The sequence below is a fragment of the Thermobia domestica genome, chromosome 1 (assembly GCF_964235325.1).
Source record: "Thermobia domestica chromosome 1, izTheDome1.hap1.1, whole genome shotgun sequence".
In the NCBI taxonomy this organism is placed as follows: domain Eukaryota; kingdom Metazoa; phylum Arthropoda; class Insecta; order Zygentoma; family Lepismatidae; genus Thermobia; species Thermobia domestica.
Genome location: NC_137454.1, coordinates 320,394,463 through 320,538,641, shown reverse-complemented (window position 1 = coordinate 320,538,641; position 144,179 = coordinate 320,394,463). Strand labels below are relative to the sequence as shown.

The 144,179-nt window shown below is 36.1% G+C and overlaps 1 protein-coding gene across 1 annotated transcript; it reads left to right on the top strand.

Moving 5' to 3' along the window:
* Window positions 1-34,415: 34,415 nt before the first annotated feature.
* Window positions 34,416-84,262, top strand: LOC145662785 (proteasomal ATPase-associated factor 1-like). Its single transcript, XM_081728664.1, has 7 exons — window positions 34,416-34,782; window positions 43,571-43,611; window positions 50,629-50,822; window positions 59,694-59,789; window positions 63,135-63,340; window positions 78,737-78,876; window positions 81,977-84,262. Exons 1-7 carry the CDS (start codon window positions 34,685-34,687, stop codon window positions 82,435-82,437), a joined length of 1,236 nt encoding a protein of 411 aa, XP_081584790.1. The 5' UTR covers window positions 34,416-34,684; the 3' UTR covers window positions 82,438-84,262.
* The last annotated feature ends 59,917 nt before the right edge of the window (window positions 84,263-144,179 follow it).

The window sequence follows — 144,179 nt, the reverse complement described above, 5'->3', positions numbered from 1 at the left end:
TCAAGTTGACGTTAATATATCACTTGAATATAAAAGAGAGAGAGAGCACATTCAATTACTTTCAACCTATAGTTATATTTTAATAATATGTACATAAAAAGCAAACACTTATTTTCAATCTATAGTCAAATAATGATATGTAAATAGATAGCAATTTGTTTAATTTATGAAAAAAAATCAATAAAATATATTCACTCATATTGAGTTGTAAACTATTCTTTTAAAATATCCACACATAATAAGTCTCTCTCTGTTCATTAATATTGGTTAAATACAGCTCAAATATGTATAATTTCTTTCTTTTTTAAAAAAAAACACAATAAGCGTAAGAAATACACACCTTTCAAGCCTCAGTTGTTCGTTCACAAAACCAGAAAAAGAAGAAAAAATGTTGACTCTGCGTCACTGTAAGGCTAAACAATAATATGTCTGGGTGTTCTATTTGTGCTGCTACCACCACTCAAGGTTCGGCAAAGCTTCAATGTCTGGAATACAATAGGCTTGAATCAATTTCTTTATACTTTATTTAATAGTATTAAAACTATATAGTTAATTAATTAAGATGCGCTAAAGCTTGCCCTTGATCTTACACGTACGCTGCCGTGAAAGGAAATGATACCCCCACACGCCAAATGCATGTTATATCATGTCCTATTATGTATTGCACAACCACTACTACTAGTGACATCTAGCGGCAAAAGTCATAATTAAAGATTAGTTGTGCGTTGAAAGTTGAGCACTGCTGACGCGTGTGCGCCTGATTTCCGTATATTTCTTAGGTGAGTATAGTATATATATGTTTTCATTGTGTAATAAACCATAGCACATATTCACTTCATTCAAATACATATGCTTATATATTCTGTTGGTCTTAATATTCTATAAAAGTATTGAAAATCAAACCCGTATAAGTAAAACTATTGGGTTAAATAAGGAATATAAACCCAAGTCTTTCAGTAACAGAAGGAGTATTTACTTAAGTGGTGCGGTACCACATCATTTCTGGGATATGAACCCCAGTCTTTCAGTGAGGGACCCCTCTACTAGTATTGCTGCATTACGTTTACATTCAAATCCTAGTGCCAAAAAGACGGGGTAAAACCATCTCTCACTGCGAAATCCATGTATAAAACAAGTAACGTTCAGTAATTGAAAAGTTATGAGGGGGAATTCAGTCCGGGTATAGTGCCCCCTCTTCCCCACGCAAAAAGAGCGCGTTCACTATTTGGAAAAGTTATGAGGGGGAATTCAGTCCGGGTATAGTCCCTCTTCCCCACGCAAAAAGAGTGCATTCAGTAATTGAAAAGTTATGAGGGTGAATTCACTCCGGGTATAGTCCCTCTTCCTCCACGCAACAGAGCGCGTTCACACTGCATTGGATTCTCTTTCTGCAGCCCCTAACAAGATATTTCGTATTTCATTTCATTTACAAAGCCAATATTTATTTTTCTCACTCATTACCTTGCTTAATATAGAGTTAGTGTGTACAAAAAGTATGTGACTACCATATGATTAAGATTCTGAATACTGCAACACATGTTAAAAATACGCAAGTTCATATTTCTTACTTTTTTTTCAAATATATTCCCAACACTTATTCAGAAATAAAGAACATCTAGCTTAAATTTCTCTCACTCAATTACATTCTTTCATTTGTCATGTCTTGGAAAAGAGAAACATTTGAGTATTCACTACGTTTCGTGATGAACAAGCTATTCTAACACGAATTCAAAGGTAGAAGTCCGCCGCTATGATCCAAAATGAATCAATGAACGTAGTTCTTTTCTTTCGAGTCTAACTGTGGGAAAGAAAAGTCTACACATTTACGTAAAAATTGCAATATCCACATGTATCTTGGAAAATTGCATCCACTACAACTAAGAACTCTTTATATAAGTACATTTTTCAGTATGAAAGCACTTTTTCGCGGTTCTGAACACTTTTTGTTCAGTTCTGAACACTTTGTGAATACATCTGTGCACTTAATACTGACTGATTTTCTAAATATTAGGGATACAAGCAGAACAAATGTCTATCTTTTCTGTTGAACTTAATTATTTTACACTAAACAATATATTTTGAACATTATCTGTAGTAAATATTGAATATGTATGTGTTCTAAAAGTGTTCTTTATGTGTAAATTGCTTATTTTCCGAAAAGACAATCCAATATGAATACAGATTCATGACAAATCATTCAGACACAATGTATTTATATAAAATCTACCATCAAAAATATTGGACAGTACGCAATTCTGTTTAATCACAATTTCAGTTAGAAAGATTCAAAGAAATTGCACACTTGATTTTTGCCGTAAAGTCCGTCAGTGGCGGGTCTTAAGGCAGATTACCAAACATTTCTAAAATACTAACTATTATGTATTAAACTATAAAGTATCTCATTGACGGCTCTTAAGGGACGTCACCACGCATTTCTAAAACTATAAAGTATCTCATTGGCGATTCTTAAGGGATGTCACCACGCATTTCTAAAACGCCAAAAAATTCTGCAGTAAACTATAAGTCCATCCGTCATTGGCGATTCTTAAGGGATGTCACCATGCATTTTTCTCTAAAAAGAATAACACTGCCAAGATATTTCTCGTGTCCCCACATATTCTTAACTATAATAATAATAATAATGCTAGTTCCATTCTTCACTCTTTCCTGTGGTCAACTTGTCCAAAAACGCAACCAAAACGGAATCAAAACTCAAACATAGTATTCAAACAATTTTAAAAAAAAGCAAATATTTCATTCCTTCGTGGTGACCGTTCAGGAAGCTAGCTTTTCCCGATTGGGTGTTATGCCCCCCATGTATGGTTCCCCCTGTTTTGGCAAACACGTAAGGGGATATAAGTCAGACGCGGTTCCCCTGTTTGGGGCACTATGCCCCATGTATGGTTCCCCCGGTTTTGGCAAACACGGAAGGCGATATAAGTCAGACGCGGTTCCCTCAGGTTCGGGGCACTATGCCCCATGTATGGTTCCCTCTGTTTTGGCAAACACGGAAGGCGATATAAGTCAGACGCGGTTCCCCTGTTTGGGCTCGATATGCTCCCCACAAGTTAAAACATATTGGCAAACTCTTAGTTCGTTTCTATACTGTGTTAATTATTTTCATAAGAAAAAACAATATGTTTTAATTTTCTAGGGGGAGTCCCACCATTCGATACTTATGCAAATATATCTAATCAATTATAATGATATAAAACTTACTTGAATATGATATCTTCTTCTTTGAACAGGACACAGAAAAATCCAGAAAAAACACTAAAGAAGCAACGCAAAAGACTTCGCAAGCAAGATTGTCGATACAGAAAATGTGTACTGCATTTATATAATATATTTTTTATTTATTCATTAACATAAGGGGAATGGAATAGGAGGAGAAAAAAATAAAGTAAATGAATTTGCCTTGTAATACAGCATTGCATTACTCTGCAAAGAAGCAGAAAATAATTGGGGTATTTCCTTTGTCAGTCTCTTGCCGAATCGCAAGAAATATTTCTTTCTTTATTTTTCTATAGAGGTAATACCAGGGAATTTTCACACAATGCCTAAAGTTTGAAAAACATCGCCAGCATGTCTGAATTCGTACCTCAAAGACGCCAAATTGTCGTATTTTTCACGGCAATAGTTGTTTACCAAGCAATAAAATTCGTTAGCTGGGTTCAGGCGACAATGTTCTTAGATTTTAAAATTCCGGCTTTATTCAGTAAACTATATAGCTATCATTTTCAACATCTGTTTCAATAACTTGTATTTTGCCGAAAAGAACAGCACAATTATTTTATGTGGCAATACACAGAAACCGTTCTACAGGTTTTTTGTGTGTGTTGTTTTTACAGTACTCAATATGAAGGACAACCGTTTATTCATCAGGTTATTGGCATTGAGTCCAAGGCCAGTCTGGCACTATCACCCTGTTTGTTTGTCCGAACAGGGTAGTGGGCGGGGGAAAGGTTGTTGTTTCCAGAACCAACCACCAAAGTGGTTTAAAACCTGTTCACACAAGATGCGGCCAAAGAGAGGCGGTGAAGGGTGGGGACAAGAAATGTATGTCAGTTGTCGCGGTAGGGGAGAGGGTATAAGCATGTTCAAACAAGATGGAGCCAAAAAGAGGCGGGGGAAGGGTGGGTTCTCCCGCTCTGTCAAACTAGAGGGAATGATTGGCAGGTATCTATCTCCCATGGTTAAACATAGGAGGCGGAGCAAACTGGTTTTTCCTGGCCAATCATATCGCAAGGTTGTTTGCATAGGGTGTGAGAAACTGAACTTCATTCTTTCACCCTCAGTATTGCAATGGCAATTGGAGAAAACACAGGACCTTGCGTATCTGCGAATTTTGTACTGAGCAACGCTGAAAAATAGCAAAGTTAAGTCTGCCATTTAAGAACCACGCAAGCTAAACGAAAGAAGTGCAGTTCGCAACAAAAAAATAAATGAAAATAAATAAATATTTCTTCCTTTGCTTCCTTTTTTTCCCCCATCTTAATACTTTACCCCGTAAAACAAAGCACCATTAAAAATCATTGCTAAACATTGGAGCTTAAAGGGTGTAATCATATTCATTATTCATAATTTTCTAGTTCAAATAAGAGTGTTCAATTAGTTACGAGCTTTACAAGTCAGATCATAATTAAATTAATGGGGAAAAACCTTGTGGGAGCTAGGGACCGCGTTTTAAGCCATATACTGAAGTTCTAATTATCTAAATCATAGTTTTAATTCTCATTTGATTATAATTTTAAAATTTCGATTCAAGAAACGTATAGGTTCATGTTTAAAGCTAGGAACAGCGTTCAAAGCCGTATCCTCAATCAAAAATCGTGTTGGATCATGTTTGAAGCTAGGGATTGCGTTCAATGACGTATACCATTGCTCTAATTATCTAAATCGTAGTTTTAATTCTAATTTGATTATAATTTCGATTCAATAAACGTATTAAATCATGTTTAAAGCTAGAAACCATGTTCAAAGCCGTATCCTCAATCAAAAATCGTGTTGGATCATGTTTGAAGCTATGGATTGCGTTCAAAGCCGTATACCATTGCTCCAATTATCTAAATCGTAGTTTTAATTCTAATTTAATTATAATTTCGATTCAAGAATCGTATAGGAGCGTGTTTCAACAAGAAAGAAGGTCATTCCACTTTTCCAAACAACCTCTATTGCACAACTAATAAAACCACTTCCCCCAGAAACCTCCCCCAAGCCCGGGGCCGGCCTCTCCAAGGCCGACACGGCCATATTGACAAGAAAGTGGTTAGGTAATAAAGCAATTAAGAGGGCAATAAAAGCTATTGTCTACCACTTGTAGCGACAGGTCTACTGAGCACAGTGAGATGTTAATAAGGAATGTGATAACACCAACCGATATTTTGTTGTCGGAATTGGGAAAGCCTTTGGTTGAAGAATTCCAAAGAGTATGCAATATATCCGAATGGTGATCCTGATGGTGGAATATACCTAGATATTAGAGCAGAAAGAACTGGAGATTTTCAGTTGCACTTGAATAAGAATGCTTCCATGTGGATGCTTCCTTTCTTCATCCATATGCTAAAAGCGCTCATTTATATCTCCAAAAGATGGAACTACCGTCTTGAATGAGTGAAGAAGCTTATGAACATTTTGCACGTGAGGGATACTTCACAATTCAACGAACTTCAAAATACTGGTCTGGTACGTGGTCATACATGGTAATTGAGCACTCACTCATGAGACTCATGAAATCAATGGGTTGGTTTACTCATGGAAGAGGAATTATAGAACACACTCTACTGCCATGAACTTCGTCCCTCACTTGGAAGAGATCGCCAAATCTTTGGAATCTTTCAAGGCGTGGCCTCAAGTACAAGTTACGAACACAATGAGAAGACTCCTGGCAGGCAAATTAGCGATTCACGTGATGTAGAGAAAATGTATGCATGGTTCATGGAGCACTATCCATTCCAACAGGTCAGTGATGATATCGTAAGGCTTTCTACCCGGATTAATTCAGACTCAACAGTAAATTACAAAAATGCATACGAGGATGGAGAGAACCCCATACATGCAATAGAAAGGAGTAATCTTCTCTGTGAAAATTTAAAGTGAAGACTCTTGCCTCAGTCAAAGTGGGAGATACAAGCATCGTCATCAACACTCAGAAACTATTACATCGCATTATGTACGTCGTGAAAGACCAACAAAAGTTGAAGGAATATTTTTCTTATGAACTAGCACCCAAGCCTCCATCTCTTTTTCATTTCTGCGAAAAGGAGTTCAATCTTCTTTACTGCAAGCTTTGACTCTGAGCCTCGACCAGCTACATATCACCGGGTTGTTGACTGCTACGTTTCATATCTGTTAACCCAATTTAGCAGTAATTGCATCGTTGTGTTCGACGGTTACCCAGGCAGACCTACAATTAAATGCTGGAAGCAGCAAAGGCGAGAGCTCGGCGATCCTCACCGGCAATACAACCTCATATAAATGCAGTAACTACATCATCACAGAAAGATTTCCTAGCAAATAACAAGAACAAAGCATCATTAATCGAACTTCTAGCTAGTTGCTGCAAGTCATACAACATAGATGTTCGCATTGCTTAGGCAGATGCTGATACACTCATTGTATCAATTATTATAGAGATGGCAAGCAAAATATCATCGGTAGTGGTTGTCAGTCGTGATACAGATTTAATTGTCCTATTAACATCTTTGTCAAGCGAAAGTGATATGATCTGGTTTCTTTGCTCAGCATCCAGTCAATAGAAACCGAAGCTATTCTCTATTCAGAAATCACTGTTGGGAGAAACATGTAAGGCATTTCTTTTCCTTTACACACCTAAGGGATGTGACACAACTTCGGCGTTATATAAATAGGGTAAACGAAAGGCATTACACCTCATACAGAAAAATAGCAAACTAACGGAGAATATATTAGTATTTAATATCCCTTTGGTAATACGAGAGCAGATATCCGAAGTAGGAGGTATATTTTTATTATATTTGTATGGTGGTGAACAACAACAAACATTGGACGATCTACGGTACTACAGGTACAATAACGATATCCAAACAACCTTTCAACATGACGTTTGACCTTTGATCACAACCTCCTACCAGTGACGCAAGTAGAAGTATCTGCATTCATAGTCCATTTTTGACCTTGAAAGTACTTACACTCTAATTACATACACTCAGTACTCTTAGTACTTGAACTCTAATTACTTTAAGTACTGTCGTTGAAGTAATTACTATAACTACTCTCGTTGAAGTAATAAATGTTTTAATTGAAGTACAAAGGTTTAATCGTAATTGAACTTGAATTATTACGACTTTTTTAACGGTACTTTAGGAACAATTACTGATATATAATTACGCCTGGTTATGATAATACTGTACCGGACTGTAGTCTCGTTACTTCAGTGTTGCTTTTGCGTATGTAACATTGAAAATATTTAGTTGTTTTGTACTAACAGTTTCATTACTGTCATTTCTTATATGTATGTAAACTTGAATATATACACTCTCATTACATGTATGTAACCTAGCGTTCCGCGTATGTAATATCATTGTCGGATTGTCATTAAAGTCGGCGAGTACCCATTATGTATGCTGTTGAAATGGTAACATTGTACGCTCAACTGTTTGCAAAAGGGGAGAGAATAAATTATGAGTAAGCACTTGTAATAGAAACAGTATGCAAGATACACGGAAATATTTAATAAAAGAATCATTGTAGAAAGATTCTATTCTTTTATGTCTTGTGATAAATTAAAACCTTTGAAATGTTGGAAAGAAAATTTTAGAAAGCATAAATTAAATCCTTTAGTTTTGACTAATTAAAAATGAAAAATGATTAAACATTTTAGACTGTTTTTGAAAAGCATTTGAGAACGGCTACTATAAATGATTGGAATCAGAATCTTTCAGAACGAAATAAATAGAAACTAACTATGAATAAAACATGAAACGCGGCAGGAGTGTTCTTTAAGAAAAGAGACCACGCCTGTTTTAACATAAGCGAATCCTCTATACAAGCAGGGAAGGTCGGAGCAGCAGACAGGATGTATAACTATGGTCACGGAGAGTGAGACTAATAAAAAAAATGATTCTAAAATTCGGTAGAATCTTCTGGATTTAGGTTCATTGAGCTGAGCGAAGCGAAGCTCTTATACTCGGGTTAGCCGTTTGGTTGTCCGCGAACTCCTCCTAGACCGTTTGGCCGATCTCAACCAAACTTAGCACGCTGATAGAGTATGTCGTGCTGAGTGACAACATAGGTCGAAATCAAAAATCCGATGTACCATCGAGGAATAATCACCGAAAAACGCTTCCTCCTAGACCGTTTGGCCGATCTCAACCAAACTTAGCACGCTGATAGAGTATGTCGTGCTGAGTGACAACATAGGTCGAAATCAAAAATCCGATGTGCCATCGAGGAATAATCACCGAAAAACGCTTGCATAGACTTAACATGGGAAAAAGTTTTCACGCGATTTTTTGTCAACAATTAAAAATGGCATTTATTATTGCATAATGGCCAGGAATGATTACGTAGTTTAAGCTCGCTCAGCTCATTTCATTGCAATCGGGTACATCCATTGCATTCCTAGTTGGTATATATACTTTGATGCAAATCCAGTGGGTTACATTTGAAGAAATAAAAGTGCGCGAAGCGATTGAGTTGGTGGATAATATTCTATAGAAGTTAACAGAAAAGAAGGCTTTATCTGTAAGTACTGGCTTTGTGTTTCTTTTTTGTTGCATATTTGTTGACGTTTCTTTCCGTATGAGAGTTATATTTTCGTACTATATTTTAACACGAATGAAATTTGACATTGCACATGAAATATAAACGGGAAAGAAAGTTACCGGAATACAAATCTGTCTTGTTTTATATCAAAAGTCCGCGGGCTAAACCTTCTGCTTGGTGTAGTTTTACTTATACGTAACTATAATTTATATACATTGGATAATGTGTGTGACGCTACCAGGAATCGAATCCGGATTTCCCGCGCCGAAATCCAATACAATAAACATGTAGTGGGGAATTTGAGATTATTTGGTTGTCTCCGCCAGGACAGGATATAGTAGTTATTGGTTTTTGAGATTAAAAGAAGACTTGACAGACACACAAGAAAATAAATTTCATAATAAGTAGGCAGTTATTGTCTTGTTTATAGGATCCTAACGCTTCCTTAGAATATAAGAACTTAGTCTTACATGAAAAGCCCGTTAAATGATGTGTGAAACTGATTATTTATGTAATGTACTATAAATTGTTTTTTGTTTCTGTGTGTGGTATTAACAATTACAGTACGGGAAAATAACTGGATACCCCTACACCTGCTTTGAATTCTGTTTGATAAATTATCTTTAGTGTTACTCAACTAAAAATAAGTTTGATTTTAAGCGACGAATAATATATTGATAATCGTTAGCATATATCAGTGGTTTACAACCTTTTTCATTTTGAGGCGCACCTAGAAAAATGTTAAGTTTTCGAAATGCAGGTACTGGATAAGTCTTTGTGATGTGTGTTTTAATTGTGATACTTTTGCAATCATGTTATGAGGAAATGTAGCATTTTTTATCATTCCTTGAAGGTACAAATAATCGTATTTGATTTGGAGTTTAGCGTCTCTTTTCAGCACTACAGCTATGTGAGACATGGACGTACAGTTTAACGTGGAATCCGAACTACATGAGATCCCGCCCGGAAACGAAGGCCTGGGAAGGCCCAAAGGCGCGTACGCTAACCACTTAGCCACAAAGAAGATCTATTCGTGTTTGAAACCGTTACGTGAACTAAAATACAGTATATACTTAATATTGCTAAGCATTGTGTTTTATTTTATATATTGACTTCGTGATCTACTTTGTCATAAAGTAATAGTAGGATTCTTGTGTTGTAAATGGGAGGTACTGTTTGAAAATGTTACCTTGACTGCTCAAAGTTGAGTCTCAGTTTTATTATATGAATGCCAGACAAGCGCATTTTGTAGGTATAGAGCATATGTTATTTTACTTTAACGCATTAGGTTTATACTCCATGACTATGAAAGATGTGAAACTAGTTTAAAAGTTAAATAATTAGTATGGTTTATATGAAAGAAGCACTGGGAATCGAACTTGGGCTCACGTGTGCGAAAAGCGCCCATGCTAGCCACTAAATCAGCAGAATAGATTAAATAGTATGGGCGGCGAGAATTAGAATCAATAACGTAATCTTAGGTGACATACAGACTGGAACGTTTTTATACTAACATTAATAGGAAGATTACTTTATTCCGCTAGTATTATATATATTTAAGTTTAGGGTAAAGTAGACGGATAAAGTCCTCTTATAAGTAATTTATAAAGTAAAGAAACAATAGTGGCGAATGAAAGCAGGTATAATGTTTGTTCGGATAAAAGGAAGACATTTCGTATGAGACATGATCACACTATTTTATTGAGGCATTAGGTCATAGATTTATGAAAAAAGAATTCTAGATGGGATTACGTAAAAGTAATTCTAATAGCATACGGTACAGTTAACGAAGAATTCTCTTCATTGAAATTCTGTGTATGAAATTAGTACACAGTACTAATACTGCACACTGCAGCGTGCTAAAATGAACGGAGAATAATAAATTGTCTAAAATTAATTTAGTTTATTGCTTGGATTATGGGCACTTTTTAAATATTGAAAATATATTTTGCTTCTCGCCATGAGTTCAATAGCGACTTCGCTTATGAGAAGTGACTAATAAGAGGAGATATATATATATATATGTAATAACAAATAGTTTGTTAGGGACAACTCGGAGTTATCTGAACTGTGTAGGTAGCGACAATTTTTGTTTACGCAATATAAGATATAGGGACACGTATTCGACAGTGCAGGTAACTGCATCTAATAGTGTGATTAGTATGTCTATTATTCTAATTAGCCATATATATTGATTATAGTATTTAAGTTTATGACAAGATTTACTAGCTTTGAAACTCTGTAGGACATACGCAAATTTTCTGTACACTAGCGCCATGTTTGCCGTCAGATACGAGGCAGCGCAGATAATGACAACTATTAACATGAGCGAACTATTAGGAATCACTGTGACTGAGTTACTGAGACGCCTAGCTGTTAAAAGAAGGATAATAGTTTTAAATCGGTAATAATATCCACTGTATAAAAGCTGTCAGTTATGCATGCAGGGCATACTGTGAAGTCTATTAATGTGATATACAGACTGAGACATGCTGTTCATTATTAGCATAATCCACCTGGTGCACCTTAGTAAATAGATAAAACGGTTTAGAATTTGTCCGACATACTTGACATACTTTGCATTATGATCAGGGTAACAGCGTTGCCAATTTACCATAAAGTTTTATCTTTTTTTGCTTTTCAAACGTAAGGTTATTTTGACGGTTTAAATTAATTGTGAAAAATAAATATAGGTTACTTAAGTATGTGAAAGGACACAAACTGATTTGAAATCACTTATAGTTGCAGTTGCAAAGGTGTTATGAGGGGAGCTAATTTAAGTAACATATAACAGTAATGGAAGAGGTGAGTTGAACCTTAAAATCAGTGAATATTAGAACACGCTTGGAGTTAGGAAACACTGTGGCATATAGAATTTAGCTTATAAAAGATTGATGTTTTATATATGTGTGTGTCTATCTATTCTCTTGGTTACATTTGCTAAAGAGCGACTGTTCAATGAAATGTTCAAGTTTTATTCTTACGTTCATGATCTGTAGGACACCTAAGAATTAAACCGTTGAGGAGCACACGTCATCACAAAAGCCATTTGGTGTATACTGGGATCGAAGCAGGGGTTCCACGTACTAGGATTGAGTGCTCTACTATTAAGCCAACACAGCCTCTTCAATTGATCGAAGAAATCGATCACCTCTTTTCCGTTATTTTTCTTTTGGAAGAGGCATAGTAATAATTCTCTTGCACAATATTGGAGGGCACAAAATTAAAATACAAATCAGTACCAAAATTGAGGTACCTCTTTTCTCTAATATAATTTTGAGCACATATATAATACATGATTATACTAAAAAGTGTAAAATATTCGAATTAATTCACTGTAATTTCTACTGATGCAGTTGCATATTTCACACTTCTAAATATCATTCTTGTATGATCGTTGTCCATTACAATTACAGATGTGGTCCGCGGTGGCTCAGTAGTAGAGCATTCACCTATGGTGCATGGGATCCCGGGTTCAAACCCTGCTCCCGGCACGATGTGGTCAACAAACACCGTGTGCGTGGGTTTTCTCGGGGTTCTCCCGTTTCCTCCCACTTTCTTTATTCCACCATTTCATTTATTTCTCATCATCACCGTCTCCTTTACCCTAGCCTGCATAACCTGGGACGTAAAACTCAAAGATTTCATTTCTTTTTCATTTCAATTACAGCTGGCTACATTTTTCTCACATAGGTAATAATAACATTGCAAACATGGAACAAAAGCAAGGATAGGAATGGCGAAAGAAGTCTTTAGGAGGAAGAAAATCTATTCTGTGCGTCTGTGAATAAAGAGATATGTTTTATGTGGTATGGAAACAAAGAATACGTGAAAGAGTACAAGGTTGAAACTATGGGTGCGGAAAAGAATGAAGAGAATTAGCTCGGTCGCGAACCATGCAGTTTCAGAGTAGAAACTGTGTGAAAGAAACTGTATTATAAGAGAATGCATGCAGGGGAAAACCATGTAATACGCTATATCGTTGCGAAGGTTGAGAACAATATGATAGGTTACGGGAAAGAAAAATCTTGACCGAAATTAGAGAGATGGAAACTTTTATAGTGTAAGATAATTGATATATTATTGATAGATGACCAGAACATTGACGCACAATGTCATCAATTATAATTGATCCATAATACATCTGCATAGAGAAAGGGGATGCATTTGTGAACGTTTGTTTATTGTTGACATCCTTTCTTCTTAACATTTTTATGTAAATTGTCATGTTATACATAGAATATATATATAAGATCTTTTTACTTTCTCATCCTTTATCCTTTCCTCTTTTTTAATCTCTACTAATTATTTGTGTCACTGCATGAATATGATATTGAAGATTATGTTAACTTATTTCTGTCCGTCTTTCCCACTTAGGTTGTTAGTCGATGCTTTAATGCGTATATTGCAAATATCCTGTCTTAGAACTTCTTTTGGAAGCTCATTTCTACGAGTCTATGCATTCTGGTCTAAAACTACCTCTACCTGTTTTCACATTGTTCTTTGATTTTTATTACTCTTTAGCTTACATATTCGTTTGTTTTCTGACTAAAAGCTTGTTGTACGACAGTTTCGTTTCTTATTAGATAATTTTATTACGGTTGTCTACACTACTTTATTTTTTTTTTTTTTGCTCTTTACCATATCGTGATCATCTGAATAAGATTTTAATTCCCTTTATACCTTTTTTGTTAAGAATATTATTTCTAGTATATCTATTCTCCCCATGCTTACATTTTCTATAATTGATCTTTATAACTTTTTAATATGCCAGGCATAAATTTGACTGCTTTGCTTTTCTTTCAACACTATTTCAATGGTAATTTTACAAAATATATGTATTGAAAATATGAATAGTGTGTTCTTGTGTGACAATTGTTAGAAATACTAAATTATATTCATATATTCTTACGATATTTATTTGAGTTATGAAAGTGTTTTACTCAAATTTGTGATTAAGTAATTACTATAAAGGTAATTATGTTTGTAGTAATCTATATAGCATACTGAAATGAGTCATAATTTGGAAAACAATGAAATAAAAAACGGCAAACTTTTTGTAAGGCTAGTGCACAATAAAGAGTCGTAGAAAATGCCTTAAATGCTATTCAAGCGTAAACAATAGTTTGATATTAACACTAAGGCTTAGAAGTCAAATTATTTTACATATATATCTTTAAAATGCATAATAGTGAAAAAATCTAATGATAATCAACTAAGAGAAAATGGAGAATCATATGGAGAAAAGAGAACATCATTATGATTTAAGGAAGAATATGTTAGATGATTAAATGGAACTTCTAAAACACTGCCTTGTAGATGCACAAACTATGTATGAAAAACTAGCGGTAATGTTTGTCCTTTTAGAATTCATTTGCTCAGCGCCCTTTACTTTAAGTAGTTGCAAGACCCTTTCTAAATCTTGAGAAAAGCTGAAAGAAATATGCTTTGATAATTAAACTGAGAAAATACGAAGTAGTGAATTGCAGCTCTATTGATAGCTTGTCTAACTTTAGCTATAAGTAAATCTATTCATCTTCGTCCATAGGTTTACTAAACAGTTAAATATCAACATAAAAATCTTAACTTACAAGACTATGGAAGATAACTTAGAAATTTATTCTTGATGATAACTAAATAAGAAAATGCGTAGACAAATATAATAAAGATAATTGTAATTTGAATAGAATATGAAATCATAAACTTTCTTTGAATCTATTACAGTGTTTCACAATAGATATTCGTTTCTTGCATTTTACAAGTTTCCTTGTTATCATGATTTGATTAAATTGATTGGTAAGTATGAGTACTTAAAAATTTTATTTTGTACACTTTACAAATGAAATTTATCAACTGAAAATTCTATCAAAAGTGCAAATTAATAGATAAATGATAAAAAGTTATATGTTTTTTCCAAGTTACTAGTTTTTCTTAGCGACTGTAGCAACACTATGTACTTAAGGGCTAACATTTTACTAAATGTCTTTAATTTAATACCTATTTTTTGCTGGTAGATTTCCTTCCGTAATAAATATTACATCATCTCAATTGAAGTAATGTTCCCAACGTAGTTGGAAACTAAATTATTTTCCTATTTTTTCGTAAATTTCAAAACAAATTAAAAATTTTCTTTCGATTTTGAACACAATACAAAATTACTTATATTTAAAATGATTGTGTTAACTTGCCGATAAGATGTGTCTAAGAACATGTAGTGTGGTTAAACTTTTTAGTTAAAGTAATTCCAAGTATCATTTTCTAAAAAAAGAAATCTATTAAATTGTCTTTCTCTTAAACTAGTTTACAGTAACTTTCTGTTATACTAACTCCTGTTATTATTTGTTCCTGGTGTTAACCTCTTCTGTCCAATAAAGGACAAACTTACCTATTTTAACTTTTCTAACTTTTTGTTGCTAACTTCCCATTTTCAATTGTCAACTTTTCTGTTTTCACTTCTAACATTTGTTTTTACTTGTTTTAACATTTTCTTTTACATTTTGTTTTAACATTTTTCTTTTTAGCTTTTTGTTTTACATCTTTTTTGTTTTCACTTTTTTTAAGTTTTCTGTTTAAACTTTCTAACATTTTATTACTAATTTTTCGCTTGAACTCTTGTTTTATTTTCCTTTTAACTTACTTTTTTGTTTTTTACATCTTTTTGTTTTCACTTTCTAACTTTTCTGTTTCAACTTTTCAACATTCATTTTTCGTTCGAACAGTTTTTCAACTTTTTTCTATTAACTGTTTAGATTTTATCTTTTATATCACAAAATACGTTAATTTCTTTGTTTACGTGAATTATGAGAATTTATCATCATTTTGTTATCAACGGTATACTTAAGTTACTTTTACTGATAAGCTTTTGATTAAAATCATTACCTTTGATAATAACTTTCTTGAAATAACGCATCTTCGCTTCGGGAATGTTCGGGCTTTCACTTCGGGAAATTCGGGCCTTCACTTGGAGAATGTTCGGGTATTCACATCGGGTATTTTCCGGTCATCTCATCGGGTATATTCGGGTTTTAACTTCGGGAATATTCGGCTATTTCGGGAGGGTATAAAAGTGACACATCTCTGCCGAATTTTCAGTATAGTCCGGCCTTCAAAGTGATATCTACTTTGTGTTTCCTCGTCGAAGTTATCATTTATCAGCATCTACAGGAACGTTTCCCGATACTTCAGTCATTCTCGGTAAATAACAGATTAACTTATTTTCTATCATAGTACTTTCACTGACACATTTTTTAAATGTATAATCTGGTTACATTTGAAAATATGTACTTATTTATACATATTAAAATATACTTCAGTGAAACTTAAAATTATATAAATACAGGAAACTGAAAGATTAGATAAATGAAGTTACTCATTTTAGCTTGAATTTTTAAGTCACTTAATCAGAAATCTAGCAAGATAAAGCAGATTCAGCAATTAAAATATTGACTTAAATTAGTGTATATGTGGCTGTTTGATTCAATGATATTTTCTTGTAGAAACAACAAATCTTTTATTTTCTAAAAATTTTGAATTTTGAAATATATAAAACAAGGTACAATTTGTTTAATATAAGAAATTTTAAAATTGTTTACAATAAATGTTATATGAAACGTTGCCCACAAGCAACCATGCAAATTTGAGGTATCTTTTATGCCGTGTTTAATCTCTCTCTCACAATTTGTATATATATATATATATATATATATATATATATATATATATATATATATATATATATATATATATATATATATATATATTTGCTGGCTATGATCTTTACAATATCAAGCAATTAGATTCTGATTACGTTCTTCTACAAAGACAATTCTTCTCAGAGTATAAACACCTCATCCAGTTCCTTGCCAGGTAGTAAAGTGCCAAGGACCGACGAGACGTTACAACGTTGGATAGAAACAAATATGCGCTGTATTAGATAGGATGTGGAGGGAACTTTGCCGGAAACACAAGAAATGCGTCTTCCTACCTCCCTAATAAATTCTAGACTTCTTGCACCCCAAGCACCACTTGTTTCAATAGCGATTGGAGTGAAAACAAACTTTTCGAGAAGGTTGTATTTTCTTTGCTTTTCAGCTTCTCTGCGATTAGCAACAGCTCCAGCGTTCATTACTGACAGAGGAAGACTTGAATGAGCGTGTGTATCAGCGCATGTGAAGTCCCACAATAAACATTTACCTCTCATCCATGGAATCAGTGTCATCCCATCCGGTCGCTTTCCATCCGAACGACAGCAACCAGAAGGTTCCCGTATTGAAGGAAATCCAGCTGTGTTGAGGGCTCGTAGTATTATATCATTTCCCGAGGAATGTTGGGGGGCGAATCTACTTGTGCTCTTCATGCATGAAAGGCCATGCAGGCCACGTTAGTTAACCTCATCCCCACAAGCTGGACAGCGATGAGGTTCACAAACTGCTAAGCCTAAACGTAAGGCTGCACCAATTCGAAAGCTTTTATTTGACAAATGAAGGCCTAAAGGTGGAGAAGGTATCGCCATCAACCATGCATCCGCTTCGGGAGACGAGGCAGCAAGAAGCCTGCCTTTATCTTCTGGAACAACAACAGATTGTAACAAATGATTATGTAATTGACATGCAATTGGTGTATACCAAGATGACTGATAACACTTTTTGTTAATCTCCGGAAGGCTTGTATCTGCTAAGTTTGCCCACTTATTAGAACCTTCTTGAACTGAACCATCTGGGTCCAAACAATAACCCTGTGGAAGGAGAGCTTCGATTATTTATTTATTTCTCTTGTAGATTTTTTATCATTACGAGTCATCACGAGTCAAGACTGAGCCAATGAATTCACTAATATCATCACTAATATCATAAGAAACAAGCGAGCGAAAGTAATTGTTTGATGTTTTAGACATACATTTCTATTTTGCATCAAATTTTATTTTATACTTGATTAAAATAACAATTTTTACAATATATATTAAATATTTTATTAACTATTACCGTTCTAATTATTGTTCAATTATTTTATAATTACCATTACGAATTTGAGAAATATTTTGATTAATATCGCATATATTACTCGCTTATCATGTGTATCTGAAACTTTTCTTAACTATATATATATATATATATTATATATATATATATATATATATAACTGATTAATTTATTTTTACAGATGGATGCTTCCGAAAATCTATACCATATTGGATTTCATAGAGGATCGAAACTACTTTGACACTGAAGAGGTCTTTTTTCATGGGAAATTGTGACACGATATCATGCCACTGGTATTAGAGTTGACAGTCTTAAATATTATAAATTGCGGCGTTCGTTATATATACACTACTATGAAGCTCAAGATGTTGTTCTGAACAGTTATAAGACGGCGAAAGATATCATTGATCTCCATGATGCTGTTTTTTAAACATGGAGAAATAAGGAAACAGGCGCGCGAAAAGGTAATGCCATTGATATCGGATGATAAAATTTCTGGTTTAACTCTATCCGACTTTGTTGAATATATGAGGGACACTGTGAATTCGCCTAGTCCTACACGAGACTCAGTATTGTTTGGTACGATTCCATCAACATCTTCATTGTATGGTACTGGTGGTAATCTGATTTTCAAAAGTACATCTAAGCACTACTTCTACTTTGGTTTACAAAGAAAGGAAGTAACTATTAGGCCTAATGCTGAACAAATCAAAGACCCAGAAACGCATATACGAAATCTATTTGATTTTGTTATTGATAATATGCTTAGTGACGTTGATAATGACACGTATGTAGGCATAACTATTGAAAGTTCTGCTTGTAATCTGAACAAACCCATATAAATGTCATGGCACCCAAAAGCGGAATTGAACCCTGATGTTCTTTTCTCTATAGTGGAGAACACGTTAAACAGTAATGAAGAGTTTCTTTTCGCAGATGAGGTTAGTTTTAAAGTACATATCGTTGACCCTCGTAAAGGAAGAGGACGAACCCTTGGTACTAAGAAATACACTGATTTAATTACTTTTCTAGAACAAAGCGTGATTCCTATGAAAAAAGATGTGTACTGTCTTCCCAAAAGGCATTATTCTTGAGAAGGCTAAAGCCGATCATAATTGTCAGCAATTATATCGTCTTAAGACAATTCCTAAACGATTGTTGAAACAAGCAGTAAAATTATGTTTCACTGTAAATATAGACATTGTGAATAAAAATGGATGTGCTTTGGATGACGTGAATAAGATTCAATATGATGTGTTACCAGAATACCAAATTATTGTCTACGACAAAAATGGTATGACACGTGAATTTAATGTCTTATATCCCGGAATCCATGCTGGAAAGCAAATTTACATTTTACATAATGATCAACATTATCAGCTGATTACGAACATCAGATCACTTAAGGGAAACGAGGATATTGCTATCACTGTTTAGAAGCTTATCATCATGTACAAGATCACAAGTGTGTATTCAAGTGCACTTACTGTGAGAAATATCACGAAATAGTTGCCTCTGTTAGTATGAAACGCGAATGTACAGATTGTCATAGATTGTTTCCTACAGAAGAATGCTATACAAATCATAAAAGTGTAATTGGGAATGGGAAGAGTGTTTGTGACAATGCAAAGTTTGTATTGAATGTTGTGTTTTATATGATATTCGGCGACGAAAATCTGCACACACATGTGATATACGATTTTGTAAAACATGTTATAAACACGTCGAGCGTGATCACGTATGTTTCGTTCAAAAAGCAACACCAACTCACGTAACTACGTTTTTGTATATTATATTTGATGTAGAGACTATATTACTCGATAGAAATGATCGAGATGTATAAGAACACATTGTTACTTTACTTTACGTTACGTTACGTTACGAACATACGTAATACATGTTCGTTCAGATTGCAAGAACAAATCCTTAGATGACGCGTGTGCAAAATGCGGAGACAAAAATGGAAACCGCGAGTTTTCCTTTAAAAAACTTGGAAGACTTTATACCTCACGTGCTCATGGATCGACCCACCTTTAAATCAACCATAGTATTATCTCATAACGGCAGTAAGTATGATATGATTTTCGCTGCTAAGACATTGATCGAATGTCAAAATCTTTCACCTTCAATAATAGCACAGAAACACAACATCATTGAAATGAAATCAAAAAACAATATTATTTTAAGGGATAGTTTCCTGTATATAGGTATCAAATTATCGGCACTACCAAAGACATTAGGGTTAAATCAAGACTCAAAGAAGGGATATTTTCCATATCACTTTAATACAGAAGAAAGAGCCAAAATGATGTAGGGAAGATTCCTGAATTACATTACTTTGACCCAGATTCACGAAGTCCGGAAGAACGACTAGAACTAATGCAATAGCACAAAGAATGTGTAGAAAGCAACATGTAGTATGACCTACAAAAGGAAATGTTCGATTACTGCCGGAATGATGTTAGAATTTTAGCAGAGGCAGTAATTAAATTTTCCGATCTAATAAAGGAAAAACTGGTGGTCTCCAGTGCTTTATCTCTGGTAGCAAAATTGTAAGTACTTCAATGTTAACTTATCGATCATTGCATTTACCTGAAAATACTATTGCAATCATTCCACCCCTTGGATTTGATCATCGTGACCGACAAAGTCTAAAAGCGTTGCAATGGTTACGATATATTGAACGTACCAGAGCTACAAAAATCGAAATTTCCGCGAATGGATTGAAAAAACGTTGTTGCAAATACAAAGTCGATGGGTACGAGAGTAAAACAAACACAGTAGCCTACTTGGATTTAATGGGTGCTTTTGGCAAGTCTTGTTTTATCTTCAAATCATCGTACAACCATGCAGGATCGATATGAATTCACGATCACAAAAATCGAGTACTTGAAAAAACAAAAATTTAATGTTATTGAACTATGGGAATGTAAATGGGACGCCAAAGTAAAATCAGACAAAACAATACAAGATTTTATTAGAGATCAGTGTGATGATCTTGTTGATCATCTTGTCCCTAAAGAAAATTTTCACGGTGGTCGTGCAGAATGCTATAAGTCACTACATGAATGTAATGATGATGAAATTATTTCTTACCTAAATGTTACTAGTCTTTACCCCTGGGTAATGACTCGCAAACCTCTCCCAATAGGTAAACCAAAAATTCACAAAGAACTATTTTTTTCAGAAGTTGAAAAAATCCATGGTCTCGTAAAATGTACTGTTCTTCCACCCTCCGATTTATATTTCCCAATCCTCCCTTACACATGGAATGGAAGATTGTTATTTGGTCTATGTCGATCATATATGCAGGAAAGTAATATTAATGAATGTACACAGTGTGAAAGTGATCGCGCCATTACAAGTACGTTTTGTACCCCTGAATTACATAGAGCAATGAAATGCGGATATAAAATTCTAAGACTAAAAGAAACTTGAGAATTTGAGCTTATGGGATCTGAAGTTGGCCATTCAAATAATTAGTTTCGCAGTTACGTAAATACATTCCTTTAAATGAAACAGGAAGCTTCAGGTTTTCCTGCTGAATGCAGTACAAAAGAAAAACAAGAAAAGTACATTGAAGAATATTTTACACATGAAGGAATACAACTAAATTGTGAGAACATAGAGTACAATTCCGGATTAAAATATATTTGGAAAAATATTTTTGAATTAACTCTATGGAAAATGGGGGTAAAGAACAGATCTTTCACAATCTGTAATCGTCGATACACCCGAAAAATTTATGACGTATCTATATGCACCACAATATGAGGTGCAGTCAGTAATTCCCATAAGAGAGAAACATTTAATTGTAACGTATAAAGACAGAGAAAATGAAAACAAACCGAACAAATTTTCCAATGTTGTGCTTGCAACATTCATAACATCATGAGCGAGGCTCAAACTTCACGACCTTCTGACCACCGTTGGACCTGACAACGTACTGTACTGTGACACAGATAGTGTTATATTTGTTCAACCACGACATGAAAAATCTAAGCTTGCGATAGAAACTTACTTAGGAGAGTTAACAAACGAGGTTCCAGAAGGGTGGGAAATATATGTCTTTCTAGGGTGTGGAGCAAAGAATTATGCATACAGAATGAAAAATATTCAAACTGGAGAGTTCAATTACGTGCATAAAATTAGAGGAATTACTTTAGGGTCTAGGGCACGTCAAGTAATTACAATTGAGCATTATTAGAATTTAGTAAAGGAAAAAATGAAAGTAAAACATTCTTGAATCCACGTAAGATTACTCGTAAGCCTGGATTTACTATAGTTACAAGACCTGAAACTAAATGCATAGAGTAGTAAACAAGAAACGACGGTTAAATCCCCACAGTAGAACATACTATAGAACATTACCCTATGGATACCAGTGTTGCCAACAACCTCTGAAGAAAATAGGCTAAATGAACTTCAGAAACAAGCCTTTTTACGCCAAAAATGGCTAGACTTTTGAACAGCGAACCTATATTAACCCACATTGTAGATTTTAAATCCCTTTTTTATATCTAGGATTATAAGTGAGTTATAGTAAAATTTGATATATTTGATTTTATTCGCTGAAGACTAACAAGCAAATACATGACTTTAAATTGTAATAAAATATATCAACAACTCATCTGGTTTGCGAAAGTCTACAACCATATTATCAGTTGAATTGAAATAAGTCATCATCGATAACGTCGCAGCTAGCAGTGGCGCTGGAAGGGAACTGGATGTTCCGTCTTCACCGTCAGTATCAACGCACTGTCCACAACTACATAGTTGCTTATAATTGCCGTCGCTGGATCACTACCTGCAATGATCTTTCTACAACCACTCATCCCACAAACTACTGGAAGCGTTTTCACTAACTCACTGGCCGTTCATCTTGCATACCTTACCCACTCTTAGATGTGGACCAACCACTTGCTGATGATACTGTAGAAGCAAACTCCTTTGACGATTGGGAGCGCGGTGGCTCAGTGGTAGTCCGTACATCTCCGGTGCTTTGGGTCCCTGATTCGATCCCAGCTCGCAGCGTGTGGACTTTGTGGTGGACAAACATCGTGCTCGTGGGTTTTCCCGTTTCCTTCCACTTTCTTCGTTCCACCATTTCACTCATCTATCATCACCGTCTCCTTTAGCCTAACCGGCATAACTGTGGGACGTAAAACTTAAAGATTTGATTTCATTTCATTTCATGCCTTTGCCGATTACCTTCAAGAAATTTTCACTCCTCTTTCACCTGATCCGTCTCTACACCGCCATCCAGCCGATAATCTCAATCTTTCAATACCAGATCTTCAACCCAATTCCAACCACCAATTGCCTGCAAACGGTCACCTTACTGCTCCTATTACGGTTGAAGATATCCACAACACAGTCGCCAGAAAACGTCAGTCGGCCCCAGGACCTGATCTTATTTCTTACCGACATGTGAAAGAGGCTCCATATATTCTTCATTTACTTGCCGCACAGGCTTCATTCCGACTTCTTGGAAATTCTCGATCACTCTCATGTTTCCAAACCAAACTAGCCTTCACATGCTGTCTCTTCGTATCGGCCCATTCAGCTCACGCTAGTGTTCAGCAAAATTCTGGAACGTATCCTTGTTACGCGTCTGCACCGTCATCTATCCGCCCATAATTTACTTCCTCTTTCGCAAGCAGGCTTTCGGCCTTCCTATAGTATTAACGATCAGCTTATGCGCCTTACAACTCATATTACACTGCAGTTCGATACATCCAAACCGTCCTGTCTTGTCTTATTCGATTAATAAAAAGATTTTCTTAAGGTGTGACATCTTGGTCTTATATATAAACTCCTCTCTTTCCGTCTTCCTTTGTGTTACATCCGTTTCATCTCCACTTTCTCTCTCTTGGGGGCGCGGTAGCTCAGTGGTAGAGCGTTCACCTCTGTTTCTTGGGGTCCCGGGTTCAAACCCTGCTCCCGCCAAGTGAACTTTGTGGTGGACAAACACCGTGCTCGTGGGTTTTCTCGGGGTACTCCCGTTTCCTCCCACTTTCTTCATTCCACCATTTCACTCATCTCTCATCATCACCGTCTCCTAACCGGCATAACTGTGGGACGTAAAACTAAAGATTTCATTTCATTTTTTCCACTTTCTCTCTTGCCGCCTTAGTTATATATCTATCAACAACCACCTCTCACACCCTATTTTCCTGCATTCTGGCGTTCCTCAAGGTCCTCCGTTATTATATCTCTTATATGTAGCCGATTTTCCTCCATTACCTAGCAATATCAGTTTATATCAATATGTCGATGACACAGCCTTTCTCGCAACCGCAAACACTATCCAAGAGATTAATCGAGCACTCCAGGTTGCTATTGACACCTTTCTCTCCTGGTGCAGACGCTGGAGACTGAAATTAAATGCTGCCAAAACACAAACATATTTCTTCCTCCGAACAGGCGCTCATGCGTCTATCGCAATCCGGCCAACTTCTTTGTCCATGTCGACCACTTCCCCTCCAGCCACAAAACACTGTTACATATTTAGGATAGTCTTCGATAGACATCTTAAATGGACAACCCATCTGAAATCCATATGCGCCAAAGCCCACAATCTTCTCAATCTTTTATGCCACATCATTGATACAACTTGAAGGGCTAACACCCGAACACTTGTAAACACTTACAAAGTTTTCCTTCGTCCCGTTCTCACCTTCGGTTTTACCGCCTGGATTGCCGCTGCTCCCTCGTTTTATACTAGACTTCAAATTCTTGAACGGCATGCCCTCCGCCTAGCTTTCCGAATCCGCTTTCCCAGCCCAACTAACAAACTCTATGACCGCACTCTATTTCCTCACATTCTTTACCATCTCGAAACTTTGCGACTCCGCTACATTTCTTCTTTGTTTCAAACTCATCATCCTATGCTTCTAGCCACAATGCATCATTTTGCTTTACATCCTCCCAATATCCTTCTCCGCCATACCCCGCTTTCACTCCCCTTTACCCTCTACCACTTCTCCATACCCCCTGATAGTCCAGCCCATCTATTCATCACAGACTACATCACCGCCACGGCATCACCTTGCAACATTCCATCTTATGCAAAGTAGTCTTATTACCTAACTGGGCTTCCGCTGTCTCCATCAGATCCGGAGTCTCCCCCGGATCAGAAGATAACACGCATCTGTTTTGCTAACTATATCCGATGTTTTGACGTCTGGTGCACCTCATTTCCATTCATTCCATCCACCTTAATTTTTGATTATTGTTAAAGGACATAATGTCCACCCTTTTCCACAGTACATGCTTATTTAATCTAATGAATTATTCTCCCCACTGTATTTATGATTGTGTATAAACTGATGTTGAATAAAGTTTTAAAAAAACCCTAATACCCATCCACACTCCTAATCCTCACGATCCCATTACTCCACTTCCCGATATAAAGGGCGGTACCCTTTGGGCGGAAGCTAGTCGACCGCGACTAGCAACAAAAAAGTTTGGGGTTACAGGAACTGGCTACCTGGAGTTCTAACCAGGTTAAAAAATAGGGTATCCGTAGCTGGCGGAGAAAACTAAGCGAGTTACTTTGTGTTTCCATCCCCATTGGTGAACTGAAATCGCGATCTTCTCATATACAGTTGGATTACTTGCCTCTTGAGGTTCAAGGAAACAAACGTCGAATTGACTATAAGCCTCCACGGAGGTAAACAGACGTACTTGATTCTAAGTTGACGATCTTGCTATTTCTTTGTTTTTCGATTTATTTGATTCTCTCCTCTTCGGAGGCGGAGCTACCGGAAATCAGTTGCGTGTAGTTTATCGCTTTATTCTCTAACCTCTTCTTATTACTCAATTTTCGACCTATACTAGCAATCATACAAGGCAGTACTTAAGTAGTTTCTCTAATGCCGGATCCTGATCAGCCGGAACGTCGAGTTGAAAGGCATAAACTACCGCAAATTGTTATGGGTTCACCAACAGACCGCCCACGGGCGCGTGCACGTTCAGCATCTCAAACATCCACCTCTAGCCTCTTACCAGCTCGAGAACCAAACAGAGATCACTCGCGCTCACCTAAAAGCTGAGATATATTGATGCTTTGCGCAGTCCTCCTAGAACTAGTACAGCAGCATCCAACTTCAATTTGCATTAGCTACTTCTGGAGATGCTATGGATGTTGTTCCTACTTTGGTTTTTGTGATTCTATTTACCAATCTTCCTGCTGAGCTCATGGACATCAAAAATTTTACCAAAAAGTAATACGATACTGTTCTAGACTCGATCTTCATTAATTTAACAAGACTTCTAACGGAATCATCCTAAAAACAAAGAATCCCGATCTTTATAAACATCTCATCTATAGTTGGACCAGCAATGCTTGGCGTTAACATGAAAATTCAACTCCTTAAAACTCCTCATATGAAAACACCACCTCCGCCTCGGCGCACTCCATTACTCTCTGTAGTTATCCTTGGAGTTGATCCTACCTATACTGAACAAGAAATACTAGAGAAACTAAAGCCGGATGGGATTCCACCTATCAGAACTCTCCGTATTAGGAATGCTAATGGCTCTTCATACATGGCCAGATTTCTAACAGATGATTCAGCACTGCTAGACGATCATCTAAATAACGATGTATACATTTACCGTTGCCATCATCGAGTGGAGCCTTCGCGCACACCTCCGCCTCTCTCACTACGGTGTGAAAATTGCCTAATTTATAATACACATCCAACGTACAAATTCACAAAGCCTTCCGTCTGCTCCTATTGCAAAGGAGATCATAAAATAAAAGAGTGTCCAAAGCTCAACGAACCTTCCAGATGCAACACTTATGACGGGGAACATCCAACTTATTCCTACAAGTGTAACGCCAAACCTAAACTACTTCCAGATAAACCCGAGACTGTTGTACCTCTACGTGTCCATGTCTCATCACGTCCAACTAGCATCTCCGCGACCATGCAAACATCCTTCTTACCACCATCTACTGTTGAAAATATTTTGAAGTTCATCACTATAGTTCTTCAAAATGTCTTACCTTACCAGCGCGAGGCTATTCTAAACCATGCAACGAAAGCCGCCTTCGATATATTCCAGCTTCACATGGCAGCTACATATTCTGGTCTGTCTACCTACTTCCATTTCCATACTGGCTCCCATCATGAATAGTACAGATCAGAGAAGGAAGACTATTGCATTGCTATTCTGCAATATTCGTTAGCTACCTACCAACCGAGTTCTCTTAGAAACATTAGCAACTCAGCACAAAACAGATAACATCCTTCTTAATGAAACATTTCTAAAACAATCTGACCGCTTCTATCTTCCACGTTATCATCTCATACGCTCTGATCTGCGACAAAACATCGCACGTGGTGGTGCAGCAACAGCCATTAAGCACTCTCTTCCACAGCGCCATATCATACCACCTTCTCCCGAACAATATCCCGAACACGTCATATTGACGCTCTACTTTCCAGGAAATACTATTCTGGAACATGTATTTTTGGAAAGCACACATTAATTCTTAAGTAAAGTCTTGGCCCAACTACGGTAAGTCCCATAACATTGGAGCTAAAATTCTTTTTTGTTTCATGTTTTCGGCAGCCTATAACTCCGAAACCAAGCATTTGTGCATCACATTGGTCTATATTTTTTGTCTTATCTTGGTGTCAGGAATCATCTCCCAAACGTTGTCGGTATTGTTTTGAAACACCCTGTATAAGGTCAGGTTTCCTACTCATTTGGTCAGTCGCGTTCACCTCTGGTGCTTGGTGTCCCGGGTTCGATCCCATCCCCCGCCAAGTGAACTTTGTGGTGGACAAACACCGTACTCGTGGGTTTTCTCGGAGTTCTCCCGTTTCCTCCCACTTTCTTCATTCCACCATTTCACTCATCTCTCATCATCACCGTCTCCTTTAGCCTAACCGGCATAACCGTGGGACGTAAAACTGAAAGATTTCATTTCATTTTTTTTCATTTGGTCAGTCAATTAATTACCTCTTTTCCCATTTACTACTCACAATTTTCCAGTTCATTCTATACATAGCTGACACAAATCAAGCCTTACAAGGGATGTATAACGAATGAGTAAAAGCATGTAAGAAGAGCTGCCTGGCGTCCCTTATTCCAAATTCCGTCTTGTGTTCAACAGGTCCTAAATATTGCACCAGTTACGACACACCCTCCCTGCCATTTCTGATTGAAGAGATAGCCTACTTTTTTCTTTGTTGCGTCATCACCTCAGTCAGAAACACTGTCCTAAAAGAAATATAAATTTAGCATTTAGCAAGAAAAATTACATTTACGATCAATTCAGAACGATAAACAAACACTAAATCTCTTGAAACAATTACGCAGACTCTCCAAAAGTTTGGCAGAAAAAAAATCCAGTAACAAAATTCAGCAAGACGCATACCATTATGTGTTTAACTGTCACTTCTTGTGCTAGGGTGAGTTGATACGGATATTTTAGCCTGGAAATTACTGAAAATTTTATCAGATAAAGGAAAAAAATATAAATCCAAAATTATTGAATGCGTGCACAGCATCTTTAGAAATATGTATCCACACATGGGAAAATATATTAGACAACTCAGTTCTCAGAAGAAATTGTGGCTAAGAAGACGGCAGACAAAACGAAATAGACAGTTTAAATGCGGTTAACATGCAGGGACTTATAGTTGAAAGTTCCAACAATGAAACGGTTCTGCGCTGCCGATTGAAGTATCAAATAAAGTAGTTAAAGATCATCCCCGGAAAATAGACGTTCTTTTCTATTGAAAGCGATATTTAAGAAATTATTTACATAGCCCCCTTTTGAATATTTTTAAATAACCTTTTTTTAACCTCTCTGGAAGCTAAACAACCCATAGGACGAAAGAATGGATGTGATTTTCGAACTCCTTCTTGTTTGTTTAGTAAAATTTATTGGCTATATAAATCTTTCGAAAACCTTCCGCTTTCAGGTGAGACATACTAGTTTTTGCAGGTTGATTTTTCAAACTGAAAAAGGAAAACTGGGACAAACTGGCGTCCCGAAAGCCTTTTTCGGGAAAGTTAATTCTTTCATTGAAAACCGGGACTGTCCCGGAAAACCGGGACGTCTGGCAACCCTAGTCCTATATATAAATCACTTATGTGCTACATGTAAATCGAATATGTGCTACGTGTAAATCACCTGTGTCCTACATGTAAATCATATGGGTACTGCGTGTAAATCACCTCTGTCCTACATATAAATCACCTGTGTGCTACGTATAAATCACTTCTGTCCTACATGTAAATCAGTTATGTGCTACGTGTAAATCACATGTGCGGTGTGCATTGCACATGTCCTGCACACGTGAAGATGTTGAATAAAACCTGTGACGCTTATGTGCATTACATGTACAGGCGTGCAATTATACAGATGATGCATATGTCGCATCCGTGTAATTGTACATGTACTATACGGATACTGTACGTGCATTGTACTTTCTGGGCTATGTTGAATAAATTTATGTCTTCATGAACATGGACAGAAGGAGATGTCTTTTGGCATTTTCGAGGGGGTCACAAACAGAAGAGAGAGAGAGAGAGAGAGAGAGAGAGCATAATTTCTTAGCAAGAATTTGTTTCTCTTGTTAGAGCAGAGAATGCGACGTCTATCCAGGCCCGTATCCACGGGGGGCTAGGGGGGCCGGCCCCTTCTAAACTTTGGCTGGCCCCCTGAAAGTTTCACGGTAGGCTTGCAAATGAACTATAATATGGTGATTAAGTATAATGTGATTGGGTCGGGCCCCCCCTAACTACTACCGCCCCCCCCTAAATTTTTGGGCTGGCTACTGGCCTGCGTCTATCCCCTGTCACCTGATCGTGCTGTAGTTCATCTGCTTATCCAAGCCATAGCCCACACCCCTTTACGGCTTCGCAGAGTCGTGTCAGAGCAAGGATGTTATAAAATAGAGCATTTGCCCATTCGTATCTTCAACACATAAACTCAATGAAGCTAAAAAAAACAACCGAAAAAAAATGAAATGAAATCTTTAAGTTTAACGTCCCACGATTATGCATATGAGGCTAAAGGAGACGGTGATAATGAGAAATGAGTGAAATGGTGGAATGAAGAAAATGGGAGGAAACGGGAGAACCCCGAGAAAACCCACGAGCACGGTGTTTGTCCACCACAAAGTCCACACGGCGCGAGCTGGGATCGAACCAGAGACCCCAAGCACCGGAGGTGAACGCTCTACCACTGAGCCACCGCGCCCCCTAAAAAACAACCGAGCATCGTCTGAGCCTTCACGTCTGATTGGCTACTCTCGTTTCCGCCATGATTGTTGGCTAGTGGCGCGGAGTGGGCAGAGTAGGTGTGGCGAAGCTGTGACGTCTGGCTTCACGATTTTGTAGTATGTGCAGATCCACTATTTTATAACATCCTTGTGTCAGAGCTTGCGTGCTGAAATGCCAAGATGTTTGTAACAGACTTTAGTATCTTTACTAGGATTGCCAGCTCTGGAAAATAAGAAAACAGGCACACACACCCTCTCAAAATTCCCTATGATATAGGTCTAAGTGAAGTATCTCTATTCGGACCCATCCATGGGAAGGAAATGTACTATCGTGAACAAAAATGTATTAGCAGTTGTGTTATGCATATCCTTAATACATTCACTAATAAGCTTAATGGATACATTGTGCTACAAATGAGAAACTGAAATCGGAATTGATCATTTATTTGTATTTACCAGTATCTGCCACTTCTTTAAAATTATCGAAATAGATTAACAAAAGTATATTAATCCTTACGTGGTAATTTTGGATTTGGGAAATGAAACTTATTCTTTAAATTCATATTTCGACTATAGGAAGTTGCTTTAAGAAGTTTCTTTTCACTTTCAATAAATGTGTAAAATTCCTTAGAAGTAAATTTCAAAATTTCCCTGAAAAATCCCTGTCATCTCTTTAAAATTATCTAAACAGATGATGGTAAAAGGTGGCAGTTTGGGATTCACAGAATGAAAGTTACTTCTTAAATCTATACTTCGAACTAGATACGAAAAAAAAAAAACAGCGGTCATAAAGGGGTTGGTAAAAAGTTGTCCGGTCACCGGCTTTAATCAACATAACAGCAATATTTCCGGGCAGGCCGGTCAAAAACAGGTCAGTTAGCAACCCTGATCTTTACGTATGATGACACAAATTAATTATGTAAATAGTAAATCCTGATGACAAAATGTACTTGTTTTCGCCAACATTTTCAACTGTCTTTTTTAATCAAGAAAAATATTGATTCATCAACTACTTGATAAATGTAGAAGATAAAAATTTTCTGAACCGTGTACTCAAATATTGAAGAAAAAGTATGACATACAGTAGCTTCATATTTAATTTTTCTGTTAATTTTAATTTAGTAATTAGTTTAAGATGAAAAATCCATTAGCAAAATGAGAATTTCTACCTCTCGAGATGGGATTTTATAATGTTTCTGCTTGGCTAAACTGACAAATAGTTCAAATGTTCAAATAGTTCAAATGTTCAATAGTTCAAATAGGGGGAAAAGGAATTATATGTAGGTGTAATATATTGGAGACCTGAAAAAAATCTAGAGTGGAACACGGAAATATATAATTGTGTAAATGAAGATTTCAATGGAATAAGAAAAGAAAATGTAGATTACATAATAGGAGGAGATTTAAATGCGCATTTGATAGAAACGGAAGGAGAAGTAAACAGAAATGGGCAACTTTTATACTCACTAGTAGAGGATTTTAATTTAGAAATAGTGAACATAAGACAAACACCAGTTAAGAAGACATACTTCAAAAGAGAGATGGCTACTACTATTGATTACTTTCTTGTTAGTGAAAAAAGCAGGAAAATGGTTAAAGAATTTGATGTTGATGAAGAGGGAATTTACAGTGTAGGAAGTGATCATAGATTAATAAAAATGGAGCTATTTGATCAAGAGGGCAAGAGAAATTACCCCAAAAAAAATAAATAAAAGAGATCAAAACAAACCTATTATTAGAAGACTGGAAAAAGAAGAAGATATAAAGAAATATAAAGAGAAATTAGAAAAAGAATACACAAATGAACTAAGCTATGAATCTTTAGTAACAAAAATTAAAAGTGCTGCAGCTGAAGTTACAAATGCGAAAGAAGAGAAGAAAGGTTATAGAGAAAGTAGAAAGTTCAATTGGACCAAAGAAACAGAAACAAAAATTAATATAAGAAAAGAAAAAAACCGAACCCATAGACTAATACTAAAGAAATTCAAGAAAGGAGAAATCGGGAAAGAAGAAGTAATTCAAGCATGGAACGAATATATAAACAGCAAGAAAGATGCACACATAGCTAAAATGAAAGAAATTAGAAATTTCAATGAAGAAATAGCAGAGGAAATTAAGTCAGGAGGGAGAGAAGCAGGGAAAAGATTCTGGAGATATGTTAGACAAAAGCAAAACGAAACAGAAAAAGAAATTATTCTTAGAAATGAAAAGGGACAAATAATGAAGGACAGGACGGAAATTGAGGCGTACTTAACAGATTGGGCGATGAAACAAAATTGTGAAGAACCAAAAAGTGAAACAAATAAATTATCAAAAATGAGTAATGAGAGTGCAGAAGAAGAAAGTCAGGACTTAACTAATGATATTGAAAATATGGAAATTGAGAAGGCTAGGAAAAAACTAAGAAGAGGAAAAGCAACAGGAACAGATGAGGTGTCAAATGAGATGTTAATAAACTTAGATAATAAATATTTGGAAAGTTTAAAGAATATTATGAATAATATACTTGAGTCAAGAACCATTCCTCCAAGTTGGAAGCAAACGAAGATTAAGTTAATATATAAAGGAAAAGGTAGAGATAAACATGACATAAAAAATTATAGACCAATAGCGATTACCAGCTGCGTATATAAGTTTTTTGCAATTATTCTAAGAGATAGATTAATGAACTGGCTAGAGAAAAACAAAATTTTAAGTGAGTTACAGAATGGATTCAGAACAGATAGAAGAACAACAGATAACATCTACATTATAACACAACTGATAGAAATATGCAGAGAAAGAAAAGAAGATTTCATAGTAGCATTTATAGATATTGAAAAGGCGTATGATACAGTCAAGAGAAAGATATTATGGGAAGTAATGGAAAACATAGGAATATCAAAGAAATTTATTATGCTTCTTAAGGAATTATATAAGAACAACAAATACAGATATGAAATGGGAAACGTAAAATCAAAATGGATAGAAAGTAATAAAGGTTTGAAACAAGGATGTCCTCTATCACCAGTTCTATTCCTGATACACATACATGAAGTGGAAGAAGCATTGATCAAAACAAACAGAGGGTTAGAATTAAGATTGAAAGGAAAAGAAAAAGTAAGAAAAATCCCTGGCACTCTATTTGCAGACGATGTGGCTCTGATGAGTAATAATATAGAAGATATTAAGGAAATGTTAGAAACAGTAGTTAGGAAAGGAGAAGAAATTGGTCTAAAAATAAATGAAGAAAAAAGCAAGTTCATGGTTTTTAGTGGAGACATAGAGGATAAAAATATACAAGCAGGAAACATAGAAATAAGCAGGACTGAAAAAATAGAATTTTTAGGAATCACACTTGAAGAAGGAGAACAATACTTAGTTGAACATGAAAAAAAAAACTGAAAAATAAAGTACAAAAATATATAACAATTATAAAAAATAAAGCAATGTGGTCATATAATAGATATGAGGTATCAAGAATACTATGGAAACAAGTAGCAGTACCGGCGCTAACATATGCAAATGAAGTAATAACTTTAACGGAAAAAACCAGGAGTATTTTACAACAAGCACAAAAACAAATAGGAAGGTTTGCCTTAGGAGCAAATAAATTAAGTGCAAATGTAACAATAACAGGAGAAATGGGATGGAGTGATTTTGAAAAAAGAGAAAGTGTGAGTAAAGTAAAATATCTTGGAAGATTAAAATTTATGGAAGAAACAAGATTAGTAAAAGTGGTGCATGAGGCCACTAAACATATGAGAAAAGGGGAGAACACGAAATGGTTTAGGAGAGTTAGGAAATTAGAAAGAAAGTATGATCAAACTACCCGCTGGCATAGAGAAGAAAATTATAAAAATTGGGAAAAAATCACAGAAAAAACATTTAAAGAGAAAGCGCAGGAAAAGTGGTATGAAGAAGTTGTCAAAAAGAGCAGTTTGAAAGGAATATACACATATAAAAAGCGTTATGAGAAAATAAATTATATTAACAATGATTTAGGAAGCATTTTACTTTTCAAAGCCAGGTCAGGGAGCCTTGAAACAGGGATAAGACTGAAAAAATTTAAAGAAGTGAACGAAAAATGTCAATTATGTTTTAAAGAAGATGAAACATTAGAACACATATTGTTAAAATGTGAAGAAACCCAAAATATCAGGGAAAAATGGAAATGGATTGATGAAATGAAAGAGGAAGGAAATTTGGTTAAATTAGCTTGGAGGCTAGGCTTTAATGTAAATGGAAGGGAACTAAGTGAGAAAGAAATGGAAAAAACCAAAGAACTTCTTGAATTTTGGTGGAAAAAGAAAATGGAAAACGTTAAATGAAAAAAAAAAACAGTACTTACCTTTTTTCTTTTTTTTCCAGGATCCAAACTTCCGAAGAGAAGGAAGGAAAATACCTTGAACTTGAACCTGAACCTGAACCTGTTTTACTTTTGCAGCACAATCTGGCTATATTTAGTCTTGTCATCTGACAACACTGAGCAGCATGAAAAATGAAAGCGCATACGCGTGTTCACCAAGTTAATACGAAATTGGATTGAATACCGATATATTTTTTCGAAGATTTAATTTGAAGCATCAGAAAATGTGCTAGTATTGGATTGTTAAACGCAAAACACTATCGGACAACGTCAAAAATCTTGAAACATTTGCATCTTGTGACTTAAATTGGTGACATTAGATTCTATGTATAAAAGTGAATCTGTAAAGTATAATACAAGAAATGCAAGTAAATAACAATAATACCACTAACACACTTATTGCAAGCCCGGTCCAGGTACCGGTGTTAACAATTCAGAATGATTGGGAAGAATCTCTTCGGTATGTAAAACCTACAAGTGTTAATGAGTATATGGTCAGTATAGTTTGGTTTAATAGGGTTGAGTTGAGTTGAGTTTGAGTTTAACGTCCCGTTCAGCAGCGAGGCTATATGAGACGTGGACCTACTGATTAACGTGGAATCCGAACCACATGAGCTCCCGCCGGGAATCGAACCCGGGTCTTCCACGCCAAAGGCGCGTACGCTAACCGCTTAGCCACGAAGGAGCTCTAGGTTTAATAGGGATTATGGATTATATTCGTTGCAGAGTGAAAGTAGAACCCTACGTAGATATTCATTGTATATTTCCTGATTTTTTTAAAAAACAAAATCGAATTTTTGTAAACTTGAGCAATCGTATTTTGTAGGCATTATTGCATTTGTCGGTGCAGGTTAAGGCATTTATTCCGAAGTTGGGCGTCCGCTTTCGCGACGTTTTTTTCGCTGTTATCTCCTTTCCACACTTTCTACAATTTGTTTTTAGGTTCATTAATCCATGCTCTTCCCAAATTTTAAAAGATTTTGCACGTTATCAACGTATTGCTTCACAAATGTTAAAACTGTTAGTTTATTGCCCTTGTACATTCGCCATGTTGATAACATAAATGCCCTTTTCTTTCCCACAATGCTACTGATCGGTTACCTTGCGTCAAGTAGTTCCTTCCGCTCGCCGTATAGTCCCATGTTTATAACCGTTTATATATATAACAAGTAAGCACATTTTTCGAGATTCTTATATATTATCAAGCACACAAACGATTAAATTAACCATACGTTTCCTGTAAATTTTAAAACTTTTGCTGGAAACGGACGCCCAACTTTGGAACTTAACCCCAGGTTAAAATCAGATCATAATATGGGCTCTTAGTGGCGTATGCAAAAGTTAATGAAGTCAGTTCAAGCTAAATTCATGCAATTACAAGTGTTTGTATACGTATCTTCGTGCTGTCCTATGGGTACACTCAAGCAGATGGTTCTACCAAATAGAAAATTTATAGGCTATGTAATTAAAGTACGATGTGAAAAATTTTTCGTTAAGGAATGAGAGTGTGAATATAAGTAATTACAGTGCATAGCATATTGAAATACATTTTGAGTGATAGTGGAAGTATGTGTAAGTGTGCTCTTTCACTATCCTTATTCATGCGTATATTCCCCGTCGCTGACGTGCCTGTTCTCTATGAATGCAGGATAGATAGCATTCGTACTTTTTAGTGGCCACCTAGCACAAGTTGAAAATGAAATCTTTGAGTTTTACGTCCCACGATTATGCCGATTAGGCTAAAGGAGACGGTGATGATGAGTGATGAATGAAATGGTGGAATTAAGAAAGTGGGAGGAAACGGGAGAACCCCGAGAAAACCCACGCACACGGTGTTTGTCCACCACAAAGTCCACTTGGCGGGGGCTGGGATTGAACCCGGGACCCCAAGCACCAGAGGTGAACGCTCTACCACTGAGCCACCGCGGCCCCCTAGCACAAGTTGGTTCGTATTTTATGCATTGTAGCTTTTATGCCATTCATCCATACTGTATTTATACTGAACCTACCTGAAGTCAATCTGCAAGTAATAATGGATCCTTTCCTTTAGTGCATGCTATGCTAAAAGAAATACAAAGCTCTTACCCAATATGAAAATGTAAGAAATTTGTGAAAATTTGGTAGAGCCATTTACTCGAGTAATGTCTGTACGATTTTAGAACAACATAGTGACATTCATGAAATATGAATTTGTGACACTACGAGATGGACTCTACTACATTACAGAGTATTTCTTAAGGGTAGGAGGCCCCACCCAACTCCTGATTACTTATTTTGTTTAAAAGACAACCGTTGCCAGTATAATACAGCGTCCAGACATCCCAGACAACTAGTGCTAAAGAGAAACCAACCTGTTGTAGGTTTCCACTAAATATTAATTCTATCTAACCGAGTCAACGCAAGGGTGCTCACATATATTGCCGATATTTTAAACTTCACATCAGAAATGTCCACCATTTCATATCACTTTTTGGGTATTATTGTTGTCAGTACCCAACTTCATGCCTTCAGTATTTTATATGACCTGTTACTGAAGGATTACTTTGCATTCTTTAAAAGTCAATACATGCAGTTGCTTCCTCTTAATCCTTTAAAGCTGAATAAAATTGTCTTAAAAACGTAGTTTTATAAAAACAGTGTTGTTAGGTAAAATTATAACGTTCAAATTAAAAAAAGTTAATACTGTTCTTATTTGTTAACGAAATAAAACCAAATTTGCATACCTTCTACAGTATGTTTAGATGGTTCATTTCCAATTCCAACCAGGTCTCTATCGTGAACAGTTCCAAAGTTGTAGTAACCCACCTTTGGGGAAGGGGTATCACGGCAAGTCTTTACTTTGACTCAGACAGTGACTTTAATCGGTTCTTATAGGTTCAGTCACTTCCTGGAACTGTTACTGCCTCAGTCATTTCCTGGAACTCGTGGAATGATTTTTAAACTGCTCCGGGAACCGGGTCAGATGTATCGATTGCAGTCACTGTTCGAGTCAAAGTAAAGACTTGCCGGTACCACTTTTTCAGTACGTACACTCCACAGTTGCACTTTTTAACGTTGCACACAGCAACCGAGAAAGTTGTAGCACGCGTTTAACCTTGTTCCGGAGCTCGCATTACAGAGCGATAAAAAAACACGTCTGCACGCTTTCAAGTCCCCTACTACATACCTAGCAGGTGCATCACTTACATGTTTTTATTAGTTGCTCAATAGTGTCAAAGTAATATTAGGAATTTCTCCGGAAAATTTTGCAAATACATGGACCCAGTTTTCACTGGCACCTCTTGTTTAAGAAAGGCAAACTTTAAAAATGAAATGATTCTCTTACTTTTGTATCTTTTTGTCTTTTTAATTCCTTAATGTAGAGAATTGTTCCAGGAGTCAAGTATATAAACGATGTGTGAATGTTGAGTCCAGCGTGTATTAATATATGTTTCAAATTACACAATTGATTAGATTCAAAGATATAGATCTTTAAAATATGTATCCTTTAGCATGACTGGCGAAAAAAAAGGTAATTTTTTTTAACAGCTAACTTAAGTGCCCGTTCTTCGCACGGGAAATATAAGTTTATTGAATAATTTGATAGAAAGTTGAATCCCCTCTCGTCATTGCCCGGGCATTTGTTTATGCCAGTCGTCTATTAAACAGGAAAAGAATGAGTTCAATGTAAAATCGAAGTAATTTTCTAGTAGATTCCGCAGAGTTCTATTTGTTTGTAAAAAAAAATCTAGAAGGCCCTACAGAGTTCTATTCATTCTATTCGACTAAACTTTGGTTTAGATATCATGGAGACTCACCAATTCCGAAAATGATGGATTCTTAATCTCAATAATTTGAACAATTTATTTTTCAGCCCTTCTCATCTCACATACCAATTGAGGGTGATCTCGGAATTAATGGCATCGGGAGTATCAGTATTTGTCTCAACGATCCCGAAAACTTCTATCACTAATATCATTCGTTTTTGATTGTTTTACATGGTACTGCTTTCTATTTCTACCCATACGAATGTCATCTCCACACTATATTTTTTTCCAGATTGTAAGTCGTATGAGTACCAGTTTTTGTTGAAAATGCTCCAGGCGTTCCAGAGTTATTCTGAAACATAAACATATATATTAACTACTTCAAACTCATCGCTGCCATTAGATTCGAGGTCCGAGTTAAGAGTAGTAAAGGAAAACAGTTGTTAACAATTGTAATTTTGTAATAATTAATGTAAGTTGATAGAAATACAGCCTTTTCTTGACAAAATTAAATGCAAACTGCCAAATAAAATAATCAAATAGAACTTCACGGAGAGAATGTCATAAAATCCTTTTCCAGTTGAGAACACGATAATTTACCCACTGAATATACGTAAAGTTTAGGGGAAGCAACCCAATTGGTTGCCACAGAACAAAGAAAATAATATGAATCAGCTTATGAAATAGAAGCTCTTTTTCGCCGTATCTCAAGCAGGTCGCAGCTGAATGTGTATTTGCGGCTATGTCTCTTCAGAAGCTGGCGCGTGGTTACAGGTATAAACATGAACAACTTTAGGGTCTTCATTTACCTTATTATTTTTCATTTATTTTGTTTTTCTATTTTTTTTTTCTTCGAAGTAATTCTCTAATTTTATGTTTTCTTCAATTTTATCTCTCTGTTTTCCGTAAAGTCAACTTGCACGCTTTTTAACGGGTGAGTTTCGTTTTATTTTTTGAAACTACAGTAGATTTCCAAACTACGCGAACTTAATACTGAAATTGGTCTTAATAGATCTATAATTTGCAGTTGTGATATAGAAATGAGAGATGGAACTTGTTCTTAGGATGCCGAATCCATATCTGAAACCACTCCTTGCTATCTCTTACCGTTTTTGCAGTATGGTGATTAATATTCAAACCGGAAGTGGTTGTAAATTTCTACAACTTCGGCTGCACTAGCAGAAAATTGTTGAAGATGGGAGCGTATTCTTCGAACGCTCAATTCATTGCAGAAAACTGCTTCTCGTTATCTCTTACCGTTTTCGCTCCATGGAAATCCAGTTTTAAACCGGAAGTAGTAGTAATGGTGTCTTTCATTGAGACGTTGAATTGGTCCAAAAAAAAAAAAAAATCACTTGTCGCTGTCAGTTACCGTTTTTGGCCTATGGCGAATAACGTTGAAAACCGTGAATGGTTAATTCCTGCCAATTTCAATTTAAATGGGGTGTTAGGGGCCGCGGTGGCTCAGTGGTAGAGCGTTCACCTCTGGTGCTTGGGGTCCCGGGTTCGATCGCAGCCCCCGCCAAGTGAACTTTGTGGTGGACAAACACCGTGTGCATGGGTTTTCTCGGGGTTCTCCCGTTTCCTCCCACTTTCTTCATTTCACCATTTCAGTCATTACTCATCATCACAGTCTCTTTAGCTTAACCGGCATAACTGTGGGACGTAAAACTCAAAGATTCCATTTCATTAAATGGGGTGTTAACGGATGAGATGGAACCTGTTCTTGGAACCCTGAATCGATTTCGAAAAACCAGTTCTCGATATCTCTTATTACCGTTTTCGCTTTGATGCCCGTTGACAGAAATAAACAGGTTCCATAAGACTTCTGATACTTACGCCTAGCATTATGTGAAAGTCTAGTAAGTTGCAAGCAACGTTGTATGACTTCCAGCCTAAAAGCAATGGCTGGATTGGAACAGAACTTAAGAGATAACACTTCTTCAGTCTATGATGAACTCAGTATATTTGTGTGTAACGGAATTGGGGGAGGGAAAGGCGCAAACGAAAAACCATAAGATTCTGTCTCAGGATTCACATTCTTGTAAACCGTGATGTTCAAACACACACACACACACATACACACATTCAAATTACAATTTTCTCATTTCGATTTCACATGGGACGGAATGGAGAAAAATTCTGACGAAGAAATAACTACCACAAAACGTTAGAAACATTTATGGGCAAAAGTTTCGAAATATATTTTTCAGTATACAAGGGTGTAGGGAGGAGTCTTCAAAGAAACGATCGGACTGATACAGAAATTTCGGATTCAGCATGACCGAACATTGCTTTTAATTTTGGTAATTTTCTTTCAGAAATGCTTTTAATTTTGGTAATTTTCTTTCAGAAATATAATTAATTCATCACTGGTCACTATTCAGATAATCAAAGTTAAGAATTACACCAATTAAGGAAGTAAAGCAATATTTATCTAAAACTTCTAACTGCTGATTTTTAGCATATAAAAAGGGGAAATTCTATTTTTCGCCTTGACAGGTTCTAAAAGAAATTTGAATTCTCTAAGTTTTGTTGGAGCGCGGTGACTCAGTAGTAGAGCGTTCACCTCTGTTGCATGGGGTCCTTGGTTTGATCCCAGTTCTCGCCAAGTGAGCTTTCTAGTGGACAAACACCGTGTGCATGTATTTTCTCGGGCTTCTCCCGTTTCCTCCTCCCACATTCTTCATTCCACAATTTCATTCATTTCTCATAATCAACGTCTCCTTTAGCCTAACTGGCATAACCGTGTGACTAAAACTGAAAGATTTCACTTTCGGTTTTTTTAAAGTTTTAATTTTACCACGTCTTTTAATGTTGATCAGAGTTTGAGAAGTTGATATTCTATAATTAATTTGCATTTAACGCCTTTTCCAGCACCTGTTGTATATAAGATGTAGTATGGTCCTGTAATCCGCGATAATTATCTCTTGGAGGCGAGATAGTGTGGTGGAGAATAACCTATACTGTGAGGGTTGATTTTGCATAATAGTTTTCGCACTTGCTGATCCCAGAATGAAACTTCGGGGATATATTCATAACAGTCTGAGTTTATATGTATTTATATATACAGCCGCGGATCCAGGATGACCAGAGGGGGGGCCAAACTATAGTTTTCCGCTTTATCCAGTGTAAAGAAAGTAGGATTGAAGCCCATTTTATCCAGTGTATACCTGAGCGTCAAGGGGGGTTATAGCTCTTATAGCCCTCCCCTTGGATCCGCGCCTATATATATAACTTATAGAAAGAATGGAGAAAATTTATTAAGATCAATAAAGAAGAAGAATAGAAAAGGAACTAAAAAGATTAATGTATAGGAAGAAGGAGTCATCTACAGGGTATGGTGTGAGGACTGCGATATGTCATATGTAGGAGAAACAGAGAAAGAGAATGAAAGAAAGGATAAAACAACATAAAGATGATGTGAGAAGAAAGAAAGATACCAATGCCATATACAAACATGTTAAGGAGACGAATCACGGAATTAGTTGGGATAAGACGGAAGTATTGGAGATGGAGAAAAGAATGATAATAAGGAAGTGGAAAGAAGCAGGTTGGATAAAGAAGGTAGGAAGAGATAAACTGATGAACTGGACAGGAGGCCTACCTATTAATGAATTATGGCAAGGAAGTTTGGATAGCATAGACAGGGAAAAAAAAAAAAAAAACTTATAAGAACCAAAAATAGCAGAAGGTGATTAGTTGGAAAGTGAAGAAGAAGACTTCCGGGATTGGCTGAAGGCCTCAGCAAATAGAAGAAAAAAAAAGGGGGGGGGAGTATAACAATGACTATATATATATATATATATATATATATATATATATATATATATGTCTGTATTTTCATTTATTGTTAATAGTATCTGAAGAAGGATATGTTAGATATCCGAAATCGTTACAAATTATAATTTGAAATAAAGTGGGTTTCAAGCTTTGGTCAGTGTTCCTTTTGTTAAAATAAATAAATTTATTAAACTTTTCAAAATTTGAATTTTTCGAAAAAAACTTACGTAATTTTTGAGAACTTTGGGGCCTGTAATTTCGAAACCAGTTCATATATCAACCTGCAGTATTAGGGCTTGTCATTTTCCAATTATCCCAAAAACTGTACCAAATTTCATCAAAATCTAGGAAGATAAGGTAGAATTGGTTTGCAAATGGTGTTAATTTCACATGGAGTGGCTGGTGGCTGAATATGAAATATGATCTATTCTTTAAAGCGGAGTTCGGACAATTATTCGGGTTTGTATTCGAAAGAAGATTTGTCACCGGGTTGGAACCGAAAGTTACGTGCACAGAATGCACACATCTGACTATAAGTGGGCGAAATATAACCTATAAAGCGACGGAAATTGCTTTTAATTGTTATCTGTAAGATCCAATTTCGTATACCCACAAATATAGTATCCAGTTTCTCGCATTATAAGGCAACCTGACTGTTTGAAGTGTCAAAGAGACAGGTACTTGAAGATGATTTGGGTATGATAGATGGTGTTCTTACCTTTACCCACGTTGCGTGGGTTATTTTCACTAATATTTCACTCAGCTATCTTGCTGCGGGATTAATTGGAATTCCATCTCACTTATGCAGGTAATTACGTCTTCTACATCTCTTGGTAGTAACGGTACCTAAAACCTATCATATCATTATATTGGACTTTAAATACTTTATATTATTGTTGTTCAGAAACTCTGACAACTATTACCGACCGCCACTACGAACACAAGTAAAGTATGCATATAATTTTATATTTGTTATATTCACTGTTGCCAGACATCATACTTCATTAACATATAAAGCTTACTAAACACGAGCACTAAGCTTGTTGATGAATTAAGTGAGGCATGGACGTAAATTTAATAAAATTCATCATACTTTATTGTATATTGATAATAAACTTATGGTGTGATCCACTCTTTAATCGACAGAAAGATAAGCGGGTGAAATATTAGTGATAATAAATAACCCAAGCAACAAAAAAGAGCCTCTGATGCATAGAGTCCCTGGTTCGATTCCCGCCCAAATGAGTTTGTCGTGGACAACATCGTGTCTGTGGGTTTCCTGGGGCACTTCCATCTCCTCCCACAGTCTCATTCCACAACTTCTTCCATCATCATTCACTTGCATTGATCATCCGTCTCACTTAGCGTAAGGATATAATTGTGGGACGTTAACCTGAAAAAATTCATTTCATTTTTTGCATCTAAAAAGAAATAAGAGAATGACTTAAGTGGCTTCAGTGAAGGGATTGAGATCTCGTTGTAGTGTTCGCTTCAAAATACAATAGGTGTCCTGGGCATAGCAAAGAATTATCTAAACGGCTGTCAGTGAATGGAGTAAGTCCTTATATATGTTCGGATTTGCGACAGCCAAGGTTACTTTATAGTTGCTATTTTTGAATTTCTTTTTCAAAATGTTGTTGTGGCTCTCAATTCAGCTATCGTTTTATGTAATTTTAGAGAACATATTGATTTTAAATTCATTCTTTCTTTTTGTTTCAGAAAACCAGGCGAACAAGTATGGGTTTCGTGTAAATTTAAAGGTACGTTGTAGAATGTATTTTTATTTATAAATACTGTTCTTATTTTTAAAGTTACTTTAAGTAACCACTGAAGAGTAGCGTACAGAAGTTCTTTTTTATGTTTTTAGGTTCTATCCCGTATAAATCAAAATGTAAATTTTTAAAGATATGATTATAAAGAATATAACAAGTCACTGTGCTTCAAATTGTGTTGAGCTCTTTCGGCGATCTTTGTCACCTTCGTCCATGTTACATTCAAAAACTTCATAACGGTGTGTAGATATCACTTAACAAGAATTTCAAGTAACTGAATTGTAAATTTTTTTAAAAAAGTAAAGTAATATGTTTGTAATCGTAACAGTAGCTTTCACCTTTCGAACCCAGGCCATGTGAATATGTGGTGGACAACATCTTGTCCGTGAATTTTCTCTGGGTTCTTCCGTTTCCTCCCACCTTCTCATCGACCAGTTATTTCATAAGTCTTTACTTTTATTAATCATCCGTCGTCTTTAGCCTAAAAGACATAAACGTGGAACGTGAAACTGGAAATTCCGTTTCATTCCAGAACAGTAACTTTGTGAGTGCGTTTCAGTGGTTAATGCAGTTCTACATTACATACTTCATTACAAAAGAAGATTTATGGGAATACAAGAGGTGTAGGATAACAAGGGCTTGGACATCATAATTTTCCAACTGAGCATAAGAAATGAGTGTTAAATGTCGGTTTTTAGAAGTGAAAATACTTTCATATGAGTTTTTCAAAGCTACTGACGAAGGCGACAGAAACTGCTGAAACAATTTAGTACAATTAAAATATATTTAAATGGAGTATGTTGTTGTATTTTTTGGAAATCATAATTAATTCTTTGTTGAGTTTCCTTATAATCAATTGTTCAGATAAAGGAAATTTTGATTAGTCCAAATTTGAAAATGTATGACTAAAACTTGCGAATGTAAACCAGAACTTACCTTTAATTATGCAAAAATTCTCTCCATCAGTCTTTTGTCGTCATTGACTCGTTCCTGTGCCATTATCCAAAGTAACAAAAATCTTCAATTTGCTGACTTCAAACGTCATTTACTTATATATCTGCAGAGCAGGGTACTTTCCAGTGTCTTGATCCCTCGGTTTTAAAAAGTAACGCTAGAGAACGGTTTCATTGTGAGGGCGCGTTTAAAAAATTAAGTTGAACAGTCTACTAGTGGAGTTTAAACAAGGTTTTGCTACTTGAAAGCAAATTCTTTTTTCTTCTAACTTCTAGACACATTTTTTGTCGGTTTTAAATTGTGCTCAGTAGTGACAATATTTATTTTGTACGCAGAGGCCTTGGGCCTTGGTGTTAAATTTGACCAAGGGATTCAAGGCTGAATATCATAATTAGATTTACTCGACATTGTAACTTAGAACAACAATGTAAAAATTAAAAAAAAAAAAAATAAATAAATAAATAAATAAATAAATAAAAAAATAAAAGGTATAACAAGCGACAGTTCTTATTTAAGATTCACAGTTGTTATTTAACAGTGGTTTTAAAATTCATCGAAATATGAGTATATATATTTAATATTTATATAGGCAACATCAAGTACAGTTAGAAACACATCAGAAGAAGAAACCGTAAAGAAGTAATATTTTTAAAGGATCATTTTGAAATACTAAGAAATCGTAGTACAAATAAAAAGACCGCGATGTTCAAGAGAAGAGTTTAGTTTTCTGAATAGTTACCTCAAAATGAAAGCAAGTTTTCCCTTCTTACCGTTTCGAAACGGCCGACGAATGCACTTGCACTCGAATTGCGTTATGTTGATAATATCGTTTTTTCTTAGAGCCAAATTGTAGAGCTGTCTCATGGATGGTGTTCGAAGTTTGAGTTCAATCGTAAGCTCTCCTGATACTTTCATGATAGTCAACGCCATGAAATGAGTTTTCAAAGGAAATTCCTGTTTCATACCATTCAGTCATTCCTTCATTTTATTGCATCACAATTTATTTATATTTTTCACCTTGTGTAGCCTACAAAAGACTAGTAATTACAGGGTATTAAAGCAAAGATTTCGTTTTCTTATTCAGCGATTTTGATTTAAGGTATCTTGAAAGTTGAGAGTTTATTATATTACTATTATTTACATAGTTATATGCCAATTCAGCATGTGCAATAACTGAATCTTTATTGAGGTTTTCCAGTAAGATATCTCCGTTGACAGGGAGCATTTCGATTTGCTGAAAATGATTGCTAGTATTGGGTTTAGCACCAAAAGAAACAGAAAAAGAGGGTGTTTAGTGGCAGGCCGTATACAGGGTAGAAGATAAATAAGGACAAAGTGCGAAGTTAGAACGTAGAAAATGTCTTGAAATGCCATGTTAATTTTGAAACGAGTAGAGGGAGTGAGGTCAAATGTTGGATATGAGGAATGCATGTAGAGCTTCACTGAATAGGCATAATGTGAATCATGGGGGACATCTGAAAAGCCGTCATGTTGGACTTACCGCAAGAAGAATATACGGGGAAAGGGTCATGTGACAAGACTCTTGACACACACCGTCTATTGAAATCAATAGTGACCAATACAGTTCGAGACCTCTGTAACAGGCGTTCCACGGTATGGCAGTGTATCAATACTGTCGTAAAAGTGACATGAATGAAGAAGTAGAGACCCTGTAGTACGGTCCATGAGCACGAGGGGTAGAAACAGATAGAATCGAATCCTGGAACATCAAGAAGAATGTTTGCCACGTGTAACGGAATGAGAAGTATTTCCTTACTAGATGAATGTTGGCGTAGTACCGTGTACAAAGACACCTGTATCATTCAGGGTTCTGGTATATTAATAACCACCTGCAACAAAACGGGTCGGTTGTAACACTGGTGATTTTTCTCACAGCCAGTTACATACAATTTTCAGTTAAAACACTGTTTACATTACGCCTATTCAGTGGAGCTCTACATGCATTCTTCATATCCAACATTGGACCTCAATCTCTCTACTCGTTTCAAAATTAACATAGCATTTTTAGACATTTTCCACATTCTATATTCGCACTTTGCCCTTATTTATCTCCTACCCTGTATACGGTCTGCCACTAAAAACCCTCTTTTCCTCTGATTCTTTTTGGTGTTGAGACAAACAACGTGTGCGTGGGTTTCCTCGGGGTTCTCCCGTGTCCTTCCACTTTCTTCATTCCACCTTTTCATTCATTTCTCATCATCACCATCTCCTTTAGCCTAGCCGGCATTTCCATGGGACGTAAAACTCAGATTTCATTTCATTTTCTTTTGGTGCTGAATCCAGTGCTAGCACTCATTTTCATCAATTGAATTCACTAAATCGGAATGGTTCTTTGTGAGAAGTCCCTCTCAACGGAAGCATTCCCATGCAAGATAGTCAACAGTGTAGTCTTTTTTTTTTTTAATAGTAGTTCATCTAGAAGGTATCAAATTTGGATTCCTTGTAGGGAATACCGCATCGTTTGTCCTGTTTTGTCGATCATTAATGTTAAAAATAAATTTAAATTCGTTAGAATTCTAACAATTGTTGAAATTTTTAGTTTGGAAGGGAAATTTTGTATTCTGTTCGATTGTCGTGTTGAGCATTGTATTTAAGTATCATTTAATGATTTTTTTTTCGAGCGTATTGTCTATTGTTGTCTCAGTCAATTCAATTACTGGGTATGACATATTACTAATATAACTGTTAATTTGGTCTTGCCCTAAAAGGTCATTGTCTACAATATTACATACAAATTACTAATATTGCTGCTAATTTGGCTTTACACTAACAGCTTATTATTATCTACTCCTACAATATTACAATCTTGTTGGTCGATTTCGGCAAAACTCTTTTAGGGTTTTATCATAAGTCTTTGCTTTTTGGCTTCCAATTCCCGTGCCATTACTTTTGCTTTCCTTTTCTTCCCTTTGATTCTTTCTTCTTCAGACTTCTTTTCTTGCTGAGCCAATTTCTAATGTGAGTCCGCGTTCCTAACCGACAACAGCAAATCCTTACCGATTTCAACTCTGTCCTATCCTCCTGTATCTAGTATGGAATTGTATATTAATCATTATGCAATAACTGTATGTTTATGAAGGTTTTCCACTAAAATATCTCAGGTGACTGAGAACAAAATAATGTAGACAATGTAGTTCATGCATATATAGATAAAATTGTAAACTGTTTTGATGAAAAATTAAATTGTGTTGATAGCATGTGTTTGATACAGAAAACAAATCACAGCTTAAAACATAAAGCTGAAGATTGTAATATTGTAGCAGTAGATAATGTTGACCTTATAGTGCAGTGTCAAATTTGCAACAATATTAGTAATATATATGTAATATTGTAGCAGTAGGTAATGACCTTTTAATGCAGGGTCAAATTAGCAGCGGTATTAGTTATGTCATACCCAATAATCGAATTGATTGAAATTAAACAATAGATGATAAAAGAAATCATTAAATAATGCTGAAATAGAATGCCTAACACGACAATCAGAGTAAGAAATCCCTCTTCCAAACTAAGTAATAGGTGATTTTTTATGTGTAACATTGTACAAGTAGATAATGAAAATCAAAAACAATGTTCGAATTCGAAGCGGTATTTCCTGGAAGAAAACCAGATTAGATACATTCTGGATGGGGGTACTGAAATTAAGAAAGAAAGAAAAAAAAAAGTTACCACACTCTTGACCATCTAGCACGGGAATGCTTCCAAGACAATTTGAATTTTTCTTGATGTAGAGAACGTTATTCTGTTTGTGGTATTGAGTACTACGTTCCAGAGGTCAAGTTTGTTAGGTAAATGAAACCTTAGCAGCGAGTGAACTTTTTTTTACTTTCAACTGGTGCACCACGAAAACCTATAATTTCTACAAATGGATGATACTTAAAATATTGAAAATAATAAAGTAAATATATTTTAGGGTTGTTTTCAGCTGACTAATTGCGTAATGTATACTAGTTTGGGAATTGTTTCAGAGTATTACGGTTGATTGATTAGTGGAAACTAGTTCCAAAAATGGTCAACCGTATTGCGGAAGATTGTTTCATTCCTTCAAGAGATGAAATGTTATGGGGAAACTGTTTATAACGTGTGTGTTTCGCATACAAATGCTGTGTAAATGAGTTAGACTCTTTGTTCGAGCAAGACTTTCAGATTATATTGTAATTCTTGCTTTTATACTAAAAGAAAAGTTAGGTTATAATATTTATATTTTTAGTGTGAACCTGAATGACCAATTTTGCAGTTTAATCTGATGGGAATTCAACGTTTCTTTTCAGATTGAGTTCAAGTGAACTGGGACATACAATTTAACATTGTGCCCAAGCAATATTGTTGTCACTAAGATCGTTCCCAAAATCATACTTTAAAACCATAATGTTAATAGACTAACATTAAAGAATCCAGTCATTAATAATCCGATTCCTTCAGATTTCCAGTATATATTGCGGAGCACATTTTCACATTTATCGCGTTCTAGCCCCACTGTTTTCTGGAGGCGCCGTTTATGTTTGATGGTGCTGTAGTTAATAATCAGGTGGATCTTTCTTGCACCTGCTAAGACATTCTTACTCATTTTATCAGTTTTTTGCTGCTGTATAGCCCCAAAATAAACCCTTAACAGGAACTGTAAGGGTGGAAGTTCCTGACCATGTTCCTTTCATTGTTGCAGGGAATCTTCGTGATGTGGATCGTCGTTGAAATTTCGTACGTCGCAGAGGCGTTCAGTAGTGGAAGCTCCATCATTACAGCACAACAGCATTTCAAACAACATTTTAAGAAACCGGTAGCACATCCCGAAAGGTCATACTGTGTTCTGTTCAAAACTTTCGTAAGACCGAAAACAGGAACAAAACAGGTCCCCTGCGAGATAGCAGCTATTTCTGCCAAAACCCTACTCCTTAATATGCTGAACATGATTATTAGAGCCAGGAATGTTCTCGTCAAGGTGATGTTCATCTAAGGCAGCGTTTCCCAACCGGTGTGCCGCGGCACACTGGTGTGCCGCGAGGAAATCGAAACAAATTATTAATTTTATAGGAACCAAATTGCAAGACATAGGGAAAAATGTATATTTGTATTTCTCATTACTATGAACCTCTACTATAAATGTACAATTTTAAGTTTCATACTGTGTTACTTTTCTGTACATTTTTAATGTTGAAAAACGTATTTATCATTGTCATGACCATTATTGCTTCTTTATTGTTGCAGACTATTTCGTAACTTGAAATTTTAATATATCATTCAATAAATTCAACAAAGTAAACATGCATACAAATTACCTACATTTGTGTTTTAAAAGTATATTTATTTATTTGTTCGTTATATAGTGATCTTCCCTTTTAGTTAAAGGTTAGATACAGTTTTCGAAAGAGAAAGTGGATTTTAAAAAACCCAAGTCCTATATGTCATTGCAATTGTTTTCTAATTTAAAATTAGGATGAAAAATAAGCATAATGATTTACCACGGGAAAAAATCAGTGATCGAGCTTTCTTCTTTGTAAGAAGAATATCAGTAATCACATAAAAATGATTATCAATAATATCAATGATTTTATATTATCAATAATAATAGTAATATATATATATATATATATATATATATATATATATATATATATGGGTGTGCCGCGAGAATTTAAATTACACTTGTAGTGTGCCGCAAGTTGAAAAAGATTGGGAAACGCTGATCTAAGGGATATAATCCTCAAACACTGAACATAATGCAAAACTCCCGTTCTTTGGCAATGTGTTCCACATAGTTGGTAATAAATGTTGTGTTCAACATGCTCTACAAATGTATTTTAAATGCATCTCATCAATATGACCCACCCTATATAATAAACTTAACACCGCCATTCTCGAAATTGCAGGATTCAGGTTCGGATGTTGGAGGATTTTTGAGTGTCAACCTGTAGTCTTATATTTTATTATTAAATTCTAGTGTTGAAGTAATCTTTATTATTTTCTGTGTATCAGATATTGATTATTAGTTTTAAAAAGATTAGTTGAATGAATAAGAACTGTCTTCCCTTTCAGACAGATCTTCATTTCACGGAACAGTGACAAGCAATGCCATTTCCCTGGAGGGAATTTCAGAAGTATCTGCTTCTGAAGGCTTTAGCGCTCAAGCAATATCAAGATATGCGTTGAAGCTTACATTCAATGCTTCTGGCCATTCATGTTTGTTTATTGCACCAAGAGCGACGTTCACCGGAATTCATCAAAAAGGGGTAAGTAATATTGCTTTAGGGCTGTTAATTGTAACGGAAATGAAAATGTTTTAGGTCGTGAAACCTAATAAATAGAGTTAGGAATTTTAGGTGCTGTACCTTAAGTTTTGTTTGCTATTGAAACGCTCAAATTAGCTTGTCTTACAAAGAAAACATTACATAAACACTTCTAACTGTGTTTTGGCTGCATCTTTTTGCATTTTTAATACTTAATGCAAGCACATTTTCGCACCTTTTTGCACTCTTGAGAACTTTCTTTTTGGTTCCTGTACCGTATTTTAGTCATATAATAATCAAACCAGGAAGTGAACGTGTGTCGCATCACTTTACTTTAACTGCAGTGCAGTCCCGTTAGGCAGCTGTTTATCCAGTATCTTTGATTTTGGGAGTGGATGAATCTAATGGTGTAGGGGATATCATATTTTCATTTTTTCTTAGTTCTCCTTCAGCTATAAAATAAAATTTGGAAATGTTCAACAGTTTTTGGGGTAGAGGAATTTTCTCCTCCTAGCATGTCAGAACAAAGCACCGCCTTAAGTATAAGCTATTTAATAGGAAGTAAAAGGAGATGGCAGCACGAAACTGACCAATCATGGCTGTTACCTGTCGGTATCGTTGAGTGCTTTTCTACAAATAAATATTTACTTAGTGAGTATAGATGGAATCTTTCTGAATGAAACATTGAAATGTTAAATATTATATGTTCTAACAGTTTCTGGACATGTAACTTTAATAACATTGTGTTCTGGAACTTGCTTTAGGCAGATTTTTTAATATATGAGTTAATTATGAGTTCTTACATATGATGTAATTAATTTTTGTACTGTTTATGTGAACTTTTACATCTGAAATTTGCATTTTGTGCATTTTTTTAAACCTAAATTTTACACCTAAAATTTCTAGCTCTGCTAATAAACTTATTAATTATGTGTCCTTCGGAAAGAGAACCAAAATGCATTTCGACACATAGGTTCTGTTCACGGAACCGAAAACCGTAATTCAGCGTGCTTCGGGAAGAGAACTGAAATATGCTTCGACATATCGATCCTACTCGCAAAACCGAAAAACCATAATTTGATATGTTTCGAAAAAGAGAACTGGAATATATTTTGACATTGTTACTTGGAAACATTGTTAGCTCACGATTATTAAAAGCTGCAAAGGATGTACTGTTCAACAACGAAAATGTAAATTGAACAAAATCAGCTAATTCTTATTGATTTTGTGGTGCTGATCACGAATTTGAAAGTTATTTTCGTATATTAGCTCTACTTTTCGTTTTACAGGCATGTCTAATAATAACGCTTTAAAAATAAATGTATTCGCTTCGTTTGGGGTAGAATGTTACACTGATCCGGCAACACTGGAGAAACTATATGAACGCTTTGTTTCATTGTGTTCCTTATCTCAGTAGTGTTCTGCTATTGTTAGAAAAGACAGGTTTAGTGCAGTTATCAGCGTTTTGGGTGTGACGTTTGTGTAGTGCAGGACATAAAAATACAACTACAAGTACGCAAAAATACTGGTATTTCGAATGTATATTTTTAAATAGTTGTCGGAACTATTTCAAGTGACATTTTGAGGATTTCAATAAACAAAAATGCCGCGAAATTGTGTAAACAATGCGGATAGCTTCTGCTACATGTGTGGGGAAGTGACATTTTCCTCACAAAAGCAGACTATAACACCACTAATAAGAAAAGCCTATCAATATTACTTTGGTTGTAAAATTGGAGACCAAGATAAATCTTGGGCACCCCACATTGTGTGTAACATTTGTGCCAGCAATCTAAGAAATTTGATTAATGGAAAGGGGCGCTCAATGCCTTTTGCAGTGCTCATGATTTGGAGGGAGCCAAGCGACCACATCAGAGACTGTTATTTTTGTATGGTTCCTTCCGTCAAGAAGGGAATTTCCACGAAGAAGAAGCGGGCCTTGATCTATCCTAACATTCCTTCTGCAATGCGCCCTGTTCCACATGGAGAAGGACTACCTGTTCCTGATCCACCTAAAGAATACGATCTTTTTTCTGATGATGATCAAGAAGTTGAAGCTCCTGAATCAAGTACTTCGAAGGACCCTACGTTTGTTGTAGAAGAACCTCCATGTAAACCACATAGACTTACTCAAGAGGAACTAAGTGATCTAATCAGAGACTTGGACCTCTCGAAAAGCAAAGCCGAAATTTTAGCGTCACGCTTAAAGCAATGGAATTTATTGCAGGAAAAAGTAAATATTTCAGTGTATCGGAATAGGGAGAAGATGTTCACTTCATTTTTTACTATGGAAGATACACTTGTGGCATATACAGATGTAAATGGTCTCATGAGGGCACTTAAAATTAATTACGAACCTACGGAGTAGAGGCTCTTTATAGATTCGTCCAAGGTGAGTTTAAAGGCAGTGCTTTTACATATTGGAAATGAACTTCCTTCAATTCTGTAGGTTACGCAGTTCATAGGAAGGAATCTTATGAAAACTTGAAACGTTTACTTCAAGCCATTAAATATTACGATTTTCAGTGGCTCATTTGTGGTGACTTTAAAGTAATAGCACTGTTGCTAGGTATGCAGTTAGAATATACAAAGTATTGTTGCTTTATATGTGAATGGGACAGTAGAGATCGTGGATCTCATTACCGCAGAAGTGATTGGAGTACCAGAGAAACTCTTCAGCCGGGAGTGAAAAATGTGCAGCATAAACCACTGGTAGATCGTAACCGAATTTTGCTTCCCCCTCTACATATTAAATTAGGTCTTATGAAAAGTTTTGTTAAGAGCACGAACCAAGAGGATGAGGGCTATAAGTACCTAAGAGGACAATTCCCTCGATTAAGTGATGCCAAAGTTAAAGAGGGTGTTTTCATAGGGCCACAGATTAGGCAACTATTCAAAGATCACAAGTTCGACGAAATTTTCCAAGGTGAGGAGAAAGCTGCGTGGGAAAGCTTGAAGAGTGTTTGTTCACAGTTCTTGGGAAGACACCGAGCAACAAATTACAAACAACTGGTAGCAAAGTTGTTATTGTGCTACGAAAATCTTGGTTGCAATATGTCTCTGAAACTCCACTTTCTTCATTCACATCTAGACTTCTTTCCCAAAGATTGTGGAGCAGTAAGTGACGAACATGGTGAGCGTTTCCATCAAGATATTGCAGCCATGGAAAAAGAGATATGAGGGAAAGTGGAGTTTTAACATATTGGCCGACTACTGTTGGACTATTGCAAGGGATGCTCCAGATGTAACCTACAAAAGGCAAGCCAAGCGAAGACGCTCAAAATAAAATAAACATAATCCTGTACAAGGGATCACTTGAAACTTTTGTCTACATTGCAGTGTAGTTCTTGCACAAAAAGGTATTTGTACATATTTTTCATGTTTTGATGTTAATACTGATTTTTATTACGGAATTGTTAATGTTTAACTTGACCACGGTTATTTTATTTTCTGTATCGCTGTGAAACTGGTATTTGCGCAATTTTGAAAAAGGAAGTACAAGGGTATAGAAAGCTATAGGTTAGGGTACTTCTTAACTCCCCAGCTTATCACATCACAGTGGAATAGATAAAAAAAAAAAAAAAAAGTGAAATATAGGTTTTTACAAGCATTTTGCTTAAATGTTCTATAAATATTAATACATTTGTATATATACAGCTACTGTTGTACAAGGGCGTTTTTTTTCACAACCTGAGCTAAGAAAATTCTTCTATTATCATTTCCTTTCATATTATGCTTAAATGAATGTAAAAATCGCAATTTCAAAGAATTTACATACTTTCGATCAAAATTTGTTGAACAGTGTAACCTGAGGAAACCACCTACAGCGATTTTGTTACAAAACGTACTTCTCTCTTGTCTGTAATTTCGCTTTTTTTCGATTTCAGTTTCGGTTTTAGGAGCACAACCGATTTTCTCAGAAAATTGGTTCGGTGTCGAATCCGAAGTCCTTTCTATCAGAAAATCTCTTTCAGTTCCGTTTGCGGAATAAGTTTTCTGGAAATTTCGGTTCCAATTGGGGAACTGAAATCTAGAAGAACCTATGTACATCTATCAGTGCCGTTTCTGTTAAAATCTCTGCATTGCTGCTTAACAAATTTATTAGAAACAATCGCGTGTGTAATTTGCAAATCAATCAAAGTGTTCATCGATCCTAAATCCTAATTTTTGAATAAGAGCAATTTCCTTGGATGTATTTACAGTGGATCCTTGGCTTACGAACTTAATCCGTTGTGTAACGCTGTTTGTAAATGAAATGTTCGTTAATCAAAATTATTTTTTCCATTGAAATTAATGTATGTAGAATTAATCCGTTCTAGCCACAGTTATATGTATTTTTTTTTTTTAAATACATTTTTAAGTGCTTTTCTGTGATGAAGAATATAGAATGAAAATAACATTAAATTTTTTATTTTAAAAAATAAGTAACACTAATAAGCAACAGAATATGAGGAGTGAAAAGCAGAAAAAATGCAAGAAACAACCAAAAGTAGTTCTTGAACACGGAACTCTGATGGATAAAGTTTACAGTAATCACAAAAAATACTCCTAGGTGCGTGGAATTCTCGACACAGAATTTTGTTCATATCCCAAAATATTGTTCGTAAGCTGAGGCAAAAATTGTTCACAGAATTTGTTCGTAAATCGAATTATTCGCAAAATTAGGTGTTTTGTAACCCGTGGATACACTATATTTCTATTCACAATATGCAGGTGTGGAAAATATATGTATTTAACGTCATATAATTAATGTAAAAATCGTGTTATCAGAAAACACACAGGAAGTCCTAACTGTCATCAGTTTCATCATTGGTGCCGCTGACATAAACATTAATGATAAAAGTTGGTAATAAACTATTAAATTGTTAAAGATTAGAACCTAAAGTAAACAACCCTTGAAGATATTAAAAAAAATGTTGAAAATGACCACCATTTACTGCATCACACATGTTCACGCTTCTGATCATGTTCCTGAACACGCTCTGGAGTGGTGCACGTGATATGTTTGACAGTTCATCGAATATTGATCTGCAGTTCGTGCAAGGTGTGCGGATGAGTTATTTTGGCTGTTAACTTCAGATTTTTCCATAAGAAAACGTTTTGTGAAGTGAGGTCGAGAGGCTGGGATGACTACACAAGATACAGTGACTTGGAAATAATACACCTTGACACAGTTGGCTGGTTTAAATCAAGGTGATTTAAGCCATATTTTTTCTTTTTTTTTTTTTTAAAAAAAAAAAAGAAAAACAAATAGTTTAAACTAAAAAATAAATAAACTTAAAAGCGGAAATGCCACAAATCATGTGGACTTCATGGTGACGTTTCCACATATATCAAAACATCTAGATTTTTCTCATACGAGTACTCTACAAGCTTAGGAAATACGAATATAAGTGAATTGAAATCAAAAGTATTATGTACATATATATACAAATGTATATGTATGAATGGTTCATAGCCAGGGTGATTCGTTTGTATCTTTATTCGCTTATTGATATGCAGATTAAAGTAAGTAGCTATTTTTCTGACTCAGTGGATTAATTTAAACTAAGTTGAATCTTCCGTACTCTGTGAAATTTTCTCTCTCTCTCCCTATATATATATATATATATATATATATATATATATATATATATATATATATATATATATATATAACTGACTTGCTGATTCACTCATGAACAGACCTCAGAAACGGTATAATCTTCAGATTTTGTGGATATGTTCCCCGTGCACTCTAGACTATAGTAAGACGGTATTTTGTATAAATGTTCACCTTGCACCCTAAGATGCATATAAGACGAAGTTTTGAGAATTGTTTATCCTGAGGATGGCGCGTGGGGTCCCAGATTCGATCCTCGGCCAAGTAAGTTTGTGGTGAACAACATCGTGTTCGTGAGTTTTCTCGGGGCACTGTCGTTTCTTTCTACATTCTCAATCCAACAGTTGTTCGATCATCATTCACTTACCTTAATCGTTCGTCTCCCTTAGTCTAAAGGACGTATTCGTGGGACGTTAAACTGATTTTTTTTTTTTTTTTTTTTTTTTTAACCCTGAGGGAGATGGGTGGCTTCAATAGCTTTTTACTTTCGCTAGATCTCCGAAACTATTATACGTAGATCCTTTAAGTTTTGTAAATGTTATCCTTGCACTCTAGGCTGCTATAAGACGAGGCTTTGTAAATTGTATATCCTAATTGTATATACTTGGGCGGGGAGGGAGTTCTTAAATAGTTTTTTCTCATGTTTGTGTTATTCACTTGCATTCAGTTTAAAGAGGAAGAGGGATGGAACGCAAGGAGAGGAAGAGATGAAGAATGTAATACGCGGAGATATATACTAGTAATGTTTATAAATGTAGCTCTGTACTGTGATTTCATTTGTGCAGTTGTGTATCTTTTTGCCTTCTGAAGTGGCTCTTAAAATATTCACAAACACACAAGATCAGTACAAGGTATTTCTATCAAGTGTCCTCCGTATAGATGAGGCGATAGACTAGTCGCCTTTACGTATAATTAAGTGATTCCGGGTAGAGTACAAATTTTCTTGGGTGGAAACCGAGTATTGATTCGGATCCCATTTAAAACTGCAGGTCTTGTCCTGTCTTTCATAACCCTGCTGGTGCGTAAGGACGTTAAGGCCAACCAAACATATTTCTATCAATTTGTAAAGCAAATTTATTTAAATCAAAAAACCTGGTTTAAACTAAAATGTCTTCTTTTTTGATTTAAAAAAAAAAAAAAAAAAAAAAAACGTGGTTTTTGCAACCCTGCATCCTGGTAACGTTTCATTTCGTTTCGTTCAGTTTGGTCCTCTTCTACCATATGGGTGTCGAGGTTTTCCAGAGAGCTCGCCACCTGCTTCTGTCCTGCGTCAGATCCTTCACTTTTCCCCATGGAATGTAGGCTCTCTTGGAAATCTTTTCTATAGCCATTTTCCAAGTTTGTCTTGGCTGTCCCTTTGTTCTTTTGTTGCCTAGCTCTCCTGATCTTGCTTCCGACATTTGTTTTGGAAACCTTTCCTCTTTCATCCTGATGATATCACCTAGCCATCGAAGTTGAGCTTGTTCAATATGCAGCTTTATTGGTTTAACTTTCAAACTTTGCCTGATGGTTTGATTCCTAATTCTGTCCTCCTCTGTTTTCCCTGCAACTCTTCAAAAGTAAAGAGGTTTCACTGACCTGTTGAAATCTTGAAATCACGTCCTCTCCATTTCCCAATCAGTCAGAGTAGGGAAAAAATGCCTGACTAGCTGAAGATTACGTTTATTATTAATCGTCGTGAGACATAGTCCACATACGCCGGTCTTCGAGAAAATTGTAACGCATACAGTTTCAAGGTTTATTTTACCCCTTCCTCGGTCTTTATTATTCCGCTGTCTGACTAACTTATGATATGATGAAGGGATTTTTTACTGAGGAAAATCTCATAACTCGAATGAAATGAAATGAAATCTTTAAGTTTAACGTCCCACGGTTATGCCGGTTAGGCTAAAGGAGACGGTGATAATGAGAAATGAGTGAAATGATGGAATGAAGAAAGTGGGAGGAAACGGGAGAACCCCGAGAAAACCCACGAGCGCGGTGTTTGTCCACCACAAAGTCCACACGGCGCGAGCTGGGATCGAACCAGGGACCCCAAGCACCGGAGGCGAACTCTCTACCACTGAGCCACCGCGCGCCCCATAACTCGAATAAAATATACTTTAAAGTGAAAAGCTATACCATTTCGTTTGATACTTCCAAGTTGATGTAGGTCAAAGATGCCAAAATATTCCTGTCGTAAAACTTACTATAGGAAAATGTTTTTTCACAAACATTTGATGTACAGAAAATGCTTCACTTATACTGGTAATTATTAAAGTTAAAAAAAAAAAAAAAGTTCAGTTTCACACACGGTTAAATATCTTGATTATTACGAATATGAGTAGGTGTGAAAATCGTAGCACTAAGGTTCACTCGTTTCTTTAAGATATGTTTTCTGTGCTTCTTGTATCTCACCTTTCCAAATCATACTTGGAAAGTAAGTCATCAAACATTTCTCTGTTAAATTTATTGTTTGTTATGAATTTACTTTAATTTATGTTACATTCGGAATGATTCATTTACTATTTATGAAATAAACTTACTACCTTTACTCAGAACATTCACCATGTTAAACGACAAGCTTTGGTTCATCAAGAGTCAGTTAACCTTGGTTCATCAAGAGTCAGTTAACCTTGGAGCAAGTTCAATTTCGTGTTAATAAAATAGGTAGTAATTTATTGAGAAAATTTTCAGTGATTTTTCTGTTTTCGGCTAATCTCTTCGCCATATATACGAAGACTTTTCATCTCTCTCAAAAGAACGAAAAACATCTTAGCGAATGTAAATCGAATATCATTTCTTTAAGAGCTAAAAGATTCCATAAACGTAGAAAAATAAACTTTGAAGTGGAATCTCCAAAACTACTTGCCGTAAACCTTGAGTGGCTATCAAGTAGTAATAGGTAGTGGCAAATTACTATTTCAGATACTTTCAGAAGATGAAGGAAGGATTCATGTATAACTATGCGTGGGTACATAGCCTCAAGGATAATATCCTTCGAGTTCCAAGGAAAGTAGATTTAATTGCTATAACAATTAAAGAATGTAGCTTTTCGCGCTAATGGCGATGATTCACTTATCAGCCATTTGTGGTAAGAACTTGTTAGAGTAAATATTTTTAGTGTGAAGTCAGTCGTTGAACTCATCATAGCGTGCTGTCTGAACGAAAAATCGCGAAATAGTTTGAGAAAAGATCAAAAATAAGATAGTGAGTCATTAGATTTAAAGTCAGATGAAAAAGGAAGGTAAATCCAGAATCTCAATACGCTTATTTTATTTTTATTTCTGCAGGTAATAAATCTGGATGTTACAGAAGGTGGCTTAGGGCTTTCAGTATGCACAGAGAATAAACTAGAGGTTTGGGATACCGCTAGAGGACTACGTAGGGTAAGTAGTTGTGTGCAGTAGCGTTGTATATACTTGAAAGCAATGTTGTTTTCCTTACGCGTATTTCTTTGCACAAATATAAAATTTTAGTAGGCATGAAAACGTTAAGGTTACAGTTCGTGAGCAAGTTATGCCTGTCAATAGCTGATCCTTTAGTTAGAAATCATATATAATGATACAAATATAAATTATAATTTTATTAAAGAAACACTTTAAAGTTATAAGTAGAGCATAATGAATGAAAGTCGGAGTCGTTGTAGTGGGAGAACGTGTTTCTTCTTTGTTCTGGTGTTCAGTGAGTCGTGAAAACATTTTCATTGGTGTGAAAGAGGCTCAGAGTTGATCTCTCAACAATAACTAACTAACTCACTTATTCTATGGCGTATCGAACCCGAAGGTTCAATGCCAATTTACAAAAGCTCTCCATTGACTTCTGTCCTTAGCCAATTGAATCCAGTTTCTACTTTGTATTTCTATTTCTGCGAGATCCACCTTAATATTGTCCTCCTATCTGCGCCTAGGTTTTCCTAATGGTCGTTTTACGATTGAATTTCCAGTTAAATCTCTTCAATAATTCACGAATAAGTTGTAAACTGAGAATGAAATCTTCTGTCATGTTTGACGATTTACCGAGTTAGTTAATAATTCTTTAGTGATCGCTGATGGGTAGTGGTGACAATTTTATTAATGATTGGTGGTGTTGAACAAACTCCAGATCCAAAATCATAAGATCTCTATAATCCTAATAATAATAATAATAATAATAATAATAATAATAATAAAGGAAGATATAGACAACAAATTATCAGGAGTCTGCGACGACGTGAATTTCGTTAAGAAGGTGCTGGTGAACATTTCCAAATAGGTTTGTGAGTTAAAATACGAAAACAAATTACTAAAGTGGCAGTTAGATTTAAATATGGTTATGAAAGATAAGTTGAAGAATCATTCTTGAAGAAATAATTCAATATTCAGGAGCTTTCAGGGTCAAGAGAAAAGAGTCTAGGATAATAAAGAAAAATCTTGTGAAAACTTCTCGTAAACAACAGCTGAAAATTGATCTCGTGTAAAACAGAACTCTGACAGATTATTGAAAGGAAACATTGCACCAGTAAAGCTTGCGTCGTATAAAAGAAAGAAAAAGATGAAGTATATTGGAAAGTGTATCAATCACGCGGTTGTCCTGTTATAATTCATGAAGACATTTTCTCCAGATAGGTGAGGCTCCTACCACGCTAGCGCACGTACCTTTGGCACATAGGGTCGAGGGTTCAATTTTCGGTGGAAGACACTTGAAATTTGAATGCATTATGGTGGTTCTGATTTCACCTTAAACAGTAGATCTGCTGTGGTATAGCCTCTGTGCTGAAACAGACGCTAAACTCCAGCCAACGGTCTAGATGCGAGAGCATAGAGAACTCGTGTCACACATGAAAGAAGAAAAATCCCGCAACAAACGAGGGAAACTACAGTTTGGCAGTATACATCGACAGCAAAGCGTTTATCCTCAATTAACAGGGGAAGAATGAAATCGCAGCAAGTTCTAGTATTTCAAGACCAACTACTCAAGAAAAAAATCACTAGATGTCAGCACTAAACAAGTCTGCAGTCCATGAAAAAAAAATTCTTCCATCACTCATCAAGGATAGATAATAAAAGCATAATGTGTGAGAGGCACTTCTACGCACGCTTTGAGTGGATAAAGCGGATAACACCGGCTTCCTGATTCCAAGACGAAATGCTAAGTAGATTAGCAATAAATGAGAGAATTAGTTGTTTCTGCACTTCAGAAACCACCAGAAATTAGCAATATAGAAATTATGGGAGAAAATAACTAAGCTCACCTAGTTTCAATATAGCCAAGCCATTTGTGTTAAAAATATCTCCCTAAGAATTGTTTTCAGAGTAAGGAGCAGTGTCTTGAATGTTTATTTTCACAGTTTTCTCATGGCCTTAGATCGAAGATAATTACATTTTGTGTTGTGATCTAATTGTTGTTTGTGAAACCTGTCAGCAAAGTGAACATTATGATGCAATGATCCTTGAGTCGCAGCTGTCAAATGCTATAAAAGTGTGCCAGAGATTACAAAAAGTCCGTGGAAACTAGAGAGCGAAGTTCTGTATTCAATCTTAAAAAACGACAGCGAAGTTGTTATGGTTGATTGCATTCCTGTGAAGATTAAAAACAATCCTCAAAAGATCACTTATATTTCAAACAATTTATCGATTGCTCAACTTAATAATGATTTAAAGCTTAAATGGTGCTGCATAAAAGATGGTTTAAAGCTTAGCTAGCTAATCACATACTAAAATATGGTACTTCAATGATAATAAAGTAATTATGAGTCTTTGGATCCCGGTATTAAATACAGTAATAGAAAACTCTCTATAGATAGTGTTTTATAGATACTTATTTCAAGTTCCAGTTCTTCTATAATTTACTAAATATTGCACTTTGTAAGTCAATAATTAACTTCTGTTCTATTTACAGATTTTAATGAGAGGCACGGTGGCTCAGTGGTAGAGCGCTTGTCTTTGGTGTGTGGGATCCCTTGTTCGATCCTTGGCCAATTAAGTTTGTGGTGGACAACATTGTGTCCGTGGGTTTTCTCGTGGTATTCTTGTTTCCTCTTACATTATCATTCTACTAATTCTTCCATCATCATTCACTTGCCTTAATCATCCGTCTCCCTTAGCCTAAAGAGCATGGGACGGTAAGCTGAAAGATTTCATTTCATTACATATTTTAATGATACCAAATTTTATATTCCTTACGTGCAGTTAGCAGTTATAGATTCTAAATGCTTATCAAATGCTCTTCTCGTACTCAGTGACTTTTAATCTGTGGGAAGCAGTTCTTAATGAATACAAAAATTATGCTTATTCCGAACAAACATCAGTCTAGAAGAAAAAAGTGGCTTGTCTCAATTTACAGTAATTAAACTTATATATTCACTAAGTTTGGTAGAACTCCTGAGTAATTTAGATTTATTTGTGTGTAAATAAATTCAAGTCAAATTTAGAAAGAAACTTATTATATTTGATGCTCGTATTGAACGAAATATTCTTATATTTTAAAACAGTGTCAGAGAAATGCTTTAACTACACTCTTTATCAGGTCTTAAGTCTATAAGAATCTATTTTAACCTTTTTATAAATAATACTTATTTAAGCAGCATTATTTAGTTCAAAATTAAAAATATTGCCTATTTACGTCATACTTTTCCATCATGTGTGGCATTTGAAATTTAATAATCATGTAAAATGCTGAAAGAAATGCTGTGTCTACAGTATGTGTATTATTTTTATTATTTATTTGGATTAAATATTTTATTTATTTCTCAGCGCGAGTTGAAAGGTCACCTCGGAGATGTCTATACGTGTCGCTTTTTTCCATCTGGAATCGTGGTTTTGTCAGGAGGTGCAGACATGCAGTTGAAGATTTGGTCAGCGGAAACAGGACAGTGTCCTGCTACCTTAAGAGGACATAAAGCAGCTGTTATGGACACATGCATAGTAGATAGAGGGCGAAATATAATATCTGTGTCAAAGTAAGTACGTAATTACTTAAGAGGCCCCATCACGGCGAAATTAAAATACCGCTAATTTTACAGTAATTCTGTGATATTTTCAAATAGATAAAAGATAATCAAAAAGTGGAACAAGACGACATCCCTAGACAATATTATTTTACATGAGATACCGTTATCACCACTCACTTATCTACTTTCGATTTCAAGCCATTTAGAAACCCGGCATTTATTTTCGCGTTTCTAAATGGCTGCAAACAGAAAGCTACTAGGTGACTCGTGATAACGGTACCTCATGCAAAATAATATTGTCTAGGGCGCTCTTGTTCCACATTTCGATTATCTTTTATCTATTTGAAGATATCACAGAATTACTGTAAAATTAGCGGTATTTTAATTTCCCAGTGATAAGGCCTCTTAACGAAATAAATTGACGCATAATGATGTCTAATACTGTATTTAGCACTTACTATTAATTACATCTTCATAAACAAATACCAAACAGTTTCGACTAAACTGCGAGTCGTCTTCTTTAGTGGATTACAGTAAGAATTTCTGAGCCATTGAGGAAGACAGGAATCCTAGTTATTTGTTCTAAGGAGATGTATTTAATAGTAAGTGAATACTAAATAGTATAACTACGTAATTTATTTGTGAAGATCAGATGACGTAGAAAATATTACCGCAGAAACTAGTAATATCTCACGTCTTTATGGAGACATTTTAAATAATATGAAAATGAATTCTAAGTAAATAAATAACATGAAGTAGATAATGCTTCACGTTTGTATATTTTGTGTCTATAGAAAAAAAATTCTTCAATATGTTGAATAACAACTAAGAGAACACACTTTTTAAATATTTATGATGCGTTCTCATAGTATTTTGGAACAGGTATCTAAGACTCAGCGTATTTTCTTCATATGGTGCCAAAAGTATATGCATGTATTCTTATTTATTAGGGTTGCCAGATTACTAAAATCAAAAAGGAGGATACTTTTTTACTTCACCACTAAAATGTTCTGAGGTGCCTTTGTTTTTGTTCATTTGCAGTAACCCTATTGCAGTTTTTTGAACAGAATAACAGATTTAGCATAAAGAGAAATTTGTACTAGTAACTCACATAAAGAAAGTTTAGTAATACTTTTGTCGCTTTCAGCCTATGTTGACTGCAGATTTTCCCCGGAAAGCTTTCAATTACAAGCATGAAAAGTATACTGCAAAAATACTGGCGTTCTGCAGTGATCACGATCGGAGATATGGCTCCGAAAGGGAATTTCTTAGTTTCGGGACTTGGGCTACCCAGTGATTAAGACCTGACATACTGAAAAATAATTTTAAAAATGCCATTTTTCTTTTGCTTGTTTTTCAGAAGTGAAAGGAGATGATGAAATGCGACTTATCACAGTCATAGATAATTTATTCTACTACACAAAATATGAACCTAAAGAATTTTCAGTGTTACTATCCATAGAAATTACAGTGTTGCCAAAATAACATTTCCTTCAAAATCTAAGTTAAGGCAGCGAGTAGAGGGACAAACTCAACTGCATTTGATTACGTATCATGTTTTGGTATCCTGTGAATTACTTTTTAAATAACATTATCATTTAAGAACTGTATGGTAAAAAAAAGATGTATGATGTATGTATTTTGTTTATTACAAACTAACTACAACTATTATTTAAAAAGTAGTTCACAGAATTCCAAAACAACATGATATGTAATCAAATGCAGTTGAGTTCGTTCCTCTTGTCGCTGCCTCAACTTAGATTTTGGGGGAAATGTTATTCTGGCAAAACTGCAATTTCTATGGATGGCAACACTGAAAATTCTTCAGGTTCATATTTTCTGTTGTAGAATAACATTATCTATGACTGTGGTAAGTTGCATTTCATTATCTCCTTTCACTTATGAAAAACAAGCAAAGAAAGATGGTAAATTTTGTATTATTTATATGTCAGACTCTTAAGCCAGAGGCGCCAAATGGTGCAAACGTCTCTCCGGTGGTCACATCTGCCCCCCTCCTCCATGGTAGAAATAAGATAAGGTAAACCCATGCGCAGCCTCTCCGTTCGCGTGACGTCACCTTCGACACCAAATCATTGACTCTCCGAGCAAGATACTATTGTCGCACCCTCTCAGTTGACAGGTTGCTAGTTGTATTTCTATTGAAGACTTTTTACGTTTTCTTTGTTTTTAACATTTGGTTAGTTTGTTATACGCTATTGTGTATGACATTTTGTATGTGTAAATATTGTATTTTGTACTGTGCAACTCATTTCTATTTGTTACATTGACTCTAAAAGCTTTAACAATACCTTCATGCGTTGTGTATGGCTGTAAAATGAACACAATAGAAAAGATGGTGAAGAGAATGCCAAGTTCCATTCATTTCCAAAGCAGGAGGATTTAAGCAATTGTAAGAATTTTCACAAATGAATGAATATACTGTAGCTATACAGTAACACAATATTAACGTGTGTTACAAATTTCTAACTGGAATGAATTAGTATTTAAGAAACTTTTATACTTGGGGGTAGAGCGTAGCTCATTTGAAATTTGTAACACCGTGTATTTAGATAACTCAAAGATATATTTAACTAATCATCTAAGGATAAGAAATGAAATAATCAATTACTTTTGGATATTTTCGACATCACACCACAAGCTATTAGGACTCGAAATGGTCTTAATTATAGAAATTCTACCACATTGTAATGGCACAGAAACTTAACCATTATGGTTATCTAACATCGCAAATAGATGCAGTACTCACAGGTAGTTCAGCTCAGTTCAACTCCAAACGATGTCCTTCCACTCTCCAATCTTAATTCCAACTCCCCGAGTCTAGTCTCCGTCCTCAACCAGCACAACCCCTTTCCGGGATTCCGGCGCTTCCTGGTTGTGGCGAAGAGCTTAGCTCAGGTTCTTTCTGCAATCTCTTACTTCCTTATTTCTGTATAGGAAAACTTCCTATAATTGTGGTGTGATGCCGACGTTATCTGTTTTTATTTTTTCTAAGCAGTATGACTATAACTTCCTTGTTTTATAATAAACAACATAAATTAGACAAACACATGTAAGGATTTTGGGTACTTTACAATATGTTCTTTGCCACTACCACTTTACATAGTGCTTTTGGCATTAATTTGCTTATTATGTATATTTCTATAGAAAATATCAAGTCCTGACTGACTGATTGATCAACGCTCAACAGGGCATAAAAAAAGCATGTTTGGAAATGCAAAGGGGAAGGAGAGAAAGGAGTGGAAATTATTATCTTAAAATCTCCATATCCTGAAATCTTTAAATGTTAAAGACATGAAGTTTGGTATATGAACTTCTCATTTAAAACAATTTTACACATCTTTTAGCGTTTTATGATATTTGGCCTAGACGAGAAGAAAAAGAAGTGAGAATGAGAAAGGGGTGGGAATTACAATTAAGTAGTATAATAAGATGTCCATATCTCGGAATCTCTTAAGCTTAGAGACATGAAATTCGATATTTGGACTTCTCATTTTAAGTAATTAGATATATATGTAAGCGTTTTTTGATATTTGCCCTAGAAGGGAAGAAACCAGGGCGGTTATAATTGGACAGCCATATCTCGAAATCCCTTAATGTTATTGGCATAAAAATTGGTGTTTAGGTTTTTAATTTAAAATAATTAAATTTAAAACATTTAAATATATGTTTCTACCTTTCTGAATGTTTCCTTAGAAAAAAAGAAAACGGGGTTAGGGTTGTAATTAGTAAAATAAAATGTCCATTTCCCGAAATCCGGAAAAGAGTATAAACATTTTAATTAATTATGTATTTCAGCGTGTTTTGATATTACCGTTAAAAGAAAAAAAAGACGGAAATAAAATAGTTGCGGATTGCAATTGAAGCGATTAGAAGGTAAAGGTGGTAGATAACAAATTGTACAATCCTGGAAAATTGACTTTCACAACTATGTCCGTTAACGTACACCCTTCATTGTTTCCAGATCTCTTCACTGGGATGAGGACTCACTAAATGATGTGTTATGTGGCATGACTAACATATAACACGTGCATGAACCGTCAGAATTCAATGTTTCGAAAAATGTAATACCTTCATCCTAAGCGCTTCAATTGTTATAATAAGATAACCTTATCTCAAAATCCCTTAAGATTAGAGTTCTTAGGGATATGAGAAGTGATAGGCCGTGGGAAAAGCAAATGCAGGGGTCTGGGGGCAAAGTCCCCGGGTAACCGAAGGCTAGTTATTCAATAAAAAATCTGAATGAGCTAGACTTTATTTTTCTACATGCCGGTTTCTGGGTATTTGTTCGTGAAGCTCCAAGTTCATCACGTAAATTTAATGCATATGCGCTTATTTTCTAATATTCAGCAGTGGTTTATAAGAGAGTATTTTGGAATCTAAATCTATATTTAAATTCACGTGTTTTTTGCATCATTTATGTCAACTTTATTTGCTTTATCAGGTTAATAAAAGATAATTTATTCGAATATTTTCATAGCTGTGGCTTTTGTTATGCAATAATTTCAATCTTAAGCAACTCCCTTTAATATGTTACATGTTTCATCTTTTCTAATAATCCTATTATTTCTAAAATTATTTGTTTAGATCAAGCAGGGAAAAAGAAAGAAGTATTGTTTCTTTCATTTTGAAGAAGAATCAAAGTACATCAACATGCAGAAAAAATTGCTCTTGATAAGGAAATTGTCAAGATAGTTTAAAAAACTTTTTTTCCCCTTATATCAGAGGCATGGGTTTAAGCAACGACCATCCGGATTCCCTAGGATTTAAGCACAGACTAAGAGGATATATAATGAGAAAGCATTCTGCTGCTTTATTTACTCACGGTAAAAATGTCAAAGCTATCGAAGAATCTTTTACGCAGCAGGAAACAGTAAGATCTACATTAATTGAAGATATATACTTGAAAAATTCCGTACTGTATGATGAATTATGTACAACAGTGCAACTGTTGATGTATATTTTACCAGAAAATGAAAATGAAAACGAAGATCAAATATGTTCATTAAATAAGCATGACCTTGAAGAACAGTATTGAATGTATACCTGGGCGGGTAGGTTTCAAATTTAAAATCAAATATTTGTAATGTGCCATTACAGTCTAATGAGATTATGTTCTTAATAGGAGGGTGCCCGAAATTTTTTGCACCGACTGTACTTGATGTTTAACAAAAAAATTTCTGGCTGTTCATATAATTCGTAATTTTATTTGTTATTCTATTTCAAATTAACATGGAAAACTGTAAAAAATTCATTACGGATTATAGTTTTGGGAATCAATATCTTTATTTATATTTTAAATTAGTTATAAGTCTTGTATATGGATGTGTAAATGGATTATTACAATTCTTACGGTGTCAGTGCTATCCGAAAATATAGATCCACTATTGGACGGAACTTTCCAGATCAAATAACCAATCTAAAATTCGACAGAATTTTCAGGATCACCCTTCACCTCTCTTTTAGACACCTAGGTCCTTCTAAAATCTAGTTTAATCCAGATTTTACCAAATTTTATTCGTTTCAAAGCCCCACCGCCAAAATGCTTAGTTTTGATTGGCTGATAAACCCACGCTATGATATTAGGGCGCAATTATTCCATTCCATGCCTGAAAATTTTACTGACAACAGCCAGTCTCAGATCTTCCGGCGCCGAAAGGTAAAAAGGAGCTAGAAAAGCTGCAGTAAAAGGTAAAATAATATAATAGTTGAATAACTACCAAGCAGGAAGCTAAGGAGCCACAAATTTGCTAGACTTTCATAGTAAAAACCGGACTGAAGAACTAAAATAGGAAGCATAATTTAGTAACGCCATGTTGAGCAGATATAGTCAATAGTGGACAGGTTTGTGAAGTGCATCAGTTCGCGAGTTATTCTTAGGGATCCACAAATAGTTTCGGAAAGTGGTGTTTTCCCCTTAAAATACTTTATCCGTAAAATTATTCCTTTTCTAGTTACGTAAGACCTGCCCCACTACCGTTTGTGTTCGTGTATATAGTGGATGTGATTTCTTTTTGTATTTATTCATTCGTAACATGGCGGTATTTAATTTCTTTGTAGTTAAGATAGGTAGAATAATGCACGTGTAAATTTACAGTAAGGGCTCCTATCTGACTCCCAAATTGGGAGTACGGCTTCCAGCGGGATGAGTTGAACATTTAGTTTGTTTCCGGGTTCCTGCCCCTTCAGGGCAGGGGTCCTATTGTTAGCTAATACTTCGATATGTCCCCTCAGGGCATTGATTAAACAGGTTGAGTAAAGAATGTGATTTAGTAAATATAAGGGCCAGTTGGCCCTGTTCATTTCTTTCCTTTCGTTACCTTTCATAGAGCCGATTTAACATGGTAAAATATGAATGTTTTCTGTATATATTTATTAGTATAACATGTATTAATGTAGTGTGTAGTATGAATGTGGCATGTATGTGTTCGTAATGTAGAAACATGTTCTAGTAGTAGTAATTGTGGTAGTTAAGTGATGAAAGAGTGTGTGAGATAATTAAATATGGACAGTGTAGTATTTACTATGCGATAAATTCTTTATTATTCCGTCATTAAGTGAACTCATACACAATATTTAATAGTGAACTTAATATAGTATAATAATTCCGTGTACAAGGTCACATTCAGTTGTTCAAGGGTTGATTATTTTATATCGTCGCTAGCCCTAGTGTCAAAAGTCAGTACTAACCGCCATTCTTCTGTCGAGGTGCTTAGTGATTTAGATTTCATGAAATTGACCTTTCTTTCCGAAATAAAACCTAGAAGGTATAATTCACAGCCCATATGAATGTACAGTTAGGTCAAGTGACCCAAAATTAATATATTCTGAAAATTTCAACATTCTGCCTAGTCTAGAAATCGAAATATTTAAATAAATAAACAATACGTAAATTTTTAACAGAAGTCGGGCGATATGATGCTACTTCTTCGCTTTGGAATTATATTAGATGTTCATTTTTCTTCGTGGCTGCAGAAGTTCATTGTTGCTGCAGAATTTTATAAACATTAAACATTATCGCAGATAATTCTATTTTCAGTGAATATACGTAGGATTTTTTTTCTTCGTTCTTAATAAAGCTACCAGGTATTACGTAGTATTGTGTGTGTGGTGAAAGAGTCTTGGGTTCGAGTGAGGTTGTCGTGCGGTGATCGGAATGGGAAATGTTAGCAGTGATTATAGATTTTAAAGTGTTATGATGAAATGTGTATATAGGCTGGGCGTAGATAGAGGAAACAGGGTGTTTGTAGAATATAGCGTCGTGGCAAATGAAAAGAATGATGATATGAATATGATATGAATATTAATGTGAATATGAATATAAAGTATATGAATATTGTAGTAAATGAATATAAAATATAGGACACCCATATAGTTAAATATATAGTAGCCCAGTGAATACTTCGCCGTGTGTTGATATATAGATATTGAATAGATACGTGTAACTACAAACATCTCAGGTTCTGACCCCTGCACCTTGATATCACGCGGACAGGAGGGCGATATATAGTCGGACTATGGTAATACTTTGTAGTTTTATGTGTTATAGTAGTAATCAACCATAGGAATACCGTCTGATAGAATGGGTAGCATCATATAATCGCTGACTAGACATATTGAATAATCAATTATGAAAAGACAGTAGTAGTTATACAACAGGGCTGTAGTGAATCATATCTTCTGGTCGGTTTTAAAAATAGAATGTACCACTCCGTGAGATTTTTTTTTTTCTTCACGTTACCTACTCAGGCTAGCTTACAATGTTCATGGAGGCGACGGTTCGGACAGGGGTACAGAAGCAAAACAATTAATTATTGAAATTTATTATCCCGTACCCGGGCATCGACCTCTCCCCCCTTGAATATTTTCGTTTTCTTTTCTTAGTTTTCAAACTAGATAGTGATGGAAATTATTCGATGCCTCAGAATTTAGCGCATTCTGCGAAGGGGAGCTATCGGTGAAGTTTGGCAATAGAAATCACCGATCCAAAATTCAGTTTACTTAATTTTTTTTTATTATTTTGGCAAATCATTAGTTAGGGATATCTTAGCTATTACTTTTACTCTAGTTTCATTACTGTCCTAGAACCTTCTTAGTTCTTCTGACGGGTCGAATATTTTTTTTTTTTTTGTCTTACTTAGAGATTTCAAAATTAGGGACGCAGTTACCTGGTCCCTTCCCCCTCTCCTTTTATCCTGCTGGTTTGGGCCGGATACGGGGCTCGGATTTCAATCTTACAACCAAACTCTTGTGGGATTGGGATCTGATGGACACAGAACTTGCATCCTTGGCAGCAGGGCGCCCCCTTGAGTCTACGTATTTGAGTAGACCACCCTTTTGGCATATTAAGGATATTTTGGCTATGGATTTGTTGAGAGCGAAATTCGACTTCTATCTCTGTAGCGTTAGTTATTTCTCACTTAAGTCTTTGGCGCCCCTATTCTTCGTCTTCCTTCTTCTCTATCTCTCTCTCTGTCTTCATTTCTTCAAGTTTTTTTTTTTAAATTTTCAACCTTTCCCCCCCCCCCCCCCCCCCCCGATTTTGAACTTGTTGCTTACGATTTATTTAACGTACAATTCTGATCTGAAATTACCAGCTGAGACGTTGCAAGACACGATTCATGGATAAAGTAGATAGTGATTGGGTCCTCCATCACATTTTGACCTATCGCTGAAATGAACAAAGACTTAGTATTTGACGACACTTCGATTACGTTCTTTCACCGTCGTTCCTCTTAAGTTTTTTTTTTTTTTTTTTTTGTAATCCGTTGGTCACTTTCCTTTCTGTTTTGGTTTTCGATTACTTTGTAGTTAACCTGGGCCCAGAAATTGTACTTTGGTTTATCTAGTTATATCTTTAGAAATGCTCTGTGTTACGTGCCTGCCGCACAAAGTTTTTTTTTTTTTTTTTCATGATTTAAGCACGAACTGATTATATAAAAGTGAAAATTTATAGATGCGCGGTATCAGGTAGAAAAGCGATTTTCTTTTTCATATGTAATGTCGGAAGTCATTTGTTTTTGGACAATGTTTGCAACCTTGTAAAAATTTTATTATTGGGGTGATTAATTTAAATGTGTGCGCATTTATTGAATATAAATATATATATATATATAGAGAGAGAGAAATGAATACGTCGAAATGTATATGTACTTAGTATACGAATATGATTTTATAGTAAAAGTATGATATTAAAGGTATTATATGAATATATGTAAGAGCGCTCGTGTCTGTCCCCCTAAACGTGTGTTGGTTGCTATAGTTTACTAGTAAGTTCTCCGACGAATGTAAGAATGTAGATTTTGTTAAGAATACCGCCGTGCACTCAAGTAATTTTCCTTTTCTTTTGAATAAATGTAAATGATACCTTATGTAATTATGTAATGGCATGTATTGGAAAGTAACGGCAGGTCTAAACGTAACTCACATCATAACGCATATTATCCCTGAACTACCAACCTAAAACCATTGTGGAAAGTGCACCTTGAATCCTTCTCACCTTCATATGTATCCTGTGACTTGACCAGTTTTTTTTATCCTCAATTTGAACCTTTATACTTCGTACACCTGCGGGAGATCGTTTTTAAAAATCCGAATTATATACACATATATACGAAAGTGATCCTGAAGAAAGGTCTCATGACGTGTCCCTGTGTTAAATAAATAACTTAAAACTATTCAAATAATAAGTTTGGAAATGGATCGTCTAAGAGGAGAAACATCCTCTAGTGAAAGTTATTTTCTCAAAATCCCTAGATGGGTAAAGCGTCGTAATGTGCGATTGCAGACATAAACTGTTACGAGTTACAAACCAAATATAGACGATAAATGGTTTTTGTAAACCGATAGTTAGATATATATATAGATATATAAATGACCACAAACTAAGTCAAATGGAGCGAAATGTTTTGGACACTATGAGTAGTGAGTGATCTGTGATTTGAACGCTCAAAATCATTAATATTTTATTACCCGATGTGAGGTAGAGACTCATATAAGTTCTGATACACCAAAAAGTTTTTTTTTCTCTTTTCTTTCCTCTTTGTCAATTTTTTTTTCAAGTGAAATAAGTGTCTTTTTTGCGTATGTCGCAAATCATAATTTGTTTTAGCATGCCTAAGATATGATACATGTAAATATTTTTTTTTTTTCTCTTTCTATTTGTCAAGATGATTGGATATATAAAAAAAATTATTAAAATATAACACTATGTACTCTATTAATATATAACCAAGAACTTGTGCTTTTAAGATTTTCGTTGTAATTAATTTTTTCTTCTTTCCACTATGAATGTAATAAACTATTTGTATCTTTGTAGTTAGTTGGTTTCCTTTAAACATATATACACTGTCCTGAGTGAGTGAGCGTGTGAATGCCTGATAGATTTAATTTAAGTAATTTGTGTGATATCATTTGTCATATTAACATCTGTAATATATGTGTCATGTTTTGACATATGTGTTAAGGTAAATAACCTAGGTCATGAAGGACCGTCACTAACGGTTTAAATCGGCTCGAGGAGTGAAGCAAAAATAGCAGGATGAGCCTAAATACGACATCTTCCTTTCAGGAAGTTGAGACTTCGATTGATATGACACATAAATTTATATTGAGTTTATAAGTTTGATTTTTTTTTCTTGGCTGATTCATATGTGTGGTCGATCCTAGAGGACAAAGTTCAGATGCTGGATGGTTATCAATTACCGGTTGAAATAATATTACAAAGAATTAAATTTCACTTTTCTCATTTCCAGGTCTAGGTCTGGGCAACCCCATGATCGTGGTGCCTGGAGCTAGGTCTGGGTGGTATGAGGGAACATGTGTCTATTCCGAAGCATTCCAAAATTGATTAGTCGTTAATAACATTTAGAATGATTCATCTTTCAACGATTTTCTCGACTTCTTATTATATTTCCGGAATTATCCAGTACTCTGTTTCTTATTAAAATACCCTATTTCTTTTCTTTCTTCTTTACCTACCTCCTTCTTTTACCCTTCTACTTTCTTCTCTTTCTTTCCTATTTCTGAATGAAAGAAAACGGAGTCATGACAGAGTAGTCGCTATTTGCACGGTCAATAAGTTGTTTCGATGAGTTTTCTTCGGGAGTCCGATATGGAGTAATTAACGATAACAAGAAAGTTTATTGAAATTTACTGTATTGGAAAATAATCATGACTTCAATTAGTAGATGATGTTATCCTCGTTAATCCTCGTCAATCGTCCTCGTTAAAGAGAATTAATTTTAGCGACTCCTCTCCAGTACTTTGCATATTTTTCTTCGTTTACATATATATTTTTTTTTTTTTTTTACGTTTTCTTTCATATTCACAGCTCCCTGTCGAAGAACCTGTTGCAATGCAACTGGACAAAATTAATCTCAAAAAGAGGATTGACATTTCTAACAAAGGAACGTCAGGACGCAATCAAACTAGCTAACAAATATTTTCTTGAATATCTCCAAAAAGAATGAGAATTTATCTGGAAAGAAAAGGGGCATCATTAGAAAATTAACAGGTATCATCAAAAATGAATTTGATGATAAGTGTGAACCGAAAGTTTTAACATATTTTATCCGATTAGAATATGCATAAGAATAAATCAACTAAACAAGCAACTGAAAAACTCTTCCCTCGAAAGAATATTTTACAAGAAAATAAAGAAAGTGGTGAAGTGAGAGAATTAAGAGTTCAGTAAAAAAAAAAAAAGGTAAATGCAAGTAGGTTCGGCCTACTGGGGATACCACTTAAGGAAAATAAAGACAAGACGGACAAAACTTCTAACGTTGTGGGCAAAACTTGTCTCTATATACATAGATGAAAGTTAGATTCTTTTGGATATAATAAGAGTATATTGAAATACTTAATTTACCCTACTTTTCTTTTTATGTACATTTTTTTTAAAAATAAAATATATTCCCATGAGGGAATAAAATTCCAGTAATATAATATACATCTAAATCAGGAATAGCAAATAGACACCTTGAAGTCAGGAGAAAACAGTAATTTCACACTGAGATTCCAAAGAGAATATACGGGAGCAAGCAGACGACAGTGCGACTCCTTTTCCGAGCGTGTGCCGAAGGTGACGTCATTGCGCGAGTAGGACGCAAGCGCGTTCGCTGATGGACTTACCTTGTTTTATTTCTACCATGCTCTCCTCCCAGCTACCACCAGATATATTGTATTATACTGCCCCAAGAAATTTGGCGTTGTTACTGGGACCATACCCTAAAATCATCACTACTTTCAGTTGCTTTGATCAAAACACTGCCGCGTAGAAGCTTGCTATATATTGTATCGCACATACGTGTACGCTCAACATAGTCACTACCACTTTGTCCAATTCGTACAAATTTGAACTTCTACTTTCACTATATAACATTGAGTCTATTTCTGGTATATATATATATATATATATATATATATCGGGTGTTGCAAAATAAGTGTTACAACTCTTGGGAGGTGACTCCTGCTACTGAGACAAGAAAAAAAGTTCTCTTGAACTTTCGGCTATCGGACATAGTTTCGGATCTACAAGGTGCCGAAAGCATGGGAAAATGACTTTCGGACGCCAATAATTCGGAAACTATCCAACATAAAGAGGGCGGGTAAAAAAATCACTGAAGAAGTCATACCTGCTCTATTGAATTTTGTATGTTTCACAATCCTACCATGCACGCGCAAGGGATTCCCCAAAGGAACCTAGGGAGTCCCGGATAATCTACCAAATGAAACTTGGTCTAAATGGATATGAATTGATAGGCTTTCTGCCTGGTAACAATAATTCGTTTGTATTAAGTCGATATCTGGAACAAATACAAAATGGCGGACACCTTCATTCCCATTGTGTGTGGTTGCATAATCTCCAGGTACGGATGCTGGCCAACACAGACGTTCTGAGTATTAAGTGTAGCGAATTTGTACTCAAATGCTTTACAAAGACATCTGGAGTGTCGGTAGAGCATAACAGACGAAGCAGGGTGATTCACATGTGTGGAAACACTTAACGAAAAATGCCCAGAAATGCACTCATACTCAGTAAACGTGAGTTCAAAATTTCGGAAATGTAAGGATTAGCGTCAAGAACATGAAAGCCATTGCCAATTCACCAATAATATTCCTTCAAACCGATGCAATATGATGTGCACGGTTGCATACCAATAAGGATGCAACAACTGAATCCAAGTTGAAATTGTACGATCGGACTTACTAAGAAACTGGTTCAACTTAATGAATGTCACTAGTGGGATCGCATGATCAATATTGAAATGTGGCCAATGTGTGTGTTGATATCAACATATAGCTAATGGACAAATGTCAACATGTCCCACTACTGCTGGGACACCGTCCCACGTGCGAAAACTAGGAAAATAACGTTGTACACTCTGCTATTACATCTGTTGCACCTTTTGGTAGAACGTAAATAGAACACGATTGTATCAATGTCCCTTTTTGTTTGGGACATTGTCCCACAGTCGACAAATATGAAAAGAAATCTCTTAATGCAGGGTTCAAATTCTGATAGAGCGTGAAAATAACAAACTTGTATCATATCCCACGTCTTCTGGGACATATGACGTACTCGAAATATAGGAAAATATCTCCAGAAATTCGTATCTTACACACAGTGCACATGCCAAGGCAAAGACGAAACTGAACCCTTTTGGCACATTTAACACTACAGCTGGTATACCATACATATGGAAAATAAAACGACATGAGAAATAGGAATAAACGTCTTAAAGCTCTGATTGTTTACAATTGTGCAGTAGGAGTAACAAAATGAAACACACAAGTATGTCGGGAGGCTGTACAAGGGCGCTTGCCAAACAAAGTGGGTACTCCTCAAAGAAATTAATACAGAGAAAGTGAGGATCCTTCGAACCTCACGGCTAGAGCACTCGCTTTTGCTCGCGTGGTCGCAGTTTCCAATCCTACTGGGAACCCACGGCCTCAGATTCAATACCCGAGTAGTTATTTTCCTATTTTTCGCACGTAGGACGGTGTCCCAGCAGTAGTGGGACATGTTGACATTTGTCCATTAGCTACATGTTGATATCCACACACACATTGGCCACATTTCAATATCGATCATGCGATCCCACTAGTGACATTCATTTAGTTTACCCAGTTTCTTAGTGAGTCCGATCGCACAATTTCAACTTGGCCTTAGTTGTTGCATCCTTATTGGTATGCAACCGTGCACATCATATTGCATCAGTTTGAAGGAATATTATTGGTGAATTGGCAATGGCTTTCATGTTCTTGACGCTAATCCTTACATTTCCGACGCTTTGAACTCACGTTTACTGAGTATGAGTTCATTTCTGGGCATTTTTCGTCAAGTGTTTCCACACATGTGAATCACCCTGCTTCATCTGTTATGCTCTACCGACACTCCAGATGTCTTTGTAGAGCATTTGAGTACAAATTCGCTACACTTAATACTCAGAACTTCACTGTTGGCCAGCATTCGTACCTGGAGATTATGCAACCACACACAACGGGCATGAAGGTGTCCGCCATTTTGTATTTGTTCCAGATATCGACTTAATACAAACGAATTAATGCTACCTGGTAGAAAGCCTATCAATTCATATCCATTTAGACCAAGTTTCATTTGGTAGATTATCCGGGACTCCTTAGGTTCCTTTGGGGAATCCCTTGCGCGTGCATGGTAGGATTGTGAAACATACAAAATTCAATAGAGCAGGTATGACTTCTTCAGTGAATTTTTTACCCACCCTCTTTATGTTGGATAGTTTCCGAATTATTGGCGTCCGAAAGTCATTTTCCCACGCTTTCGGCACCTTGTAGATCCGAAACTATGTCCGATAGCAGAAAGTTCAAGAGAACATTTTTTCTTGTCTCAATGGCAGGAGTCACCTCCCAAGAGTTGTAACACTTATTTTGCAACACCCGATATATGTCCACGGTTATTTAATTTTTGAAAATATTCCCTCACGTTCAGTATTGCAGTTCGATATGAAGAAATGTAAGATATTATTATTTTATAGTTTTTGAATTTCATAGAAGAAGAATATCCTTTAAAATGGAATATTATTTTCTTTGTTTTATGTACGAGCTTTCCAGATAACACCATCTCCTTAATCAAATAATGTTTTTCATAGAATTGTTCATGTCAAGATCCCTAATTTTTAACAAGAATTGTTTTGAAGCTGTAAAAGTAGGACAAAATGGTCCGGCTAAATCCGGACGTCTAGCAAACCTATGATATATTGACATAACTCATATCATATTGAGATTATTACTATTATTGTTATTATAATTATTATTACATGTTTCTAATCTCATAAGATTTAGGGCAAAATTTTATCTAATAAGGTACACATTAGAAATCTAAGATAAACATTCTGCTGTTTTCAGAGATGGTACAGCAAAATTATGGGATTGTGGACAGTCTGCTTGCTTAGATACATTGATTGAATTAAACACTACAATTAATTGCTGCACCATCGGAATTGCCAATAATGACATTGCTCTTGGATCTCCGGAGTCACCACGAAGTAAGTATTGCACGTAAAAATAAATTCTATTTTAAATAAACCTACTACTTACTTAACAAAGGGCTTTTGTACTGCGTAAATGATAGCAAATTTTGAAAGCAGCTGCTTTCTTCTTCAGGATAATAGGAAAGCACGGTGACTCAGTGATAGAACACTCACGTCAAGGATGACGTGGGAGACCCGGGTTCGATTCCCGGCGGGAGCTCATGTGGTTCGGATTCCATGTTAACCGTCTCATATAGACTCGCTGCTGAAAGGGATATTAAACTCAAAATCAACTCAACTTACGTCAAGGGATTTCTGTTTTCATTTCCGGCCACATAAGTTTGAACAGCATCGTGTCTCCGAGTTTTGTCGGGTTCTCCCGTTTCCTTCCTCATTCTCATTCCATCAGTTTTTTTTTTTTTTTTTAAATCATCACTTATTTTCATTAACTCGTCTGTCTCCTTTTGCCTAACTGCCATAACCGTGGGTCGTAAAACTAGGAATATCATTTCATTTTTTTCAGACCAACAGGAAGATTGAGGTATCTGGTAATTTCTTCATTTATTTTTCTCAATGTTCTAGCAACCTCTAAACACAGAACGACTATTTGCACATATAAACGAGTAACTCACTACAACTTTAAACTGGAACTGTTACTTATATACTGATACATGTCATCATATAGATAAATTCTTCTTTATGTGCCTCTACTCTGAAGATTACTTCCCCATCTTGAATAACTAAAACACTTCACGTAAGATAATCTGAGACACTTACACTAAAATAGAAGCACAAAACCACAATAATTATAACACCACAAACGAAATCGTATCTAATTTTGATTCTCAGATGGCCAATACAGGTAGCGCATTGCTAGTTAAAGAAATACAGCATATCAACAGGAGAAATATCTTAATTGAAACACTGAAGCAAATGGCACTTATTATACAGAGTAGTTGGGACTTAAATTCAATAGTCTATGTCGTTTTGGCAGTAGCGACCTTTACTGTCTCCCGATCGAAGCTCTCCGTTTTCATTGTTTAATCAATACTCAGGTTTTGTTTTCGGACCGAACCAATGCGTATTCATCACTAATAATTAATGGTAGACTGAATTTCATGTTCCTAGACGAAAGTTTCGTTCCTTCATCTCTTTTAATGTTACTCAATGATTGCGTGATCAAATTATTTTTCGTAAATTCTTCTTAAATTCATCTTTTATTATTTCAAATGAATGTAATTCAAGCATCGTTCCATAATGAAGATGGCCACAGTTCATTTCCGATTATACATAATTTTAACCTTCGTTCTACAAGCGTTCCAGTCGTTTACACTGGTTGGATTTAAAATAGTTGTAACAAACATGTTACGCACCAAGGACTTCACTTACAGACATAGTAATTCTTCTATTTCTTAATGTAGTCAACATAGTTAATTGTCACGTTTATTTTTCGAAACTCATTGAAAACATTGTCGTCAGCATTGCCGTTTTAATTTGAATCGACCGCTCTAACACAAGGATAATCTACATACAGTGGAATGATTCCTACATACTCTTTCTTGTGATCAGGATGTTTCATTTGGCGATGCACCATACTCCTTCGTCAAATTACTGCCTTCAAGTACGTACATGTCAAGAGCCAAACTATATTTCCTTTAAAAATAAATATATTTTGCACAATTAACTTCAACATTCTTCCAACTATCTACTTGACACAAACATATTTTTTTAATCAAAAAATTACATGTTGAACATTATATCACATTTATTATTTATTTATGTATTTAAAATAGTGCTATTTTGGTTTAAATTAGAAAGAAAAGCACATTATATTTTCTAAATCTGTAATTCTATTGGTATGAGTTTGTGTAAACATCTTAAAACCGTGAGCGCATCAGTTCCGTGAGTAGAAGTTTCTGGTGACTTATTCAACGATAACAAAGGGGCAACAATAGATTTTCATCCACCTGCTTTAGTTCATGCCCTCGATTTTAAACAAAACAATACATTATTAAAATATTCAATTTCTTTATATGTATGCAATCGTGTTGAATTCAGACAAGAAGGCGATGACTTGTAATTATCACTTACCTGTTATATTTTCCGACTTACAAATTTTCGCAGGGAAAGTTCGACCGTTACCAAGGATGGAAAAGTAAACTATACGGTTCAAAAGAATTAAGTGTCGTAAAAACTTATCTAGACATTTGCGATGAAAAGAGGATTATGAATGTCAAGAAGAGGTAACTGCTAGGTTTTCTTCTACATACCAATGGTATTTTATTATTAACATTGACAAGAAAGAGCCGAGAAGTCATTGTGCAATAGATTTAACACATTATCCATACATCACATTGAAGAACACTTCAGGTTTTATAGAACATCGTTATGAAAAAGGATCCTTAATGTGTATATATCTATTGAAAAGTGCAAATAATCGCTTTGTACTTTTGTTATTATAAAAACTTACCAATGATCTTGTTTTGTCAAATGCAATGGCAAATCCTTGAGTATTGTCTAGTAAGAAATATTCCCAGTAAAATATGCAGAAGGAATAGTTCGTATTTTTATCAAATGACGGAGAGCGCATAACGTTATCGTATTAGTTTCGTTACATATCACGAACTTACGAGGACCACAGATTCCTGTGTCGTCAGAAATATTCAAAAACTTAATGGCAGCAACGATCCAAAGTGTGACCTTTCAGTCATAGTGATTCCTACAATCTATCTTATTTTGATTTTAGCCTTTGCTAGCATGATTGTATTGATTATTAAATATGAAAACATTAGGGAAAAAAAAAAAGCTCTTACAAAAATTATCTGATGTATCAGACTGCAGAGATAGTTCCAGCAGCTGGTAAAAGGCGTTAAAAGTCATTCCTTTTCAGTACTTTACCGAATAAAACGTCAGCTTACAGTGTTCGTGAGAAGCTTTCTTAATTTCGATACAGGAAACTAAATTCGCAATACCAACAGACATTAATAATTTGAACACAAGTCTGAAAATAACCACATATTTAATTTAAGATACAAACAGTAGGCATTTGCTGATCCAAAATCCGTTTGGACATCTAATTCAAATGTTTTCATGAATTTTTCTGTTTTCATTTTAGGTGAACGTGAAATCGGAACTGAAAATAAGATTCTTCTGGTAGGATGTGAAGATTCGTCGGTACACGGTATTGCTGTATATTCAAGAAGACGGTTGTTCAGTGTGAATGTCTCATCAGCAGTAAATTGTATAGCTTTGTTGTCTGTGGACTTTTTTATTGTTGGATGCCAAAATGGCCAAATATTCTTGTTCCGGGTGTACAGTCCAATGTCACCTGTGCGTTCATGGTCTGAATCAAACAGCCCAGTGTTAAGTATCTTACCGTATCGTGAGGGATTCTTTGCTGGAAGAACGGACGGTACATGTGTTTATTATAACATTGCTAGTGACAGTAGAATTCTGCTGACAGGCTCAGATTTTGATCCTGTATATCGTGTTGTAATGGATAACCATTACGTATACACTGCCTGTCGAGATGGAAACATACGGAAATATAAAATTGAAGACATGCGAACTTCATGAACTTCGAAATTATGTATTCGATGTACGTAATTAAAAAATAAATCCTGCATGTATAGGAGATAAAACTGTATGTAAATAATTTTACCGTACGTGGAGATCATTCTAGTAAGATAATAAATATCCTACTGCACTGGCAATATTCTATTTTTTTCTTATTTATTTAAGAGTATTGGATCTCTGGGCCATCTGGATTTTATTACATTGATTTACAAGAGGGAAGTATTCTCTTTTCTGCGAAATCAACTAGAGTTCTGCTGATGTTATTTTATTGATGTTCTCTTCAAATGTATTTTAATGTTTCTTTCTTTGTGATTTTTTTTTTTTTTTCACATTTAATGTTAATGTGTATATATATCTATTCAATAAGTTGTATGACTATCTCGATATAATATATTTAACGATGCCAGAAAATTTTATTGCCACGTTATATATCCCTTTCCTCACCTTACACGCGCGAGACCGATGCTAGATGCCCTGAAACACCCTAGGAAAGTCATCTAATGGGGTGTTGTTCAGCACCACAGTCCGCCGTCACATTCGCTTGAATCGATGCACATCCTCAAAACACCCCCCTTGAGGGCAGATTTGTGCTTAGGGGAAAGCATAAAGTCTAGTGGGGCCAAATCAGCCCAGTATTAAGTATCTTACCGTATCGTGAGGGATTCTTTGCTGGAAGAACTGACGGTATATGTGTTTATTATAACATTGTTAGTGACAATAGAATTCTGCTCACAGGCTCGGATTCAAACATTGTGATGATTCGTTTAGCCAAAAACTAGCACACAAGAAAACTGGTGATTTATTTTTGGTGTGTCAATTTGTAGCCAAAAGAAGGATCACAGTCCTTGAACATACACCATATTCACCTGATTTCATCCTCTCCCCTAAGCTCAAATGTGCCCTCAAATGGGAGCGTTTTGAGGATGTGTCATTGGTTGAAGCGAATGTGATAGCGGTGTTGAACAGTATTCCAGCGAACAACTTTCTAGGATGTTCCAGAACCTCTACAACCGCTCCAGCAAGTGTGTGACGCGTAAAGGGATGTATGTACCTAGGTAGAAAACTAACGCGGTAATAATTATTTTTGGCATCGTTAGATATATTATTTCGAGCTAGTCCCTGAACTTATTAAACAAACTGTGCAAAATTTCATGTAAGCAATGTTAATATGTAATGCAAATTTATTTTGACAAAGTAAGAAACATTTAGCCAAAGGAAGAAGTCCGTAGAACAGCATCATCGAAATTCCCAATCACTGGAGGGGGAAAAGAAAGAAAGAAAAAAAAAACACTATGGGGATGAAATCGATGGGCTACTATGAATATTGCACAGATATTAAACATCCTTAAATGACTTCTTTTAGAGTATGTTAAGATTTCTCGCCATGCTTACACCTATTTTTTTTTTTTTTTAATGTTAGTAGAAACTTAGACAATGAAGAATATCTAAAAGTTAAAAAAAGAGACAGGTAGTATATAAAAAAAATACTACTGTTTTTCTAGATCTTTTCTTATAGGCCACAAATGGAGAGTGCCGTTTATGACGTCATAATTGTTCGGTGTTCGAATTTATCAAGTTTATGAGAGGTTTTGAAAATATTTAGCTCATCTAATAACACTATCCCAACTTCGAGGTCATTTTTCTCATGATCTCATGGACGGATATAACTTACAACAGTTTCATTTGATTCTACGCCCTGAAAGTAGTAAGAAAAGCGCAATTACAAGTTGATCCAAGTTTGGGCAGTTTTATGATTGGCACGAGCAGTGGTTCAAATATGCCAACTTTGAGGTAATTCTTCTCGTAATCCCGTAAACATTTTTTTTTTTAACAATAGTTTCATTGCATTCCACATTCTCAAATTGATACCAAAAAACACAGTTAGAAATTTATTCAAGCGTAGGCACTTTTACCGTTGGCATTAGTGGTATTTCTTTAAACGTAAGATTTTAAGATAAAGTAAACCCACAATTTAACCGACTAATTGGAGTGAAAGGATTGGTTGCTTGGATTAGGGTTTAGTGTCCCTTTCATCACCGAGGCTATATGAGTCGTGGACTACAGTTTAACGTAAGCTCCCGCCGGGAGTATAACCGGTTCTCTTTCGCGCCGAAGGCGTGTACAATAATCATATAAACACGAGGGAGGTATTGGAGTAGAATGGTGTCCGTAAAACCGGCGAATTGTCTTATAAACAATAAAAAATATAGGATATTACACTTGAAATATGCTGTATAAATATTAAAAAAAAAATCTCAAGCTTCAGTTGCTTCCCCATTGAATGTTGTTGCGTAATAACGAAAGATCTAAATGGCCTCAAATGTTAGTAATAACCCAACGTTTCTAGTTTCTTTCTCTAATTACTTTTGCTACATTAGTCAAATTCTGTCCGTTAAATCCGAAGTTTATTGATACAAGGTCTGTTAAATCGATGGTTTGTTGTAATAATCGTAAAAATATAGGCGTTAGTTAATTGTAAAATAATTATTCACTGTATGACTTCAGTTTTTAAGTCGAAGGAACAAGAAATGATCTGTTGGGCATAAAAGTTTCATATATTTAGAAAAACAGAGAGGGTGAGATTAAGAACAATTTATCATTCTAATACTACACACTACAACATATGGACAGTTCTTTTCTGTTTTGACTCATAAGTCCACCTGTTTGCAATTTTTGGATGGGTTTGATTTGATTCTGAGTTTAGGTCTCTCATGCGGAAAGCGCATACGCTAAACGCTTAGCCACGAGGGAGCTGGATTGCTAAAAGGAGAAAATCTCTTACAAGTCTCGTATGTTTCCTCTATAATAACTAAATAAGTATGATCTATTGTATGGGGATGTCAATGAATATTTTGGATTAGGGAGTCATAGTGTACAGTATTCAATAGATACATTTTTTAACAGAATCAAGTTGCGTTTATTAACATTTGTACAGAAAGTTTGCCGATAATGTACTTTTAAAATCATTATTCGTTCTTATTTACTTAGACAACCAGATTGATCTCATTTGTAGACAATATATTGTAATAGGTGCTGACAATATGTCATACACTCGTACTAAAAATCTTATTACTTTAAGTAAATCGCGAGATAAAATGCAAATTGCATTTGAACTTATTTTTCTACTGTATATTACATGTTTGTAAATAATGCATCGTGAACCCAATGAACTTCACGAGGTATAACAAAAAAAAAAAAAAAAAACACTGAATTTATACTTCATAAGCAAAAGCAGTTGCAGTAAATCTGTTAATTTTATATTGGAGCACCATCTCTTCTGTTTGCATGAAGTTTAGATATGTCCGAGTTCGAAGTGAGCCGTCATTCTGCGAACAAGTGTAATTGTACTGTGTTGGAAAATGGCTAGTTAGAAAATACAACAAAGGATTAACATCATGTTTCATGTGAAACTTAAGCCGCCAACTGAAACATTCCGAAGGCTGACAGAGACATACGGTAATATTTATATGTCCAGAATACAGGTCTTCCACTTGCGTAAACGTTTCTTGGAGGGGAAGGAAAATATTGAAGACAAATTGTTCAGGCAGACCGCGGTCTTCATTTGAAAACATCAACAAAGTGCGCGAGGTGATCGGTAGTGACCGAAGATCGAGTATGCATGCAGTGGTTGAACTAGTGAACTTAGAGAAACTGTTCAGCGGATTATCACAAAGGAATTAAACAGGAAGATCTTTCGGAGGAACAAAGAGCGCCGTCGAGAATTGTATGTAGAATATTACAACCCATTTATTGAAATCTGTAATCACTCTTGACGAAATAAGTACATGTTTTACCTACGACCTGGAGACCAAGCAGTCGGACTTCGCGATAAAGTGCGTAGAAAAAGATCTTAACTGTTGGACCAGGATAGTGCATCGGCCCATAAGGCTCTCTCTCACACAATTTTTTGGCGCATGGAAACATTACTGACAGAATATCTCCTATTCTTCGGATCTTGCATCATGTGATTTTTGTTTTCTTTTCCCGAAAAAGTCTAGCCTCAAGTGAACACGTTCTGCCTCAGTCGAAGAAGTTAAATCGAAAACGACAAACCTTTTACGTGAGCTCAGAGGAAATTACTTTTAGCATTACTACTAACAGTAGCAGCATCGTATGCAAAAATGTGTGAATACCGCAAGCGACTACTTAAACGATATTATCACACCAGACAGTAATGCGGGTTGTACCAGAACTAACAAGCCCTGTATTTTGTTTGTGTGTGTGTGTGTGTCACACCTCATATAACTAGAGTGTAATGACAAATGCAGCTAGTTGAAAATGACTTGTCATGATGTTATGATGCTGTTAATATCTATGTAATAAAGATGATTTTGTAGAACTGATAACACAAGATAATCAGTCGCACATTTTCTTCTGAAAATTATTTTCTCATGTTCCAATGTCTAGACACGTTCTAAAGCGTTTATATTAGCAATGCTACCTATATTTATCACTATCTTGCCTCAGAACAAGCTGTAATGCCGAAGTTTCTACCTAACAATATTTTCATTGTTATAGTGTGTAAAATATAATTAAACATTCCTTACACTGTGATTAAAAGAATCTCATCCATTAAGTCTTCAAAATCTGTTCTTGACATATCTCAACAGTTCGCGGCTTCTTTCGTCAGTCAGACGTCGAAAAACATATGTCGGTTAGTAGACGTAACAACATTATCATCTTCCTCTAACACAAAATATTAAAACTGAAGGTAGTTCACAAAAAGTTGACCAGCAGTTTTCACAAGTTATTAAATATGACCATATAAACCAAATATGCTTGAAATGTGCCTCGTATGAATTGCTTCCAGACCCAAATTCTAGACAATTGATGCTCCTGTTTGACACCTCTGACAAGTAAAGGTCCATATGGTTGTCGCCCAAATCCGATGCAAACATATTTCGTTTGATTGAGCATGAAGAGAAATGAGGATCACCAAAATTTAAGCTGCTATGGACTATATGGAGCGGTGTTAGGGAAGAGAAAACTTTGAATGTCGCCGAAATGAAAGAAAGGCAGTAATGACGGTGAAACTGAGTATCTTGCAAAGAGTGAAAGTAAACAAATCAGAAGCAACATATCAACCATAAAAAAGATAGCAAGGATTATAAAAGACCATAAACAAGATTGCCATCTGGAACAGTGTTGTCAACTCAGTAGAATTTAGATGTCACAAATGGCACAATAAAGTGTCAATTCGGGCACCAAGAAAATCCATAAATAACACAAAAGACAATATGAAAAACTGATTACACGTGCGTAAGGAGAGTGAGCGATATTCGTGCATGAGGGTAGACAAATTGAGGAAAAGCATATAGAACAATACTCACCCATTGTAGTTTAGCTGCAGTTGACATGAAGGTCGGCAATAATGCGTGGTCAACACACAAACATTTCTTACGTGAGCACAGCAGATAAAAGGAAGCTTGTCATACGCGTCCCTGCTGCATTTCTCTGTAAGTTCTGTTTCGAAACAATATTCAGAAGGTGTTCGGAATGACCCGGCATGTTCATTGGAGTAGCTAAGTTTGAAGAACACAAAGCGCATCAAATCCTCGAATCACCTTGTGGAACACTGACAAGTAAACCTTACGTTTGGGTGAATCGAGTTGCTGACTGAGACACATATGAGAAAGTAGCACTAAACGTGGTCAGTATTTCAGTGAAGTTGTAGGTGCGAAGCTCCAGGGGTTTAGGAGATACAGCTACCAGAACATCACATGGAAGTACAGAATAGTCTTCATACAGTTGGAGGTAAAAGCTCTGTAAGACCTCTTGTAACGACAAAAGATGAATAACAAATATATGGGTACATATTAGGACTAGGGGGAAGTCATATAGTAAAGGTATACCTGACGGCGGCCGTCTTGAAATCCGCCATTTTGAATTACGGTTAAGTTTTTAAAATAAGAATAGGGTCATGTGATACATGATTTAAGGCGCAAATTTAATCAGAAGAACGATGGTGGCGTTAATTTTGATTTACGCGCAATTGGTAAAAATTTACAGGGAAATTAAATATTGTTGCAGCATATGTATGTCCTTTACCCCACCTTGTAAATTTTGTGTTAATGATAATAATTAAATAAAAAGCAGGTGGATAAATATTAGGTCTATGGTAAGAGTTGCCTTGATGGCGGCCATGTTCAAATCCGCCATTTTGAATCAGACAAAAGTTTTAAACAAAACGCATGACATTGACACCTTATCAATAGCAAATAAGGACTAATACATATGCTGCGACAATATTTAATTTCCCTGTAACTTTTTACCAATTGCACGTAAATCAAAATTAATGTCACCATTGTTCTTCTGATTAAATTTGCACCTTAAATCATGTATCACATGACCCTATTCCTATTTTAAAAACTTAACATTAATTCAAAATGGCAGATTTCAAGATGGCCGCCGTCAGGTATACCCTTACTATATGACTTCCCCCTAGTCCTAATATGTACCCATATATTTGTTATTCACCTTTTGTCGTTACAAGAGGTCTTACAGAGCTTTTACCTCCAACTGTATGAAGACTATTCTGTACTTCCATGTGATGTTCTGGTAGCTGTATCTCCTAAGCCCCTGGAGCTTCGCACCTACAACTTCATTGAAATACTGACCACATTTAGTACTACTTTCTCATATGTGTCTCAGTCAGCAACTCGATTCACCCAAACGTAAGGTTTACTTGTGAGAAGGAATAAGTGACTGAAAACGAAGAGAGATCTTGCCTTGTCACACTTTAATACTTGATGTAAGACCAATGTTATCGATGATAAGCGTAGCCATGCTTTTGAATAGATAAAAGATAAATGCATCAACAAAGGTTATCCATTTCGGAGGAATGAGCTCGTAGAACTCATCACCGTCAGAAAGTGTCATGTTGTAAAGATCAACCAAAAGCAAAACACGATCCTTACCCTGTAAATTGGGCCAAAAGATTTACTCCAGGAAGATTTGAAAACCACATTTGGTCATGTTCACTAATCTACTTGCATATGCTTTCACAGAGAATTCAGCGGCCTGTCAGTGAACTCAGAAACAAGAACATACATGTATGGAAGAAGTTTGGCATCCATTCCAATCACCAACATAATCATATATAAATGCGTCGTGGCGGCGATTGAACTCATGGCACCAAAGATAATCTTGCTGCCCTAAATGGCAAGAGTTCTGTCAGAACATAACTCTTCACCAAATCTAGTCTGGTTTACATTAATGTTCTCTGGAATCAGCTCGTGTTCTGTAATGAAAGACTTGATTTCATTCGGTGATTTTTCGAACAGCTGATGATCAGCGTCGACTCTTATATTAACTTTGTGTAATCTTGCACGAAATCATTTTATTTTTTTCGTTTGAAACGTTTGACCTAAGATTTGGACGCTGTGAATGATAAGGTCTTGTGTGACTCAAGTTCTTTCTTAATATTCATCGCTCATATACATATTGTGCGATCGTGAGTAATTGTATGATGGTGTCTCAATTGCGATGAAATGCTCACATACAGCATTACTAAGCTGTTCTTTCAAATTTTTGCAAGACTATCATCTTATTTTTTGTTTCATTTTTGTGCCATAACAGTAGTAATTTTCAGAGACAGTGATATGTGAATCGCTTATCCAGGAGGAAACCGCTGAGGAGGTTTCATGCATCTGGACTAATGCTCCAGATATTTGTATGTATCAGCCAAGTAATTATCCTGGAATTTTGTGCACAGTTTCGTTGGTGGTGATAGAGCATTTGATGAACTACTACTTTGGTGGTGCTCAACTATTGCTGAACTTTGTTCTGGCTGCAGCATAGTTCTTTCGGTAATGCTAGATGATAGCCAAAATCACTTTCAATGTCATCATCATCTGTACCATTGTCGTCTATCGTTAATTGTTACACTCACCCACAACAACCTCTTTCTCACACAGCTACGTTTTAATCTGTCCTTCAAAAAGGCGTTCCTCTGTATTGGGGTTCCTGGAAGATACCGGACACATCGGCTAACAACTTTATAACTACAGCTTTTCGCCTTTTGTACACTTATGCAGCGCTATTATTCAGCCGGTTCGCTAGAACTGGTTGTTAAAATATTTCGAGTTCGCAGAACCGTTTGTTACACCCAGCCATAACAATAGATTTTACCCAGTTATACCCAGGAATAGTAAATTTTAGTTAAACTATCTTTGTTTTTAGAAATTATTACAGCTACAGGGTTAACCCATTGATGCCCAGAATTCACACCACTGGTATTTTGAAAAGGTTTTTTCGCCTATTTGATCCCAATAGCACTGGCGCAAATCCCGGGGGGACGAGGGGGACATGCCCCCCCAATCTTGGACCTGGGGGGGACTGTCCCCCCAATAATCTGATTTAAAAAGTGCTTTTTCGGATAAGTGTCATGATTTGTGTCCGACTGCCCCAAAGGTATGTAAGGTGAAATTGATTTCTCTTGGTTTTTCCATTAAAAAAAAAAAATCGTATTCTGTAGTATTTCAAACTGAACTTCGTGCTGTAGTGAGTTTAGTAGTCTCATCAATATGTATTAATTCCACTTCCACTATTTGGGCACAAATTGCAATAAATGCCAGAGGAGGATATGCCCCTCTCCTCATGCTGGAAAGTTGTCTCAGCTGTAGGTACGGGCACAAATTCCGGGGAAATGGAGAGACATGTCCTCCCCAACATTGGAACTGGAGGCTCTCCCAAGAATCCGATTTGAAAAGTGCTTTTTGCAGATAACTGTGATGAGTTGTGTCCGACTGCCACAAAAGAAAGTGAAATGAAATTTGTTTCTCTTGGCTTTTCCATTTTTAATGAAAATGAAGGCGTGCGACTGTGCGTGACGTAACATGATATGAAATATTATCTACTCCTCTCCCCTAGGCCCTAGCACACGAAGAGTATATAGACTATCCAATGTCAGTAGATCCCATCTTTTCAGTAAATGCACATTTAATCTATTTGTAGTATCGGCCTAGGCATCTACTCATGCTTCGTAAGCTAACTCTATAGCCTATGGAACCCGGAGGTTCAATGCCGCGTTCACAAAAGCTCTCCACTGACTTCTATTCTTAGCCAACTGGATCCAGTTTCTACTTTGTATTCCTATTTTTGTGAGATCCATCTTAATATTGTCTTCCCATCTGCACCTAGGTCTTCTTAATAGTCGTTTTCCGATTGCTCTTACCGCTAACACTTTGAAAGCGTTCCTACTTTCTTCCATCCTAGCTACATGTCCTGCCCACCTAAGCCTCCTAGACTTGATGACCTTGGTAAGCCGTATAATTTACGTAGTTCGTCGTTATGAAGTTTCCACCATTCCCCATTCCCGTTCCTCTTGGTCCGAATATTTCTCTCGGGATCTTGTTCTCAAATACTTTCAGTCTATGCTCTGCAATCAGTAAGCGACCATGTTTCGAAACCATACAGAACAACAGGTATGATTATCGTTTTATACATTTTAAGCTTCAAATCCCTCGACAGAATTCACGACGACAAGAGGTTTTGAACTGAATAATAACACGAATTCCCTGTTTTTAGTCGACATTTAATTTCTTCGTGAATATGATTTTCGTCTGTTAATATTGATCCTAGATATTTGAAAGTATCCACTTTATCAAAAGTATTATTTAATATTTTAACACATACATAATTTGCCGTAGATATTACGGTCCCGACGCACTTCCATGTATTTAGTTTTCTCTGCATTTACTTCTAAACCCATGTCCATGCAAGCGCGTCTAATAAGACCTGCATTTCTTTCTATTTTTCTCCTATCATCCCCTACTAAATTTACATAGTCAGCGTACGCATAACCTGGTGAACACCGTTCAGCTCTAAGCTCTGGTTGCTATCTTTGATTTTCCTTATAGCGTATTCCAGGACAAAGTTGAATAATAATGGCGACAACGCATCTTCTTGTTTCAGGCCATACTTAACGTGAAAGCTCGTGGCCAAAAATTTTCCTACCCGAACTTTGCTTTGGAATTCATTTAAACATGCCTTAATTGATCTAATTAGCTTTTTCGGTATTCCAAATTCTGTAAGAACGTTGTACAATGTTTCTATCCTAACCTAGTTATAAACCTTTTTAAAATCAATAAATAGTTGATGTACCGGAATACTGTATTCCCGCTTGTTTTCGAGTATTTGGCGAATGGTAAATATTTGGTCGATAGTTGATCGTTTTCGCCTAAATCCACACTGATAATCTCCAAAAATTTCATCTGCGTATGGGGTCAATCTTGCTAATAGAATGTTTGAAAGGATTTTATAGGGTGTTAACAGAAGAGAGACGCCTCGATAATTATTACAGTCAGTTTTGTCGCCTTTCTTGTGGATTGGAACAATGATTGATTCTTCCCACTCTTGTGACAATTTTTCCTTGTTGTAGATAAGGAGAATGAGTTTGTGTATCTTGTTCCACAATTTTTCGCCTCCAGCTAAAATTAACTCAGCCGGAATTTCGTTTACACCCGAGATTTGTGTTTTTTTAATTTCTTTATAGCGATTTTTACTTCTATTCGATTGGGATCTGGAATATATGGTTCTGCGGTGTGTATCTTCCTTTCTCCACTCACATTAGTTTTTGGCTGCGTGTTAAGCAAATCGTCAAAGAAATCTTTCCATCTATTTAAAATGCTATCTCTATCAGTGAGAACTGTTCCATCAGCTTTCTTTCATATACAAGAACAAGGTTGATAGCCTTTCTTAAATTCGTTGATCCCTTTATCCATGTTCTGTTGTAATGTCCCGAATGTTTTTATTTTTACTATTATCTTCAAGTTCCTAAATTTTAGCTTTCAAAAGATCGCGTTTCTTTGTTCTAAGTTTTGGAAGTTCCTCGCCTGATGTCTACGAAATTTTGTGTAGTTATTTCGTTCGGATTGTGTAGCCAACCAACGTAATTTTGCCTGTTTTCTCTTCTCTGCTAGTTCGAACCATGGTTTGTTCCTACGTATTTCCGCGTGTCCCAATTTTTCTTTTGAGAGAGGATGTTTCCTAAGCAAAGAAAAGAATTCAATTGCTGGAATATTTTTCTCCGTAATCTTAAGGTTACATCTGTTAAGTGAAGAATATGACATGCGTCAGATTTCTGAAACGATTCCTATAATGTTATTGAGATTATAATCATTTTGCTCAAAAACTATTGTTGCGTCATACATAATTGATATTCTTTCTTCATAGTTTTGGGGAAGTCGTCATTTATATTATTATATTACTATAAAACAATTTTAACGTGGATCTTTGTGGATGCCTAATTAGAAGCATACCAATTATAAATATGCATGTATTCAGATTTCAGAATGTTTTCACGGCAGTGATTTGTAATACTGATATGTACCTACTTCATCTACATCACCTAATATATAATAGACTCTATTAATCAGTTGATCAGACTCATCTACCGTAATATGAGTTTCATCTCCCTTATCTAGAATAAGCCTCAAATCTGCCCACCTTCCAATGTTGAAGACAACCAATGGCGTATTTAGGATTTTCTTTCGAGGGCTATGCCCAACACAAGGAAGGAAGTGGGCAATTGCCCACCTGAGTTTGAGAATTAAATATATTTTAATTTATGCATAAATTGAAGTTATAATGGCAAGAATTACAGATTGATAAATCCTATATGATACAAAAATTTAGAAGTGAATCTAACCCTTTATTCTATTCATACAAGAAAAAGAAAGCATCCTCTTGGCCGTCCTGATTTCCCGGGCTAATTATTCCCCCGTTTTGATTTTCTTTAATTCAAACATTTCCTTCTTTTAAAAATAACTAAACGATATAATTGTTCCTTTGTTATAATAACTAAAGTCCTGTCATGTTGATATCCGCGCATGTTGGTGTGGAACACTAGTTTCGCTTATCAACTCCTCTTAGTTTTGGTGTTACTGATGACGGCCGACTTGAATCACAACTAACAAGGGTCGATAAAGTATGATAGGGTAGTAGTAAAAATGAAAGAAAGTAACGTCAAGAAAAAGAAACAGAAAAGTAGAAAGGACGAAAGAAAGAACAAAAGGACGCAGTTCTTACATGGAATGAAATTTGACAAATACAGTATTGTTTCTGAACAAAAAGCATAAGAAAATGGAAAGTCAATGACATTCCTAGAAATGGTAAGAAGGATTATTGTTGTACGTGGAATGCGTAAAACTAACAAATTATTTCGAGGGGAGAATGAGCCCGATAGCCTCCTAAATACGTCACTGAAGACAATTCTGCTCCCCTGATCCTTCACAGCATTGTTTTTCAACTTCATAAATATTTTGAACACACACACATATATATATATATATATATATATATATATATATATATATATATATATATATATATATATATATATATATATATATATATATATATATATATATATGGGAACGTCTTACCCGTCCCCCCCAATGTTGAAGATAGATTTGCGCCTATGCCCAATAGTACTCAGGGTGTCTACCAACCAAGCATAATCAAATTCCCTGACTTTCCCTGACCTAATTATAATTTTCCCTGACTCTGTCGCTATCTTTTTTCTTAGTATAACTCATGAAAAATTTAAAGTGAACTGTAAGTTTTCATCATGTTTTATATGGTTATACAGGTACAATATTCTACAAACGTACAAACGAACCAAGTCATTTATCTGTAATTTATGACTATTTTAGTGGGCTCTCTTCACCCCTTTTCACTCCTATTTATTTTTATTATTTAGTCATCACACCATAATAGAATTTAAATGCAAAAACTTTTGGAAATGGGTTTTCCTATACAATAACTTTCTTGTTTAAACAGATGGTTAACTTGGACCATTGTCACATACATTATACAATTTTCCACATACATACATAACTTACACTGAGTAGTATTAAGTGTTCACGAACAAATATACAACCTTAAAACTGTATTTACATACATTTCAACAAACATTACATACATTTACAAACTTTCGGAAATGGTTTTTACTATACAATGACTTTCTTGCTTACACAGACGATCAACTGTGACCATTATCACAGACGTTATACAATTTTCCATATAGATGCATAACTCTCACTGAGTAGTATTAAATGTTCACGAACAAATATACAACCTTAAAACTGTATTTACATGCACTTCACAACGTTAGTCAGATTCTTTACTGTTTCTGCAACACTTCTATTTGGTTGTCCCAGCTGGGAAGCCTGGGTTTCTGATAGCATTATCTAAGTAACAAAAAAGAATCAATTTTAGGTGGGTTTTATGGGAAACTAAAAAATTTCCATGTTATTTAAGTGGTACATATTCTGCACCCCAAAATGTTGGTACTTCCGGTAGGGCCATAATGGCAAAATTTGGCATATGCTTGTACGTTTATGAGGTGCGAGACCGTAGCCCTAACTAGCCTTAGGCTAGTTCCCATTATAGAGGTCCTGGGAAAGATTTTTCTCAGACACATAACGAAATTCCCTGACTATCTCTGACTGGTAGACATCCTGGTACTCTAAAATAGATATTAGAATATTTTTTAATTTTTTTTTCAGTTTTTAGCCCTCAGTTGCCAATAGGCACTTACATATTAAAAAAAGGGAACATTTTGAAAAATTACAATTTTGAGGGAGAAAAAATACTGCAAAAACGTAACTATTAAAATCAAATCAATCCTTCCTTTACAGACCATCAATCCTTCCTTCTGGAATCTAACAAAGCAATCCTCGCGTCAATATGTCATACAAAAGAAATGCAACAATCCTATGACGAAACAGACTCCAAAGTTTCTTCACGGTTAAAACCAGCAATGCCAATCCATGAGTTTCTGCACTATGACGAAAAATTCCCGTGGCAGCTTAAGTTGCTAAGGGGCGGCAATGGGTTAAATATATAATCTCTCAGAACAAGATATAAGAAATTTATTTCTTAATCGTAAATGCTCAGATATCAAGAATGAAAACTGGTATCACATGAGTGTACTGGTGAGGGTTATTTATATTTGAATTGCGTACATACTGTTATAAAGCATTGTCGATTCATTGCTGGATTAAGGTCTTTCCAATACTTTTTTTTTTTTTTGACAAGAACCTATCTTGAAGATTTGTTTCCAATATTCGCTGTACTACCTAATTTCGTGACACCACCTTGTGTTAGGATGATGTATGACTCTACATGTCACTTCTGGTGTTCAGTAAAAAAAAAAAAATGCTTTTTATCTACTTTGTATGGCTTCTTTCGTAAGAGTTATATCTGTCTACCTATCTACTCTCTCTCTCTCTCTCTCTCTCTCTCTATATATATATATATATATATATATATATATATATATATATATATATATATATATATACAGGGCCGGATTTAGGGGGTGCAAAGGTGCACGTGCACCCTCCCCTTTCGTTCTAAATATACACTACCTAAAGTGAAAAGCTAGCAGTGAGTTTTGCAAAATCAATAGTTTCTGTCAATTTTCTGAAGGTTGAAGGAAGAGTATTTATCGAGAGCAGACACTGAGCATTTCCAGAGCAATTCCTAATTCACACTACAGATGCCTAAAGGCATTTAAAAAACTCAAATTTAATTCAAATGTTCTGGCTCTTATTTGGTGCACCCCCCTCAGAAAATCTTGGATCCGACCATATATATATACATAGGGGCGGATCCAAGGGGGCTATAACCCCCCTTGACCCTCATATATACACCGGATAAAATGGGTTTCAATTCTGCTTTACACTGGATAATACGGCAAACTATGGTTTAGCCCCTCCATTGATCAAATCCTGGATCCGCCACTATATATATATATACAGGGTGGGCCATTTTAATTAATCCACGGAAATATCTGAAAAATGATAAAACATAGAAGAAATGTTTGAAGTACACGTTATATATTGCTAAGGGGGAAAACCATTTCCGCCAAAAGTACCCCTCCCCACTCCCCGGAAATGGGGGTAACGGGGGGTAACTTTGAAATGTCAAATGGGAACATGGGTCGAGTAATACCTCGTTCGAAAGGTCTTGGAAAACTAAGTAACGCTGTACCAAAATTTGTTTCATATGGAGCACCAGTTTCAAAATGGCCGCCATGATATAGTTCGGAAACTCCAGTAGCCGTAGTATGAAAACCATGGGAGGTAAATGAATGGAACAAAATTGAAATACGTAAATATCATAGGGCATATCGAATGATGTGACCCCTGCGATCCCAGCGGCTTCCCTGAAGGGATCTTGTGAGCTAACTTCAAAATGTCAATGTCCGACCGGACAACGGTTCGGGCGTACGCTTGACCTACCCAATGCTGTTTGGAAGGCAGACTTCAGGGATAGAGAATTAGTGCACTCACAAGTAAACCTTACGTTTGGGTGAATCGAGTTGCTGACTGAGACACATATGAGAAATTAGTACTAAATGTGGTCAGTATTTCAGTGAAGTTGTAGGTGCGAAGCTCCAGGGGTTTAGGAGATACAGCTACCAGAACATCACATGGAAGTACAGAATAATCTTCATACAGTTGGAGGTAAAAGCCCTGTAAGACCTCTTGTAACGACAAAAGGTGAATAACAAATATATGGGTACATATTAGGACTAGGGGGAAGTCATATAGTAAGGGTATACCTGAAGGCGGCCATCTTGAAATCCGCCATTTGGAATTAAGGTTAAGTTTTCAAAGTAGAAATAGGGTCATGTGATACATGATTTAAGGCGTAAATTTAATCAGAAGAACAATGGTGACGTTAATTTTGATTTACGCGCAATTGGTAAAAAGTTACAGGGAAATTAAATATTGTTGCAGCATATATATTAGTCCTTTACCCATTTTTGCTTTATCATTAACCAGCATTTGTTATCGCATAAACAAGTTGCTAATTTAAGGAAAAATGACCAAAGTAAAATTGAGTAATAATTTAACTTGGGTCTTTCTTCCAGAAAAGTACTCAATTAGTACAATCAATATGTAGTTCAGAAAAGAGTGCATGACTTGCACAAATGCTCACAGTGAGCACAGCTGACAAAGGCAATCGAGTTACACTTGGCACATTTGTCGTTAACAATTCCGTCAAAGCAGTAGTCGTAAGGAGCGATCCATTTAATTTTGTGCTGGTTAATGATAAAGCAAAAATGGTTATACCGTTGGAGTTATAGTAAAATTTGCTATTTATAAGGTGTCACTATTATGTGTTTTGTTTAAAACTTTTGTCTGCTTCAAAATGGCGGATTTGAACATGGCCGCCATCAAGGGAACTCTTACCATAGACCTAATATTTACCCACCTGCTTTTTATTTAATTATTATCATTAACACAAAATTTACAAGGTGGGGTAAAGGACTAATATATATATGCTGCAACAATATTTAATTTCCCTGTAACTTTTTACCAATTGCGCGTAAATCAAAATTAACCATTGTTCTTCTGATTAAATTTGCGCCTTAAATCATGTATCACACGACCCTATTTCTATTTTAAAAACTTGACCTTAATTCAAAATGGCGGATTTCAAGATGGCCGCCGTCAGGTATACCCTTACTATATGACTTCCCCCTAGTCTTAATATGTACTCATATATTTGTTATTCACCTTTTGTCGTTACAAGAGGTCTTACAGAGCTTTTACCTCCAACTGTATGAAGACTATTCTGTACGGTACTTCCATGTGATGTTCTGGTAGCTGCATCTCCTAAACCCTTGGAGCTTCGCACCTACAACTTCACTGAAATACTGACCACATTTAGTACTACTTTCTCATATGTGTCTCAGTCAGCAACTCGATTCACCCAAACGTAAGGTTTACTTGTCAGTTAATGCGGATGGCCACAGTTAAGGACGCCCATAAGGGGGGCAAGGGGGGCTCTCGGACCCTAGAGGAAATTGTGCTTCGGAATATCGAAAACTCAATAGAATTTTTAGAATAGCTACAGAAAAATTTGAAACTATATTTGAAATGTCGCTTTTTCTTGCCTCCCTTGGAAACCACAACATGGGCGCCCTTGGCCACAGTTACATTTTGATTAACTATTAGCACTCATGTCATATTGTGAGCTTGAGGGACGAAACAGTGTGTACGTATATTCCCGAAATGCTTTCCGAATAACCAGCACGCATTGCATAAAAGTTTCTGTGGCGACGGAGATTAGCAAATTCACACGTTTGTAAGTTCCAGCAACTGCATTATTCGACAACTTCTTTCGTGTAACGTTCATTCTGTTTTCGCATCAAATCATACTTAGCCATACAGATATGCGTTACCATTCAAATAAAATTTCACCGTTTTTTAGTCACTACAGCGTCATCTTTACAAACAAATGTTTCAACCATACCATACCTATTTGTAAGGTAGCCTTAATTTGCGAATTAAAGTAGAGTTTTCATTTGAACTTTCACTGTTACTTTCCACCCCACTCACATACAGAGCACAGGAAAAGATTATTTTGCAGGACTTGGATATCTCTCTATACATTATGGCAATTTTACTCTAACATTTTTATCTCTGTTGTATCATTCTCGAGCCTTGGAACGCCTCCGTGGTTTTCCTATTTAATTTTCGTTATTTACATTTATCTCTACCCGTATTCATACTATGGGCACTAGACGTTTTCTTAGACACATTCACCATGTCTTGGTGATCATTTTGAAAACGGTGTCTCATGTCGAAAATATTCTTACAGAAGCTGTTTGATATTCATTTGTCTATGTAACATGATGTTACTCGCTTCAAGTTGCTATTTGAAATTTTCAAGTTGGCCCCGGATACCTTTCAGTGGAGTCACCCCGACAACACCTCTCGATGTGCCTTACGTCAGTTACCTACTCCAGTTTTTCTTCTGTTGATTTATCTCCAATTGCTTTCATACTACGGATACTAAACCTTTTCTCTGACACTGATACTATGTTTCGTCGGCCTTTTGAGAACACTGCCATTTCACCTCAATCGTTTTCTCCTGCAAGATGTTTGATTTAGCAAGATTTATCGAACGAGGTACCACTCGACTCATGTTACTATTTGAAATCTTGAAGTTAGCCCCCAAGACCCCTTCAGGGAGGCCACTGGGATCACAGGGACCACACCATTCGATATGCCCTATGATATTTACGTATTTCAATTTTGTTCCATTCATTTACCTCCCATGGTTTTCATACTACGGCTACTGGAGTTTCCGAACTATATCATGGCGGCCATTTTGAAACTGGTGCTCCATATGAAACAAATTTTGGTACAGCGTTACTTAGTTTTCCAAGACCTTTCGAACGAGGTATTACTCGACCCATGTTCCCATTTGACATTTCAAAGTTACCCCCATTTCCGGGGAGTGGGGAGGGGTACTTTTGGCGGAAATGGTTTACCCCCTTAGCAATATATAACGTGTACTTCAAACATTTCTTCTGTTTTATCATTTTTCAGATATTTCCGTGGATTAATTAAAATGGCCCATTCTGTATATACCGGTTGTTAAAAAATTAGAATAACACAACTGCACGCACAAATGATGCGTGTTTAGATATCAGCCTCCAAAGTACAGTCACATTCTGCTTCCATTGACTATCCGATCTTCGTGATCAAGTTCTCACATAGAAACACCACTATTCGCTCGCACTCCCTACTCAGAAATAGGAAAGAAGAAAGTACAACAAATAATTAGTTCTTGTTGTCTTGTTGTATTTATTTATAATAGCGTAAGACGGGGTTACTTTGCACAAAATATGAAAAGAGTTGTGCAGTCCTCTGTCGGCGAAACCATGAGCTGTAAAGAGAAAGTTTCAACTGCTACCGTAAGATAGAAAATCTAACTGTGTTTTGGCTATAATGTCGTTAACATGAGTTCTGATTGCCCGGAGGGATTGTTGTTGTAGAGGTATGGGAAGCAGTCACTGTAAAGGCCGACAAAATTTGAAATTCCATCAAAGTCAAGTCAGTTTCATAGAATACTACTGTGTATAATGGGACTTTGAAGCAATAGTTGAAATTGAAATGTGAAACTCATAAAAAAATAAAATTGGGAGAAGGTGGTTTCAGCCTCTAATCAGGGTTACTTTGCACCGGTCCAAAGTAACTCCTTAGATAGGAAATTACTACTGCTCGTACCTCCTGTCTTCTAATTTTAGGTAAATTTCCTATTTAGGTAATGCCGGAATGGATTTCTTATTGCAAAATAAATTACGAACAGTGGCGGAGCCAGGAAAATAGTTTGGAGGGGCTACACTCAGATTTTTTTTTTTTTTAATCACTAGACTTTTGGGGAAATTGAAGCTTATACGCATAGGAATGACTAACATTAGATTTTTTGAAAAGAAAATCATGCAATTTGGGTGGGTTTCAGCCTGAAAGCCCCAAACTCCGTAAGTATTTCACTGATTTGGGATGATATTCTTGAGCGTAAAGAGCAACCAAAGCAAATCAGTTCACGGGGATTTTTTTCTGTTCCTGAATTGGCATTTTTGCGGGGCATATGCTAAACTTTCAGAATGTGGTTCCTGTGCCAGTACCAGAAAATACGTAATTTTCTTTACAAATATCAATAATTCATACTAAGTACTAATACCGGTACCATTATTCTAATATCAATATTTGTAGACTGTATGCAGTTTTGTGTAGGGAGTGAAATGTATAAATACTGAAGAGAAAACATTGCACAGAAACATTATGTTCGTATGTTGAATATTTTTTGTATGTTGTGCAAAGTGTTCCCACCTATGAGGAAACTTTACACCAAAGTTTATATTTCAAAAACTATGATCATACTGAAAGTTTTCTAATGCACTTGAGCGAATCTTTTCCTTATATATCTAGCTATTATATATTTAAAATACAGTATTCTAAATCATTACGTTTGTAAGTTACATGCAATTTTCTTTAAAATTCCTTAAATCTGCTGCAAAGTAACCCCGTCTTACGGTGTGTTTAAGATACAAATCTTAATCCATTACACCGAAACAATACAGAATAAACCAGTTGAGAATGCTCCAAGAGCATTGCCAGAACGAACTTAAAAAGAATGGAGCGGGAAGGATAACTGTAATTATTCCTAGATGTAAAAGTAGATCTTTTTATCCGCACCTTCTTCTCTTTCTCGCAAAAATTATCAAAATACACTCTGTAAAGAAAAAATAGCGACACCTCAATTCTCAAGGTAACTTACACAGAAAACCATAGTTACAGCCGGCTAGAAGAGAAATAGAAGGAAATTATGAGTGTGATAATTCATTTCCATTATTTGTGACACGTATGGTGTACAATGGCGCTTACTAATTATTTATGTATCAGTAATATTCTCTCCAGATGGCACCTGAGAGCGTCTCGTAAATTATTGGGATGAGAATTCTGCATTGCATTTGTGATGTGTAAGCCCAGGTAATTAGCATTTTGTGATTGTTCTATGCTTTGTAATTGTTTGAACAGTGTCAAGTGGCAATATTGTTGTTGTGCAGTGTTGTTTTTGTATGAAATTGTTGCTACATGTGAACTGTAAACAAGTATGATTGGTAAGAAATGTGACTTGTCGTCACGTGAACAAGACATACTTCTTGCTTTGCACAGCTAAGCATCTAAGGGAGATGGCTGGAATACTCAGAATTTACCATTCGACGGCAGAAAGAGTAATTCACAAGCAAAAATAGTATAAGAAATCATCCCTTCCTCAACAATGTAATAGAAAAAAGAAAGCATCACCCAGAGCTGATCGCCAAATAAAATCAATAGCACTGCAGAATTAAGGAATGACTTCCCCAAAAATCGTTTTAATCTTGGAACTGCAGTCAGTCGTACGACTGTATTGTCTTAACTGTATGAGGAGGATATTACGAAGAAAAAACCGCCTGGAAAGTCGAAACTAACAAAAGCACTGAAGACTTCAACACGTACGTTTGTGAGGCGATATGCTACTTGGACTTATGACAACTGGAAGCATGTTGTTTTCTCCGTTGAAAAAGGTTTAGAATAGTTGGAAACGATAGTGGTGTGAAGTTGTGGATATGAATGAGCGAGAAACTTGATACGGATTTTGTTTAAGAAATGCAAATATTCAGTTACTGAGTGATTGTATGGGCTTGCTTCACTGTCAAAGACGTCAGAACAATGGATATATGTGAAAAGTCATTTGATATACAAAAATGTCTTCAAATTCTGGTACGTAAAATTCTTCAAACAGCTAAAGATAACTTTCCTGAAGAAGATATGGACTACTTCATTTTCCAGGACGTAAATGCTTCACGTCAATGAACGAAAATCGTCAATACGTGGTGCAAGAATATGACTATTCAAAGACTCATGTGGCCTCGAAACTCACCTGACATGAATCCAATTGTAAAGTTTGGGTCGATATGAGCAGAAGACTCAATAGACAACTATCTCGGATAGAATGGAACTCACGGAACAGATAATCCGGGAGTGATTCCATAAAATCAAGGTTGCATTTTGCAATAGCCTTGTCACCAAAAGGCCTCGACGGTTCTCCTGCAAGTACTAAAGCCCATGGTCCACATACGAAATCTAGTTTGATGTATTGTACCTCTCAATGTTCGTATACAATATGTCTTACTCATAAGAAATTACATTTTTTGTTTTATGCTATTATTGTTGATTTTTCATACTTTTATGTATAATTCTTCCCACAGCCATTTTTGCTGAAAACACACATAGCTACTAATATATGCATATAAATTCATTATATGCATATAAAAAACCTGAAATTGCGGCGCAAATATTAAGAATGAACTGCTCATTAAGAATATGCATCGTAATATTATCAGCAATTCATGTAAAAACTCATATTGGTTAATGTATGTTGTGAAAACTATGTCCGAGCGGGTGTCACTATTTTTTCTTTACAGAGTGTATCATCTCTCTATGACTTACAGTTTTCGAGATATGGCTGCTTAAATATCTAAAAATTCGAACTTGTTTGGCCACTATCTGAGGAACCAGTTGGCCAGTAGACAGTTAATCAGTGGCCACCGGTTACTATTTGGTACCAAAATGTTCACCATTCTCTTAGGTATTGATCAACAGGAATATGATGTCTGTGTAACTTAAGGTTCCCGAGATTTGGTTTCTTAAATCTCCCGAAATCGGAACTATCTTTTGGCCAACATCACGGAAATGGTAAGTCATAGAGAGAAGACATTGGTGTTAATCAATCCGTAATAGAATGTTAAACACCAATAATAATTGGTGACCACTGGCCAACTGGCCATTGGCCAAACCAGTGTCCAATTGGACAGTGGCCACCAGTTACTATTTGGTACCAAAATATTTACCATCCCCTTAGGTATTAATCAACATCAATATCATCTCTCTACAACTTATGGTTCCCGAGCTAGAAATTGGCCAATATCACGGGAATGGTAAGTCATAGAGAGATGATATTGGTGTTAATCAATACCTAAGAGTATGGTAAACATTTTGGTATCGATATTAATTGCTTGCCACTGGTTATTGGCCAGACCAGTGGCCAGTTGGACAAGTGGCCACCGGTTACTATTTGGTACCAAAATAGAGTATTTACGATCCTTTTAGATATTGTTTTAGATATTGATCAACACCAATATGATCTCTCTATGACTTTCGGTTCCCGAGATATGGCTCCTTAAATCTCTGGAAGTCGGCCATTGTTTTTGCCAATATCTCGGGAACGGTAAGAGTGACGCGAAATATTTAATCAATTTCTCGGATAGTTTTTGATGTTCTATCGAATGCAGGGTTCAAAATTGAAAAAGTCGCAAATAAGAGACACACAGACATAGAGAATTCACAACGGACTTTTAAAGTTCGTTGAATATACAAAGAGCACTATATATATATATATATATATATATATATATATATATATATATATATATATATATATATATATATATATATATATATATATGAGATATGATCAAAAATACGGTAAATCATTTTATTACAAACGAAGTAATAATATTAAATTAAATATGAATCAATCTCCTACAAAGTATTCCCCTTGGCTTGCGGTGCACTACTTCTAACTTTAATTCCATGATTAGAAGCACTTCTGGAAGTCTTCTTCCTTCATGGTCTTTAACTGCATCGCCGTCCCTCTTAATGTCGGGAATGTTATCGAAAAGTCTTTCTTTTAGTATGATTTGGATTTTTAGGAAGAGCCAGAAATCGCATGGTGCTATATCCGGAGAGTACGGCGGATGTGGATAGAAAGGAATATTTCTTTTCGGGCAAAAACTCCTATTTGTCAGTCAAAAGTCAGAGAACGAATTTCGCACTCACTTTTCTCATTTACAAATCGGCGACCCGTACAAGATGTTTGGTTCTTCGGAAAGCTTTTGAATAATCATTCGCCTGTTTGAACGAATCATTTGTGCCACTTTTTGTACGTTTTTATCTGTTTTTGAACACATTTTGAACACACTGGTTTTAACATTTTGTGAGCTTCTTTGTCAACTTTTTTGCAGCTTAAAACAAAATGTGGGCGCGTAACTTGAAATCCATGATGCGTGACAAATACTCTTAACACGTCCTCACTGCTCTGCCTCTGGAAGCCAACTGATATGTCACAACTCGTTGATACTCGACACTGACTGTTTCCAAATGTCCAGTCTACCAGCATTACTACTTGGAATGGATAAAACGTCGATAGGTGACACTGTCCAACTACATGCATTATACTTTTTGATCACACCTCGTGTGTATACATATAATATGTACCATAATGGCAAAGACATTAATTTCATTCATTCATTAATTTCATTCGTGAGAAAACAGCAAACCGATCACCATGTGTCGTGTATGTGGAGTTTGAATATTAAGTTTATTACGGAGCTGAGTTCTATTAGAGATACATATCGAAGGAACTCTACCTATAGCAAGAAAAAAAGTTAAGAATTCAATCGAAGCAGTATAAGTTTGAAAAACAAGCCATGTTCCACATCGCTGAGCAAAATTCACTTTTAAACTATGAAGAAAATATTGATATATTTGATAAATTTCAGCAAACCTATACAGAATACACACTATTCTCATAGCACTCTTCACAGGAGTATAGATATGATAAGCGACAATAAGTATCTGGTCAAATAACACACGAAATATTTATGGGGATCAACTCTATCAAAGTGAATATTGTTTTTCTCCAAAGAAATATTCAAAGTGAAACATTTTTAAAGGTTTAGTTTTAAATTCCAAATCGCACACAAATCAGTGAATTTAAAAAGAATTTGTTATAGCTGGAGACCATCATGTATGGAAAAAAGAAATCTTGAAAACGCTTCCAATCATCGGTGAAATCATCGGCTAATTTCAATTTGAGGAACAAGAGAGTCCGGGGGAGACAAGTTTGGGGAGTAGATTGGGTGACTCAGTGACACAACGTCCCTGTTCGCCAGGAACTGCTGCACCAGAAAGGCAGTGTGTGGCAGAGTATTATTGTGGAGCAGAGAGCACAGTTGCCTTGCTTGACGTACTGGAGGCGTACCTCTTTGATCCGTTGCAGCAAACGTTTCAGTATTTTCACGACGTGGCGTCATTTAACGTTGTGCCCTCAGGGAGGAATTCTTTACGAAAGAAACCCTTAGAGTCGAAGAATTCCATGAACATTGTCTTGATGCCGGAACTCTCACTTCACACGTTCTTGCTTTCCAGCGACCCTGAACCTCGCTACGCCATACTTCGACGTTTGCCTTCGGAATCGTACCTCACGCACCAGGTCTCGTCGCCTATGACTATGGTTTTGAGGAAATTTGGAACTTGATCCGCCATGTTGAAGTTTCTACAGGCGTCAAGCCGAAGTTGCACTTGTTCCGGGATCAAAAGTATGGTGCATAAGTCTAGAGCAAAGCTTGCGCTTACCCAAATCCCGGGTCATTATGATGTGGGCCGTCTCACGACCAATTCTCACTTCCACCACAATCATTCGCATTGTCATACAACGATCCTTGGCCAAAAGTTCCTTCAATTTTTGTGTGTTGTCCGAGGTACGTGCAGTTGTAGGCAGGTCAGTTCGGGAGGGCGTCTTCCACGGTGTCCCACCCTTCTCGGAAACGTTTAAACCAGTCACTACACACTACAAGGTGTCATCACGTTCTTTGTAAACTGTTGTTAATATTTCATGAATCTCTTTCGTGATTCTCCAAGTTTGAAACAGAAAAACATATTCGTTAGCTGTTCCATTTTAATATTCATTTTCGGTTTCGACCGCGCGCATTACACCTTCACTCTACAACATGCTGCTTACAGGCGATAAGCACACTCGCAGCACAGTTGCTCGGGAACTTGTTCAGACATATCTTGACCTGTCCAGGGTGGGATGCGGCGATCGTGAGCAGTATGACGTCATTCACTGAACTTTCTGGTCAGAAGTTGTATGATTTCTGTTGCAGGAAGACATGCTGTGCTGAGTTCAAATAAGGAATTGTAAAATTGTAAAGTCTATCTTTTATAGTTTCCTCTCAGAAAATTGAAAGCGGAGAGAAGAAAAATTGATAAACCCTATGTAAGAGAATACATCAATTTTAATACTAGATTTATTGATTGGAATAATGTTAACCTGTTTTTAAAACCGAGGAAAAACAATTTTCACAAAACACCTATTAAACAAAAGAGTCAAAGGATAAACAATTGACGAAGTAATATTGCATAAGAATATAGTCTTGATATTGTAATCGATGGTCAGGGAGAGTTGACAAAAGAGACTTGATTTTGGCAGGCGTGGTAGAAAATGAGGATATGGAATATGAACACACAGCTTCAACACAAGGAAGAGTATTAAGCTGAAAAAAAATCTGTAAAAGTGATAATTGAACGTTTAAATTAGTAGTATTATTAGCGAAAATTTTGAATATGAACAGAAGTAGAAGAAAGGGTAGGGAATAAATTCGAGAAAGACTTATCAAATAATTTATCGTGTTGACTATTGTGTTACAGGAGACTAAAGCGTAAACATTACATAAAAGCGACAAGGATATTACCTATCAAAATCTGGGAATAAAAAATATGTTATGGTTTGGTGAAACAGAAAACAAAGCATTATTAAAGATAACTAAAAAGAAGTAAATAGACTGGGAGAAATTGTGTTCTAAGTGACCTAATAAAAAGCTTTGTGGAAGAAAAATCAAGGGCGAGGAAAGAAATTCACAATTGATGATCGGTATTAAAATGGGCAACTGCTGCGTCAAAACAAAGAGGGACGAATAGGCGTTGGAAGAATTTCAGAGATATCAACATAGAACTGACGGAAATCCTGATGGAAATGTATGTATGGAGTGTGGCGTATGGCTGTGAGGTATGGACTCTAGGAAAAGAGGAAAACGGAAATTGAATACCTTTGAAACGCGGTGCTATAAATGCAGTGTGCAAATTAGTTTATTGATATTAGGGGGAGAGGGTAAAAGGAGGCCAAGAGGTCTGACGGTGCATAGTCTCAAGGAGACATAGAGGTCTGAAGGTTCAATAATTAATATGAAACTTTGATGCTCCCTTCCCCCAAAACGCATGAATATGATATCTGACAACAGGAATAAACAAAAATATACTAAATCAACAAAGTTAGCAACAATAACTAAATTAATTAATTATTTACCCAATATTTTACCCGAGATACCTGCACCTAACCTTTCCGAATATGTTTGAATACAGGATCGAAAGTATCTTACATTGTACGTACAAGATGTGAGACTAAAACGTAAATTCATACATGATTTTGTTATATGTAGATATTATGTGGGCATTCCAACTCATCTGTGATGACGAACTGGAAGGTATGAGGATGTTGTTCCAAGTAACAACTACTGGCACAATAAAATGGTTAACCTGGACGACAATAAAAACAAGAGAAAAGAATGGGTGTGTATGTGTATTGTGGTAGCTATGAGTAGGTCCGTGTTTACATACGGGTCACAGGAGCCCGGACTCAGAGCGACTAAGGATGCGCACGAGTCTAGCTAAAACTCGACTCGACTCGAGTTTCGAGTCGAGTCACTGTTTTGAGGTCGAGTTTTGAGTCAGGTCGAGTTTGATAAATGGCTCGCTCGTTCAGCTCGTTTTGAAATCATAGCCTGATTAGATTGGAAAGCGAAAGCTATGAGAAAGGTAAGCAGTAATGTGGAATACTTTTAGTGTTCCTCACACAGGGGTGCATCTCGTTTCGTACTTTTAGTGCATCTTGTGATGTATAACGAGACGACAATAGATTTTTATAACGAGACAACCTCAAATGTCGTGAGCACCAATATAAGTATATGTAGATACCAATATAAGTATGTAGCTCTTACCATCAAGGCTGAGATTGCACGGTCGAATTTTTGAGCCCAAGCAGAAGCCTAACCCGCAAAGTGTTATCAACCGGCTCGGCTCTTTTTATCTGAGCGAACTGCTCGAGCCGACTCGATTGGGATGAGCCACCGACTAGGTTCATGTGAGCCATCGGCTCTAGCCAGTTCCGTTGAAACGACCCCATCGGCTCGGTTAGACTCAGCTCAATTGAGTCTATGGCTCGAACTGGCTCGGTTGGGTGAGCAATCAGCTCAATTAGGTTCGATTCGGATGAGCCAGGTCGGTTGGGTGAGCTGTTAGCTCGGGTCACTTCTCGGTTCGGCTCGATAGTGAATGAGCCATAAGCCGAGCCGCTCGAGCCATTGACAACCCTAAACCCGGTTGAGCAGTTTTGAACATGTTTGGCCGGTGCCCTATAAGTTTTAACAATTTTTGGCTCGAGCCCGAACATTTGCTCCTCCGGAACTCAAATACAGAACCTCGTGACAGATGTCCTTGCCCCCTGAAGACTCCTCGACGACCGAGATCGACAGTCAACTAGTTTTCAGATGCAAACCCCCTACCTTTTATAGTTATACACGGTGTTGTTATAATAATAATAATAATAATAATAATAATAATAATAATAATAATAATAATAATAATAATAATAATAATAATAATAATAATAATAATTTAATAGGTTTTAGTAGTACTGGTAGTAGTAGTAGTATCATTGATAATTATATTGTCTATATAGGATACTTGAAGAGAGTACTTGGAACTACACACAAGGTTTAGGTCGAATTGGCTCGGCTCGACTCGAAACTCGACCCGAATTCTTGTCGAGTTGAAGGAAATTTTTCGAGTCGAGCTCAAAGATGTCTGTTTCGAGCCGAGTCGAGTTTCAAAGAAAACTCGCTCGTGCCCATCTCTAAGGACGACATATTTTAAAAAATCGGGATTGAAGTACAATATGCTGAAAAAGATGCTGTACGAGAGAGGAGGGAGATCTACACTAAAAACAACGTTGGTACCACAGTGCGAGCGATGCTACTTGCACTGGAAAGAGTTGAAACTATTGTTTCTTTGCTGTCATCGATGCATTTGGTTCTGTACACTCCATCCAGTTGCTAGTGCCTCAATGTAAGCGACGGCGGCCGTACTGTTTAGGCCCATACTCAATACGAAGGGGCGCAAAATTATCTTGTGTCTAAGGCAGTGTTTCCCAACCTTTTTCAACTTGCGGCACACTACAGGTGTAACTTGAATTCTCGCGGCACACTCATATATTATTATTATTATTATTATTATTATTATTATTATTATTATTATTATTTGTAAACATAAAACACCTTCGTATTTTTTTCTGTGATTACTGATATCTTTTTCACAGAAAAGAAGGTTCGATCACTAGTTTCAATCCGTGGTAAATCATTATGCTTATTTTTCATTCTAATTTAAAAATAGAAAACAATTACAATGAAATATAGGACTCAGGTTTATAAAAATACACTTTCTCTTTCGAAAATTGTATCCAACCTTTCACTAAGAAGGAAGATTACTAAATAACGCACGAACAAACAAATCTCTTGTACTTTTAAAACACAAATGAGGGTAATTTGTATGCAGGTTCGAAATGATTGAATAATATTTTAAAATTTCAAGTTAGGAAATAGTCTGCAAAAATAAAGAAGCAATAATGGTGATAACAATCATAACAAATACCTTTTTAACATTGAAAATGTACAGAATAGTAACCAATATGGAATTTAAAATTGTAGATTCATAGTAGACGCTCAAAGTAATGTGAAACACAAATATACATTTTTCCTCACAAATATAATGTGAGACACAATGTCTTGCAATTTGATTGCAATAGAATTAATAAAAATGTTTCGATTTCCTCGCGGCACACCAGCGGACCATTCGCGGCACACCAGTGTGCTGCGGCACACTGGTTGGGAAACGCTGGTCTAGGGGTATAAAATACCTAAATACGGGCCTGGTAGTGAGTATAAAATTAGAAGCGTAAAGTGGATAGTTTATGTCTTTTATTTCGGAATGCAACTAGCAAATTAAAATAAAAAGGACAAAAGCCAATGGAATCCAACAATATAGTCGAGCTTGTTTTATTATCACTAAATATGGTCTGTGGGGAGGGAAAACAATCAACCCTGGAAGAGATTTGAGTTAGTTTCTTTTAGGGGATCAAAATGTTATCGAAGGGGTAATCCCCCTCATCGCCCTGGTATTTCGCACCTTGTATAAGATCTGCTAGTGAAGACAGAATATTTATTATGATACAGATGATGACATCACGCATGGAATCTACCTTAAGAAGCGAATTACCCTTTTAAGTAGTATTCCACATGCGTATGCAAGTAGTGAATTCGTAACGCATTTTCTACTAACACTACGTGTTGGAATTTAGGAAAATCCAGCAGGTATTTGACAAGGAAGCGCATGCTTCTTTACGTAAGCGAAGCAGATGAATGTTGTGTAATAAAAATGCTGATTTTATGTAGCAACTTCTTCGAAAAGGCTCATCGTGTTGTTTATGAGCTTTTTGTTTTCCCGTTTCTTATTTGAACCATGATCTCATGAGGTCACTTATGTTAATCCAATTTGCATTTATCAGCCTAGTTGGTTCAATCAGTTTACCACGTGTTCAAGGTATCAAGACCATCAGTAAACATGTTACCTGTAAAACTGACTACCTGAGAAGGATACAATATCGCATTTTTCTTTCTTTTATTCAAAATCATAGTTAGAAAACAGATGAAATCGTATTCTGAAGGACATCTGAGGGATGTAATACGATATAGTAGGAAGAAACCAGAGGAAGGAGAGGAAGAAGATAGCAATTGCCCCAGCAGGACACTCAAACTAACCGTCGATGCGGTTGGGAAGTAGTAAATACTAATAATAAACTTGAAAAATACGTAAACCCAGTGTACGTTGACGAACCAACAATTTGCCATCACTTATCCATCAATTTCGACCTCACACCCCAAATCGGAATTTCACTTAAGGGCTCAGGATTGTGACAAACCTGAAAAACCAGGAAAATTCAAGGAATTCTGTTAAGAATAAGAGAATTTCGAAGAATGAGATCTTATTTATTTGGGGAGGTCCATTACTGCAAGACATTACGTATATGTATTATTTAACCGGTGTTGTTCTGCAACCGAAAAGACGATAAGTAGTTGTTAAGGATTACTATTTATATTCTCAGAAAAGTATGACAGAACTATGTTTTTAGCAGAATTTTTTTAAATAAAAAAAGTATAGATGAAGTGTAAGATAAAATCTTATGGCTATATTAATTATTTCTCTGATAAGGAAGTATAGTTTTATTAAGAAAGTGTACGGTTATATGCCCAGTTATTGAATTTATACGAGATCAGGATTTTAATCCGTTCGTTGAGCAAGATGTTATGCAACAATAAACATTTACCGTATTAAGGTATGTGTAAAAACATCTGAAACTATATGAACTTGGGTGCCTGACCGCCCACCCCCTTAACGAGCCAATGCATATGCCATTGCTTCTTATTAAACGAAATTTAGTCATAGGAAGTTATGTTGTATAAATAGTTCATACATTTGGTGTGGGCCAGGAAGAATTAGGAGAAAATACATGGAACAAACCTTTTGGTTTGAAACGTTTAGAGTTAATGCAGTGTATAGTTACAATGAACGTTTATTAAAATTAGTAGTTTGTTACAATGTTTTGTTATATATATATATATATATATATATATATATATATATATATATATATATATATATATTAAGTGGTGCGCCGAAAGTAAACCTGTACGCTTTTTTAATAGCATATTTTGCCAACACAATCCATACGGAAAGAGACACACTACTGAACGTAAAATTTAGGATGAACCGCTTTGATACTTCTGAATCATTCAATTTTCTCCCTAGCCAAAGACTTCCCTACTTTCTCACTCATCAGAGCGTTTACTCTATATATACCTTCTGTCCTGTAACATAGGTTACAGTAAAGCCTGTCTCAGACGAGCATGATGTAAGGATACGAGTCACGATCTAAAAATCATGACCTTATTTAACGATCGTGTGAGAAGTGACTTGTCCTTACTCCAGGTTGAAATTTTCTGCTGTCCTTATTTGGATCCTGACTTGGCAGAAATGGAAGCAGTCTCTATTTTCTCCTGGGCTTGTATACAACTACCAATCAGAAAATAGTAGCGCCTGACGACATTCAACTTTACTTCTCGCTCTCATTTCAAAACATGGTTACCTGGACAAGGGAAGCATCATCCGAATTAATACAGTCATACAAAAAATATAATTTTTAAAATAACGTAAAGCACGATTTATATTATTAAAAAATTACAAGAATAGGCTTTAGAGAAGGTATGCAGTGAAGTAAGGAGTGTCCGCCCAAGCACTACAAACATGAATAAATATAATTACGTCTTCTAAAAGATTAAAAGTAGATGATTTAAGTATATTGTTCAATTTGTTTACCAAACGATAATGTAATATGTTAAAAAAAAAAAAAAGAAACAATGAGAGGCAATTGACATCAGTGTTGTGTCCATGCAATTGCGGAGCATAACGCAACACGAAATATGAGTAAATCGTCGCAAACTAAAACGCAGGTTTCATTGTCTAAAAGCGTTACGGAATGAACCCTAAGGAGCCAAATGGATACATGTAAGCCCAGCTGCGAGGAAAAAAAGTGAATTAATTGCAAAATTTACTCAGAAACCATGAAGTTAAACATAAAAAATGAAATATTGTAATAAATGTCTGCTTAAGTATAATTGGTGATAGTGCTTTAATTATGATAAACATAACCATCTCCTTCCAAGTACTGGTAGAACAACCAATCCTAAACAACGAAACATTAATAATGCAGTACTTTGGCTACCTGCTTGTCTCTAAGTACTTATCAATGTCTTTTAGAATTACAAAAAGGCGTAGTGCATCACACGTTAACTAGTAATTAGAAGTGTGGTTTTTGTCCGTGAACTTGGAGTAAAAGTCAAGGTGATGCAGGCAGCACGGAAGGTAAGCGTGGCGCTTCTTTAATTGTAAGCTGATCTCATCGATCTTAACTATGGATGCTGCTGGGTGCACTGATTTTATTTACTTCAACAGCATTAAAAATCAACATCAGCTTTGGAAAACGAGGGAAAAAACTTACCCCTTTCCACTTTTCTTCTGCCTGTTATTCATAGGCCTATATGAAAAACACAAGTAACTCTTCTAGTTATTGGCACATTTATTTTCTATCTTTGGGTTGCCGAATGTTAAATAAATAGAAATTCAATTTAGAATTCAAATTCAGTGGTTCCTTTTGAGGGTAGTAACATCGGTAAAATAAGTAAATGTTATTACTACACGCTACCAGAGGAAAAATGCTTACCTAATGTACAAATTTATGTATATAGCTTTCTGAAGCTGTATGAAGCTTTCTTTAGTTAGTTCGTGGTGATTCTTTTTTCTTTTTACCGATGTGATTTTCCTCTAGAGCCACCACCGCTGTAGTTTAAATTAAAATGTCTATAGTAACTAGTGATCCTTATGATGAAAGCTGAATTTGTAGGCTGACACTTAGAACACTGACCAGGCGGGAGAACTTTTAAATAAAGAGGAAACATTATTTTTAATGCAGATAGGCAATCACTTAAAAAATCAAACATGACAATGTAATCGTAATAGTAACTAATGGTGGCACAATTGATTATTTCAGGAGTGTAGCAATCCAAAGGTAACCAAGTGATAAAAAAAAAAAAGAATAATGGTCGAAAGAAAATCTTCAGGGATTGGTTCCGCCGAGTATTATAGTGAATTGTCATCCGGAATCATCGTGGAATTGCAATGTGATTGGCGGAAGAAATCAACCAGCACCTTGTAAAAGTTAAAAAAAATATAAAGGTTCCTGTTCGGAGCGCCAAATTTTATAAAAGTTAAAAAAAAGGAGTGGGGTGTTGGGTTCGTGTTCCGGGTACCAAAATTGCTATCATGTGCATCACCGTTGAAGTCTCCGTTCTTCGAACTAAAATGGTTCATAACTCGATGAAGACTGATTTCATGGTTTGAAAATCCTATCTCCCCGCGGTATCCCAGGGCTTTAGGGAAATAAGATCCCCTAAACCGAGAGAGCAAACGAAAATTGATTTTATTTGCATCTGAATCCGTGTATTCACATGCTGCAATGCTGAAAAAGAATTTTTGCTCTAATTTCTGGTTTGTAAGGACGAACTAGACTGATTTTCACTTTCCATGAAAATTAAATAATAATAATAATAATAATAATAATAATAATAATAATAATAATAATAATAATAATAATAATAATAATAATAATAATAATAATAATAATAATAATAATAATGTTGGAGGGAATAAACTTGTATCTTGATTGAAAGTCATAAAAATCAGTTCAATTCAGTCCATGGTAGATAGAATTAGAAAATTGCCTACATTGCCCTATTAGTTTAGCCTAACAAACCCTTGAAAACCAATGTTATTCTTGAGGTGAGGGATACAACTTGTTCATGAAAAAAAAAATCACGAATTTAGGTTAACAATATAATAAAAGCTTTAATGAGTAAAAACAAAAAAAATAAAATAAAATAAAATAAAATAAATAAATAAAAATCAAGCAAAACGAAAATTAACACTGAACATGTAATTTATGATAACAAAGATGAGAAGTAAGGCATAAGACCTTAGCACCAAAATTAGATTAAGCAAGTTACATTTCTGTTTTCTTTCTCAACCTATAGCTTGAATGAATTATTGTAAGTAACCCGACACACATAAACAAACTAATGAAACCGATATCCATAACCAGTCCCAGGTGAAATTTATGATTGTTTATCCTTAAATAATGACCTCTCATGATTATGTGCAATACAAAACTGATTAATTTACAACCTTACATTTAAAAATATTTATTCACGTGATATTGGATGATAAACATATGGTTAACGTTGATCAGTTGATACTTTATGACTAATGACATTTCCAAAAATATTGAATTTAAGAATGGTATAGTTTTATGGAATCTGAATTTAAATACATACGATTTAAGTTAAGTGAAATTTAAAAAAAACAAATATGTGGAATAATCTAGAATACGTGGATAAGGTGAAATAAGTTGAAATAAGTCATGACTTCGATTTGAGATTTAGTGAGAAATTTTTGAAAGAAAAATGGAATGACCTAAGGAAACTAAGTAAGCCTATGCTTGGCTTCTAATCGTTTCTAATCATAATTGAGATTAGGAGATAATTACACCAGATATGAAATTTGATATCAACATAAACAACAAGAATACACCATACATACATACAGTAGTATTGTTATTTAACCATGCATAACGTATACATACATATTGGCGAATATAGAAAAATGCAGACACAAATATATATATATATATATATATATATATATATATATATATATATATATATATATATATATATATATATATATAAATGTAGGTATACATACATAGAAGACAATTAATACTCAAAAATTCATATTAAATGCAAATACGTCTTTTAAAAGAATTCTCAGACAAATATGTCTATTTTCCATAGTTTTCCCTATGTTGCAACAGTAGCATGTGCATATAGCCGTAGGTTGTCGTGATTAGTGTGATCTATGCGCATAGACTACCGATCGCTCTATTGTCGTGTCTCAACGTTTGGCCTAATCCTCGTTTCGCCTAACCAATTATCTGACACTTTTATGACAGATAAATGATAAAATTTGTGTGCGCCATTTTAGGCGAAAAAAGGATCCTCGTTTGGCCTAATCCTCGTTACGCCTAAACTGGCGGACAATAAGAAAAAATTGTGGAAATTCAACTAGAGGGAAATTATAAGAGAAAATTCCCTAGTATATGAAGAATTAAGAAATGCAAAATATATAGATTAATATTACATTAACAATTTTCGAGGAGTTAGGATTACCAAAACTCGTTCATGTATTTACTATGACCATGTTTATATACGAATATATATATATATATATATATATATATATATATATATATATATATATATATATATATATATATATATATATATATATATATATATATATGACACGTTCTCTATCGATCCAAACGATTTATGGTATGGATTCCAAATCTTAAGAATAGATTCCATATCAACTTCATTCTTCTGTTGAAGCCAGAAGTAGTAAGAACTAGTACAACTTCCGGTTTCAATATTGATTCCTAAATATTAAACATCGTAAGAGATAACGAGAAATCGTTTTTGATGAGAATTCAGCTTCCGATAAACAGGTTGCAGGTCTCACATTATCACTCTATTGCTGCCGGAAATCATAAAAATATTTCCGGTTTTAATATTGAATCTGCATAATTTGGAAATGTACAGTAATTTAACAATGTAAAAAGAGATTCACATGTAAGAGAACAAGGTATAAATGTTTTCACAACTTTGTTTACTGCACCGAACACAAGTAAACCTTAGTCCAGACGGCCACCCAACTGAATAAGGGGTTCAGCCGGATAGTTAGTAGACAACGTTCGCTTCATCGTATGATCATCAGAAGCCACCCACGAGGTTACCACTTGTCATTATACGTCACTGTGGTTAATGTCTTACACTGGCAACAGAAAGCCGTGACTGGACCATAAAAACGAGTAGCATGGTGCGATGAGTCTCGATTTTAATCTCATCACGCCGATAGTGATCTATAATTTGGTACCAACCCAACGAAATCATGTCAGGTTCGAACTGTACAAGATAATGAAGACTCCATGTTGATTTAGTGTTTTTCTGTAAATAATGTTTTGGACCTTTGGTACCTACTACTCGCCCGTATTGTATCGAAGTACGAAGATCTCCAGAGTCAACTATATTTATTTCTGTCATACCAGTGGAAATGGAGTGTACCAGCAGGACAACCACCCTCGTAACAGATCCCGGTTGGCTACCTCCTGTTTGGAGGAACATTCACTTCTTCCTGTTGAAAGAACCACTGAGAAACCTGGATTTCAATCTCATCGTACATCTCAGAGACTTATACTATGGACATTCCCGGTAGTATGTGAAACGAGTGGAAATTCAACTCAAAAGTTGTAATTTCAAAAGTAATAATAAGAATTGAAATATATGTTTCTTCTTTCTTCGTCAGTAACACATTGAGATGTTTGGATTGTGGAATTATCCAAAGAGCAATTTGTCAGCGGAGCGATTTGTCACATATCATTCATTTCGATCACAGTTGTCCATTGTTAAGTTATGAGCAAATTTAGGGATCTCCTTGTCGGATCTAGCTCGAAATATTTACAAATTTCATACATACATTTCAAATTTCATTATAATTACAATAGAATCACAATAGGATCCCTTATAATGTATTAACAGTTTCAAAAAAAAAAAAAAAATGAAACTGGAATGAAATCCTCTGAAAGATCAGCAAAACCTACAATAAAATAACTTTTGCATCATAAGAAGAAACACACAAACTATATTTCCTTTAACATATCGATTAGCAGTACCATTTTACAGTATCAGATATTTGGAAACAAACTGCAAACTAAAAGTTACTTTTGAACAGTACTCACTTTTAAACAAAATTAATAACAGGTGTAACTTGTTTTTCTCTCATCTCAAATACAGCCACTATACACTCTGTGAGGCAGGCACATAGCCAAGGGGAGGGTCCGGGGGGTCCGAACCCCCTTCCCCCTTCGAGACCAGAAATGAAAAAAAAATTAAGGAAGGATGAAACAAAATGAAATGAGAAAAAGAAGGACCAGCGTTAAAAAAGAAAACTACAGGAAGCTTTTGGCTACTCTTTCTTATCAGGAGATTTGTATTACTTGCAATACATGGTGGCGAAGTGAGCGAGATATCCTGGAAGAGTCAGGGAATTTGAAACTTCTAGAAAAGTTACAGAATTCTCAGAATTTCTGCTACTAGTCAGGGAGATTTCAAGCTTCCGAAAGCATAGTGCCGTTGTGTAACAGCATGGACATTTTTTATCATAATTTTTTGTCATCGCATCCTTGCAGAATCAAACATGTTATTTCAAAAACAATTTTCTACTGCTCCTTTGACCTGTCATTTGGAACCGACAATAGTTGACGGAATAATAAAAACAAAAATTTATATGGAAAAGGAGTTCTATTAGCATTTGATTCAACAGAAAAATATTTTACAATACATTATTGAGTATGTACTTTTTATAATAGCGAATATGTACTTTTCATAATAGTTGAGATCATAATGAAAGGAAAATTGTTATATTTGAATGAACAAAGAAAGGAACGTAAATATTGTAAAATCTTTTTCAATACTTTTTTTTATTCGTTTATTACTCGAGATTTCTTCATAGTTTCTTCTTAAAATGCTTAAAACATATCCTCATTTTATTGTTCTAACAAACCAATATAGGTTGATAGTAAAGTAGTTTACATTGATCAAGGTCCTGAGCCTTCAGAATTTTATATCACGCCCCCCGTTACGAAATCCTGGCTAAACGAACCAATATATGTTCCAGTAATATGTTTAGAATGATCGAGCTCCTGGTGTGATGATCACAGTATTTCATGTCACGGACACCCCTTCATGAAATCCTTGCTACGTGCCTGTGTAAGAACATTAATATTCTCAAAATGAAACGGAAAAGTAACTGTACTGTACAATCGTCGAAACATTTTTCCGAAAGCAAATAGTCGTATTACAAAGTAGTTATAGGTAAACTAATTTGTATTCCTCAGTTCTTCACATAGTAGGGAATTTTTTTTTTTTTTCGAAAATTTTCTCTCCAGTTTTATCGCCACTATTTCTTTATAATAAGCCGCTGTAGGCAAAACGTGGATTAGGTCAAACGAGTATCCTTATTTCGCCTAAAATGGCTGACATAAATCTTATCTTTTACCTGTCATAGAAGTGTCAGATAATTGGTTAGGCGAAACGAGGATTAGGCCAAACGATGCAACATCCTCTATTGTTTAGAGGATCAGAATGATACATTAAATGCGGCTTTGCTTAGCCTAGTTTACGGTTACTAGCCAATACGTATTCTTCATGACAGAATATAATATCTGTTCCGTTTTATTGACGGATTCCGTATCTCTAACACAAAAATGACTGATTATGAGATTATTTGCGTTTTCTAATCACTAATTAACCTTTGAGCTCTGTACGTGAAATACTTTTATTGAGACATTACTGCAGATTATTCATTAAACTCCTATTAGCATATTGATTGAAATAAGTTCATTAAGTTACCAACTCCTATGCGAATAACTTTATAAACATAGTGATTTTATACAATTTAAACAATGCACTTCTAGAAAATATATCAAGCTTTGTTTTTTAATTATCTTATATCCAAAGAGTGCCTGTCAATAGCATAGATGACGCACTTTCACTCCATGCAAAATTTAAACATTCTTATTTAAATACTTAGATTGCCTTCTTTTATCAAAAATTGCACAATTCGAGCCACTAAATGTCTACATGTTATTTTGTTTACATTTAGTTTATCTTTCTTTATCCACAATTATGAACCATAACTGACAAAAATAAAAATTACGGGAATTAGTATGTCTTTAATGAGAACCATGTGACCACTAATATCACATAATATATAAATAAAATTGCTAAAATGTCACTATAGTTCAATAGAGGCCGACTTTAAAGTAAAAATTTTAATCTTTGATAGCTAAAGTTCGAAATAGAGTACCTATTTTGAATGCGATGAAATTAAGTTTTTGAAATATCAATTATTTCCGGCTTTAATTTCTGTACGGAGAACGTCTTGCATCTTGATTTAATGCTGAGAATCGACCTTTCAACACCAAGAAATAATGTAGGTAGGTTCTACCTTTCGTGGTCACCATTGCGCTGACCACACATATATAGGAATCCTCACGTTTTCTTGTTTCTTGCCTGCGTGACGAATGTCCTGGATCCTGGGTTCTCTCATCGGACTTTTCCTAGGTCTCCATCCTAATCTACGAGAGGCGATGCGCCCTCGTCTGTCCTTGTCCATTGAAACATTGCTTCCGTCTATCCATCTCTTAATTATGCACTTTCTGTACTAGCACTTTCAATTATCACACTGCACCACCATCACTGTTTCAAATTCGGGTGAAGTATTGCACGGATTATTTTAGTTTATTTTGAAGTGTTTTTAAGAAATTTTCATTGTAATGCAAGCTAATGGTGTATGATTAAGACTAGTCTGAGTGCTTTCCGGGCTGTGAAATATGCCAAATTGATATAACTCCCCAACTTTATTATATTTTTTCAGGTCTTTGGGAGCAGCTCCAGATCTGCAAATTTTTTAGTGTAAACGTATGATTCCGGACTACATGCACACACAAATTCAGACCTCTTCGTCAGTTGCTTCCTTTTCCCAAACATGTCTTCAATGTCCAAAAAGTTGCTACTGTAGACCCTGATTTCACCCCTTTCAAGTGGTTTTAGGCAAAAATGTTAAGAGGACAAAGTTTTAGCTGTGCACAAGTTAGACAACCCCAGCAATTTTCAGTTTGCTCGGACAAATACATGCTGAGATATTCAAAACAACGTAAACGCCTGAAATCGAGAAAACGCAAAATGGTTGCAGAAGCTGCGCTACAAGATGTTTTAATAAATAATTAATTGTGGTTTTGAGGTACCCTGAGTATAAACATTCATAAAAAAAATAGATTTTTTGGAGATGGTCGAGCGGCACATGCTTGATCACTTAGAATGGATTGACTCAATAAAGAAGTACAATATTTTATGCAGGCGTACACACCTCCCCTCCTCCAAATTCACATATTGCGTTTATTCACTTAACCTTACTTGGATTTCAGCTTGTAAGCAGAAATTTTTCAAATTATCAAATAAACGCGGAGAATGCGAAAAGATAATATTACTCTGTATATTTCAAAATTGCTTAACGTTTAATAATATCTGTATAAAGTTCCTCTGTTAAGAAAGTCCTCTCTCTTTCATGAGACAGGGATACATTTTCAGAAGAGGGAAAACTCCTCGTCCGTTCCTCGGATAATTCGAAGTTTCTATAAGCATGCTGTGTATATATGCGCAATCCACACAACATCAATACTCGTACGACATTCTAGCAAAGTCCCCCAAAACGTTTCAAATATCATTCAAAGACTCACTTCTTGTATTTTGTAAGGATCTTCATTATAGAAATGAGATACCGTAAGACGGGGTTGCTTTACGCTTCAGGGGGAACTTTGAATAAAATATGAAAAGAGTTGCATAGTCCTCTGTCGGTAAAACCATGAACTAAAAAGCGAAAGTTTCAACTGCTACTCTAAGATAAAAAAAAATATCTAACTGTATTTTGGCGGTTAACTTCAGTTCTAATTACCGGGAGGGTTCGTTGTTGTAGACGCATGGAAAGGAGTCACTATAAAGGCCGAAAAATTTTGAAAGATATCTCCTACAAGAATTTCCGTCGAAATTAAATCAGTTTCGTAGAGTACTATACTGTGTATAATGGGACTTTGAAACAATAGTTGAAATTGAAGTGTGAAACGTTTGAAAGTCATTAAAAAAAAATAATACTGGGGGAAGGCGGTTTCAGCCTCTAATCGGGGTTACTTTGCACCGGTCCAAAGTAACCCCTTAGATAGGAAATTACTACTGCTGGAACTTCCTGCCTTCTAATTTTAGATACATTTCCTGTTTAAGTAGATGTGGAAATGGATTTCTTGTTAGAAAATAAATTACAAACAGTGGCGGATCCAGAAAAAATAATTTGAGGGGGCTTCACTCAGAAAAGCTTAGTAAGCTTAGTTTTTTTTTTTTTTTTTTTAAGAAATCACTAGACTTTTGGGAGGGCTTGAAGCTTATACGCATAGGGATGACTAACATTAGATTAAAAAAAAAATAAATAATGCAATTTGGGTGGGCTTCAACCTGAAAGCCCCAAACCCCATAAATATTCCACTGATTACGTTTGGGATGATATTCTTGGACATAAAGAGCAACCAAGGCAAATCAGTTCACGGCGATTTGCTTTCTGTTCCTGAATTGGCATTTTTGTGGGGCATATGCTAAACTTTGAGAATGTGATTCCTGTGCCGGTACCAGAAAATACACAATTTTCTTTACAAATATCGATAATACATACTAAGTACTGATACTGGTACCCTCATTCTACTATCAATATTTGTAGACTGCATACAGTTTTGTGTAGGAAGTGAAATAAATATGTAAATACTGAAGGGAAATCTGCGCAGAAACATACTTTTTTGAATGTTGTGCAAAGTATCCTCACCTATGAGGTAACTTTGCACCAAAGTTATTTATATTTAAATAACTGTAGTCATACTGAATGCTTAGTAATGTTTTTCCTTATATATATATATATATATATATATATATATATATATATATATATATATATATATATATATATATATATATATATATATATATATATATATATATATATATATATATATATATATTAAAACACAGTGTTCTAAATCATTAAGTTTGTATAAACAATTTGTAACCACTATTAGTATCAAATCTGCAAATTATGTACACCACTTAACACTGAAATAAAATTAAAAACCATATACTTACTTTTAAAAAGCAAAAACCTACACTTTAAAACAAATTTAAAAAGCTATAATAATATTGAAAAAAATCAAAACCACAAGCATGAAGCAAAAACAGCAAGCAATATCATCTAATAGCGTGACTATATAGTAGTCTATTAGGATTAGCGCGATACACCAAATGAAGGAATGAGATCTTGGTTGCTTAATATTAGAGTTGTTTTTCAATAATCGAGACTATTTCAATCTTTATTCGATTTTAGTGTAGATTTGTGAAAAGGTTACAGTTGCTGTACTGAAGTTCCAATTTATGAAGGTTGTGAAAATTCACTCTCCTATATTCATTTAGTGTTAACCTAAGGTAGAGATCTGTCTAAAGGTCATGTATATCACGAATTTATTGCAAAATTGTGTGGAACAATAGCTTTGAAATGACATCAAGACAACTCGGGACCATAAAGATATCTTTATCCTTAATTGAACGAAAGAATGCACTGAACATTTGAACACTTTTTTGGCTTTGAAGCAAAATAAATGTGAAAGTCTAACAATTTATAAACAAATCAAAACCTTAACGTGATGCCACGGAAAACAGTACATTGCAATGTTTCGTTTTTTGTTAGTACATTGGAACCATATATAAATTTCACTTACGAATTTCTTTGCGTTTAACTTAAGAATCCTAAATAAACTTTTTGACCAGTTTTTCACTTATTTATCAAAACAAAAATAACGTGTAACAGTTCCAACAATTTAACACAGGAGTAAAAGTGAATCTGAAAAGGTAGGTGAACTATGAGCGCCCGCATGTGGGGGAAGGGTGGAGCTGGGGGCTCCCTTCTGGCTCACGAAAATGTATACGTAATATTGCAAACCATTTATATTAAATACCAGATATACTAGGCGTAATATAGCAACCGTGGAGATGGCCCCGCTCTTAAAAAAAAAAAAAAAAAAAAAAAAAAAAAAAAAAAAAAAAAAACTCTTTGAGAGCTTCTGAGGGGAACGCATAATGTCATGCCGTTCCCCGTGCCTATCTTTGCCCGTTTTAAGTTTTAGGAACTGGAAGAAGGTCAAGAAGGTCATAGATAATTTTTGGAAGTGGGGGAAGCTTTTGCGTTCCCTCACTTAGACCCTGATTTCACATTGTTTTCCTCAGACACACAACCTCAGAATTAAAAATCCTAATCAAGGCCTTGGTGGCTCAGTAGTAGAGCGCTTGGGGTCCATGGGTCGATCTCAACTTACGCCAAGTGAGCTTTGTGGTAGACAAACACCGTGTGGATGGGCTTTCTCGGGATTTTCCCGTTTTCTCCTACTTTCGTCATTCCACCATTATTATCCATATCATTATCACCATCTCTCTTAGAATCGGTGTATAATCGTGAGACCTTGAAAAAAGAACTGTCTCTCTCTCTCTCTCTCTCTCTCTCTCTCTATATATATATATATATATATATATATATATATATATATATATATATATATATATATATATATATATATATATACGGTAGCACACGAAATGAAACGAAACGAGATAGATGCAACCATGGGAATGAGATTCTGACCCAGGAATTGCTCAATTTAGTAGGAGCTTCACAAGCACTCTTTGTATTGCGTTAATATTGGAAATTACTTTCTTATACAGAAGAAAGTAGGGAAATGCTAAGAAAAGACACTCAAACTATGAGTCCCAATGAAACACGAGACTTTAAGACAGAAGAGAAAAACTATATTGTATCCCTTGTAGGTATATAGTTAGAGTGCAAGCCTTTGGCTTGGAAGACCCGGATTTGTTTCCCTGTAGAAGCTCACATGGTTCGGATCCCGTGTTGTGCTGTAAATCCACGTCTCACGTAGACTCGGTATTGAAAAGTAGACTTAACCCCTATTCAGTCAATAAAACTGTAATATATGGCGTTAAACGTAGACTATAATATGCCTCAGAGCTAACCGTTGGACTTAAATTCAAATAAATATAATACAAGTAAATAAATAAAATATCACGAGGAAAATGAAGATAGGTTATAATAATGGTAAAATTTTAAAACTACGCTTTTATCAAATGAGCTAAAAGGGACTTTTGAGGAGGAGGGAGGTAAAAGGGTGCTCTTCCTGAAGTTGAAGGCTGAGATTTTTACACACAAACATTAAATTGTGCCCGAAGGTTTGTGTCGTATTTCCATTTCTTCATTTTATCACACGAAAAGAATATTTTTTAAAAAAGCATCATTTTGGTGCATTTTATAAAACCATTCTCTTTGCAGGTATTTATTTTTAGTTTTGTCATTAATTTTTATCTTTATTTAATATCCTATAACTAATTCTTTACTCCTATCTTTCTTAACTTAATATATTCTACATGATTTCAATGTATGAGGGAACAATATTTCATTTTAAAAAAAATATTTTCCGTCTTCCGCCTATTCATTCCAAATTTTTGCCTGAAAGAGTAATATAAATAGTAACCCCTATGCATACTAATAGGGGTGAACATGCCCCCAAGAGCATGGTGGGATGTGCATAGTGATGGGCAGTGGGAATATTCCCGGTGGGAAGGAATTTAAAAAATGGGAATATTCCCGGTTTTTTTTCCCTGGCCTATAAATTCCCGGGAAGGAATTTATTTCCATTTCTCTACTTTATCTTCCAAATTATAAAAACCAAATTACTAATTACTTTATTTTAATATATTATAGATTTACTTTTAGGTTTTAAAGAATTTGGAGGTTAAAAAATTTAAAATTATTTGACGGTACTTTATATAACTAATAATATGAGATTTTAAGTTCCATTTCCATTTGCACTAAAAAGTAAGGTAATTGTTTAGTATTGGGAAGCCAAAACTAGCAAAAAGTAGGATGATTTACGGAAGAAATGAGTTGATAGTGATGTTCAAGTAGTCAAGAAAGTATCGAACACAATTTCTTTTAGAGCAGTAGGGGATTTATACAAAACGGAAAGGTAAGTGGAAGTGATTATGTGAGAAAAGGAAGTGAATTGTTGGTAACGAAGATAGAAAACAACGTGCCATGCGGGGCTCTAACCAGGCCCGTAGCCAGCCCGAAAATGTTGGGGGGGCCCGGTGGAAGTTAGGGGGGGCCCGATCCAAAAATATTAGTTCATCCCATATTATAGTTCATTTCCAAGCCTACCGTGAAAATTTTAGGGGGGCGCCCCCTGGACCCCCCCTGGATACGGGCCTGGCTCTAACCCGCCTTCATTCGCTAACGCTTGCTCTGCAATGCTGTCTGAATTTAATGTTGGTAACGTAATTTAACGTATGAAACCATAAAACAATCGCATTGCTAAAGAATAGCCAAAATTAGCAAAGTACTAATTTACAAATGATGCAAAGGAACCATTTTGTAAAGTAATTTAGAATTATGTAGAAATAGAGATGAAGTGCTATTAATAAACCCTGAACCACCATTAGTAATAGACGTCGGTCTGTCTCCTCTCTCTGACTCGAATTTCTGAAGAGGTACTCGAACTTCTTTTACATGTGAATTAACGTATGGAATTTCGAGAAATAGGTAGAATGAAAGATCGTGCATGGCAATGTTACGTACTAAAATATAAAGATAAGTAAGTATCTTGAAAATTTTGTGAACATAAATCTGTATGCGCAAATGTTGATAAATTGTGAGACATGTATCTTCTAGCATTTACCCAATCTAATTGGTTTATAACATTTATAAATTTAATGTGTTTATAATATCAGTAATAGAGCCGAGTTGAGCAAATCCATTTATATAAAAATTTAAACTGTTTAGTGGTTTAAAAGTATTAGGTCTTACTATATAATTTTTCACACATATTTAATCGATAGAACATATTATAAATAAATATACATTTATGCGTAGGCCTACTCTCTAATTATAATAAAGTGTTAAATAAAGTAACATAGTACCGTTCAGAATATACATTTTAAAGAATCCTCTGTGGACAACAGTAATAATATGCTTTGATATAAAAATTATTATTATTCTTTTTTTGTCATCTACTCGGTTAAAGGGTTGCGCCCTTTCTTCGGGGAAGTGTTGTATTAGGAATGTTGAGGCTACAGAAATTGTGGTTGGTCTAAGGGGTTTTCCTTTATTAAAAATTAATTCAACTTTGAAATCATAATATAGTAATAGAATGCAATTTTCTTTCTGATTGTACATAAATTCCCAGATAAATTCCCATTTGGGGAATCTTCCCGAAAAATATCTTCCCGGGAATTTACCCATCACTAGATGTGCACTCATAAAATTTACCATTCTCCCCCAAATTTATCATTAAAGGTGCCATACAAACGTTTTGAAGCAGAACTGGACCACTCTGCCATCTATTGAACAAATACTTAAATAATTGACATTGCCTACTCATACACGCAATGTAAAAACATTTGTAATAACCAGAGACGGCTCTAGCCCGGAACCAGGAGCCTAATCCTCCCCAGCTTTTTGAGTGACAAAAATAATTTAAGCTAATATTTAATTCATATATTTTTTTGAAAGTTTTCGTATCATAGCCTGGGTTCTGGCTGCCCTCCAGTTTTTACCTTCTGGATCCGCCACTGGTAATAACTTAATAAATTTCACAGTAAAATTATGAGCTAGACCGAAAATTATGTGAAAATATATTGGATTGCCATTGGGTGTACATAGCTCATACGTACAGAAGTCTTATAGAAATGTTCGAAATGTAAGTTCCAAGATTTGAATCTACCAAACAATCTAAAAATACTTGTAAAATGTAAGACTTAGCACAATACATGAGAACAATTGTCTTCTCAATACGTTTATCCTTAATGACACCTGCCTTGAAGGAATAGTTTTTTTTTTTTTTTTAAGTACTTTTAATTTCCCTCACCCCGATAAAGAATAGTGGTAAACACCGGGCTTATTCCGTAACGGTTTGGATCAACACAATGTAAAATTTGCGGTTTTTTTTTTTTTTTTTTGCTAATACTGGTACAGAATGAGGCTCTTGGAGCCTGTGATATTTGCTGTGTCGTTGCTTGTGCATCGAAAAGTCTACTGACGTCATACGAACAAATTATACGAAAAGAAAGAAACCGCTCGCAATTGCCTGCCCATTTATACACACATGCACAAAAACATTTTTTTTCTTTTTGTTCTGTTGCGGGAAAGCAGAACATGTAAAAGTAAATCCAATAAATGTGACAACATTGCACTTTTGTCTTCAATAGTTTTTTGATTTTTCAAACCAAACCAAAAAAAACAAGTTTTATATAACCTTGAAACGGAAGTATGTATCGCTCGCGGCCAAGGCGGATCCAGAAAATCACATTGACCTTGAGTTTGGCCGGGTCATAACAACTTGGGCACCGGATGTAGATTGGCAGTGGATAGTCCAGAGGTACACGCCCCCCTCCATCTACATAAGATGAACTAGCTACCAGGCGTTGTCCTTCGGTAATAGGCGTAACCTGCACACGCAATTATTAGTACACTGACGCATCTTAAAGAAGTACCACGTCGTTATCTTTTCTGGTTTTTTTTTTTTTTTTTTTTTTTTTTTTGAAATTAAAAGTAGATGCCTAATAAAAGAAAAACAAAAACTACAGAGCAGAATCAGCTCATCATCATTTGCATTAATCTGTCATTGGAGATGATTACAAGTTATTTTGCGACATCATAAACTAAGTGCAAGATCATATCTGCCTTGTATCACTATTATATACATTATAATAAAGTTACTGTGCTAATTTGCATTGGTAATTTTAAATATAAACTGATTCAACGCCTTTTGATATCCGTAATTATGCAGCAAGTCACAATAGATTTTAATTCCTTAAGCCTGTATTCTATTTTCTTGTTAAAAACGTTGAGATACTTTAGCTCCCCGTGCTGGTTTAGTGGCTAGCGCGTGTCCTTTTGGTGCACAAGTCCTTTGTTAGAATCCAGATGGGAGAGCGCAGAAATTTAGTTTTTCAATCATTCGTTTTCTTTGGTCTAAAGGGCATAAAGTGGGGCGTTAAACAAAAATTTCACTTAATTTCATTGAGGTAATTTATGTATCGTCAATCTTTTCTATAAACTTCTTAGAATATTGTGTAATTATACATATCCGTATATTATCATATCGAGATGTTCGAAATTAGATGATTCTTCTTCTGGTACGGAAGACTCGAATTCAATTCTTGATGGAATGTGGTGCGGATTCTATGTTAAATTGCAGCTCTCTCGACGCTATGGATGTCCAATCTATTAATCAACATCATGGACGTACCTCCAAATTCAATATAAGAACAAATTATATTAAAATTTGTAAAATTACCCCTAAAATTAAATTTATAGAGAAGTCGAGATTTCAGGGGGTTTGAACTGCGTACGTCCTTGATCAACATTGTTACGTACCCTACAATTCTATTCCGAAACTCTCTTCATCATTTTCGTCTTTTTCTAGAAAAAAAAAAAAAAACTTTTCAACCACAGGCTCAAGAATACCAGATAAGATGTTTAACGTTCTACAATGACCTTCAGAGACACTGTCTTCGAGAAAATTTCGTCCAGAAGGAGGAATAGGGTCAAAGTGTGACGGGACTGCACTCGGGCACTATTTACTTTTTTTTTTTAAGTCCTCTTTGCGTACAAGAGTGAAATGCTATCAAGATTTAATTTATTTTAGCTCTGGTAGTAATGGGCGGTTGGTCAAGTCTGGAGAAGACAGCATTAATTTCTTGAGGGGGAAAGCAGAGGGGCACAGACATTTTCGAGGGCAGTTTTTTTAGTACCAAAAACAATAGTTTTATATTACTTGACCTAATTACAATGCAACATGTCTGGGGGTGCAGATATACCACCGGGAAGTCTCCCATCCTTCTTGCCATTCCTCTAACGTCATATCATCACTGTTCATCACTCACATAGATATACGATAGATTGACAATGGAAACTTACTTACATATAACTATAAATAATAGTCATTTCATTTCCAACGTAGGAAACCAAAGGTCTTCATACGATACTATTTCACAAGCTTATATAATAGATCATTGGAGCTAGCCGACCCCACTGTCTCTACCAGTGTGTATATACAGGGTGTTTCAAAAAAACACCAACAACAATTGGGAGGTGATTCCTGACACCAAGATAAGACAAAAAGGATAGACCAACCTGGATGCACAAATGCTTCCTTTCGGAGTTACAGACTGCTGAAAACATGAAAAAATGTGCTTTATAGGTCCATAGCTCCGAAACTATAGGACCTACCGTGGTCGGGTCAAGGCTTCACTTAGAAACTAATATGTGCGCTATCCAAAAATACATGTTTCAAAATCCTAAGGTACTCATGCGACAAAAAACTTTTGCAGAAGTGCCGTATGATTGTCAAATTTGGATATTTGGAAAGGGCACATACTAGTTCCTAAGTGAGGTTTTGACTCGACTCGTAGGTCCCATAGTTTTGGAGCTATAGACCTCTAAAGTTCATTTTCTATATTTTCTGAAGCCTACAACTCCGAAAGAAGCATTTGTGCACCTGTTTTGGTCTATACTTTTTGTCTTATCTTGGTGTCAGGAATCACCTCCTAAACGTTGTCGTTGTTGTTTGAAAACACCCTGTATAAGTTTGTGCAACGAATGTGCCTATGAGATGGGAAACCTAAAAAACAGTCAATTTTACATGCTTTTGTAACGAGATATTATGCAAATTTTCTTGGCGAAGGCTCGCATGATGCTGTTCAGAAGTATTATATAACTTAGCACAAGATATGTTGTTTAGAGAAATCTCGGGGTAATAGAGTAATACCCTTTGGTTGTTCTTTTCTGAATTTTTCTTGCCCTCCGCTTAATCTACCAAGAAATTAGAGCAGGTGTTAAGAATCTTTGTATCCAGTGAATTTCTCTCGTAGAATCAGAACCGGCCCTAGGCAATTTGTCACCTCGTGCATGACATCATTTGTCGTCCCCTTTCTCCAGAGAGAACAAATCTTAAAAAGCCAATATTTTAAGTATGCTACCCCATCATGAGCAATGAAGGGGAGGGAAAGTGCACTCGCACTCAAAAAGGTCTCAACACTACAAACACGATCTCGTGTGTGTTTTTTCTTTAAATAATAATTTATTAATGTTAATGAAAGATAAAGCACACACACCTGCACAGATAATCCTTTTTATAGAACTCAATATTGAGCTGCAATCTCAATATATCAGTTTGCAACTCCAATGCAACTAGCTCTTTTATCTTTATTTCTTGATTTTCCTTCTACATCTGTTAAAAAAATTTTAAAAAAACATGTTCCCATCTTCAATGATAAGGAACTTGTTTGTGACAAAGATATGACTAGTTTTCATATCAAAACTGTGATAATTTAATAAATGGAACAAGTGTTCGATACTGTTCCAGAATTATTGAGTTCTTGTATTTGACAACGATCAAGGAATTCGTGCTGGGTTTTGACCATTTGCTTTAGCATTGTCCATGTGGCCGTAAACTAATGCGAAATAGACATGATTTATGAATTCAGAAAGAAGGTCAGCTTAGTAAATTTAACTACCATCAACATGCAGTCTATTTCCAATAAGAAATATCTATTTTAAATAATATGGTTGCCACCCCTCAAACTTGACGCCCTTACAAATGCACGTGTTGCATATATCGTAGAGCTGGCTCTGTGTTGAATTGATCTTGAGATACCTGTAAATATTGTACATCATAAATGTAGTGATGAGCAAATGCAAGATTAAGACCAAGACCAACTGGGTCTTGGTCTTGATCTTGCACATCCATTCTTGGTTTTGGGCTTGCACTGGAATGCTTGATCTTGGTCTTCGTCTTACGAGGAGAAGGCAGACTTCGGTAAATGAACTTCGGGGCCATTTTTTGCACGGTGATAGTGCACATATAAAATGTTCGTATTACAAACTGGGAGAGCGCTATAGCCTAATATAGCGGAGAAAAAGCGTCTTAAAGTTTTCAATTCGCCACATATAACGTACGATGCATGAAGTTAGCAAGTAACGCCGTGGCAGAGTCAGTAGCATCTGTGACTCACGTGCCAAGGCTCCTGGGTTTGATTCCCGGTAGAGTCAGCATTTTTTTTTTTTTTTGCTTTTAGCTTCAACCAATAAAGTAGTAACTACAAGTAAAATGTTAATTCACCATATTTTTATAACGAATTAAAACAATCGAAATATTCAAATCAGTTGTGAAATATTTCAATGTTCCATGTTAACTAGCAACGAAATGTAATCTATTTCGCAGATACCATATATTGATATCACGAGTTAGGCCTATATTATGGTTACCACAGTCGTTGTGTAAAATATGTTTTTGACACTTCGTGTCCACATCTGTTGACAGTGTGTGAATTACATACACTGGTGCAAATGGCACTGGGGTATGAGGGGGACATGTCCCCTCCAATCTTGGAACTAGGGTACTGCCACCCAATCATCCGATTTGAACTGTGTCTTTTGGGGAGAAATGTGATAATTTGTGTCCGATTGCCACAAAGGAAAATGAGATGAAATTGATATCCCTCAGAATAAACCTCAAATCTGCCCGTCTCCCAGTGTTAAAGACAATTCTGCTTCCCTGATCCTCCACAACATTGTTTTTCAACTACATAAATGTTTTGAACAACGCTTAAAGAAATTATGGAAACGGTCTTAACCGTCCCCCCGCCCAATGTTGAAGACAAATTTGCGCTGCTTATTACAAAGAGAATAAGGATGAAATCTTATTTGGTTATACCAACATCTATTATTACCAAAGGGGACTTCCTTCTCATCCTCCTTGTAATTCCCCCACTGTCAATAGATGTAGACACGAAGTGTCAAAAACATTTTTTATACGTCGACTGTCGTAACCATAATATAACTCGTGATATCAATATATTTACGAAATAGATTACATTTTGTTGCTAGTTAACATGGAACATTGAAAGATTTTACAACTGATTTAAATAATTCTATTGTTTTAATTCGTTATAAACATATGGTGAATTAATATTTTACTTGTAGTTACAAATGTATACTTTATTGATTGAAGCAAAAAACAGAAATCTTCCAGCGGGAGTCGAACCCGGGACCCTTGACACGTGAGTCGCAGATGCTACTGACTCTACAACGCCACCACTTCATCAGTTTGCGCATCGTACGATATATGGACGAGTCGAAAACTTTAAGACGCTTTTGCTCCGCCATATTAGGCTATTGCGCTCTCCCAGTTTGTAGTATGAACACTTTAAATGTGCACTATCACCTTGCAAAAAATGCCCCCAAAGTTAATTTCTCCTTGTTAGTCTTGCACATCCAGTCGTGGTCTTGCTTGCAAGAGTCTTGCAAGTCTTGCTTTTTAAAAAATCTTATGCTTTTCATAGGAATATTTTACTCTGGATATCAGGGATAATAAATTCCACAATGCGCCAATAGTAACGGAAATACTATATATGTTTCTAAATGTAATATAGTTTACCTTCGTTGAAGTATAATAATAGTGTTCAGCATAGGCGATTTTTTAAAAAAAAATTTAATGGGTGCCCACACTTCACTACTTATGAAATAAATCACATCGTTCCGTAATGTTTTTATACTTTATAACAGATCCAGTACACCACTGGTTCCCAAACTGGGGAGGTTACCCCTGAAACGCATGCCTGAGACGCATGTAAGAAAATCAAGACGACACAGATTACTGAAATACCATGAATTGCAAAATTATTTTTACATTCTAAAGGCGTCAGATTTTTTTCTTTTCAACAACAATTAGCTAATCTTTGTATTTAACAAACTTCCAATTAAATACTGAGATTTTGTTTTACTGATTCCAATATTACTCTATGGGCCAGAAATGTGAACATTACGGAAAAGAGATGTAAAAAATTGGAGGCTTTCGAAACGTGGGCATGGAGAAAAAAGGAGAGAATAAACTGGGTTGAAAGGAAAACGAATGAGAAGGTTTTAGAAATAGTAGCAGTAGGAGGGAAAATAAAATTTTAGAAGTAATTTAGAAACTTTAGATGTAATTTAGGTATAATTACATCTAAAAATTTAGATGTAATAAAAAGAGGAGGAAGAGGAACTGGTTGGATATTGACTGAGGAGGAACTGTATTATGAAGGACGTGGTAGAATGTATGGTGGAAGGAAAAGAGGAAGGGGGCGAAGGAGACTGTAGTTGAAGGAAGGTATTAAAACAGAAAATTGCTATGTCAAGACGAAGAGACTAGCTGAGAACCACTGTAAATCGAAGCTTCTCAGTTGCAGCAAGCGATGTGCCAATAATGGCAGAATAGTTGTCATGATGATGATGATGATATGTATAGCAATATTGGCAAAAAAGATAGAAAAAAGACATAAAATAATGATTATAATAAAACCTCAATATTTTAGAATAATTTTAGTGAAAACTGAAGACGACTCTACTGTCTATATATTTTGTGTAAACTCAATTTATATAAATACTTTTGACCTATATTAGAAACACAAAATGACGATATCAAACTCTAAGTTATTTGAAATAATTGTACAGAATCACTCTCATTTGTGAATATGAATTAATGTTATATCGGTCAATCCTCGATGTGCCGTATACCTAAGGAGGCTAAAAGTTATATTGATAAACAATTACACAGGGCCGCATAGGTTCTGTTGTTTTTATAATTTTGGGTGTTTTATATGTATTTGAACATGCTGAAACCGAAACTGGTACTAGTTTTTTCATATCACGTAAGAATTTCTTACAATTCACGATTTATATATGTTGATTGCGGTATGCATGTTTAAGCGTAATTCAACTGATTGACGCTAGATGTCCCAACAGCGTGGTGAAATTATCCACGCGGTAATAACAATGAATGTGTTTTAAATGTAAGGAATTTTAATTTAATTAAATTAATTAAAATTTTGCCTGCATGAATATTTAAAATATTTGTATATCAAACCTTGTTATCTCATTTCAAATAAATTTTATATTTAATTATCGCAATCTTAGATGTGCTTCAATAGTATGAAGTGTTAATATCTAAGGATATTTCTCGGGCGTCATACTTTCCCAGAGTTTTCGCTCTGAAGCGCCACTGAGTGTACAGTGACGAGTTTTGAGAAATCCTTCCTGTTCCTATTCCTGAGCTTTTTCTCTGTCTCTTTTGCGCGAACCGTCTGTCAGACTGATCAAGCCAAGGGCAGCCGGTTCTACAGATCGAGGCAGGGGACCTGCTCCCCCTGGACAACTATCCAAACGGGTTGTCCTACCTTCATTATCATCATCAACTTCCACTCCATCATTCACTCTTCATTGTTAAGCGTCACGGTTTTCCACCACATATCGGTTTTTTGCGATGGGAGATTCAGATACTCATCCTGGGTCCTTAGTGGATGGACGCCACTCTGGCTTACCTCCTGTCTTTGTCACTCCGCCCGCTTCGACCGCGAAGGTGGTCAAGCGGAAGAATAAGGGCAATAGACAGAGAACCCAATCGGGAAGTTCCACAGCATCCAATGCCTCAAATGTCTCCACAAGATCCAGGTCTCCACGACAGCAGCAACTGTATGCTGACACTGTCAAACCGCCTCGCCATCAAGCCAAGAAACCGCACAAAGATAATGCTTCAGAAACTTCTGACATGGAAACCGGTGACATGAGCTCTTCTGGAAACCATCAAACTCAACATTCGCTTAACAACCTTTCAGATAAACCCGTACTTCATTCATTTCTATTGCAACACTACGACACTAAGTATAGCAATGAGAAGTTCATAACTCTCCAACTACGGAAATACCTTCCAAGTATACCGATAACAGAAGTCATCAAAACTCGAAATGGCTACATCTTCAAATCCATTGATCCGCAGTTTCTCACCACAGTTAGGAATAAAGCTTCCTTTGAAATATTTGGCAAGAATGCCACGATGTCATCTCTTTCTTCCGCACGCCAGAAACAACCACCACCCCTTAAACGCCCGCCATTTCTGTCTGTCGTCATCCGTGGGGTTGATCCATCCTACTCTGATGACGAAATCCAAGAGGAACTTCAAATCGCTGGCCATACCATTCACAAAGCAATACGTATACGTAACAATAATGGTGCCACATATATGGTTCGTGTACTTACTTCTTCACAAAGTACCATAGATTCCTTGCTCACTACTGGCGCCTACATATATCATCGTCGGCACAAAGTCGAGCCCTCACGCTCGCCTGCTCCACTTCCTGTGAGATGCGAAAATTGCCAGACCTACAATGATCACAGTACTAGTCATTGCAAGAATCCACCAGTTTGTGGCTATTGCGCAGGATCTCACCAAACACGCACTTGTCAAAATCTTCAACGACCACCTGAATGTCCAACTTGTCATGACCAACATCCGGCATACAGCTATAAGTGCAAAAATAAACCTCAACCTAACCAAGAACACCCACATTTGGTAGTCCCACTTCGTATCCCAGACCCTTCACCTCTTCCTGCCCAACAAACTTCCGATCCAGTTACCATACAACAACTCCTTCAATTTCTAACCCTCACTTTACAGAACATTCATCCTTTTCAGCGTACTCACATTCTTCAACAACTCACTAAGGCCGCAAAATCTGTTTTCAATGTCTACTTTTACGCCACATACACAAACAACTATGTCCATTTCCATACATCACCACAAGAAACAGCCGTTTAGATATGATTATCATGGATTTAGTCTTTCTTTTTCTTAATATTCGCTCTCTACCAACGAACAAAACTCTATTTGAAGCACTCCTGCTTGAGGAACACGTATCAGTATTCTTATTAAATGAAACGTTTCTAACGAAAACCATTCACTGTAACATACCTCGTTATACACTTCTACGTCAGGACAACACAGTACCAGCATTAAGGGCAAATGGCGGCGTAGCCATCGGCTTTCGCAATCATATACCTTATCGCCAACAAATTTGTCCCATTCCTCATCTCCCCGAACATCTCATCTCTACATTATACTTCAAGTCTATCATGATCACCTTTGCCACTATATACGTTCGACCAGGCCATCCTATCCCTCTTGCTTTTTTCAGTCACATATCTCATAATTATAAACATTATATCATCCTCGCTGATATCAACTACCATAGTCGCACTCCTAGAGAACGCACACAATTTTCCGACCATATTACCACTCATACCACTGGCATTCTTCATATTCCTCCGGCTCCTACTAGACCAATATCAAATACCACCCCCGATGTAGCTATCACGTCCAACACGCTTGCTGCTAACATCACCCTTACAGTTCTGGACCTCCTTGGTAGTGATCATGCTCCACTCAAGCTTTCCTATCGTATGGGCACTGCTCGACCCCATGCAGTCCCTCCGCCGATTCAATCGCCACGTTTTGACAAAGCCGACTGGGATCATTATCGCACCTATCTTACAACTGCCATAGCACATCTGCATCCTCCCACTACATCAGAGGAGCTCTACGCCCATGTTGCAACTATGACTTCAGAAATTACCCATGCATCAGAAATATATATCCCTACTACTAGTTCAACACCATATAAGCCTAAATTACCTCCGAATTACCTTGCTCAAGTCAAACGCTCCCGACAAGCTTATCGAGATTACGTCAGAACACAAAATCCTGAAGCTCTTCGTCTTCACCGTCAGCTGCAACGTTCATTCAAAAATTACATCCAAGCATACAAACGCCGTCAGTGGATCAAAACTTGCAATAACCTTGCTGAAACTGCACATCCTTCACGTTATTGGAAACGTCTTAACGCACTCTGTGGCAAGTACAGCAAAACCTCATACCCTATCATCATCAACAACAGCCACGCACCTTCTGATCAAGATAAAGCCAACGCCTTTGCCGATTATCTGCAAGACATTTTCACACCATCCTCTCATACCCACATCTTTGGTCATCCAGTCGACAATGTCAACCCTGCAAATCCTATCTTCCAACCAAATCATAATCATCTTTTGCCGCCACATGAACTCACATCTCCCATCACCGTTACTGACATAACAACAGTTGTTCAACATAAACGTAACTCTGCTCCTGGCTTCGATTCCATCACATATCGCCATATTAAGGAAAGTCCTCTATCTCTACTTATTCTCCTTGCCTCTATTTACACCTTTATTCTTAGAACTGGCTTCTTTCCTGCTGAATGGAAAATGTCCAAAACCCTCATGTTTCCGAAACCAAATAAGCCTCCCAGCGACGTCTCTTCATATCGACCTATACAACTTACTTCCACTTTCAGCAAAATCCTTGAACGTATCCTTGTCAACAGACTCCATCCATATCTCCGTGCCCGCCATCTCATACCAACTTTTCAAGCTGGATTTCGCCCGTCATATTCCATTAACGATCAGCTTCAACGTCTAACCACCCTCATTACCAATCACTATAATTCAGTCCGCCCCTCCTGCCTTGTTCTATTCGACCTAGAAAAAGCATTTGATAAAGTCTGGCATCTTGCACTCATTTTCAAACTCATCAAATGTAAATTGCCCATGTCCTACATACGCTTTATTTTTCACTTTTTGGCCTGCCGTATCACATATGTTAATATCAACAATCATCTATCACATCCCGTCTTTCTGAATTCTGGCGTCCCTCAAGGCTCAGCTCTGTCCCCTTTGCTATATCTACTGTTTGTTTCCGACTTCCCTTCTCTTCCGGACGATGTGTATCCTTTTCAATATGCAGATGATACAGCCTTCCTTGCCCTTGGTCGCACCATTAGCCATATCAACATCATCTTACAGGAATCAATAAATCGTTTCTCGCACTGGTGTAGCAAATGGCTCCTCAATATCAATGCTTCCAAGACACAGGCCATAATATTCCTACCACCACGCAAACGTTCCAAGACTCACCGGAATCCTTCGCTTCTTTCTCTGTCAGTTCAAGGTACACCGATCCGTCCATCTAAAACAGTCACTTACCTAGGTATTGTTTATGACCATCATCTCACCTGGCTTCCTCATCTCAACTACATTAAAACCAAAGTTTACAACCGTCTAAATCTTCTCAAACGTCTCACTGGCACTACATGGGGTCCCCGTTCCACAATTATCCTCAACACGTACAAAGCTTTTCTCCGTCCCGTCCTTACATACGGTTTCACTGCTTGGATATCAGCTCCCGCCTCCTACTACTACAAACTTGCCACTTTTGAACGCCATGCCTTCCGCATTGCTCATCGCATTTCTCTTCCCAGTCCTACTCGACACTTATATTCACTCATTACTTTTCCTACACTCCTTTATCATCTTGAATCGCTTCGCCTCAAGTTCATCACTGTCCGCTATATGCAGCAACAACCAATCCTGTTAGCCACCATGCACTACCTTGCACTTTCATCGGCACGCCCCCGATATTACCATCTCCCTCTAAATTTATTGTTTACATTGTATTGTTATACCTTGCCGCCCAATCATCCCGACTTAGAACTCTTGCAGGACCATCGATTGCATGCTCATCTTCCGCATATATATCCATCGCATCAAGCACAGTGATAAACCTCCGTCTCTAACAGGGCTTCCCCCCGTCTTCATTGGCCTAGCGTCGCCCCTAGGCAGAAGATAACCAGCATTTGTCCTTGCTAACATCTCCTATGTGTTGTGACGTTATCTGCACCTCATTCCATCCCTCATCTTCATCCTTGCCCACACAAAATTTCTAATCAACCTATCCTGCATTCTTTAATGTTATTATATATATATATTTTTTGTGTTTATATGATATTTATAGTTATAATTAATTATGTTAATATATGTGTTATATATTACCTTCCTCAATAATGATTATGGACGCAAAGCCCATAATGACCTTCCAACTGCAGTATTTAATAATAAAGGAACATCCCATAGCCCAACGCCAGTCCTACCGCATCCAAAATAGTTTCCTTTGCACCACTTCCCTCCAAGAGGGTGTAGCCCTCTACAGGGTAGCTAGCCTGCGGGCTAGCAAAAAAAAAAAAAAAAAAAAGATATTTCTCATCTTCTTGGTCGATAGCAATATCGACTGTATCAACTGTGACGTACCAAACGTCAGAACAGTTGTCTTTTGAGATACCTTATTCCACTATCCTGGTCATTGAAGTTTGACATCTGTGTGTATCGGTTGAGAGACTGATCTAGCCCAACTCATCAGATACCCACGCAGGTTGATAGCATCTTTGGCCCACCTAGACCACTATCCAAACGGGTGGTCTTCAAACCTGTAACCTAGACGACCCCTGCTATGGCATCTGGACAAGGCCCCGGTCACTCTGGATTACCTTCTCTTGTTGTGCAGGGCCCCTCTCTGACGGCGGCAAAGCTTGATAAGCGCAAAGCCCGCCAAGAGTCAGAACCGAGCAGTCCGACGGGTCAATCTGCAAAAGCTGCTACTTTTGCTTCTGCACTACAGATGACACCTCCGACGAAACGACACCATACTTTGAGTGAATCCTCATCAACATCCAGCAATATGGATACCGATATCACTGCCAATACATCATCTAAACCTATCGTGCATTCTTTTCTCCTAACAAACTACGACGCCAAATACCATGATTTGAAGCAGATCTACTTGCGTTTACTTAAGTACGTGCCACGATCGGATGTCAAGCAGCTCATACCCACCAAGAATGGTATTATCATCCGATCCACAGATCCCAACATGGCAACCACACTCCGCAATACTTACTCTTTTGAGATCTTTGGCAAATCGGCAAACCTTCAAAAGCTTACTTCTCGCCAAGCGAAGCAGCCTCCACCTCCTCGCAAGCCTCCGGCTCTCTCTGTAGTTATCCGAGGAGTTGATCCACAATACACAGATGCTGAGATCGCTGAGGAACTCAACATGGAGGGTCATTCGATCATTAAATGCATTCGAATTAAGAACATATCCGGACCAACCTACATGGTCCGTGTTCTAACAAATAACCAAGAGACCGTGGATGATCTCCTTAGTAACGGTGCATTTATATACTTAAAACGTCATCGAGTAGAACCATCTCGCTCACCGCCTCCACTTCCAATGCGTTGTGAGCGATGTCAATCCTATAATTCGCATCATACCAACGACTGCAGGAACCCTTTCAAATGTGGGTACTGTGCCGGCCCACATTCGACTAAGTCGTGCACTAATCTTACAAATCCACCGCAATGCTCAACCTGCCCGGATCAGCATCCTACATACAGTTATAAATGTAAGGCCAAACCTGCAGCAGAAATACTTAAACCAGAACTCACTGTTCCTATACGCATCCATAACGCCGATTCTACCACACCACCCCCTACTTCTGCAAATCAACCGATTACCATTGACAAATTTTTGGCATTCCTTACTGTCACATTGCAGAACATTCATCCCTTCCTTCGACAACATATTCTTCAACAAGTGCAACTAGCCGCAAAAACCATCCTGCATGTCAATTTTACGGGCACCTACTCCAACAACTTCGCACACTTTCATTCTACTGTACATGAATCTGCAGTATAATTTCCCTCTTCATCTAATCTTTCTAATCTTCATTATGGCAGTTCACTGTTTATTTCTGAACATTCGTTCTCTTCAGAAAAACAGGCCTTTGTTTGAACAGCTGCTCCTTGAGGAACACATTCATTGCTTTCTACTTAATGAGACATTTCTCTCACCAAAAATATCCTGTAAAATTCCATCTTATCATCTTGTTCGCCACGACAATACCGTCCCAGCTCGCCGTGCTAGTGGCGGTGTCGCTATAGGCTTTTCATCATCTGTCTCTCATCGAATACATGCTACCGGCGATCCAACACTGCCTGAACATCTTATCTCCACCTTATATTTCAAACATTGTTACATCACGGTAGCCACCATCTATATACGACCCGGCCAACCTATTCCTCACAGTTTTTTTCAGTATATATCGGACAACTTTCGCACCTACATTATCATGGCTGATATTAACTACCACAGTCGCACAGATCACCAAAAGCTTACTTTCCGCAACTATCTTCAGACCCACACGACTGGTTTCTTTCACCATATACCTAAACCGACAAGGCCGGCATCCAACACAACTCCTGATATTGTCGTAACTTCACCCAACCTTCTTCGCAAGCTTACCTTGACTGTACTTGATCCTCTGGGGAGTGATCATGTCCCTATCAAACTCACTATTCAACAACAGGACCCTATTCAACCACCTCCAACTGCTCCTCCCCGTTCAGTACCTCGTTTTGACCGTGCAAATTGGCCTAAGTATAAGGAATGCCTCTCTAATAGCCTCACATCTGTATCAGCCCCTACTACAGAGGCTGAACTTTACGATACCTTACATACCATCACCGAAAGTATACATCAGGCATCCGCTGAATTCATACCCCAGACTACAGTAACTTCCTACAGACCCAAGCTACCGCCCCAGTATTTACCATTAATACGCCGTTCCCGCCAGCTATATCGAGATTTTACTCACACAGGTAATCTGGAATCGCTTCGGCAACATCGTCAATACCAAAGAGCAGTCCATAACTATATTGTTGCCTACAAGACCAGAAACTGGATCAAAGCCTGTAATACTCTCTCCGATACAGCCCACCCAACTAAGTACTGGAAACGATTTCACCAGCTCACTGGTCAATCATGTCGTACTTCTTATCCTCTCATCCTTAATGATACGCCCTTACACACTGACGAGGAAAAAGCCAATGCTTTTGCTGACCAGCTGCAAGGGGTCTTCACGCCTCTTGGACCTGCCTTTACAGCTCGCCCTCATCCTACAGCTCGGCTGAATCTCAACACACCATCACTTCAACCTCATACCGAACATCCTCTGCCCGACGATTCACCTTTAACAGCTCCTATCACTGTCACAGACATTACTTCCATTATAGCTCGCAAGCGTAACACTGCTCCAGGGTTAGATTCTATTACCTACCGTCATATCAAAGAAGGACCGTATATTCTCCATTATCTTCTGTCACTCATTTTCACGTTCATTCTCCGTACTGGTTTTATCCCTACCGATTGGAAAACATCAAAAACTTTAATGTTCCTCAAACCGAAGAAAC

What these genes read in the sequence shown, in the direction of transcription:
- LOC145662785 (XM_081728664.1), top strand. Translation starts at nt 34,685, where the DNA reads ATGCAAGTAAATAACAATAATACCACTAACACACTTATTGCAAGCCCG. An exon ending in CCGGAATTCATCAAAAAGGG is followed by an intron (nt 50,823 to 59,693) that starts GTAAGTAATATT and finishes TTATTTCTGCAG; the next exon opens with GTAATAAATCTGGATGTTAC. An exon ending in CCGCTAGAGGACTACGTAGG is followed by an intron (nt 59,790 to 63,134) that starts GTAAGTAGTTGT and finishes TTTATTTCTCAG; the next exon opens with CGCGAGTTGAAAGGTCACCT.